Source organism: Hemiscyllium ocellatum, chromosome 20 (genome assembly GCF_020745735.1).
Source record: "Hemiscyllium ocellatum isolate sHemOce1 chromosome 20, sHemOce1.pat.X.cur, whole genome shotgun sequence".
NCBI lineage: Eukaryota > Metazoa > Chordata > Chondrichthyes > Orectolobiformes > Hemiscylliidae > Hemiscyllium > Hemiscyllium ocellatum.
The window spans coordinates 4,860,167-5,004,345 of record NC_083420.1 but is presented as its reverse complement, the minus strand read 5'-3'; the positions used below and the strand labels follow the sequence as shown (position 1 = coordinate 5,004,345).

General features: G+C 41.6%; 2 protein-coding genes across 3 annotated transcripts; both read left to right on the top strand.

Moving 5' to 3' along the window:
• Nucleotides 1–33,682: 33,682 nt before the first annotated feature.
• Nucleotides 33,683–85,011, top strand: gspt1 (G1 to S phase transition 1). Its single transcript, XM_060840442.1, has 14 exons — nucleotides 33,683–34,219; nucleotides 55,216–55,260; nucleotides 55,707–55,940; nucleotides 56,141–56,174; nucleotides 56,609–56,686; nucleotides 58,114–58,294; nucleotides 59,036–59,190; nucleotides 65,329–65,469; nucleotides 68,118–68,211; nucleotides 72,001–72,081; nucleotides 73,565–73,738; nucleotides 78,686–78,775; nucleotides 80,094–80,262; nucleotides 81,593–85,011. Exons 1-14 carry the CDS (start codon nucleotides 34,024–34,026, stop codon nucleotides 81,643–81,645), a joined length of 1,725 nt encoding a protein of 574 aa, XP_060696425.1. The 5' UTR covers nucleotides 33,683–34,023; the 3' UTR covers nucleotides 81,646–85,011.
• Nucleotides 85,012–103,300: 18,289 nt separating this feature from the next.
• Nucleotides 103,301–125,192, top strand: rsl1d1 (ribosomal L1 domain containing 1). Of its 2 annotated transcripts, XR_009645753.1 has the most exons (10): nucleotides 103,301–103,342; nucleotides 108,245–108,384; nucleotides 110,093–110,231; nucleotides 111,142–111,290; nucleotides 115,291–115,392; nucleotides 117,543–117,636; nucleotides 118,473–118,607; nucleotides 122,102–122,296; nucleotides 122,658–122,728; nucleotides 123,553–123,637. XR_009645753.1 is itself a non-coding variant. In XM_060840111.1 (9 exons), exons 1-9 carry the CDS (start codon nucleotides 103,319–103,321, stop codon nucleotides 123,703–123,705), a joined length of 1,131 nt encoding a protein of 376 aa, XP_060696094.1. In that variant the 5' UTR covers nucleotides 103,301–103,318; the 3' UTR covers nucleotides 123,706–125,192. The 2 variants fall into 2 exon arrangements, 1 of the variants encoding a protein (XP_060696094.1); XM_060840111.1 differs by lacking the exon at nucleotides 122,658–122,728 and having other exon boundaries at nucleotides 123,553–125,192.
• The last annotated feature ends 18,987 nt before the right edge of the window (nucleotides 125,193–144,179 follow it).

Genomic DNA, 144,179 nt, shown 5'->3' with positions numbered 1-144,179 from the left:
TTCCCATGCTAATCCTGTGCTTTTGTTCCCTTGTGCTAGTTCCCAAGAATACCATTGCTCTGCTTAACATCTGATCATGAACACACACATTTTGACTTGCTGTTTGTTTTCTGTCCCCATTGCTTCTTTTTACATCCATGTGGCTACCTTCCATATGATGTTCCTCAAATACTATATGAGGTTTCATATATTCCTCCTTACTAACATCCCTGAAAATCCTTTATAAATAAGAATAGATTCATCTAAATCCCTCTGTTTTAAACTATGAAAGTGGAATCTGGGTAATCCAAGATGGGGGATGGGAAAGAATTGTGTCTGTAAGAGCTGCTCCTTTTTTGAGGTATTTTCAGTGTTGGAGCTGATTTCTTCAAATTCTAGGATCTGTAGTTAATGTCTAAACTGTTATAGAGTCACAGAGATATACAGCACGGAAACAAACCCTTCGGTCCAAATCATCCATGCCAACCAGATAACTCAACCCAATCTAGTCCCACCTGCCAGCACACAGCCCATATCCTTATCACACCTTCCTATTCATGTACCTATTCAGATGCCTTTTAAATGTTGCAACTGTATTAGCCTCCACCACTTCCTCCTGCAGCTCATTCCATTCACGCATCACCCTGTGTGTGAAAAAGTTGCCCCTTAGGTCTCTTTTATATCTTTCCCTCTCACCCTAAACCTATGCCCTCTAGTTCTCGACTCCCCCACCCCAGGGAAGAGACTTTGTCTATTTATCTTATTCACGCCCCTCATGATTATATAAACCTCTACAAGATCACCCCTCAGTGTCCGAAGGTCCAGGGAAAGCAGACTCAGCCTATTCAACCTCTCCATATAGCTGAAAATCCTCCAACCCTGGCAACATTCTTGTAAATCTTTCCTAAACCCTCTCTCAAGTTTCACAACATCCTTCTTATAGGAAGGAGACCAGATTTGCACGTAATATTCCAAAAGTGGCCTAACCAATTACCTATACAGATACAACATGACCTCCCAACTCCTGTATTCAATACTCTGACTAATAAAAGAAAGCATACCAAACACCTTCATCACGACTCTACTTTCAAGGAGCTATGAACCTGCACTCCAAGGTCTCTTTGTTCAGCAACACTTCCCAGGACCTTACCATTAAGTGTATAAGTCCTGCTAAGATTTACTTTCCCAAAATGCAGCACCTCACATTTATTTAAATTAAACTCCATCTGCTGCTTCTCAGCCCATTGGCCCATCTGATCAAGATCCTGTTGTAATCTGAGGTAACCTTCTTCGCTGTCCACTACACCTCCAATTTTGGTATCATCTGCAAACATACTAACTATATCTCTTATGCTCACATCCAAATCATTTATATAAATGACAAAAAGTAGTGGACCCAGCACTGATCCTTGTGACACTCCACTGGTCACAGGCCTCCAGTGTGAAAAACAACCCTCCACCACCACCCTCTGTCTTCTACCTTTAAGCCTGTTCTGTATCTAAATGGCTAGTCCTCCCTGTATTCCATGAGATCTAACCTTTCTAACCAGTCTCCATGGGGAACCTCGTTGAATGCCTTATTGAAGTCCATCTAGCTCACTTCCACCGAGCTGCCCTCATCAATCCTCTTTGTTACTTCTTCAAAAAACTCAATAAAGTTTGTAAGAGATGATTTCCCATGCACAAAGCTATGTTGACTATCCCTAATCAGTCCTTGCCTTTCCAAATACATGTACATCCTGTCCCTCAGGATTCCCTCCAACAACTAGCTCACCACCGATGTCAGGCTCGCTGGACTATAGTTCCCTTGCTGGTCCTTACCACCCTTCTTAAACAGTGGCACCACATTAGCCAGCTTCCAGTCTTCCGGCACCTTACCTGTGACTATTGATGATACAAATATTTCAGCAAGGGGCCCAGCAATCACTTCCCTAGCTTCCCACAGAGTTCCAGGGTACACCTGATCAGGTCCTGGTGATTTATCCACTTCAAGACATCCAGCTCTTCCTCCTCTGTAATATGGACATTTTTCAAGATGTCACCATCTATTTCCCTACATTATACTGTATATCTTCCATGTCCTTTTCCAAAATAAACACTGTTGCAAAATGCTCATTTAACATCTCCCCCATTTCCTGTGATTCCACACAAAGGCTGACATGCTGATCTTTGAGGGGCCCTATTCTCTTCCTAGTTACCCTTTTGTCCTTAATATATTTATAAAAACTCTTTGGATTCTCCTTAATTATATTTGTCAAAGCTATCTCATTTCTTCTTTTTGCACTCCTGATTTCTCTCTTAAGTATACTCCTATTGCCTTTAAACTCCACTAAGGATTCATATGATTTATCCTGATATACCTGGCATATGCTTCCTTCTTTTTCTTAACCAAACCCTCAATTTCTTTAGGCAAAAGTGAGGACTGCAGATGCTGGAGATTAGAGGCAAGATTACAGTGGTGCTGGAAAAGCACAGCAGATCAAACAGCATCTGAGGAGCAGTGAAATCGACATTTCGGGCAGGAGCCCTTCATCAGGAATGAGGTTTGAAGCCTCGGGGGTGGAGAGTTAAATGGGAGGGGATGGGGCTGGGGAGAAGGTAGTTGGGAGTGCAATAGGAGGATGGAGGCAGGGGTAAAGGTGATAGGTCAGAGAGGAGGGTGGAGTGGATAGGTGGGAAGGAAGATTGACAGCTGGGACAGATCATGAGGATGGTGCTGAGCTGGAGGGTTGGAACTGGGCTAAGGTGAGGGGAGGGGAAATGAGGAAACTAGTGAGGAAACATTGATGCCCTGGGGTTGAAGGGTTCCAAGGCGGAAGATGAGGCGTCATGTGGTGAGGCAGTGGCAGTGGAGGAGGCCCAGGACCTGCATGTCCTCGGCTGAGTAGGAGGGGGAGTTGAAATGTTCAGCCACAGGGCTGTGGGCCTGATTGGTGCAGGTGTCCTGGAGATGTCATTCCTACACTAACCAGCCTTTCCTTTAGGAGATGCTGTTTCTAAAGTGTGAACCTTTAAACGTGTGTTGACTTTATCGCGATTGCATCACCAACACTTTAAAGTGATTTGTTGTATTGTTTTGGAACTTTAGGGAAAAAATCAAAACAACAGCTCTTTAGAAAGGAGGATGACAGAAAGGCAGTGACCACATGGGAAGTGATTCAAACGGAGAAAGAAACCCAGTAGTAACCTGCACAACAGTTGCCTTTGCTGGCTGGTTTCAAATACCTCTGGACATTGGAGTTTGTTCCAAGGACAGCAAAATTAAAGAGCTGCCAGAGGAAGTGGTGGAGGCTGGTACAATTATAATATTTAAGCGGCATCTAGATGGGTATATGAATTGGAAGGGTTTAGAAGAATATGGGCCAAATGCTGGCAAATGGGACTAGATTAATTTAGGAAATCTGGTCAGCATGGATGAGTTGGACTGAACGGTCTGTTTTCATGTTGTACATCTTTAAGACTCTAATTCTTTAAAATCACTGATTATCTATCCCAAGAAAAAAAACCCAAATTTACTACCATCTTAATTTTGATTCAAATTATTCTTCCAATAACCTTCCAATATCCCATGGCTCCAATAGGGTGCCCGGAACTGAATGCAAACATAACAATGGCCCACAAGTTTCTCATAGTGTTGAGATTGTTGGGCGGCACGGTGGCACAGTGGTTAGCATTGCTGCCTCACAGCGCCACCGACCTGGGTTCAATTCCCGACTCAGTCAACTGACTGTGTGGAGTTTGCACATTCTCCCCGTGTCTGCGTGGGTTTCCTCCGGGTGCTCCGGTTTCCTCCCACAGTCCAAAGATGTGCAGGTCAGGCGGGTTGGCCATGCTAAATTGTCCGTAGTGTTAGGTAAGGGGTAAATGTAGGGGAATGGGTGGGTTGCGCTTCGGCGGGTCGGTGTGGACTGGTTGGGCCGAAGGGCCTGTTTCCACACTGTAAGTAATCTAATCTAATCTAATTAAAACTTGCATCTTTAGAGCCAGTATCATTGTGTCCATTGTCTTACATACAGTTGAATGGAATCATTTAATTTAAATTAACTCTATGACTACCATAAAACAGGAAAATTCAGGTCAGGCAGAATCTGTGAAGAGGGTTATCATTTTACATCCAATACACTGTTCTTCTCTTCTGAGGCTGCCAGAATTGTTGGGGTTTCTCCAGCATTTGCTATTTTGCAGCTGTCTGCGATTACCATATATTGGAGTCTGGAGATGTTAAATGGTATGTGAAAATGAACACAAAAAGACATACCTTTCTGACATGACTCAGGCTGAAGTACAATGTTTCTTTTGTGCCTTTGGTAAGTGTAGCTATTTCTCTTAGTCTGCATGAAAAGAAACGTGACATTTCTTCTTCATCTGCAAGAACTGTTATAAAACTGTTCAATGATTTCTCCTTTGAATCCTCCCACTTCCTCCAGATGAAAGGAGTAGCCATGGGCACCCACATGAGCCCCAGCAATTCCTGTCTCTTTGTCGGTTATGTAGAACAGTCCATCTTCTGCAGTTACACCGGCACCATTCCCCACATTTTCCGCCGCTATACTGATGCCTGTATCAATGCCATCTTGCTCCTACAAGAAGATTGAACAGTTCATCAACTTCACCTACACATTCCACCCCAACCTTACGTTCACCTGGACCATTTCAGACACCTGCCTTCCCTTCCTGGACCTCTCCATCTCCATCAATGTGGACCGACAAAACGCAGTCATCTTCTACAAACCCACTGATTCCCATAGCTGTTTACACCACATCTCCTGCCAACCTGTCTCCTGTAAAAACACTATCCCTTACTCCCAAATCCTCCACCTCTGTCTTATTTGCTCCCAGGAGGACCAATTCTTCAACGACCACAATATCCCCTCCCACGTGGTCGTTGACGCCTTCCAGCACATCTCATTCACTTCCCGCACCCCTGCCCTCGAATTCCACCCCTTCAACTGCAACAAGGACAGAACCCTCAACGCAGTCCTCACCTTCCACCCTACCAACCTCCATATACATCACATATCCTCCGCCATTTCCGCCACATACAAATGGACCCCACCACCAGATATATATTTCCCTCCCCTCCCCATCCGCTTTCAGTAAAGACCATTCCCTAAGTAACTCTCTTGTCAGGTCCACAACCCCACCAACCCACTCGCCCCTCCCGGCACCTTCCCCTTCCACCACAGGAATTACAAAATCTACGCCCGCATCTCCCCCCTCACCTCCATCCAAGGCCCCAAAGGAATCTTACACATCCATCAGAGTTTCATCTGCACTTCCACACGTCATTTACTGTATCCATTGCTCCTGATGTGGTCTCCTCTATGCTGGGTAGACAGGACACCTACCTGCAGCGTCCTTCAGCGAACATCTCTGGGACACCCGCACCAACCAACCCCAACACCCCATGGCCAAATACTATAACTCCCCCGCCCACTCCGCCAAGGACATGCAGGTCCTGGGCCTCCTCCATCACCACACTCTAACCACTGATGCCTGGAGGAAGAATGCCTCATCTTTCTCCTTGGGATCCTCCAACCATATGGAATTCACTTTGTCATTTCCCCTCCCCCCACCTTATCCCAGTTCTAACCTTCCAACTCGGCACTGCCCTCATGACCTGACCTGCCTGTCCATCTTCCTTCCCACCTATCTGCTCCATCCTCCTCTCTGACATATCACCATTACCCCCACCTCTGTCTACCTATCGCACTCTCCGCTACCTTCTCCCCCAGCCCCAAACCCCCTCCCCCATTTATCTCTTCACCCCCTCAGCTCACAAGCCTCATTCCTGATGAAGGGATCTTGCCCAAAACGTCGATTCCCCTGCTCCTCGGATGTTGCCTGTCCTGTTATGCTTTTCCAGCACCCCACTCTCAAACTGTTCAATGTCAAGTGTATCCTTACGAAATGTTTTGTTAAGGAAAGAATGTGAAAAGCTAATTGCCAAATTAGGACTGTGCTAGCCCTTTGCATAAAGATCTAGGAGTTTCACTTTGGGCTGAATCTTATAAAGGAAAGAGTCACTGCCCACCGCATAACATAATAAAAGTTTGATGTGTTCCTGTTGGCCCTGAATGAACACAGTTAAAACTGTTGGGCCTTTACTTGGCTTGAGGCCAGACTTCCACCCTATCAGAGAGCTAGTGGCTAACCAAGTAACTGGAGAGTCTCTTGCATCAACAGAGCCCCTTGGAATAATGGCCACTATTGGGACTGCATGTGGTCTTGAAGAGAAGGCTTTGGTGGAAGCAATTCTGGGAGCCAATGGGAGCTGTCTGGCAGACCTTGGTGAAAGAATTGTTTTGATGGGGTGGTGTGGGGGCAAATAAGGAAATATAAGAGTAGGAAGAAGACAATACCTCCAATGTGTCCAGGATACCTCATTAGGAAGCATCGCCCTCGCCTATCTGTGGATTCTTGGCATGGGCTAGTGGTGGTATAGAATTCCTTAGATGGTCATTGGCCATTAAATTGTCAGAAGTATTTAGAAAGGAACATGTAAAAGCAAATTGTTAGAAAAAGGAATAATAGGAGTAAGCAAGAGAAAAGGTGCATCTCTCTCTCTCTCTCCTGGCTGTTTCTTCCAAATCCAATACCTCAATATTTGGACTATTTGTATCAACCTTAAAACAAAACTAAGATGTGACCTCAATTCAAAGACCTGGATCTAACTGAATTTATATCCAAATGGAAGTTTGGTATGAAGGGGTTTCCATTGGTCTATGGCTTTCAAAGATTCAGCTTGGTCCAAAAGAGATATAGTTTCTGAGAGGATTCACCAAACTTTATCCTTTGTTTCACAGACCATTCAGAAAGAAGGATATTTATCTCCTTTTTTTTAATACCATCTCCACAGAGTTTGTTGTTTGTGTCTGTCATGTGAATGTGTTTGTCTGGGATTAGGGGGATACAGTTCTAATTTTAGTCTAAGATTTGGTCGAGAGAATCTAACCATTGCCTGTTGATATTCAATGGCATTACTATCACTAAATCCATGACTATTAGCATTCCGGAGAATTACCATTGACCAGAAACTGAACTGGACCAGCCATATAAGTACCATGGCTACAAGAGAAGGTTAGAGACTAGGGATCCTTCAGTGAGTAACTCATCCCCTGACTCCTCAAAGCATGCCTATTATCTACAACGTAAATGTCTGGAGTGTGGTGGAATACTTCTCATGTGCCTGGATGACTGTAGTTTCAATAACACTCAAAAGCTTGACAACATCCATAACAAAGGACAAAGCAACTCACTTGATTGGCATCATATTTATAAACATTCACATGCTTTACAACAGCGCACATTAAAAGTAGTGTGTACCATCTATAGACTGCATTGCAGTAACTCCCCAAGGGTCTTTTAGCAGGGCCTTCCAAATGCACTACTAATACTATCCAGAAGGCCATGGGCAGCAGATACATGGGATCATCACCACCTGCATGTTCCACTCCAAGCCATGAACCATGCTGACTTGGAAATTTATCACTATTCATTCAGTGTTGCTGGGTCAAAATCCTCCCTTCCAAACAGCAACTGGACTGCAGTGGTTTAAGGAGGCACCATCTTTTCAAGAGCAACTACAGATATGCAATAAATGCTGACAGGCCAGTGATGCCCAAGTCCCCTGAATTAATAAAAAAGAGTATGATACATTGAGCCATTCTTGACAGTTTGGAAAACTGAATGTGGATCTCCTCAGAGACAGAATTGCCTTTCACATGAGAGATCATAGAATCCCTACATTTTGGCCTATTCAGTCTGCACTGACTCTACAAAGGGCATCCCACCAGACCCAGCAACCCCATTCTAACCCCATAAACCTGCATGTACCACAGCTAACCTTCCTGGCCTACACATCCCTGGATACTATGAAGCAATTTACCATGGCCAATCTTCCTAACTTGTACATGTTTGCAAAACACTCAGCCACCATGCCACCCACAGATCCTGCTGTGAAAGGACATCTGCTAAGAAAGGAGAATGCTCTCAAAAAAGGTATCAACATGTGCAGAAGTTCTGAGGTTGTCAATCATCACTTAGATAATATTAATGACAGAACAGGTGAGGATATACAAATATTACAGGCTGAACAAGGACAAGCGGCATGGTAGCTCAGTGGTTAGCACTGCTGCCTCACAGCACCAGGGTCCCAGGTTCGATTCCGGCCTCGGGCAACTGTCTGTGTGGAGCTTGCGCACTCTCCCCGTGTCTGTATGGGCACCCTCTGGGTGCTCCGGATTCCTCCCACAGTCTAAAGATGTGCAGGTTAGGGTGGATTGGCCATGATAAATTGCCCATAGGTTAGGTGTGTTAGCCAGTTAGTCTGGGTGGGTTACTCTTCGGAGGGTCGGTGTGGGCTTGTTGGGCCAAAGGGCCTGTTTCCACACTATAGGGAATCTAATAATATATTAGAAAAGGAAGAAATGTCTAAAAAGCACCAGGAGAAAGTCAAAGCCAGAAAGCTGGACACAAAAATCACATAGGGCTACACCCTTAAGGAAAAGAAGCATGTCCACCATAGGAAGAGTACTGCTCTAACTGCAAACGTTGAATCACTTTGCACACAAGAGTTCAGCTTGAAAGAAGGAAAGCAAATCTATAAAGAAGGCTGCTTGACAGAAGTCAGGCAATGAATCACTGAACCACATACAGTACAAAGTTGACATTGTTAGACCTAAAGGTGATAAATGGTGTGTGGCTATTAGAATGATTAATGCAGAAAGAGAGCATCAAGCAAATGTGAAGTGGCAGTTAGATACTGGTGATTCATGCAACGTTGTCAGTTCTGAAGAACTGTGTGAAGTTGCTCAAGATGGTGATCCAAAACTGTAGCTTGAAAGTGAGGTTGTGGCCAGATGATGGAATGAAACTCATCTTAGGAGGACAAGTGAAGTTGAAAGCCCAATTCTCTCAACAGGAAGTATGAAGATCTGGACCTCTGGATTGCAGACATTAAGCAAAATCTACTCATCTAACCTTAAGTAAGTCTAAAGTTTGGATTGATAACCTTAAACATGCCAGAAGATATTTGAGCCATTAAGTCAATCCTTCTGATCAGATCCCAGAGGATTATAAAGATGTTTTTACAGGCCTTAAAAGTCTTTCTGGTTAATATCATGTTAAAGTAAATGAGAGTAGGAGATCAGGTCAGTATCTGCTGAGGAGAGTTCCAGCCGTCCTCAAGTCCAAGCTGAAAGACAAGAAAGAGGAAATTGAGGCCTCACAGATGCAGGAAAGGTTCTGAAATGGAAAGCAAGATAATAGTGCCAAGGAATCATTTCTAGAAGAGCTGGTGGCTGCTGATATGCAAGTGAAAACAGAATAGGCGGTCATCACTGAACAGTAGAAGCAAATGCATGATAAGAAAAAAATGGTGAAGATGATGATGTAGTAGAAGATGCCTGAAATCAACAGATCATGCTCTGACAGTGTTAGGACTTTGCACAGATCCTGACAAGGTGAGAGCTATAGCAGGGATGCAGTGGTCAAGAGATGTCAAATGATTGCAAGATGGTTTGAGAAAGCAACCAAAGTTCTCACCTAATTTGTCATCAGTGTTCGAACATTTATGCAAGCTCACTGATAACCAGTTATATTTTCACCCAGGACATTAACACAAACTGAAAGATGCTATGCTCAGATTGATAAAGAATTCCTGGCTGTTGCTTGTAAGCATTTTAATCAATACCTGGCTGGGAGATACAGAATTACAGTGGACTCCCACTACAAGCCACTTCAAACCATCTTTATCAAAATACTTTGATCTGCTCCCAAACATCTGTAAAGAATGTTGCTTTGTTTGCAAATATATCATCTGAACATGACATGCAAGCAAGGGAAACACATGCACATTGCTAACTTGCTGTCAAGAGTAGCACTGCCCAAGAGGAAAGTTAACGATGCTCAGACAGATTGTTGAATCTGGAAAATGCAACAAGAAACAGCTTGACATGTTCTGGAAGTCGTGAACCTAGAAGAGTTGTTGAACATGAAGAGGAAATGCCTTATTTAGAATCAGCACTCACCACAGAAATGACACTCTTCAAGGAAGCAACATCACATCACAAATGAGATAGTAGACAAACTGATAGCAACAACTTGCATTCATGTCGTTCAAAGACCTGAACGCTTCAGAGATAATGAATGAAATGCACTTGCAGAAACTGGTGGAAATTAGACAGACTAGAATTATCACAGGTATGTCAATGAATTATCCTTTTTTTGTTGATTAGGTACATTAGGCAAACTTGTAGCTGCAAATGGTATGCATGCTCATTTCTTTTTGCTTATTTGTTTTTATGAAAAAAGGGAGCGCCTGAAAGCCAGTGTATATACTATGATCTCTAACTCTGCAAGAATCTGATTTCATTTTAACTTGTGGCAGCCATTAGACATATTATTTGAAACAATCACCGTGCTTCAAAAATGTCATGAGGCAACTATTCTTTTTATAATTTTCTCCTGCAGTCTACTGCCACTGAGCAAACAAATGAAATAGACACAACAGCACAATTATTGCCACAATTGTAGCAGTATCACTGCAAATCATCTCATGCAGTTTTTCACAGCTGAAAATCTGTTTTTCTAATTTACTATTCCTTCACATTACAAAATTAAATGCCAATGAGGCATTATTGGGAAATAATTACCTTACATTTTGTCAGCATTCCTGACATTAGATAAAAATGCTGTCACATTCAAATACAATGTGGATTTCCCAAATACTGTTCTGCCAAAGACCTTTGAAAATTGACCTAGTTAGAGTGACTCCCAATGCTGAAAGCTAATGAGGCAAAACTGAGGCGTATCTGGCTATATGTTCCACATCAGCTCAATACACACACTCTTTTTTACTGAAATTTGAAAATTAGTGTTTTAACTGAGATCCAATGGTAAATTTTGAGCAACATAGAGTTGAATCAGTTGCACAATTTTAAAACAAACGGCTCAGTTTTTAATCAGGCAGGAAGCTCCAGGGTAAGGCTTCATAAATTCTGGTGGTGTTAAGCCTCACTGGGGTAGTATACTAGAAATCAAGCCCCACTATTCCTGGAGTTGTCACAAAATTTAAAGATTTTGTAAAAGTACACAAAATTCCCAAGTTTACTTGTCTTTTAGACCAAGGTAGGTAGAAAGTGTGGCCAGGCCTCTGTATTCAAAATTAATTACTATATATAACAAACACTCATGAACTTTAGATATATCATTATACTAATTTCACACACACACACACACACACACACACAAAGGCAGTTCAATGGTCTTTGTCCACTCTATTCATTGAGATGATCCCTTTGACTTGTCACACCCACTGCTCCTGGATCTTCCTTCTCCTGGTAAATTCAATGGTTTGCAGGAGGAAGACTCCAAATGAAAATGTGTTGCTGGTTAAAGCACAGCAGGTTAGGCAGCATCCAAGGAATAGGAAATTCGACGTTTCGGGCATAAGCCCTTCATCAGGAATGGCTTATGAAGGGCTTATGCCCGAAACGTCGAATTTCCTATTCCTTGGATGCTGCCTAACCTGCTGTGCTTTAACCAGCAACACATTTTCAGCTATGATCTCCAGCATCTGCAGACCTCATTTTTTACCCGAAAACTCCAAATGATAAGGGAAAATAAACTGGCTTTCTTCAAACCTCTATAACATCTTGCTGATCATATTCTCCCACTCACTGTAAACAGAAGTACTCATCACTACTGGGACACCTTGGGCTTCTTGCACTGGTGCCATATTTAAAAGGCAATCATGCACCTGGTCAAATACTGTAGGAATGGATCTGCCCTCCACAGTTATTTTTATTTCTTCCAGATATGGCAGACATGGGAAAATTGGGGCCTTAATTTGCATATAGGGACCTGGAGGTGCTGGGAGATGGGGTGATGCAGAGGGCATCAGAGACAGTAGAAACAACAGAGGAGATCACAATCTGAGACCCTGTCAGCCTGGTCTTACACTGCCACCTGGGTCAGTGCAATCTCCATGGTCTGGAGAATTGTGCAATAATACTGCAAGAAGGTTGATTATGTTCTTCACTCTGTCAGGTTAAGTGCCATCATCTTTTCTCTGCTACCTCAACTCACTCTATCTCTGTTACCGCACCCATTTCCCAACAGGATTCTCTAGCACTTCGACCCTCACATGTAGCAACAAAGCTCACTCATTCCCCTCCACCCAAATCTCCCTGCCCGTTCCTCTGCACCTCCTACTCACTGACTTGGAACACCTCACCAGATTTCCTCCACCTGCATCATAAATAACATCCACTGTCATCTTACTCACTGGCTCTCTTTGTTTCATTGCAGAAGGAAACACCTCATAATGATGCAGAAACAGCCATAAAAGATGGCAAGGTGCACGACATTTAGCTCCTTACCCTTTACAAGGAGAGGATCCTGATCCTGACTGCCGTGTCCAAGCCCCTGGACTTATCCTGGAGGCTCTCTTTGATTTACTGTGCTGAGATCACCTGACTGAAGTGTGTCGCCCTTTACTTCACTAAGGATTTCTACACTTCTACTTTGAGATATGGCCATTTACTTGAAGCATGTACAGTGTGTTTGTCTTGTAAGCTGATGGAACATGATGTAGGGAGTGAGATTGCAATAGCATGGTGCCTTACAGCAACATGTCAAACCTCTTAACTGCTGAATGCTGATAAGCAGACAAGCTGCAAGGTTTTATATCTGCCCTCATGTATGGCAAGACATAAGTGTTGTGAGCCTGTTGGTTTGGCTGAAGTGGCAGAGTGCAAAGGGAAGGCAAGAATGCTGTCAGCACCCAGGTGGGCTCAAGCTGAGTGGATGCTAAGATGGCAAATGAAGAACCTCAAGAAGCAGACCAGTCCATTTGATGAACTGGATGCCTATTCCTGTGTGGAAAGCCTTCTTTCAGCAATATTGCATTAAAAGGTGCCAATGCGCCCCAAAGTGTAGCATTTAAGTGCATAAGTGTAATGACAATGGATTGGCAATGTGCCTGAGGGTGCAGATGATGTGTTGGATGTTATTGTCTATGTATGTGGAAAACATGCATCCGTTGCCCATGGCCTGAGCCATTGGTGCTGGACATCCTCAATGGTGGTCTGCAGGATGGTTTCATATTTCATTTTGTCTTTCAGGTCTTGTTTATATCTGACGGGTAGTAGAATAGGAGGGTGCATAATAATGAGGTGAGATAATGTAATAATGAAGGTGATAATGAATTATTATTCCCATCAGTGGCATGGTGGCTCAGTAATTAGCACTACTTTCTCACAGCTCCAGGGACCTTGGGTTCGATTCCACCCTCAGGTGATTGGCTGTGAGGAGTTTACACATTCTTCCTTCAGTGGCGTGGGCTTCTTCCGGGTGCTCTGGTTTCCTTTCACAGTCCAAAGATCTGTAGGCTGGGTGGATTGGCCATACTAAATTGTCCATAGTATCCAAGGATGTGCAGGCTACATCAATTAGCCATGGGAACGCAGGATTACAATTGAATATGAGTTCCTTGATTGGGACTATTAACCTGGTCTAATCAGGGAGTCCTGGCTGACAGATATAAACAGAAGTCTCAGAGGTTCTGCTCACTTTAGGAGCCAGCTCTAGGCTAGCTGGGTCAATGTCATGCATAATGCATGTGTAAATAAAGGTGATTTTGCGACAGAGTACTGACCTTCATGGAATTATTTCAACAGAGGTGGAGTAGGGTGGTGGCTTTGGGTGGGATGCTTTTTAGAGAGTCAGTGTGGATTCATGGGCCAAATGGCCTCCTCCACACTGTAACGATTCTATGATTTAATAGGCTTCTCACTGCTCACTAGTAAAAATCTTGTCTTGATGTCTGGAACTTAGTTGGAAAATGCAAATTGTTGGTTTTGATGTTGAGAAATGCCTCACTCAACTTCTCACGTGATTCTCTTAAATTTCTCACCATAGCCCAAGTCATTGAAGTTTTGAAGAAAGATTCCAACCATTATCTTTTAAAATTTTCTCTGCATTTATTTAAAGTTAATTCAAAAATCCTACCAGTTATGGAAAGAAAAGCAGCCAAACTAAGAAATAAAACACATAATAAAATAGAGTTTGCAAGAACAATGGCTATGATTTGACAATACACTTAATGTAGAAATTTGAAGTATGGTGTTAGATCAAGTTGTTTCGCTTGAATTTTATCATTTGGTCATTTTATATCTATACTCTATATCAGTTTTGGACGTTGTGATTATAGAGAATCCAAGAAATTGTACCATAAACAGAGAATTGAAATCACTGGTGCATTATGTAGAATTTAGCTTACTTGTTGCAAAGATGGTAAATTAGATAAAATATAAATGTGTCAGCTGGTTGATCAATGTCAAGTACAATGAATTCAGCTTGAGCTAAATATTATGTTAGAAAACCAACTTATCCACATCAATCCATCTTCAGTAACTAACAGAAAATAGGTTTAACACTGCCACCTAATTTTAAAATTGCATCTTTAAAATTGGCTGTACTGCTGAAGTCTCTCTTTGTAAATGGAATGTTAACACACTTCAAGTTATTTGATTATTGGAAGCATTGCTGTAAATAATTCCACATACTCTGTACTGCAAGACCTAGATATGTAAAACATGCTCTACATATATATTGTTCTTTTGAAGCAACTAGGTCACATAATGGATTAATATATTTTCTATTCACCTTTCAGATTGTGTTTTAATCCAGTCCATTAGGCAGAGAAGTGTCATGAAGGAAATCCAGATATTAAAGCCTAAGCAGCTGAAGGCACAGCTGCCAAAGCTGGAAGAACTAAAATTGGGGTTGCACAACAGACATGTTTCAAGTTGTGCAATATCTTCCCTGACTTTATACTGTTTTGCTTTTTACCATTGATATTAACTGTATATAACTGTATGAAATCAGCTCTTCGGGATGTCAATGTTTGTCATGCTATTATGTACTTATCCTAAGTTTCAACTATTACTGAAAAGCTATTCTGTTCACTTAAAAAATGGAACCTCTGAAGCTGATTGGATACTACAAAATAAATGACAACTGCAGTTTCACACTTTTATACCAATTGTTGGGGATAATCTGCTATCGGGGTACCTACATTGGGGCTAGGGAGGGGAGCACCATTATTAAAGCAGACACTGTCAGGTACCAGCTAAAACACAGCCATGTAAAGTAAACCCAGCCACTGCAGGCCACATTCCTTGGGGATTAGAACATGTCCGTCAGTTTCAGATCATCCTGTTACAATCTCATTGTTAATAAAGGAAACCGGTAACTATTGGATAGTGTAAATCGCACCGATACTACACTTGATTGATAAAGTACTTGCTAATGCCTCCGCTGACGTCAAACTCATTCAGGTCCTGTGTTAAATGATAATACCTGTATATTCAACTATGGAGAACTATTGTGAACGCCCAGACAGCCAGGCGCATAGCAATGAGGAAACCCTTCCAAACAATAAACTTTTAAATTACAAGATCGGAAACTGCTGAACCCAGGATGTCTACCCATTGTTCAGCACAGCAGGAGCTGGACAGGTATCTCGGGGCAGCCAATAGAGACACTAATCCCTTCACAGACAGGTGAACCGACCAATGAGAGAACCGAACGAGGGGAACCTGACCGGGAACTCGAGGAAGCGCGAAGTATAACTGCTCCAGGTCCGTAGAGGAAGAGAGAAAGCCTTCTCCAACGAATTGCATGCTTTTGAATTCGTTGTATAGTTTGCCAGTCTTGATTCTGTAATAAACGGTGTTTTTGCTCCAAACTCTAGCCAGTGTGATCTCTCCTTCCAAAGAACACGTGGAGACGAGGCCCTACAGGTCCATCCCAACAGCTGGTGAGCCTGAACGTGGGAAGGGAAAGAGATGACCGCAAGTTGGCCACGTTGGCGGACCAGAGGGCAGACAAACTTTCGGCCGAACTTTTAAAAGGTGAGGAAGCGCCTGTTAAAGCAAAGACTTCCAGTAGGTAAATTTTTTAGTTTGTCAGTCTTTGTCTGCTCCCTGATCCTCACCAACACAAACAGTACTTTTAAATCAGTTTGGCAGCAACGTTGCAGAGTCCATACTGGTAAGCTATTTTCTCACTTCTTCACTAATACCTGCCTGTTTTCGCGGTACTGAAGTGACTAATTGATCCGTGGCTAGCCTTAAGTTAATGCGTGAATTTCGGATCCTGGACGCGGTTTTTGAGTTAAGTTAATGCGTGGATTTCGGATCCTGGACGCAGTTTTTTGAGTTGAGTTTTACGCGTGAATTTCGGATCCTGCACACAGTTTTTTGAGTTGAGTTAATGCGTAGATTTCGGATCCTGGACGAGGTTTTTGAGTTGAGTTAATGCGTGGATTTCAGATCCTGGACGCAGTTTTTTGAGTTGAGTTTTACGCATGAATTTCGGATCCTGGACGCAGTTTTTTGAGTTGAGTTAATGCGTAGATTTCGGATCCTGGACGAGGTTTTTGAGTTGAGTTAATGCGTGAATTTCGGATCCTGGACGCAGTTTTTTGAGTTGAGTTAATGCGTAGATTTCGGATCCTGGACGAGGTTTTTGAGTTGAGTTAATGCGTGAATTTCGGATCCTGGACGCGGTTTTTGAGTTGAGTTAATGCGTGGATTTCGGATCCTGGACGAGGTTTTTGAGTTGAGTTAACGCGTGGATTTCGGATCCTGGACGCAGTTTTTTGAGTGGAGTTAATGCGTAGATTTCGGATCCTGGACGAGGTTTTTGAGTTGAGTTAATGTGTGGATTTCGGATCCTGGACGCAGTTTTTTGAGTTAACACGTGGATTTCGGATCCTGGACGGGGTTTTTGAGTTTTTTAAAGTGTGTTTTTCCCGGAGGTAACAAGTGATTCCGGCAGCCCAATTTTCAGAGGTGACAAGGTGCTCTGACAGGCAATTTTCAGAGGTGACAAGGTGCTCTGACGGACAATTTTCGGAGGTAACAAGGTGCCCTGATGGACTGTCTTCAGAGGTAACGAAGGCTCTGACACGCGAGACGTCCAGTACTGCAGTAATTTTCTTCTGAATGGGGGATTTTGTCGGGCCCGACGCGCTAGTGGGGAAAAAACTCTGGGTCTGAGTTAAGGTACAGCGTGGCTTATGGAGCCTGGACGCTCAAGTAAGCCTTTCGCGTCCCTTCAGCTTACATAGAATGCAAGTAGGTGCGAATTCTTGTGGTTTATAATGGTTTTTCGTCATTGGTCGAGCTGGTGTGTGTTTCTGAGTTAAGGTACAGCGTGGCTTACGGAGCCTGGACGCTTTTTGAAATTAATTAATACAGCGCTGACCGCACTTGACTGATTGGATCCTTTCTCTTTTTAATAAGCACTTTAACTCTGACAACTATCGATAGACACACTCGCTGCTAGCATCCTAAGGGGACAGAGGGCGGATCTCATCTCCTGGATAGGGTTTACCTGCACAGGCGTCTGCCTTAGACCGGTTGTTAAGAGCAGAGATCTGCCACGCTAAGGTCAGGCTTTTGAAAGACGCTGTTTTTAAAGCGGTACCCATCAGGGGGATCCAACATGGGGGACTTGATTTCGGACCGCCGAGGATGTAATGCCTCGAAACATGTCACTAAAACTGGGGACAAGGGACTGCGACAGACTGAGACGAGAGTACGGACACACCGACAGTATGCGTGGCTTGGCATGTATGTGGATGAAAACCAGTCTGGGGCCGGCCCAGTGCGAGAGGGAGTGAGTGAGTGAGTGCAGTGATTTTTAACGGACGTGGCGAACGGAGGTGTCGTAGCAAATGTTTCATCCCAGGTCTCGGTGTACAGTGGACCGGCGCCGACAGCCTGAGTGACGGAGAGGGACCGTGGGAAGCCGCCCAGCAGCCGAAAGCAGTTTTACTGGTGTCAGAGTACGTGAGTGTTGTTCTCTACACTTAGCGGTTTGGGATTGATCACTTAACGGTCTGTGATTTTTCTCCATAGTCTCGTCTTGATTTTTAGGATTAAATACCGCTTGTCCCCCCACTATCACTTTTAATTACTCTTATACTTAGAAAGGAATACCTGGATGTAGGGAGGGGGCACAGGAAGGGATGGTGGAGCCTTTTTATTTTAATAACACTACGGTTGTGGAATCCTAAGACGGTAAATCCCGGTGTGTCCCGTGCTCACCCTAGTTTTGGCGGGTCACCCTTCTCTGGGCGGGTCACCTCAGTTCTTGGCGGGCTTTCTTGCTTTTGGCGCGAAGGCTCAGGTTGGGCGGGGCCAGCTGACTTTTGGCGCGAATGTCCAGTTGGGGCGGTGCCCGTTCGCTTTTGGCGCGAATGCTCACTCTTGGCAGGATTGCACAGTCTAGAAGGGGCTGCTCGCCTGCAGACGTTCCACGACCCTATTAGCTCAACTACCGCGCCACCACTACACCGATGGGTCTCTCAAGCGTCATTGCCCTACTCCATGGGATTACTCGATGAACAGGTCCTCTTCAGTTACTGGGATGTCGATATGAATCATGCCTCTAACCACATCTTGTCTGACAGGTTGTACCTTTTACTTTTAACTATAACGTCCCAACCAACAACATGCGCATTGCCGTATCGCCATACTGTGCGTTTTCATTTACAATGTTTTGTATGTCCAGTGTTTGGCCGTCCCACTGCCCAAATATCCCCCAACCCACTTATTTTTGTCTCTCTCTCTTTTTCCCCCGCTGGTCACAGGCTTCAGGCCTTCAACTAGGACCTGCTACTCAGCACACAGCAGGGTGCTTGGCCCATCTCTCTTCCTCGCGGCCGCTCACTCATCTTTTTGTCCGCCGACATGGGTGTTTAGGCCATCCCTTTTCCCCTCGTGTTCACAAAGTGCCAAGAACGAGGGGGGGGCCCACCTACTCCTTCTTCCGTCTATGCCCTCCAAATTTTTCTGCCCCTTCTCACGAACCCATTTTTATCTTTTCTCCCGAGTCCACAGACTTTTTCTTTCGCTAAAGCATGATGGACGCTCATTTTAAGCAATTTCCTCCTGCTACTTGCCCCCCTCCTCAAGTTTGCGGCTAGGGAGGGTTGAGCTACTGCTGCCACAGACACTGCCATTTCCAGTCCCTAAAGCGGGTATTGGCAACCATGCGGGGTGAAGATGCCAGCCAGTCTACCTGTCTGAGGCTACACTCTCCAATGCTTTGAACATGCAAACTGTAACTGCTAGTCAGTACCAAACCTTCCCATTGAAATCTCGTACAGACTCCTCTTGCCGATTGTACTGCCCTATCCTACACCCCCGCTCCCCATTCCCCACACCATGGTCACGCCCCTTCATCGTTTTCTCCCAAACCTACACACTTTATGTTCACCGTCGGATCTGAGGTCGTCTTAGTTCTGTCTTTCACTCAGCCTGCATGGGTCTCACTGAATAGAAAGTTTTCAGCTCCCTGAGGTTTGCTACCAGGACTTTCCACACTCTCATACTCCATCTTCTCTCCAAAGTCTCACGCTCCCTGAGGTTTGCTACCAGGTCTTTCCCAAGTCTTATTCTCCCTGAGGTTTGCTACCAGGTTTCGTCACGTCATCTCCAAATAATAAATGGGTCCACCGCCACTGCAAACTTAAAGGTTTCCGACCCCTCTGTTGCACTGTGGGCGCTCACGCCGGCCTATCATTTTTCTCTGTCACATTCCTTGCCAACGCTCTCTTTTGTCCTCCACCGCACCTACAGTCTCGGCAGCACTTTGCCGTCGCCTTTTGCTTCAAGGCATACAAACGCCTCCCATGGGGATCAATACTCAGCTCCTACCCAAATCCTTCAGTCTCCTCAACTGCGAGTACTCCTCACCAATTCATCTGTTCATATCTTTTGTGACGCACAGGTTCGCACTGAGAACGGCAGGGTGACCAGGTTCCTCTATGAATCCTCTCCTAGGGGGTATCTTTTAAAGGCTGCTACTTCCCCCAAATTCATCAAATCTTCATGTATTTCACGTAGGAAACTGCTACACAGCCAATGTCTGCCCTGATCTGTCTGACCAGCTTTTTGAGATTCTCTCTCTCTCTGTCTCCTTTCCAACATGCCCGCAGCACCTGCGCACACTCCTTTGGCTAGAGCACATGGCCCCTCTCACAAGCAGGTTCTTCATTAGGCCAGGATCGTCCTTGCACCTCTCGTTCTGCGCCTCATTCAGGGCAACAAGCCCCCTCAGGGAATTGGTCCAACTTCGTACCACCGCAAATCTCCCAATTGCCCAGAGCTTTGCTTTCCTCATGAGGCTCCCAGTGAGAACGGCCCCGCTCCATAATCATCATCATCATCATATCTTGTACCGAGCTGGCTGGAAACACATACGCCACTACACGCACCACTTCGCTCATTGCTCCAGATCAGCAGAACCTAATATGTCTCTAAAATCACTCGATGAGACACGACCTGATGGGGAGGTGCAGTCTGAGCTGGAAACATGCAGCCCCACCTTCACACGGCCCGACATGGGTCCATTTCACTAATATCCTTACTCTTCGTGTACTTTATTCCGCTCTCTAAACTCTTCATTCAGCCTTATCCTAAGAGATCCACCTTGTTTATCATGGACTCCGCTTCGAACGGGCAAATAGGATAAGGTTGTGCCCTTTAGCTGGTGGCTCAACCCCCTTTTTTTTTTATCTACATTGGTCTTTCTCCATTGTATAGGCGCCTTTCCTGATGTTACCAATACTTTCTGCCTCACAGTCGCGCATCGCTCCAATATCCTACCCAAGTGTCTGAGGGCAACAATCCCGCCCTGCTTGCTAAAGGGGGTTCCCGGCTACCTTGCCGCTTATTCTGCGCGCCCTGTGAGGCTAGGGGCATCTCCTGCGCTTTGTCTTCCCTAACCACACACTGGAATTTCACCTGCTCTATTGTCCTATTACCACAGAGTTGATGGGGATCCTCATCATTTCCACCTTTATACTAAACGGTCTCCTTGGGTGCCTCATCGAACGATTGTCCTACGACAACACCATTGGTTGTGCGCCCCGAGCACCGGCAGTTCCCCGGTGTGCTAATCGAAACTACTTGTGTCCCTTACTGTGCATTATCAAAGCGTACCGTTTGCCTTCCCCTATGCAGTCTATTGTGGTTCCCTTCTCACTATTACCAATCCCACTTCCCTCTCGAGGGACTTACTCTATTTTTTCGACACAACTCCTGGACAAATGTTTTTACTCTTCAAACATTGCGTTTTAAAACATACAGGCGCCTGCGCTCCTGCAGCTGCTAGCACACATTCCCACCGAGTCATAACTGCCACTTGTACTATCTTGCATTTGTATCAGTGTCCCGACTTTCATCTACCCCGTGTAGTGCTGCTGCTCAAATGGACACGGATTATCCTAATTGTCTTCCACAGTCTGCGCACACTTGATTTTAACTTTGTCAGAATATTGCGACTTGACACCTTTTGCGTGACTGCTCCCCGCAATTACCTCACCGACACTGGACCAGTGTCATGATTACGTTTTTTACATTTTTCCTCTGCCTCTTCGTAATTCGACGAACATTAAAACACCTATAGTATAATCTGGCTACCCCTGCCTCGACTGCCTTTTTGTGGCAGCCCATGCTGGGGAGCCTTTTTCTCTGATTTGAGATCACGAATCCCTCTGACTTCCTTTGTGTAAAGTTGTACCCTTTCCCTTACATGAAACCACTCCTTCTACCTTACACAGAGTTCTCTCTATTTTTATGTGACTCCTCCTGGTAGATATTTTTCATTGCAATATTGCCACGTACAGGTCCACAACTCATAAGAAAGGTTATGGATTTCAGACTGCCTTCATTTTTTTTCACCATTGTCGTCTCATATCTGCTCCCTCCATTCCTCTTGCACAAATGGTTGAGTACACTCTTCCTGGTTGCATTTGACAGTCCACATGAGCACAGACCTTATGTTCAGAAGTACTAACTGGAGAATTTGGGGACTGCCTCCCGTCCATTCCGGTCTCCCAGACATGCCACCCCAAAGACCCCATACAACACAACACTTTATTTCCCATAGTAGTCACATAGTTCCTGACTGACCCCGCCATATATCACCCTGGTGATGCGGGGACTCCTTTTTACTGCATTCCCACAGCCCCATCTCACTGATTTAAAGGTGATGAGGTAATTTTACTTTTCAACCGGACCCCCATACGTTGAGCTCCACCAGGAGACGCCGCTGCCACCAACTCCGACAACACGACAGCCTGTGTGTGACCTCCTACAAACGGACAGGGACATATCCAATACATGCTGTAATGCGACTTCCGCTCGTGAGCCATGATACCGGGTTTTTTGCTTGCGGCCGGTTGCATTAAGGGCGGGCGATGGGGGACCCGCCAGTTAGTCTCTCCACTGGTCTACTACCGCCTTTGCATGAGCTCGCGGTTCGGGCGTAGTAGATGCTATCTCTCCGGTGCGTGTCAGCTCTCTCAATGGTTTTCTTCCGAATTCATCTGATCCTGTTGTACCCATGACTAACTTTTCATCTTCATCCACACTGAATGAAGCCTGGTTGTCCAAAGAGCCCCTACTTATTTATTTTGCCCGTTTAAATTGGGGATATGTGAATTGATCCTTCCATAACAGCGGGTGGGGGAGATGTACTGTGCGCCCTGGCAATCGAAACACTGCTGTTCTCGCAAGCGGTCCTTGCGGACTGTCCAATATTCCTGACTGGCCTCAGCCACTCTCGGAGGCCACTGACCATGCTACTGAGCTGCCCACGTCTGTCCTTGTGGCGGTGAAATGGATGTCGCCATCTATTACTCAATGCAGCACGACTGGTTAGCCAATGACGGGTAAGATCCCTCGGGCGAGGGACAACCTAAGACAGGCACAGTCGCACATTGACATCGGAACGGGTGGCCTCCGTTCATCTCCATTTGATGAGATTTCTGCCTGCTTGCATCCGTGTCAGACGGTTGGACAGCACTGCTGCTCTCTGGAGCATACTGATCTACGGGACCACCGGGGCACAGTACAGTTTCACACTGGGTTTCAGATCTCTAGCGGGTACCTAACTGCTGGTACCAGGCTGTTCCTACTCCCTTTCCAAACTTACAACGCCTATTTACATTTGCCGGCTCTTTGGACTACAGACTTGCGTTTACTAAATGGCTTACTCATTCTAACGCACTCGCGTACATTTCGCCAGCTCTGAATGACTTATTGCAATGCTTGTCTAATCCTGTGCTTTTCCTTATTTCTGCAGACACTGCCTCAATTACTTCAACTATTAGTTTAGCTTAGCATGCAGCTGTGACTATCTATTGCTTAATTGTGTAGCGGCGCGTTTTTCAGGGCACCCTTCATCCCCACATGACTGTCTCCTTAGAACCGGTGAGTCTGGTCGATACAACACCGGACACCGGTCGCCTCGTGGGGTTCCGTTCCTTACGGGATAAGGGGGGGTGTGGCCTCTTTCGAGGCCAAGGGAGGGAATGTTGGGGATAATCTGCTATCGGGGTACCTACATTGGGGCTAGGGAGGGGAGCACCATTATTAAAGCAGACACTGTCAGGTACCAGCTAAAACACAGCCATGTAAAGTAAACCCAGCCACTGCAGGCCACATTCCTTGGGGATTAGAACATGTCCGTCAGTTTCAGATCATCCTGTTACAATCTCATTGTTAATAAAGGAAACCGGTAACTATCGGATAGTGTAAATCGCACCGATACTACACTTGATTGATAAAGTACTTGCTAATGCCTCCGCTGACGTCAAACTCATTCAGGTCCTGTGTTAAATGATAATACCTATATATTCAACTATGGAGAACTATTGTGAACGCCCAGACAGCCAGGCGCATAGCAATGAGGAAACCCTTCCAAACAATAAACTTTTAAATTACAAGATCGGAAACTGCTGAACCCAGGATGTCTACCCATTGTTCAGCACAGCAGGAGCTGGACAGGTATCTCGGGGCAGCCAATAGAGACACTAATCCCTTCACAGACAGGTGAACCGACCAATGAGAGAACCGAACGAGGGGAACCTGACCGGGAACTCGAGGAAGCGCGAAGTATAACTGCTCCAGGTCCGTAGAGGAAGAGAGAACGCCTTCTCCAACGAATTGCATGCTTTTGAATTCGTTGTATAGTTTGCCAGTCTTGATTCTGTAATAAACTGTGTTTTTGCTCCAAACTCTAGCCGGTGTGATCTCTCCTTCCAAAGAACACGTGGAGACGAGGCCCTACGGGTCCGTCCCAACACAATACTTAGTTGCTTCGTGCATTTTTGTTGTCAAATCATGTTTATTGGAGAAAGTGAGGTCTGCAGATGCTGGAGATCAGAGTTGAAAATGTGTTGCTGGAAAAGCGCAGCAGGTCAGGCAGCATCCAAGGAACAGGAAATTCGACGTTTCGGGCAGAAGTCCTTCATCAGTATGAAGGGCTTATGCCCGAAACGTTGAAAATCACGTTTGTTGTCAAATCAAATAAAGTAACACATATATACTATTATATCACAGTCTCACCAAATTATGAGTTCAAAAATGTTATCAAAACAAAATTCATAAGTAGGAAATACTGTTTGTTAGAGAAAAAAATAACATTTCTCTGATGATCAGATATACGAGATGCCTAAGAATGCTGGCTGCAAAGATCTGGAGTAATTTTCTCTCCAGAATAAAGCATAATAGGCACCATACTGCTGCACAACCAGTTTTCCAGTTAGTTCTGGATTGTATTTTGCAGAGCACAGGAGTGAAGTGTAAAGAGCAACTCTTAGATATATGTAGTTCTGCTTTGTAATTAATGCCCCTGAATTACTTCTAGGGGAAGAAGACAAAATATGGCTGATCTCTAAGACACTGCAAAACTAATTTATCTTAATTTGTCTTTACAAAAATACATTGTTTAATCAAAATAATATATTTATCATTGCAGAAAAAATTAGGGGGATGAAAATCTGTTCTAAACTTTATTTCGTTGGACTTTGTGGTGAAATATGTGTAATATGTATAACAATTAGTTTTGGAACGTTCACTTGTTTTTAAAAAAAGGCAGATGGATTCTTTGTCACTTCTATGACGATTTTATTTCTTTTAACAAATCAGAAAATCAGTTAGACATTTAGTTCCAAGAAGACACGAGTGCTATAATGTAAACTGTGTATTTGATATATTTAATATCATTTATTGTAAGTTTAGCTTTCTGGCTTTTGAGAGAGTAACTGATGGATTGCTCTGTGTCTGAAATTAATAATCAACTTAAAAGCATTTCTGTAGCCATGTTGATTTTTAAGACTTTTTTAAAGGCTTCAATTCAGAATGAAGGGTTTTTTGTGCATCACTAATGGAGTTTATTTTGTTTCTCTTACATTGTTTTGTGACTTAGCAAGGTTTGTGAGAGACTTGTGGAACTTGTTTTTCTCTTAAAGCTTAAGGGAAATATCCAATGCTTAGAGGTACTTTGGTGTCAGTTTTTCTTGAGAGTTGAGCAATCCTATGAAGTCCTTGGAATAGGATGGCTATGTCGACCTGTCCCCCCAGAAATAGTGAAGGAGGCTACCTGAGAGTAAATATTTAAAATTAGTCAGCAGACCAAAAGTGTTGAGATCAAACCTTGAAACGGGTACTTAAAACTGAGGTGTATGATAGCTCTTGGAAGAAGTTATTGGCAGTTCCAATCTAAACGTTGAAGTCACAAGTGTCTGAAACCTTCCCAAGATTTTTCACACAGAGCCTCCAATGTGGATACCAAGAGTGTTTAGGTACTATTCAAAAGCTGTTTTGCTTATTTACAATGTACAAAAGTACATTTTGTTTTATATTTTAACGGAGTTAAAATTCTTTGAATATGTGTTATAAGTAGATGATTTAGTTTATTCAATTTTATCTTTATGTCTTTTGTTAATAAACTGGTTTTACTGTCAAAGCAGAATGTGTGGAGTTTGCACATTCTCCCCGTGTCTGCGTGGGTTTCCTCCGGGTGCTCCGGTTTCCTCCCACAGTCCAAAGAGGTGCAGGTTAGGTGAATTGGCCATACTAAATTGCCCGTAGTGTTAGGTGAAGGGGTAAATGTAGGGGAATGCGTCTGGATGGGTTGCTCTTTGGAGGGTCGGTGTGGACATGTTGGGCCGAAGGGCCTGTTTCCACACTGTAGGGAATCTAATGGTAACCTAATAAAATGTACAATATTGCTTCCTGACATTTCATTGAGAGACCATTTGATTAACACAAAAACAAATCAAACTGTGATATATCAAGCCAGGCTCGATCTGGGATCTGCATTGTCCTGTACAAACATTAACTGGATTGTAAAACAGCAGTTAAGTGTCTGGGAGTTGTCCGATGGTGTAAACAGATAAAATGTTTATACTCGTGAGCTTAAGACAGCAAACAGAACAACAATTTTGATTTCAGTGCAGAAGCATCACTTTTTTTCTTCCGTTCAGTTCATAAAAATCCAGAATTCAGTTCAGATGGTTGAATAGTTTCTGCAGGCAGGGGAACCAAGTTTTTTCAGTTGAGATCAGTTGAAAGCAAGGGAACTACTCAGCTCAGCACAAGTACTTTTAGTTGAATTCAAACTGTGAGAGCTTGTGCAGAAATCTTCAATTTGTGACAACCAAGAAAATTTATGTCCTCAATTGCAAATGATTAATACCCTGGTCAAGTCTAAAAGGTCACAAAAGCTATTCTGGGTCTGTGGCAGGTGGTGAGGAACCAAACAAGAGAGAAAAAGATACTTGACCTCTCCTTACTAGTCTGCTGGCTGCAGATGCACCTGCACATGACAATAACATTAAAAGTAACCACTGCTAAGTCCTTGTGGAGATGAAGTCTGAACTTCACACTGAGAATACACTTCACTGCATTGTGTGGCACTATCACTATGCTGAATGGGACAGATCTGGAAAATATCCATGCTTGGGCTCACAAGTGGCAAGTAGTATTCATACCACACAAATGCCAGGCAATGACCATCACCAATAAGAAACAATCTAACCACCACTCCTTGACATTCAATAGTTTCACTATCACTGAATACCACACTATTAACATCCTGGAGGTTACCATTGACCTGAAACTCAACTGAACTCACCATATAAATGCAGTGGCTACAAGAGCAGATCAGATGCTAGGAATACTACTGTCAGTAACACTTCCTGACTTCCCAAAGCCTGTCCACCAGTGAGGAGTGTGATGGAATACTTTCCAATTGTCTGGATGGGTGCATACTCTCAAGAAACATGACACCATCCAATACAAAGCAACCTGTTTGATTGGCATCACATTATAAGTATCCACTCCTTCCATCATCAACACCCAGTAGCAGCAGTGTCTACTATCTACAAGATGCACTGCAGAAGTTCGTCAAAGATCTTTAGACTGCACTTTCCAAACCTACAACCTCTCCCATTTGGAAAGATAAGGGCAACACCTACATGAAAATACCGCAATGGGCAAGTTTCCCTCCAAGCCACTCCTGACTTGAAAATATATCACCAATCCTTCACTGTTGCTGGGTCAAAATCCTGGAATTGCCTCCTCACTGGCATTATGGGTCTACTGACAGCACATTTACTGCTGCGGTTCAAGAAGGCAAGTCACCCACCACCACTTCTCAAGGCCAATGAGGGACGAGCAATAAATGCTGGCTGACTAGCAATATCCACATCTGATGAGTGGATAAAACGACCCAGAAATGTGGGGAGGAATTGTAAAATTGTCTCTGCAGTTCATGGAACAGAAGTAAGCAGAGACTTAAAGAGCAGAGATAGGAGCATATTTTCTACAACTTGAGTCTCTGTGATGGCTAATACTCAGAAGCAGTTTTTAACTTTGCTATGCTATTTGTGTTAAGATCTTTCTAAACAGTCCCATATATCAATATCATGTGTTTCCATTTTCTCTTTTAAGTGATAAACTTGTGTTCTGTTGTTTAAAGAATATTAGCAGTCTCATGTGAATATGTTCAGTGACTTACCATCATGTAAACTAACTAAAGAAAATTAAACACATGACCTATCAAGCCAGATTTCATTCTAGGATCTGACATGTCCAGTCATATCATCAGATGAGATTATAACAAACTGTACACATGATCAATAAGTAACTTTCATACAATCTTGTAGGTGTCTAACTCTATCTGTTGATATGATACCAACAAAGATTTTTAAGCACACACTAAAAGTATAATCACATTAATCTCAAATTGGAAAGAGAAACACTGGCTTTTATGCAATACTCAAAGTGCATTTCTAATACAGTGCCCAATGGACATCTTATATAGTACCCAAAAACATGCACAGATAGTACTCATACCAGAGTCCCTGACTATAACACCTCCTCAAGCTTTTATCCCAACATTTTTGGTCTGAGACTAACACTAACTCTTTAATCTAAGGTAATCTAATTTTGGTATATCCCTCCCTTCTCTGGAGCACTGGTATAAGCATCTTCAATAAAGGACTTCAGAGGGCGGCTCTCTCTGAGCTATGGGTGTTAATGTTAAAAAATCTTTCAAAATGCAGCTTGTTTATCTTGTTTTGTCATAAAACCCTACCAACATACATGAAACCCATTAATTCTATCGCTTGGCTTCAAAAATTGATTTAAAGTAAATATCCATGGCTACAGAAATATTGAGTAAAAAATGAGGTCTGCAGATGCTGGAGATCACAGCTGCAAATGTGTTGCTGGTCAAAGCACAGCAGGTTAGGCAGCATCTCAGGAATAGAGAATTCGACGTTTCGAGCATAAGCCCTTCATCAGGAATAAAATATTGAGAATTATTAACTTCAGACACAGAGGAAAAAAACACCACAATTATCGCAAAACCAAAAATATAAATTTACAATAAATTATATTTTAAATACTTCATAAAAATCACACAGTTTCCACATTGCACAAACACTTACTGCACTACAAAACTTATTAAACATCTATAGCATATTTTGAACCCCACAGAAGCAATGGCACAGTGGTATAAAGTCAGGAGGGAGTTGCCCTGGGAGTCCTCAACATTGACTCTGAACCCCATGCCTTCAGGTTAAAAATGGGCAGGGAAACCACTGTCCTCCCTCGGCTGATGAATTGGCACTCCTCCTTGTTTAACAACACTTGGAGAATGCATTGACGATGGCAAGGACCCAAAATGTATTCTGGGTGGGGAATTTCAATTTCCACCAGCAAGAGTGGCTTAGCAGCAGTATTAATGATTGAGCTCGTTGGGTCCTAAAGGACATAAAGAAATGGATAGGTTGGGATATTTTTGATTGGAGTGTAGGAGGTTGTGAGGTAACCATATAGAAGTTTATAAAATCATGAGGGGTATAGATAGGTTTAATAGTAGGTGCCTATTCCCTACAATGGTGGATTTCAAAATGAGGGAGCATATTTTTAAGTGAGAGGTTTAAAAGAGACATGAGGGGCAAATGTTTTACCTGAGGGTGGTTCACGTGTGGTATAAACTTCCTGAGGAAGTGGTGGACGCAGGCATAGTAACAACATTTAAAAGATATTAGATAAGTACATGAATAGGAAAGGTTTAGAGGGATATGGGTCAGGAACAGAAAAGACTAACTAGTTTGGTTTGGGGTTATGTTCAGCTTGAACTGGTTCAACCAAAGGGTGTGCTTCCGTGCTGTATGACTCTAAGTTCAACAATAAAAACCCTTAGGATCTTTTTAACTTTTATTCCGTTAGCAACAATTTCCTCTGCACGCTTCTTCTTCAGTCTTTTCCCAAAGGTAGACTGACCCAAAGCATAGCGCCAGAGCAAGAAAAGCAGACACGGCCTGAACACACTCCAACCAGAATAGAAATCAAATTCTGTGCTACTGGCACCAATGTAATCCACATTGGCCATTAGGCCAAATAATGTAGCCCCCTTTCTGCAGCCCCCCCAACCCCAGCCAGGTCTGAATTGCTATGGCAACATACACTGTTGCATGTATATTTTTGCCCAAAGCTATAAGTAGTGATAGTAAAAGTTGCAATTTTTTTCAGTGCCATGGCTGAACAAGAAACTCTCCTGCTTTTATCGCCTACTATTACTGTATGTTGGAATGATTTACAAGTTCACACTCAACTTGCTTGGTCATACTTACCTTCCTTGGCCCTCCAGTCCTGGAGTGAGACTGGAATCTGGAATGTCTTTGGTTAAGAGGCAGGGATGCCATGCACTGTGCCATAATACTTCCTCCTCCTCTTCCATTATATGTGATAACACTTCAAATGAACTTTGAAGATTTCTTATGTTTGAAATCATCGATACATTGTACAATTATTGAACATGGACATCTCAATAGATGCCTGCATGATGTTGTTCCAGATAGCAACTAGAGGAATATTCAACTTGCAAGTCTAATCTTAAAATTATTTGAGGGGTGTTCAGTAAGAAGACCAATTGTATGCAACTTATGCTAGTGTTATCTTCATGAGATTGTAAGAAGAGGAGTAGACCATTCAGCCTGTCGAACCTGCTCCATCATTTAATATACACACAGCTGATTGAACATTTCAATACCTTTGATCCACACTATCCCATAACACTATTGATAAACAAAAAATTATCAACCTCTACTTTAAATAGATTCAGAACTCCAGCCATTGCTCAAGTTCTGAAACACAGAGTTAAAGCTTGTTTATCCAATGACACTTCCTTCAGATGTGTCTGTCTGAGACTCATGCAGCAATCTTTTCAATTTTCAGTTCCAGTTGCATGGGCAACTCCTCTGAGGTCTGTGCACAGGAGTGAACTCAGGACCAGATGTCAGTGCTACAATCAATCACCATGCATGGAACTTTGGATCACAACTTAAAGGGAACATTGAACACACAGTATGTCCAACACTTAACACATGTAATAGGATTTACACATAGGAACAGGAATAGGCCAATCAGCTTGTCAAACACGCACCATCATTCAATATGATCATGGTAGTTTGAACACTTCAGTAGTTTTATCTACCATATCCCCCTAACCCTGTACACTGCTTGTAATCAGATATCTATCAATCTTTACCTTAAACGTAATCAAAGACTGAGCTTCCATGGCCTCTGCTGTGGGGAATTTAACAAAAGCCTTCTGAAAATCGAAGTATTCTACAACCCATTGATTCTCCTGAGACAGGCAAGAAGGGGTAAGATTATAAATGACTTGGATGAGGAGGTTGATAGGTGAGTTAGTAAGTTTGCAGATGACACAAGGTTGGAGGTGCCGTTGATATATCGAGGGCTACTGCAGGCTGCAGCGCGACATTGACAGGATGCAGAGCTGGGTTAAGAAATGGCAGATGGAATTCAACCTGGATGAATGCAAAGTGATGCATTTTGGAAGGTCGAAATTGAATGCTGAATATAAGATTAAAGACAGAATTCTTGGCAGTGTGGGGGAACAGCGAGATCTTGGGTATTCAAGTACATAGATACCTCAAAGTTGCCACCCAAGTGGATAGGGTTGTTAAGAAAGCAAACGGTGTTTTGGCTTTCATTAACAAGGGGATTGAGTTTAAGTGCCACGAAGTTTTGCTGCAACTCTACCAAATGCTGGTGAGACCACACTTGGAATATTGTGTCCAGTTCTGATTGCCCTATTATTGGAAAGATGTGGAGAGGTTGCAAAGAAGGTTTACCAGGATCCTACCTGGACTGGAGGGCTTGTCTTACAAAGAGAGGTTGACTAAGCTTGGACTTTTCTCCCTGGAGAGAAGGAGAAAGAGAGGTGACCTGATCAAGGTGTACAAAGTAATGAGAGGCATCAATAGAGTTGATAGCCAGAGATTTTTCCCCAGCACAGGATTGATTGCCACAAGGGGTCATAGTTTTAAGGTGTTAGGAGGAAGATATAGAAGAAACATTAGAGGTAGCTTCTTTACCCAGAGAGTTGTGAACACATGGAATGCATTTCCAGCGGTGGTGGTGGAAGCAGAGTCAATAGAGACATTCAAGCAACTGCTGAACATGCATATGGACAGCAGTGAATTGAGGGGTGCATGGGTTAGGTTATGTTATGTTGGATTAGGATTAATCCTCGGCACAGCATTGTGGGCCGAATGGCCTGTTCTGTGCTGTACTTTTCTATGTTCTATGTTTATTCATTTTGTGACTAACATCTTCAAAAACTCCAACAATTTTGGCAAACTCTCATTTACAAATTTCTGTTGACTATGCCCAAGTGAATTATTATCATCCAGGTGTGGCTTATCTATTATAATAAATTCCTACATTTCCCCAATAAATATTGTATGACTGACAGCTCTGTAGTTCTGTGCTCTCTCTTTTTTGCTCCATTTCTAAATCATAGACTCAGAGATGTACAGCATCTAGTCCCATTTAGCAGCATTTGGCCCATATCGCTCAAAACCCTTCCTATTCATATTTCCAGCCAGATTCATAGATCCGATCCATAAATGCACCACCGTCTGTGTGAAAACTTTGCTCGTCAGGTCCCTTTTAAATCTTTTCCTTATGAGTGACATTTGCTGGCTTCCAATCCATAGGAATCATACCAGAATCTATAGAAGTTTGCAAGATAATCATCAATGTATCTAGTATCTTTGTAACCACCTCCTTCAACACATTGGGAAGTAGACTTTTCAACATTCAACCCATTAATTTCTCCAGTACTATATTCTGACTAATGCTAATTTTCTGTCAACAACTTATTCTCCATAGCCACTTGCCACCATTTCTCGATTTCCCATTACAAATTCTCCCACAATGGACCCATGTTCCGTTTACCCTAACTCTGTGATATTCAGCCATCGCTTGGTTTGGAAACATTTCTTATGAGGTTATTCCTGAAGAGGTGGTGAAGGTAACTGTCTTTGTTGGGTGCTCGTTTATCCTGCAGAGACCTTGGTTTTTTTTGTCAAATATTGAGATCCTTTGATGATAGTGACTTCACCATTTCAATTGCTGCAACGTGGTTTCCCACCCCAAACAATATGTTCTAACTGCAAGATTTTAGACTCGATTTTAGAAAGTGTGAAACCAAAAATTCCTATCGATGTTCATATAACTGATTCCACTGGATGTTTAAACCAGTCCATGTATTTGTTCTGGAGGAGAGTCACTGGACTCGAAACGTTAACTGTTTTTCCTTTTCACAGAGACTGCCAAACCCAACGAGCTCCTCCAGCATTTTCTGTTTTTATTTTATTCGCCTGGAGTGTGATTTTCAGGTCCCTTTAAAGAGAACGTGTGAGGCATTTCAGTTACATAAGGCTGTGTCGCAGAATATTCGTAGTTATAAGACACCGCTGCAATTTTGACGAATAGTTGCAGAGTGGGTTTTAAAAGAAGCGACATCATTAATTAATTGTCGAGCTCAGCGAAGTTCAAGGCTTGAATCAGCGGATCACCAGGCCGAGCATTTCCAGTCGTGCGAGCTTTGTCTTCCACTGTACGGCCACTCGGTGTTTTAGTTGAAGGTCTGAACGCGCATGGGAAAAGCAGAGGGGCGAGGGTGGTATTTAAAGGCTTAGGCTGCATTATTTCGGATCTATTCCCTCCTCTCTCTCCCTCCCCGCCCCGCCCAGCGACACGAAAGCGCTGATTCTTCAAACTCCGGCTAACGGGCAGCCGCTCGAGCGCCAGGCGGGGAGGAGAGGGGGGTCACCCATCCGGGCATTTGATAGGGTGGATTGGGGGGGCGGGGAAACCGGGACGGATGGGATTGTGGGATATGTAGTCTACTGCGTCCTACTGTTGGGAGCGATGGAAGCGGTAGGAAGCAGGACTACAACTCCCAGCGGGTAATTGGGAAGTGGGGTGGTGGGTGAGTGCGGGCGCCTGCGCAGAGGCCTCCGTGGACCGAGCAGTGGATCGCGTCAGTGCTGTCGGGAGAGACACACGCGAGGAGTCGGAGCTCGCGGGAGGCTGTCGGTTTCTTCTAGCACCAGCACCGGCGGTGGAGTCTCGGTGCTCTCCTCCCTTCCCACACCACCCTCTTCGGCCTCCATTCGGACACCCACCGACCGGACGGGGAGAAACATCACCACAAAAGGAACGGTTGTTGTGGTGGTGGTGGGGGGGGAAGAGAGAGGGGGGGAAAAAAAAGGAAAGAGCCTTTTCGGAAAAAAAAGGGGGTGCGACGTTATTTTTTGAATCCGGTGACATTCTGAGCGCGGCCATGGATTCGAAAGACGTGGCGGATTACGCCCCGGATTCCTGGGAGCTGGCGGCCGACACGGATGTTGAGGCCCAGATGAATTCCTCCTTCTCCCGGCTCAATGTGAACGCCAAACCGTTCGTCCCCAATGTGCACGCAGCGGAGTTCGTGCCCTCCTTCCTGAGGAGCTCAGACGAGGCCGGGGAGACACTAGAAGGTAATCGGTCACTGTCACAGTCGCGTGCAGTTTTTTGTACCGTTTAACGTTTTAAAACGCACAAATCGCCGCGGCTGCGGAGTCGGTGTGAGCCCGGCTGGCGGCAGGCCTCCGAGTTGAGGCCTTTGTTCCGTTGAAGCATGGGAGGTGGGACTGGGGGAGCTTGGGAGGGGTTGGATTGACCGCCTTCCCCAGGACGGGAGGCTCATGGTGTCTACACTCCTCTTTCCCCCCCCCCCCACCACGATTCACTATGGTGTTTTTTTTTTCTTGCCCAAACTGCAGCCAGAATGGGGCGAGCTGTTCGCCTGTTTTGTGCCTGGATGACAGGCGTGGTTGGGGGGGGGGAGGTTTCTACCTAAACTTGGAAATAAAAGCTCTCTGCCTTGCCCCCCTACGTCGACTTGAAGTTTTTCGGAGGCGAATAAGATTTCTCTCAACTTTCTTTAGAGCTATATTCCATTCGTCTGTCTGTATGGCCCTCTACTTTTACTCCTCCTTGCGAAATATTCCATATGTTAGACTGGGGGAGGACTATGCTGCACTTCTCGTGGCCTGAGGCCTGGACATGAAAACCGATCTCCATCCCAATCTTGTGTTCATACAATTCCTGTTCCGCTTCGACATATCGAGAGGAAAAAACACAGTGAAGGATCCTTTTAAACGGGCATTAATGTCTGCGCCGTGTATTCCGTCTTTTCGGACGATGCTGGGAGTGTTGATTTACAAGAAAACTTTGAGCCGCGTAGTTATTTTCGCCTATGACTTCATTTATTTATAGTAAATGAAGGTCCTACTTAGGTTTACAGGCAAAAAAAAATCGGTCACCGGTATTTATGAATCGATGATTTAACTTTGGAGATGCAATTGTAGCTAATTTGCAGAAACCTTCGAAACTGTTCAACTTAAATTGGCATGGGGGAAATTGTTAGGAGCTTGAACCTACTGTATATAACGCAATCAAGTCGCTAAATTGCATGCTGGCATGCCAGCATTTACAAGTACTGTACGGTAATTGTCGTGTTGGCTACTTTCAGCACTTTGTTTGAAGACATCCATCCTACAAACAACAATTAATGCTCATGGATTTATGAGACGGTATGTATTTGTGTTGTAGTTGTGACATTTCTAGTGGTCAATCTGATTTATAGAAGGTAAACTACAGTGCAATAGCCAGAGAAATATTAAGGCCTCAGTTTTATGCACATAAAATCCAATGTTTAGAGAAAAGTGTGTTTTTCGTCTAGTTGAATAGGGTGGAGTTACAAGTTTGATTCAGGTCTTGATTGCAAGATAGTTATGCAACTGTGTCCTGAGAATGACAGGGATAACTGCCTGTTTGTACAGCTGAAAGCTCCTTGCATTCATTTTAGGTAGACCCTGTGAACTGTGACAGTTGGGAGGCATTTGTTTTCTGGTCTATGGTTTGTTCTTGTCCAATTTCTCCTCCACACTTTGCAATTCCAGATCTGATTATATTCAGTTTGTTTCCATGTCTCTTGGACACTGGAAGAATAACTTATGGGAGAAGTTACTTATGGAATACTACCTTCAACTTTAAGAGAAAACTAAGTAAATGGATTTTGATAACTACGTTATGTATATTTTGTATTGACGTAACAGTTCCAGTTTTCCATGTACTGCAATTTCTATTCTGATTTTTTTACATTTTTACCTTTACAAACTATTCCTCCCCATTTACCTACTATAGGGAGTCTTAAACTTATATTGGTTACAACATAAATAAGCAAGGTGTTAATATTTTGGTATGGTGGTGTATCAATGATGAAAGGTGTGCTCCATAGGTCACTATATAAAATTAAACTTCTGGCAATACTCCTTGACCTGAGTTTAAGTTGCAACTCCTGGGTAGCCAGCTATAAAGTTCAGACATTTTTCTGGACCTTTGTGTTAATGTAAAGAAAGAAAGGAAATGATCTTTTTGAAGTGCAAAAACTGAGGTGGCTGACATTAGTTACCCTTCCCTAATAGTGCTTGAGCTGAGTGGCCTACCTGACAATGTTGGAGGTGAGTTTAGAATCTGACATTCAGTGGATCTCAACCCTAAGTTAGGATGGCAGATTTCTCTTCCTCGAGGATATTAGTGAACCAAATAGGCTTTACAAAGATGAATATGGTTTTGTGCTTGCCATCATGAGACTGACTTTCACTTCCAAGTATTTTAGAATTCAAATTCTGCCAGCTTCTGTCGTGGAATTTAAACCTGTGCCTGGATCCCTGAATTGCAACTTGAGTGAAATAATCACTTCATCCCAAACCAGCCCATTCCTGCTCTAATATTAAAGGGAATATACCTCTAAGAAAGAGAATTCATGCATATATAATCATCACTGGTGTTGATACTCCTTAAAGTAACACAGATGTCCCTGGAGTGTGCAGATTCCAGGGCAATGTAATCCATTATTTGGGTATGATTACCTTTATTCTTCAAACCGTTGGTAAATAATTATTGATCATTTTACGACTTAAATTTTTTTTAAGCGCTTCAACATGAAGTATCCCTTTTCTTAAGAAGACAGATTCCGCCTAACAGAAGTTGAGGATGGGAATGAATGACCCATTTAGTGAGGAAAGTCCTACAGCAAGCTGTTAACAGTTTCAATGCAATTTAGGTTTGACTGCAAGTGCTACATATGAAGTAGGGAGAAAACAGTGAGGAGTCTGGGGTTTTGGCTAAAATGAATTTGAATTCAGGATAGTTTGGAATGTAGGGGCATAACACTGACGAGCAATTTGTAGGTGAGGGTTTATTCCTGAGTAACAGCTTTATTGTTATATCCAAATATTTGCAACAGGAATCTGTCTGAACCATATTTATGCATCATCCCCAGCTGCAGGTGCAACTCTTTCTGTGGTATTTTGTATATTAATTTCTGTGTATTTGCACACCAGCTTGATTATACTTTTTGAAAGTTCCTGAAGGACAGCTGGTGAAGACTGTTGAAAGCAAAGTTTGTAGCCAAGGTCAATTTTGTTTCTGCGATAGTGTTGCAGATAATGCTGTGTGCAGCATGGAGCCTTATTGATGGTGAACTATTTTATTATGGAAAATACAAATCTAGAAGTCTAAAACATGGGAACATTTTTAAGTCTATGAAGGATGTAGAAATGGTGACCATGAAAAATTATATTTCAGAGAAAATGATCCTCGTTGTGGACTGGATCTGGGATCTGCACTTTTAACTTCATGTCTTAACAGCTGGAATAGGAATGGAATTGGACTGTTCATTTCTGGCAATCAATACCAGGAATGACTTTCTAATGTTATAAAGATTTACCTCCATGATATCAGCTACAGATGGCAGCATAACTACTGTTCAGGTCCAGCTTCTAAATTGAAGTTGACCTTTGACAAAGATTTTATGCTTGTGTGTTGTTTTTAAAAAATAATCCTTGTGTGGCAAACATGCATTTACATTCCAAATTTCAGTTGTTGCATATAAAATAAGAAATTTGAGTAGATACTTTCTAGAAAAATATGTCAGAACAGGGTGACTTTATATACCCAAAGTTGAGAGTGTGGTGCTGGAAAAGCACAGCAGGTCAGGCAGCATCCAAGGAGCAGGAGAATTGACATTTCAGGCATAACCCCCCCCCCCACCAAAAAAAAGGGTCCAGAATCTTTGTGTAAATGTTATTAGTAGTGAATAGTGTGTGCAATAACCTATATTTTTTTTCCTCTCAGGCATGTCTGATTCATGACATGAATATACAAATTAAGATTCAGTCAGATCATAACTAATCTTATTACCCCCACATTCCTACCTCCCTCTAATAACCTTTCACTTCCTAAGCAACAATGTGTCTGCTTCTGCCCTTTAAAAAAAAAGTTTTGTTTTCACCACTGTGAGCAAGAAAGCTCCAAAGAGACTGAACCCTTTGCGAGAACACTTCTCCGTACTTCTGTCTTAAATGGATGGTCTCTTTTATTTTTAAAACAGTAACTCCCCCTAGTTCTAGGTTTTCCCACCATTGGAAGCATTCTTTCTACATCTGTTAAGTCCCCTCAAAATCTTACTGGCTCAACCAAGTTACCTCTTGCCATTCTGACCTCCAATAGATACAGGCCTAGCCTGTTCAACCTTTCCTCATAAACTAACCCCCTCATTCTAGGTAATAGTCTAGTAAATCTTATGTGAGCTGTCTCCTATGTATATGAGATTTGTGTTGAGATGTTGTGTTGCACCTCTAGGACAGGTGTGTCTTGAACCAGGATCTTCTGGCCCAATGATCAGGCAACTTGTACCTATCATTGAAGCCTACCAATATCCTTCCTTAAATAAGTAGACCAAAACACAGTGCACTGTATTCCAGATGTGGTCCCATCATTGCCTTGCACAATTTCACTATAAGTGTGCTTTTATATTTTGTTCCCTTTTTAATATATAATGTTCTGTTAGCTTTCTTAGCTAATTGCTGAACCTTCATGTACACGTCTGCAGTTTGTGCTTGAGGATACCCGGATCCATCTAGATCTCTGCAATTCGATATCACTTGGATGATATGCTGCTCTTTGATTCTTTCTGCTTCAACATTGTGCTTGATTTGCCAGACCTTTGCCCATTCACTTAGTCGGTTTGTATCTTTAAGACGATAGGAGTAAGCCATTCAGCCCATTGAGTCTCCTCTGCTTTTTGATATCTAATATGTTTCTCAACTCCATTCTCTTGCCTTCCTTGTGTCTTCACAGCTTGCTTTCCTATCTCAGGAACCGTCCTCAACAAATTGAGCAACTCTACTGTCAATCTTTTTTCAAATTATTTCTATGAAGTTTCAAGAAAAATTGAGAATCCAGCACTAACCCTGAGGCACACTGCACGTAACATCTTCCCAACCAAAAGTGCCAATTTATGCCTACTGTTTCCTGTTGAGTAGCCAATCTTTTAAATATATCAATACGATGCCCCCTACATAAATAGCTTTTCTGCAATAAGCTTTGTTGAAGCTTGTCAAATGTATTCTGGAAATTAGAGAACAGTCATCCATTGCTTCCTGTTTATCCATAGAATGTTCACTCCTGTGTCTTATGGTCTTATGGTTATTTTGTCAAACCACACCAATTTATTACCAGTAAGTTTTAATAAAATTTCTTTTTTATAAAGCTGCATTGATTATTGATGCTGCCTTGCTCTTTTCTAAGTGTTCTGCTATAATGTTAGTATCTCACCTATGGTAGGTGTTAAGCACCTATTCGAGACGGCTCAGGGAATCCCTGGTGGACTCTACTTGCAAGCCTCTCTTGGTCCCTCCCGGAGTTTGTACTCTGTGGTAGTCTGGAATATAAAATTCTTACAGACTGTTTAGTTTAAATTATTACCTTTATTTAGCAGTGGCATCAATGATACACTGTGTAACATAGTTCAAGCCTGGCTTGTAGGTATCTAAGGTTTTAAACCATTAGAGCGTAGCGATGCCAGCTCTTACCCGTTAGACTGCTCTCAGGCTACTCTTATTGCTGCAAAACCAGCTGTCTTTATACTGAAATTGGTATTAAAATTACAAAAACGCCACATGCCCTTAATCAATAAACAGCAATAAAATGGCAATAGTTTGCGGAGAAAGAGAAACTCATTGACAGGTCTGAGTACACTTGACTAAGCTACATGCGCGTCAAAGTGGGAACCTTTATGAAGCCAGGCCAAATGGCCAATTTCTTTGGCTAGATAACCTTCCTTTTTAACAGTACATCTTGAGAGCTGAGTCTAAACTTGCTCAGCTAACATGCCCAATATCATTGTCCTACAAAATGCCTTTTTTTAAATCATCTTAGATACCCACAATGTAACTATGTTCATAACATTCCCGGGTCTCAGGCTTCAGGGAAAAACGCAGAAACAGTCGATCCATGACAAGCAAATGTGCACTCTAATCAGACCACAGAGTTAATCTTTCCACCAGCTCTGTCCTCACTCGCGGTCTGTGCCCCTTGACCTCTTGGGTCAGTGAATGTAATTTACAGAAGAATGTTTGTTTGTTTTTTCTCTCTCACTCTCACATGAACATCTTCCAACATCCTTGCAATGTCACTTTCAGCCTTTGTGTGCTCCTAGCTTGTAAGGGTAATGAGATACTCACTTTCTAGAAGAGTCAAGGTTAGAGAGCTGAGTTTCATAAATTCACACCTGCTCAAGTATGGTATACATGACAATGTATCAGGAATGTTCTTTTACGTGCATATTCCGTGCAGCTTAATTACAAGTTCTTTTCCTATTGAATTTGAGTCTTGTTAAGAGTCTTTGATGTAGTCCATCAATTTAGTTATCCAACATCCCACTGTGCAATATGCGCACCTCCAGTCCTGGAGTGAGAAGGAAGTACTACCACACTGTCCAGAAGTAGAGGGCATAGGTTTAGGGTGAGAGGAAAGATATAAAAGAGACCTGAAGGGCAGCATTTTCACAGAGGGTGGTGCGTCTATGGAATGAGCTGCTAGGGAATGTGGTGGAGGCTGGTAAATTGCAGCATTTAAAAGGCATCTGAATGGGTACATGAATAGGAAGGGTTTGGAGGGATATGGGCCAAATGCTGGCAGGTTGGACTAATTTAGGCTATCTGGTTGGCATGAATAATTTGGACCATCTGGTCTGTTTCCATCCTGTATAGCTCTGACTCTGACTTCCAATCAAAAGACGGGACTTCTGATCATATTTCCGAAGACTCCATATTTTCCCAGTGCTTTTGGAAAGAAGTGCGCCTGTTTTCAAAAGGTTGCCATGCAACCATACGAATTGATGACAGTGCTTCTATATCCTGCTGGCACCTGTAGTAGATCTCCATAAGCTCGAACATTGTTTCTTCAATCTATTACAAAAGTCTTTTGTATTTACATTTCTCACAGATGTCCCCTTATCCTACTTACTCGGTTTGTGTAGCACCAGTCTGCATTAACAGTATTCCCCAAAACTAAAACTCTGGCTCATGTCCCTTGAATCCATCATCTGTCAGATGATTATCCTAAACATTGTAATTGGCTAAGATATCCAGAAACGCATCCACAACATTTAAGTAATTTTGATATCATGTCCCAATTATTCCAGACCTCATGCGTGATAATCTCCAAAAACAATTGGAACTCAACCCAACTACCAGGAATTTTTTTAAACAGTTCATTCGTGGGTGTGGGTGCTGCTGATTTGGTCTGTATTCAATTCTAATCTCTAATCTGCAATGAGTTGTTTCATGGAGCACCTGTGTTTTCTTTGAATGCGCAGCCAAGATCACTAGTTAGCCCCATTGTTACTAAAGCTGCAAAACCAAGAAATATTTATTGAAATTTTCAGCATTCACTATTAAACTAGTTTTAATAGTCTGACATGAATATGGACTAAACAAGAAAACATTTGAATAGAAATATCTGCTTTTAAATGATGACTAATGTTGATATTATGGAGGCGAAAGTGAGGACTGCACATGCTGGAGTTCAGAGTCTAGAATGTAGTGCTGGAAAAGCACAGCAGGTCAGGCAGCATCCGAGGAGCAGGGGAATTGACATTTCAGACATATGATGAAGGGTTTATGCCTAAAACATCGATTCTCCCTGCTCCTCTGATGCAGCCTGACCTAGTGTGCTTTTCCAGCACTATACTCCCGACTCTAACGTTGATATTATAAATCTAATATGTTTAGTGATGCATAATTCCAGTATTTAAATGACAGGACCATTATCAGGACTAACATAGATGGTCAGTAAGTGTACCAGCCATATGTATGGATATGGTGGTTATTTTCAACAACTGCAGGTTTAGATGATGTTTGAAGCAAACCCGTTTTAGATCCCAGAGAGAATGCCATGTTTGGCATATTAATCACCACTAAAGCGACTGTCTTTTTTTCCTTTTCTGTGTATGCCTTTTTAGAATTTGAACAGCATGTTGGGGTGACTCGTGGATAGACAGAGAGGAGGTAAAAGTTCTGTTCCCATTGCACCTTCATGCCAACTTATGTTTCCCATCCAAGGCCACCGCTTAAGCAGTATAATGTGTAAGCTTTTACTTGGTGGCTATGAATGCAAATTACGTGATGGTTTGCACATTGTTTAAATAGGCAACTTCAGCTGTAAAATACTGAGTACTTGGGGTTGACTTCCATTTGTAAACTGATGACCCCAACCTCCAACATGCTATCTGATTCGATCTCAATCGCTGCTCCTCTGTTCCCAGACTGTCACACGTAATCTTGTGTAAGCTGCAATTTCCTCACATTGATCATTGAAAGGAGTCATGGAGACGAACAGCATGGAAGCAGGCCCTTCCTTTCAACCTGTCCATGCCGACCAGATGTCCTAGCATCCGGCCCATATCCCTCCAAACCTTTCATATTCATACACCCATCCAAATGCCTTTTAAATGTTGCAATTGTACCAGCATCTACCACTTCCTCTGGCAGCTCATTCTATACACGTGCCACCCTCTGTGAGATAAAGTTGCCTCTTAGGTCTCTTTTATATCTTTCCCCTCTCACCCTAAACCTATGCCCTCTAGTTTTGGACTCCCCAACCGCAGGGAAAAGTCTATTTATCCTATCCATGCCCCTCATAATTTTGTAAACCTCCTATAAGGTCACCCCTCAACCTTTGACGCTCCATGGAACACAGTCCCAGCCTGTTTAGACTCTCCCTAAAACTCAAATCCTCCAACCCTGGCAACATCCTTGGTCAAAGCATAATTTTCTTTTCTCACCCATGAGTTCAACACACTTGTCAATTCCATGCTATTTCACTTTGTTTGCAGCCTCATCCAGTACTTATCTGGCTGGCCTCCTCCCTCATTTTACTTCATCTGCTCTTGCAAAGCTGTATAGCCTGTTATATTTTAGACCAAATAATTTTCCCTGATCACCATGTCCTTCCTGAATTAGTGGTTTTCAATCTTTTTGTGGCTAGTTGATGTTCGTGTATCTTGTTGGTTAGCTTTCTCCCTTTTTGCCTAATGTATTGTTTGTTACTGTAGCCACAGTCCCCTACATCAAAGGTAACTGAGGACTGCCAGACTGTTCAGACCTCTTGACAATGGTAGCCCACAAACTCACCAACGCAGTAAAACAGCAGCTAATGAACTTGAAAGACCCCATACAGACAACAAGCAAAACTAATGTCATTTACAAAATACCTTGCAAGAACAGTAACAAACAGGCCGAAAACTAGCCACCAGGATACAGGACCATCAACTAGCCACAAAGTGACATGACCCACTCTCACGAGCATCCTTACATACAAATGAGGAAGGACACCAATTCGACTGGGACAACACATCCATCTTAGGGCAAGCCAAGCACAAGAATTGAGACATGCGCAAGAATTCTAGAAGCATGGCATTCCAACCAGAATTGTCTTAATAAACCACACCCCTGAGAGAAGAAGAACAGGAAATGGCATCACCACTGGAAAGGACATCACTAACCCAAGGAAACCTAAATACATAAATGGAAAGCAGGTCACTAACACGAACCATCTGAAAATGAACTTTCCAGCTCACTGAGCAAACTTAGTGTACGAATCTGGAGCTGTCACGTTTTTCTCCCAAATCTGCTGAGTGTATGGAACAAAAGTCCGCTAGGGCTAGATGTGCATAAGGATCATAGAACCCCTACAATGTAGAAGCAGGCTGTTTGTCCATAGAGTCCTTCCCGACCCTCTGAAGAGCATCCCACCCAGACCTATCCCCATCACCCTGCATTTCTGCTGGCTAACCAGCTAGTGAAGTGTCCCTGGATACAATGGGCAATTTAGCTTGGCCAGTCCACCTAACCTGCATATCTTTGGAGCTATACCTGCATGAATTCATTTTATACTTGCACTGTGCAGTGTTTGTATCTTTTTAATCTATAAATATTTTTAGGGGATCACAACATGTTATCAGGTGCTTGAGACACTTCTGATTGAAGTCTTGACATTTGAAAGAATATGTCATGGCGATGCACTCAAATTGTTGTGATTTATATCAGTCAATTGAGTCTTCATTCAAAAATTAGTTTCAATGTGAACTGAAGAAAAAATGTCTAGACATTTCATCTTGAAGGCAAACTGCAAGTAGTGTTGCTGTTCCAGTTGTGTGGAACAAGGTAGAATAAGTTGAGTAAATGAAAAGACTAGTAAGAATTCAAAGTAAGGAAGATAATTGTGCTGAGCCAGACTCAGCAGGACAAATAGAAGCCATGTGTTGTGATCCTTCTGATTGTGATGCCTGTTGACCAGGAGACTTGGATCTCTGCTCTTTTTATGAAATGCGTTCAGTTTGTAACAGAAGTGAGCAGTATATGATTTGTTTTTACAGGCATGTGCCTTCTCCGATTGTGTATGTAAACTCTCTAAGTGTTCTTCTTTTCCTCCATCCTCATTGCTGTCCAACTTTACTCATAGCTGTGCTGTTCCAATAATTACTCAATTTGGGTGTGAGGGCTATATTCAGTCCATTTGATAAAGAAATTTCTTCTGAATTCTTTGGATGTCACCTGTATGGCCCATAGTTTCTGTTTCAGTTATCACAGAGGTACAGAATTGGTGTTGGTTTTCTTGATCTCTTTAGCAAGGGAGTAATACAATGCTATCTCAAGTGTACTTGAGCAGACATCAGTGCTCAATGTACAATATCACAAAATAGATACCTCTAATGGACAATAGTGTCTATTGAACTACATTATCTGCTAAAATCCAAGTGGAGCTTGAGGCTTGCGGCAAAGTGCTACCAGCTAGCCAAGAGGACATATATAAAGGAGCATGTTACTGAAATGCTGTCTTTATCCCCAGCTGCTGCTGTTGAAGTTGTCAGAAGAGATTACATTTGATGTATTTTGACTCCAAATAACTGATTTTTGCCTCTAATTTGTCATATTCTGCATATGACACATTGTGCCTGGTGCCTTCTGTTGCTATCAGCATGATGAATGTGGTGCTTTTCACTTAATCCCGGGGGTGGCAAATAGCAATTTGATGTGAATCTTGTCATGTAATTGAAAGCTGGAAAATCTAAATCCAGCCAGAATTAACTTCACATACAATAATGTTATCCCTTTTGGCAAATAATTTGGTTTGTGTGCCCTAATTAATTCATTTTGGTACAAAAATCTTTTAAAAGTAGTTTGAGACAAAAACAAGCAAGATAAATAGCCTGTTTGTTAGGATTTTTTTTCCCCAAGAGGAATACAATATGTCCAATCTCCTGGCCAACAGACATGTTAAGAACCATGCTCATAGAGTCAAAATAACTGTCATTTTGTTTGCAGAATTATATGTGCTTAGAGTAAAACATACATTTGATCATTGAGGGCTGTATTAAAAAGGAAAGGAAGCTAATCTCTGACTTTGAGAGGTTTATGATTGTTAGCAGCAGAGTGAATTCATTCCAAAACTCTGCAAGAAACAGCTTCCAATTTAGATGGGGGAGTATGGAAACTCCATTCAACATTCTGTTGTGTAACACTTGGTAGATATTGTTGGAATGTGTTTGGCTCAGTATAGATTAAAGACTGAATTTTAAAAAATTGAACTTTTAAACCTCTTAAGGAGTATTTCTACTTGCCCTTACACCTAACCCTGACTTATGTAGATTGGGTACTTGTGTTCTTGATCTTTAAGCCAAAGAAGAATGTTCCCCATGAATATTTCTTCTGGATTTCCTTCTGGCCAGAATGATACTTAAGATGAGGATTTGTTTTTGGTGATTTGTGTGATTGTCGGCAGGTAAGAGTGTTTATAGATAATTTTTTTAAATTTTACTGGAGGAGCAGACTTATTAACTAAAACAGGCCTTGAGAGAGAATCCATGCTTGCCGGTGCTGGGCCATGACGCCCCACACACCACGTCGCATCTGAGTAATGCGCATCGAGTGGGTGTTGGCTTGGATTAACTGGTTCAATGCTAAACAACCGTGCTAATGAGAAAAAAAAGTTCGGATTTCAGAGCTGCTTGTATTTTCATGGTATCATTTTTGAATTAACGCTCTTACATTTCCAGATAAGGGGCGCAGGGGCGGCACGGTGGCACAGTGGTTAGCACTGCTGCCTCACAGCGCCAGGGACCTGGGTTCAATTCCTGCCTCAGGCGGCTGACTGTGTGGAGTTTGCACGTTCTCCCCGTGTCTGCGTGGGTTTCCTCCGGGTGCTCCGGTTTCCTCCCACAGTCCAAATATGTGCGGGTCAGGTGAATTGGCCATGCTAAATTGCCCATAGTGTTAGGTAAGGGGTATATGTAGGGGTATGGGTGGGTTGCGCTTCGGCGGGTCGGTGTGGACTTGTTGGGCCGAAGGGTCTGTTTCCACACTGTAAGTAATCTAATCTAAAAAAATAAGAACGAAAAAAAGTCAGAAAAACTCAAGTCAGGCACCATCTGTGGATAGTGTGTTAATGTTTTGGGTTGGTTATTTTGCATAAGAACCTGGTTTCTATAGTTGTATTTCACAGAATCAAGTGATTCAGTATTATCCACTGTATCTTGATTTTCTACTGCATTTCATAATGACTTGATCAGGTTACTATAAAGTCTATACGTACTTGGCATGTATGAATAACAGTAAGATAGACACAGAGCTGGGAGACTGGGCTAGTGGATGAGGCAGCTGATTTGACTGCACTGGCCAGACCGAGAGTTTGGGTACAGCACTCGCACTGTTAATGAAAACACTTTGAAACTTGAAGACACTTAATTCAATATCCTACTGGTTTTGTTTGCTTCTTTGATGACATGTTTAGTGTTGTCTACTAATATCGGCCTCTTCCAAGGGTATGGACCAAAGTGGGATCAGACTCCTGAGTTGGGTAATCAACCAAGATAACTTTGTGTGAAGAGGTTTAAAAGAAAACTGACTAGCTCTTGAGTGTTAATAAAGGAATGTTTGTCTATACTGTGGGATTCTGACAGGGGGTTAGCTTGTTTTTGATTTTGAATAATTAAGGATAAATTTAGCTAAGAAATAAGCAGAGCTTAAAAGATTTGAGTTGAAGGAGCCCTGTCTAGGGCCAAAAGCGAATAGTGTACCTCTCTTAGGTAGATGGGACGAATAAAAGATAGCTCAGTTACCTAGATGTAAAAGTACAGTTTGTGAAAACTGTAGACCAAGCGTGTTTGTTTGGTTTTTTAAAAAAAATCAGATTAATGAAATACTGAAAAAGTATAAGTTTTATGTCATGAGGGTTCGAAGCAGTTGTAGTTCACAGACCAGAGTCTGGGAGAAGCAGTTATGTCAATAATAAAGATTTGGTATGAAAGAATAATGCCCCTGGATTTGACTTGGTCTAAATTGGTAGTGTTGGGGAATACATGAGAGGTATTTTGATGGCTTGAAAGATGTTAAAACACATGTTCTATCTTTAAATAGCTTGGTTTGCTTTTTCTTTTGTTTGGTTCTGTTAAAAATTTTAAAATCTGCAGCCATCTGTATCTATGTTTAGTGCATGGCAACTGTTATATCAGGAGAATTGATGTTACAAGTACAAGCCTCTCATCAGGTGTGCCTCATTCCTAATGAAGGGTTTGTTCCCAAAACATCGATTCTCCTGCACCTCGGATGCTACTTGACCTGCTGTGTTTTCAGCACCATACTCTCTACTCTGATCTCCAGCATCTGCAGTCCTCACTTTCTACTAACTGTTGTATCAGGCCAGATTTAATTCTGGCATCTGATTTGTCCATTAGTAGCATCAGCTGTGATTATAACAGTGTACTCTCGAACACTCCGTCACTTAACTCGTCACGGCAGGGAAGACCCATCAACAGTATTAGCAATCCATTTTATGTAGTAGATGCAAAAAGTTTTATAGTTCAGAAAAATCAGTTGTCACATTCCTCTTTTAAAAGTGTATGTTCCCAGACCATTGTTTTGCATACTGTAAGTTGGAGGGCACGAATTTTGTACAAAGGCAGGTGCATTACACTCTGGCACACTATGTACTATGGTGCCACGAGGAGATTGCTATGTGTAAGTTCATCTGATTTTTGTAGAAATTATTTTCAGTGTTGTTTCCAACTTGAGCTTTTCATTTGAGTGCTCACTTGATTTTTGTGCTAGCCTTTGATACAACTTATTAAAATCTTTTTCCATGGGATGTGTTGCTTGCTGGGCTGGCATTGATTGCCCCTTCCCAGTTGCCCTTGAGAAAGTGGTGATGAGTTACCAAACTGAGTCGTTTGGCCAAGAATTGTTAACCGAAACATGCTAAAGGGAGTGTGAGGCAACAGTCAGGGACAGGATAAAAGCCAAAGAGAAAGCATATAAGATCGTGGAAGGCATTGGGCGGCCTACAAAGACCAACAGAGGACAAGGAAAGAAATGAGAAGCTAGCCATTAAATTAGTAGACAAGGTTGTAAGAGTTTTCCATATATAAAGGGCAAGCGTGGACTGGAGAAGCAGTAATGGGGAATGAAGAAAGGGCTGAGGAACTGAATAACTGTAATGAACTGCCTGGGGAAGTGGCAGGCGCTGGTAAAATTACAGCATTTAAAAGGCATCTGGATGGGTATATGAATAGGAAGAATTTAGAGGGATAAGGGCCAAATGCTGGCAAATGGGACTAGGTTAGCCTAGGATATCTGGTCGGCATGGACGAGTTGGACTGAAGGGTCGATTTCTGTGCTGCACGTCCCTATGACTCTTAGGTACTTTGTGTCAGTCTTCACAGTGGAAGACACGAATAATATCTCAAAACTTCGAGAGTCAGGGGACAGAGATGAGTATAGTGGTGATCACCAAGGAGAAGATGCTACAAAAACTGAAAGGTCTGAAATTTGATAAATCATCTGGACCAGATGGGGTATACCTCAGAGTTCAGAAGGAGATGGCTGAAGAGGTAGTGGGGACTTTAGTAGTGAGCTTTTAGAAATCACTGGAGTCCGGGAAGGTCCCAGCGGACTGGAAAATGTTTAAGGTGGGAGCAAGGCAAAAGATGGGAAATTTTAGGCCGATTAGCCTGACCTCAGTCATTAGTAAGATTTTGGAGTCCATTGTATAGGATGAAATTTCTGAATACTTAGAAATCCATGGTAAAATAGGACAAAGTCAGCATGGTTTCAGTAAGGGGAGGTCATCCTGGCAAATCTGTTAGAATTCTTTTGAGGAAGTAATGAACAGGTTAGACCAAGAGAGCTGATGGATATTATCTATCTGGGATTCCAGAAGGCCTTTGATAAGGTGCCGGACAGGAGGCTGCTGAGTAAGATAAGGACCCATGGTGTTAGAGGCAAGGTGCTAGCATGGATAGTAGATTAGCTATCTGGCAGAAAGCAGAGAATGGGGATAAAAGGGTCCTTCTCAGGATGGAGGCTGGTGACGAGTTCCACAAGGGTCCGTGTTGGGACCACAACTTTTTGTTTTATACGTTAATGATCTGGTTGAAAGAAGGGAAGACATTCTGGTTAAGCTTGCAGATGACGCAAAGATAGGTGAAGGGACAGGTAGTATTGAGGTGGGGAGGCTGCAGAAGGATTTGGACAGGTGAGGAGAGTAGGCAATCAAGTGTCAGATGAAATACATGGGGAGGTGTGAGGTCATGCACTTTGGTAGGAGGAATAGAGGGAATAAGTATTTTTTAAATGGGGAGAAAATTCAGAAGTTTGAATTACAAAGGGACTTGGGAGTCCTAATCCAGGATTCTCTTAAGGTAAACTTGCAGGTTGATTCAATAGTTAGAGTGGCAAATGCCATGTTGTCATTTAAGTCAAAAGGACTAAAATAAAAGCAAGGGATGTACTTCTGAGGTTTTAGGGCTCTGGTCAGACCACATTTAGAGTATTGTGAGCAGTTTTGGGCCCCATAAGTCAGGAAGGATGTATTGGCCCTGGATTTGATCCAGAGGAGATTCATGAGAATGATCCCAAGAATGAAAGGCTTAATACATATGAAGAATGTTTGAGGACTCTGGGACTACTGAGTTTCGAAGAATGAGGGGAAGGGTTGAGCCAGAGTGTGGTGAATCTATGGAATTCATTGCCACAGAAGGCTGTAGAGGCCAGATCATTGAGTATATTTAAGACACACAGATAAGTTCTTGATTGCTAAGGAGATCAAGGATTACGGGGAGAATACAAGAAAATGGCGTTGAGAAACCCATTATCCATGAATGAATGGTAGAGCAGACTCAATGGGCCAAATGGCCTAATTTCTGCTCCAATGTCTTATGGTTTGAATTGCCTATCCTCCTTCGTCAACTGTTGCTATTGGTTGTTTAATTGTATCAGTTGCTCAAAGAAGACGTCACATTATCCACCAAGGGTGGCAAAATTATTGGGTAAATTGGCTGATAAGGAGCTATGTATCATGCTACTGATTTCTTTGTAAACTTTACTGATCAAGAAAAGACATTCAAACCTTTAAATGTTCTGCTTGATTTTCATATTTTAGCAGCCTCGTGTAAGTTCTTCATTTCTGAAAATGCTCTTACGAGCATTTTTCAACCAATGCAAAATTTATCTTTATTCTGGACTGCCAGTTTTAATGTATAGCTGCCAGTTGGTTCCAGTCAATAGAATTCATCTCCCCCTAGCAAACCTGTCCACACCAGTAGAATGTAATGGCCCACTGACCTTATTAACTTAAAGGAAATATGGCTGATCTGATGTGCTTTATAATACATATTTCTTGTTGCTTCTGTAATTTTCTTGTAAATGTTTGATTTTGGTTCAAGCATCTGCATCTTCACTATTTAAATGAGCATTGATTTTCCTGCCACATCAATCTGCTCAACAAGCCATGCAATTTTCCTAAATAAAGCCATTCCTGAGGTATTTGAAGTGTCCGAGCACTAGTTGTTGCTTTACTGTTCGGTTTCAAACTTGAACCTGAACGTTGATTTTAGTACCTTTCAGCAAATAATTTTAAATGTATTGTGAGCTGTCTGTAGATCTGGACTGATTTTCAAAGTCTTTCCTCTCGACAAAAATAACAGACACAGGATCATTAGGAAGTCAAATCTAAAAATCAAAGGGGAAGAAATCAGAAAATGAAATGTCTGAAAACAGACTTTCCAGCTCAGGAACCTCAACCTGAGCTCCAAATCTTCTCAACTTGCTAATGCAATCCAAAATTAAGCGTTTGAATTCTTTGGCTGATGATTAATATGATTTTAACTTGAAAGTGAAGCTTAGCATTATTTTTTAATTTAGTTAGCAAATGTCAGCTTCAAATAATTTAGACAATGAAGTGTCAAGGTGAATGAATTTCGTATAACTCATGGAATTCACTCCAATGTGTTGGTCTAACATATGCTTTGAAATAAGAGTTCAAACTTGTTGTGCTAAACTTCCAGTTCCAAAAACTTTTATGGAAAAGAAGAATGTGTTTTTAATTCTGACATTTGCTAGTTTCCCTCAAATACCTCTAAATCTTGTGCTTCACTTCTTTGACCATGCAGATACCCAGTGCTTTGCACTACCACCAATCAAAGGTAATAAGCAAAAGAAGAAATAATCGCTGCTTGTGAAAATTATCTTGCCAGTCTTTGCATGCAGTGATAGTCAAACCAAAATAGTCTTCAATTAAAGTATGATCAGACTACATTGACTGTAGGGTGCAAACATAATAAATTCCTGTTTTGAAATCCTGTGTGGTCATTTTTTTTTCTTATGATTCAGATTAGATCCCCAACAGTGTGGAAACAGGCCATTTGGCCCAATAAGTCTACACTGGCCCTCCAAAGAGTAACCCACCCAGACCCATTTCCCTCTGACTAAAGCACCTAATTCTCCGGGCAATTTAGCATGGCCAGTTCACCTGACCTGCACATTTTTGGGCTATGGAAGGAAACTGGAGCACCCGGAGGAAACCCATGCAGACACTGGGAGAATGTACAAACTCCACACAGACAGCCATCTGAGGCTGGAATCGAATCCTGTCGCTGTGAGACAGCAGTACTAACCACTGAGCCACCATGCTGCCTTACAATGTAATTACGCTCATCTACTTGTAGCGCTTCATTGCCTGCACAGAAGCAGAATGAATCTGGTATCAGTATACTTATTAATTCTTATGCCGACATCATAAAGGAATCTGTGTTGTTTGGGGTGCATGTAACCCGTAAGTGTTTGATCACAGCATAGAAATTGTATTTGTCAGAAAAGCGACATTTTAAGTGACTGTGTTTATTAGTATTGTTATAAGCTGGGTGAAAGGTTGCAGACATCCTTCAGCTTCAGAAATATTCATGCTAATGTAAACTTGAGAATTTTACTTATAAATATTCTTTATTGTCTGAATTAAATAGTGGTACCAAGGGACTAAGTACCTTCCATTGTCTCTCCTGAAAGCTCTCAGAATTCCACTGTTAGTTGCCCATAAATTAAATCCTTGTCCGGTTCACCATTAATCTCTCAACTAAGGCAATGTGTGTTCTTGATTTCTTTCAACATCTCCCTGAGAGCAATCCTATTGTCACCAGGTGTGTATTGAAGAACTTTTGAACAGTGGACCAGATGTAGAAACTATGGCTTTGTTTATACCTCTTCTTTTATTTCCAATTGTTGTGCTCATTTGGCAATCTTCAATCTCAACTTGAGTAACAATACTGTAGAGCACAAATTAATTCAATGCTATTTGCTTGATTTAGGGTCATAGTCATAGAGTTGTACAGCATGGGAACAGACACTTAGATCCAACTCGTGCCGGCCAGCTATCCTAACCCAATCTAATTCCAATCGCCAGCACTTGGCGCATATCCCTCTAAACCCTTCCTGTTGATATAGCCATCCAGATGCTTTTTAAATATTGTAATTGTACCAGCCTCCACCATTTCCTCTGGCAGCTTGTTGCATACACATATCACCCTCTGCATGAAAAAAATTGTCCCCTAAGTCCCTTTTAAATCTTTTCATCTCACCTTAAACCTATTCCCTCTATTTCTGGACTCCCCCACCCCAGGGAAAAAAACCTTGTCTATTTACCCTATTCATGCCTCACATGATTTTATAAACCTCCACAAAGTCATACTTGCCTCCGATGCTCTAGGGAAAATAGCCCCAGCCTAGTACACCTCTCCCAGTAGCTCAAATCCTTCAATTCTAGTGACATCCTTGTAAATCTTTTCTGAACCCTTTCAAGTTTCACAACATTCTTTTTGTAGCAGAAAGACCATATTCCAAACAATGCAATATTGTACACAATATTCCAAAAGTGACCTCACCAATGTCCTGTACAGCCACAACATGACCCCTCAACTCTTATGCTCAATGCACTGACCAATAAAGGAAAGTATACCAAACACCACCTTTACTATCCTGTCTACCTGTGACTGTACTTCCAAGGAACTATGAGCCTGTACTCCAAGGTCTCTCTATTCAGCAAAACTCCCTAGGACCTTACCATTAAGTGTATAAGTCCTGCTCTGATTTGCCTTTTCAAAATTCAGCACCTCACATTTATTTAAATTAAACTCCATCTGCCACTCCTCAGCCCATTGGCCCATCTGAGGTAACTTTGTTCACTGTCCACTACACCATCAGTTTTGGTGTCATCTGCAAACTTACTAACCATTATGATCCATCATCAAAATGATTGTGTTTTAGTTCAAGGGAAGTTACAATATTCCTTTCCAAAAGGATGGTCATTCATTCATTCATTTCTTGTTTTCACAAGAATATAAAGACAGATTGTTGGTTTTTGGGGGTTTGTAGGCAGGACGGAACTACATATAATGCTGCTTTCTGTTAATAAAGTTCCAGTCAAGGCAAGGATTCATGTCCAGTTTTGTATTTGACCAGCTGCCTTGGGATCAGTTAACAAAGGGAGTTCTCATATCCTGATATGGTCATCAATTTGTGGGCGGCACGGTGGCACAGTGGTTAGCACTGCTGCCTCACAGCGCCTGTAGACCCGGGTTCAATTCCCGACTCAGGCGACTGACTGTGTGGAGTTTGCACGTTCTCCCCGTGTCTGCGTGGGTTTCCTCCGGGTGCTCCGGTTTCCTCCCACAGTCCAAAGATGTGCGGGTCAGGTGAATTGGCCAAGCTAAATTGCCCGTAGTGTTAGGTAAGGGGTAAATGTAGGGGTATGGGTGGGTTGCGCTTCGGCGGGTCGGTGTGGACTTGTTGGGCCGAAGGGCCTGTTTCCACACTGTAAGTCTAATCTAATCTAATCTAATTTCAACTTCAAATATTAAGCAACTTGTTCTCTTAAAAGATGTAATTGCTTCAATTTCATCATTCTGGCTGATATTGTAGGTGGGATTAGCTATCTTTTTCAGCAAATTTCTCCAAATCCAGTTCTGCTCACTTCATTATCTATAATCTCTCAAATCATGAACTCTTTATTATTAAATTGCAAATAATTTTCTTTTTGTAACTTCATGCCATTTCCCAGTGTTATTTCATACAGTCACACCATCCTTTTTGTGATCCATAACCTTTTGGAAACTTGAGACTTCTTTTATTAGAAATACTTTTTGTCTTCATTGAAGTTTTTCGGTTATTTGCACTGAATCCATGCTGTATGTTTTCCACGTCAGTAGAAAAGCATAGTTGGTCAAGCAGCATCCAAGGAGTAGAAGAGTCGACATTTCGAGCACAGGCTCTTCATTAGGATATTCCTGATTAAGAAATTATGATCAAAAGTTTTGCTCTCCTCCTTGGATGTTGTCTGGCCGGCTGTGCTTTTCCAGCTCCACACTTTTTGACACTGATTTGTAACATCTGCATCCTCACTTTCTCCTGTATGTTTTCCATGGTTTTTATTTTGGCCCTGCAAGGGGTTGTCTGTAGCTGCAGACAGTTCTTCAAATGTAGTTCCGAGGCTTTGTATGAGTTTTTCCTTACCCCTTTGCCTTGGTTTCTTTGCTTCTAGGTACAAGACTGATGATTCAGGCTTTTATGCTGCATACTAATGACCATTGTGTCTTAAAGTGCCCTTTCTGCTCATCCATGTAAAATGTAGCCGGTCAGATGTATTTACTTTCCCGCGTAAAGTAACTTCTGCATTTTGGGAAAGGGAATGAAAATCCTTCAAATAAACATGGTTCTAGGTACTGTTACAGACAAATAATTCTGTTTTTCTCCTTTAGGGTCAGAAGCAACAGATGCCAGCATGGAAGTCTCTGAGTCAGCTAGTAAGGACCTTTTTGAATGACATTTTGGTCTTGAATATAATGGTGATGCATGTTGGCACACTATATTGATTACTGACAATTTGCCTTTGTTTTGAAGATACATTTTCAGCACTTAGCTGCTTTAATGATTAAGTAAGCTGGGATATTTTCCCACTTACACTGTTTTCAAATTTGTCTACATGGCATGCATTGACATACAGTTTCAGTTTAAAGTATGATATGATTCTTCTTGACAAAGTGGATTCAACACACTTTCAGTATGGATTCATGCAGAGCATGATCTTGATTCCATGCTAGATTATAAATTTGAATAGGTTTCATTTAGTCCAATGACTTTTGAACTTGGCTTATTTTCAACTGATAGTTTAATGTCTGAGCAACAACTAAATTTTAAATGGTTTGTTAAATGGCCAACTGCTAAGAATCCAACCATACATATCTTACAGCGCCGGTAGAAAATGGCGATACAGAAGCAGGGTCTGAAGAGTCATGGGAACAAAAAGCAGAGCCAAGTGAAGCAGAACCAGGAGGTGGTCCTGCTGGCGATGGTGGGCCACCTTTGGTGACTCCAGTAGGAATGGAAGAGGAGGAAGATGTGTCTATGCCCACGGTTGCGGTGGTGGTAGAACCAGGTGCTCCAAGGAAGGAACATGTAAATGTTGTATTCATTGGTCATGTAGGTAGGTTACTAGATAAAATTATATGGCTGTATGCCTCATTTAAAACTCCAATTTCGTGAACTGTCGATCCCACTTAAAATGTCACATTTATTTCCTGTAGTAGAACTTTGATTAAATTCGAGAGATTTCATTTAATAATTTACAAAAGCTAATACTTGTTTACGTTGTCTTCGTGCTGTAACACTTTTTCTTCCCCTTAGATGCTGGAAAATCCACTATTGGTGGCCAGATAATGTAAGTTATTCTTCTATTCTTAAACATAGAGCTAAAGTGGGAGGAAAATATTCTTGTAATCCAAGTTCCCAATTTGTTTGATGGTAACTAAATAGTATGCAATATTGAGCCACTCTTTGTCATTTGTGTGTGGTCTTCATTTAAGCCCAGACCCTGTCACACGTATCAACAATGTTGAGACCCACACCAGGGTGTAAGTTGGAGTTTGTGTTAAGGCTCTGATTATTTATACTGTTTTAAAGGAAATGTGATAAAATTCATACTGCTGTTGTAATGCTCCATATTGTACATGCTGTATACTTTTTCAAATACTCTCTAATTGCTTGAGGGAAGAGTTTAGCTCAGCCTTTATGTTCTACACAAGTTGAAATTAGAATATTCTGATCAATACATGCGTGCTAATTTGTTCATCATTTGCTGGTAATTTCTTCAAGGTACCTCACAGGTATGGTTGACAAACGAACACTGGAGAAGTATGAGAGGGAGGCCAAGGAAAAAAACAGAGAAACATGGTAAGCTTACATTTGTGTTTTGAAATTGACATCAGAATTTCTAAAACAAGCTGTTAGTTTTGGAATCCTTTTCTTAATTTTAAATAATTATAAAAAGGTTGGAAATTGTCTGGATCCCCAATAGTTGTTTGTCCATTGGCTATCTTAAAAACCAGGAGCTCCTTGCTCCAGGAGCAGTGGAATGTGTTAAGTTAGCGGGTTTCAACTTGATGCTTCAGCCAGGATAATTTCCTCAAGCACCTCCAACCAGCAAGGAAATTGGTTAAAGTTATGCACCCAAGATCCTTGTTTGAAGTGTGCTGGACATGTGATTGAGTAGGCCCTCCTGTCTCTCTTTCTTTATCAAGTTGGCTGTTTTATTTCATTGAGACCTGCATGGTTATGACAACGTGGCTGAATTTGCAGAGGTAGCTGGCATTGAGGAATCAACATCCCCTGTAGCGAAGGGACAGAAGACTAAGGTTAGAGAACATAGAACAATACAGTACAGGTATGGGCCCTTCAGCCAATGATGTTGTGTTGAACATACCAGATTAAACTAATCCATTCTGCTACTCCTTGGCCCATATCCCTCCATTTCTTGCACATTCATGTGCTTATCTAAAAGTCCCTTAAATGCCTCTATTGTTTCTGCCTCTGCCACCCTCGGCAGCCCCCAGATTCTGACCAATGTGTTTTTTAAAAGAAAAATGCCCCTCTCAATACTATTGAACTTGCTCCCTCTCACTTCAAATGCATGCTGTCTAGTAGTAGACATTCCAACTCTGGGAAAAAAATATTCTGACCAACAACACTACCAACATTCATAATTTTATAGACTTCTTTCAAGACTCCCCTCAGCCTGTGCCAGGCGAGAGAAACAACCCAAGTTTTTCTAGACTTTCCTCATAGCTCATACTCTAATCCAGGTAGCATCCTGGTAAATCTCTTCTGCACTCTCTGCAAAGCCTCAACATCCTTTCTGTAATGTTGTGGACTGGAAATGAAGCAATACACCCATGTGCAGCCTAACCAAAGTTTGCTAAAACTGAGATGACATCCTGACTCTTGTATTCAGTTCCCCAACCAATAAAGGCAAACATGCCTTCTTTACCACCCTAACTATTTGTGTGGCACTTTCACGGTAAGGAAAGATAAGGAAAAGAAATTGGGGAGAGTAAATAGTTGTTTTTGGATTTAGTTGAGTTATTGACCTGATGGAGATGCACATTGTAGTTTGCATAATTCCCCATCCCCTGTTTAATTGCTAGCTTTTGATTAGCTGTTGAGAACTTGCTGATTAGAGTTGGTGAACTATTTTGAAATGGCCTTCTTTAACATATATAGGATTTTTAAAATGTTTATGCTCCTATTCATCCAACAAGTTAATATGAATGACTTGATTTTCTTCTGTTTGCAGCATGTTACAAGAGTCTTTATAATTTTAGGTATCTTTCCTGGGCTTTGGACACTAACCAGGAGGAGAGGGACAAGGGTAAAACAGTAGAAGTGGGCCGTGCATATTTTGAAACACAGAAGAAGCACTTCACCATTTTAGATGCTCCAGGTCACAAAAGCTTTGTACCAAATATGATTGGTGGGGCATCTCAAGCTGACCTCGCTGTCTTGGTAAGAAATCAACCTTCCTGGTTTTCAGGGGAGTAAGGTTAATCTTCAGATTCAGGAACTAATTTGTTAGTGGAATTATCAGAAAAGAGACTTCAGTGTAATAAATCCAGAAAACGTTGGTCATATTCAGCAGGCCTGTCAATTTCTAAAAGGAGAAACCGTTCAAATGTTTCAGACTGACTATCCTGTCTTCGGAGTTGTCAGCATTAAAATGCTGCCAGGCCACCCAAGTATCTTCAACATTTTCCGTTCTTATTTCAGCATCCATGATATTTGCCTTTGAGAAAGAAGAATGGTCATTTTCTATGTAATGTAACACATGGGCAATTAATTCATGTTTATTACAATGTAGAGTTTTGCACTGGGAAAATAATGTAGGAGTTTAAACAGTGGCAAAAGTTTTGTTTAGGTAATCAAATACATGTCTAAAGTCTGTTTTCTCCATCAGTTTAGTGTAAATTACGTATCTTATGAAGTAAATTTTGAATTGCAGGTCAGGTTATATTAGCAATTTTTCAATGTAAATTCAAGACCTGAGTTGGTATTTTTGTTCTATCTTATAATTCATGTGTTTTCTTGGCGATTGTGGTGTGGGAAAGATGAGACCAATCTTTGGAGATTTCTTTCTGTTATTCAAATGTACCCCTGCTGTTTATGGTCTCTATGCAGTAATTGTGCAGCCATTTTTATCTGCAGAAAAGTCCTCATGATCTCCCACTTTCTGACCTGTTTCTTGTTTAGGTTATATCAGCCAGGAAAGGTGAATTTGAAACAGGCTTTGAGAAAGGAGGTCAGACACGAGAACATGCTATGTTAGCAAAAACAGCAGGAGTGAAACATCTGATAGTTCTTATCAACAAAATGGATGATCCAACAGTAGCCTGGAGCCAAGATCGGTAAGATTTCTGTTAGATTGTACATGGTTTGAAAGCTTATTATCAAAATTTGACATTATGGTAATTAGTGTTATTTTGGTGAAACCAAAATACGATTAACGCTGAATAATGAAAACTCTATAATTGTTTCTGGTGTACTCCTACTACAGGAACAATTTGAGATCTGTTCTATTCTGTTTTGTTACCTACTTAATCTTTCATTGATGGACTGAAAGAGTTATTTCATTCCTTGATAAAATGGTCCTTGATAAAATGAGTTTATGCAACGTTTTCATTTCCTCCTGCCTCAGTTGCCATAGTAAAAAAAACAGTTGTAAATTTATTTCACTCAATCTACATGACGGCAAATGAACAAAAAAAAAGTTTTGTACATCAAAATGAGCGTGTATTTTAGCTTGAAACTAAGGCATGGCTTTGCTTGAGGACAGTGGAAACCTTCATGGAATTCTTTATCACTGTGCTGTTTCTAGCCTTGAAGTGATTGTTGGCTCTGTGTGCCAGATATGAGTAACATTGTTTTCTTCAACAGTCTTCACCTTTTAACATCAGAACATTTCTATTCAAGTGACAGCATGTTAACTTAACAGCACAATGTAGAGTGCTTTTTTTTTTCATAAGTGCATGTTCCAGTTCTGGACTGTTCTTGTTCTGAGTAATGACATGACTGACTCTATGGGGAAAAATAATTGAACAAATTGACTAGAGTATTTCTCAGTAATTAAATGAATGAGACATTTGGAAGCATGATTTTTGTTGCCAGAAAGTAATAGATGACTAATCTAAGTGAAGGAATGCAAACATTTACATTTCCTTCTAACTTTTTGAATTTAACCGCAGATGTAATTTGCTGTCCCTCACTTTAATTGAGCAATGAACGCTTGAAATTAGTTTCACTGCCTAAAACAGAGCACTTGATTCTGGTCTTGCTATCCCTTCTGATGTCCTTTTAAAATAATGAGTCACCCAAGTGTTGATGATGAAGTCATGAGTTGCTTCCTCCTTGTCTTGAAATAGCTTCTGTTCCATGTCCTATGACTTCATGCTATAATTGAGATCCACAGAATCTATAAGGACTGAACTGTTGGTCACCAGCATGTTTTCCTGGGCCAGATGTTAGCTGATATTCACTATCCTCTGGCCTCTGTGTCCTTTGTCAGTCACGATGTTTCCTGATGAAGGGCTCTGGCCCGAAACGTCGAATTTCCTGTTCCTTGGATGCTGCCTAACCTGCTGTGCTTTAACCAGCAACACATTTTCAGCTCTGATCTCCAGCATCTGCAGACCTCACTTTTTACTCCTTTGTCAGTCAGTCCACCAAAGCTGCCCTTACTGCATGTGTTGCCATCGCCCTACCCCCCAAGAAACCTTTCACCACCATGTTTAAAAATTATTGGAAAAAATATAATTACCATGATGGGTATGAAATATTAGGTTTTTTTTGACCTGCAAGCCTTTGAGGTTGACAATTCAACCCTCCATCAGTTTGAATCTGACTGATTCAAACTGCTCTCATCTTTTTATCCAGAGTAGACAAAGGATGGTCTTTGACATTTTGTTTCATGTCATTTGGGAATTTCGCAACTGTCTGTGTGAAATGAGGCTATTTGCATTTTTGGGTGTTATATTTGATCCTGAGATGAACTTCTGACCATATAACTCTCATCACCTAAACTCATCTATTCTTATCTTTCGGAAAATCAGTTGACCTTAACCCAATCTCAGCCCTTTTTCCTGCTGAAACTCATCGAAGCTTCGTTCAGAAATTGACAGATTCCTATTTTCTGATGTCTGTGAAGTTGAAGTCATCCAGACCTATGCGAAAGTGAGGACTGCAGGTGCTGGAGATTAGAATCAAGAGTATGGTGCTGGAAAAGCGCAGCAGGTCAAACAGCATCCGAGGAGCAGGAGAATTGACGTTTCGGGCAAAGGCCCTTCATCAAGAAACCAGACCTATGTCCATCATCCTTGCTTGCATCAACACTCATTCATCCATAACTAGCTGACATTTGCTTCTGGTTAAGAATATCTCAATTTTAAAGTCCTCATTCTTGTTTTCAAATCTCTCCATAACTTCTGTTCTCTAATCACTCAATTTGTACTCAGTGAATTTTGACTCATTGAGCAGGCTGGTTTTACCCCAAGCACCTTCGTCCAGCTTTTGCTTTTTGACACTTCAGAATTTTGCTGCTGACCAAGGTTTTAGTCATCCACCCAAATATATTTGTGGTTGTGCCAAATTCAGATTGGTAATATTGATGTGCAGTGCTTAGGCATGTTGCATCTTGTTAAAGCTGCTGTATAAGGTACTAGTCATGTGATGACGCTATATTGTATAGTTGAAAATATTTTGTGCTACATTATAACTTTGCAGTGAAGAGGATATGGATTTTTATTTGTAAATCTGGTGAATGAATTCTTAATTTTGCTGATCGCATTCCTATGTAAAATTAAATTGCTTGGAAAGGTATGTACTGCCACTGAAGGTCTTTTCTAAAAGACTCTTAATCTTGTTAATTGAAGTCATAGAAAGTCGTGGAGATGTACAGCACGGAAAACAGTTCATATTCGGTTCAACTCGTTCATGTCGACCAGCTATCTTAAATTAATCTAGTCCCATTAACCAGGATTTGGCCCATATCCCCCTCAACCTTTTTTCTCCCCTTGTACTCGTCCAGATGCCTTTTTAAATGCTGTATTTGTACCAAGCTCCGCTACTTCCTCTGACAGCTCATTCCATATATCTTTCCCTTCTCACCCCTAAATCTGTGCCCTCTAGTTCTGGGCTCCCCCATGCCAGGGAAAGGAACTTGTCTATTTATCCTATCCATGTCCCTTATGATTTAATAAACCTCTATAAGGTCACCCCTCAGACTCCGACACTACAGGGAAAACAGCCCCAGCCTATTCAGCCTCTCCCTCTGGCACAAATCCTCTAAACGTGACAATATTCTTGTAAATCTTTCTGAGCCCTTTCAAGTTTCACAACATCCTTCAGGTAGGAGACCAGAATTGCACGCAGTATTCCAACAGTGGCCTAACCAATGTCCTGTACAGCCGCAATATGACCTCCCAACTCCTGTACTCAATACTCTGACCAATAAAGGAAAGCATACCAAACGCCGCCTTCACTATCCTATCTACCTGTGACTCCACTTTCAGGGAGCTATGAACCTGCACTCCAAGGTCTCTGTTCAGCAGCACTCCCCAGGACCTTACCATTAAGTGTATAAGTCCTACTCTGATTTGCTTTTCCAAACTGCAGTATCTCGCAGAAAGGTCAAGGAAAGGAAGACAAGTGTCGGAGATGGACCTGGTGAAGGTGATGGAGGGATGGAAACTGGAAGCGAAGTTCATTAATTTTTCCAGGTCAGGACGAGACTTCGCTTCCAGTTTCTATCCCTCCATCACCTTCACCTGGTCCATCTCCGACACTTGCCATGCTTTCCTTGACCTTCTTGTCTCCATTTCCGGCAATAGTCTATCCAGTAATATACATTACAAGCCCATTGACTCCCACAGCTATCTGGACTACAGCTTTTCTCACCCTACGTCCTGTAAGGACTCTATCCCTTTCTCTCAGCTCCTTCGCCTCCACCGCATTTGTTCCGATGAGACCACTTTCCAAAGTGGTGCTCTATTTTGGGCGGCACGGTGGCACAGTGGTTAGCACTGCTGCCTCACAGCGCCTGTAGACCCGGGTTCAATTCCCGACTCAGGCGACTGACTGTGTGGAGTTTGCACGTTCTCCCCGTGTCTGCGTGGGTTTCCTCCGGGTGCTCCGGTTTCACAGTCCAAAGATGTGCGGGTCAGGTGAATTGGCCAAGCTAAATTGCCCGTAGTGTTAGGTAAGGGGTAAATGTAGGGGTATGGGTGGGTTGCGCTTCGGCGGGTCGGTGTGGACTTGTTGGGCCGAAGGGCCTGTTTCCACACTGTAAGTCTAATCTAATCTAATATGTGCTCCTTCTCCAACCGTGGCTTCCCATCTACAGTTGACAGGGCTCTCGACAGCGTGCGGTCCATCTCCCGCGCCACGACCCTCACCCCCTCCCTCCCGTCCCAAACAAGGATAGGGCCCTTCTTGTTCTCACCTTTCACCCCTCCAGCCTTCACATGCAAAGAATAATCCTCCACCATTTTCGCCAACTCCTACACAACGCCAGCACTAAACACATCTTCCCTTCCCTCTGCATTCCGCAGAGATCATTCCCTCCGGGACAACTTAGTCCACTCCTCCATCACACCTAACACCTCTCCCATCTCACACTGCACCTTCCCATGCAATCGCAGAAGGTGCAACACCTGCCCCTTTACCTCTTCCATGCTCACCAGCCAAGGCTCCACACACTCATTTCAGATTAAGCAGCATTTCACTTGTACCTCTTTCAATTTGGTCTATTGTATTCATTGCTCCCAATGTGGTCGTCTCTATATCGGAGAGACAAAACGTCGACTGGGTGATCGCTTTGCTGAGCACCTTTGGTCTGTACGCAAACAGGTCCTGGACCCTCCTGTGGCTTGCCACTTCGACATACAATCCTGCTCCCATGCCCACATGTCTGTCCTTGGCCTGTTGCAATGTTCCAGTGAAGCTCAACGCAAACTGGAGGAACAGCATCTCCTCTTCCGACCTAGGCACGTCACAGCCTGCCGGTCTCAACATTGAATTCAACAACTTCAGATGATTATCCCATCTCAACCCCTCTGTTTTCATTCTGCTCCAGAATTTTATTTCATTTATTTTATTTATTTTTTTTACTGTTCTGTACCTCTTATTTCCTGATTGTCTCTCTTTCTCTTGCTCTCCACTCTCTCATCACCTTTTCTTCTCCTCTTTCTGCTTTGCGACCCTTCTCCCCTGTTTTCAATTTTGCCTCTGTTTCACCCATCCCCCCCACCCCATCCCCCAAATATTTTGTGACATAGCACTGGCTTCAGCCTTGATCATTCACAGTTCCTAATCTCCCTATAATCTCTCCATGCACTGCCATTATTGTCTCTTGATTGCTATCTTTGCTTCTGGAGCCATGACTCACCTTCGCTCAGCCTGGTATAAATACCTCCCTATTCTCCCCTTTTTTTAGCTTTGACAAAGGGTCAGTTCGACTCAAAATGTCAGCTCTTTTCTCTCCTTACAGATACTGCCAGACCTGCTGAGGTTTTCCAGCATTTTCTCTTTTGGTTTCAGATTCCAACATTTGCAGTAATTTGCTTTTATCCATATAGATCACGTCTACTGCTCTGCTCTCATCAATCCTCTTTGTTACTTCAAAAAAAAATCAATGAAATTCGTGAATCATGATTTCCCACGCACAAAGCCATGCTGACTATCCCTGATCAGTCCTTACCTTTCCAAGTACATGTAAAACCTGTCTCTCAGGATTCCCTCCAACAGCTTGCCCACAATTGATTGGTCTATAGTTCCCTGGCTTTTCCTGACCACCCTTCTAAAATGGTGTGGATACTTAAGTACTTTTTAGGAGGGCGATTAGACATGGACAGTACTGCCACATGCCATGAAAGAATTTTAAAAAGATGAAAGTCGCAGTTCTATTGAATACTCCTATAAATTCCTTATGTACTAGTTAAAGAAGCATGGATAAACCTCAAAGTACATGTGATACTCCTGAATTAGTGAAAGTAAACAATCATTTGTATGGTTGTTAGTTCATGGATTTTTGTCACTGTGTATAAAAATGTTCACAATATAATCTCTCCATCAGTACATACCCTAGAATCCCTCAATAAAAATTGAATTTAACTTGATAAATTTGTCTGGAGAGTAAGAAAACGTCAAAAAGCTTTAGTTTTAAAAATATCTTTTCTGATTAGCACTGCAATGTAGTCATTGTTGTTTTAAGCAGTTTGAGTTAAAATTACTTGTATTACCATCAAATGTTTGTTGTAAGCTTTTTTCAAAAATGGCAGATTGTGTTGCCATAACCTTGGATATGTTACCATATAACCGAGGCAGCCATTTTGAGCGCTTTTGGCCCAGACAGTATGTAATCACAATAGAAGTGAAAATGAACACTTGCCTGAAAACATGTGCTTCAATTTGGGCAAATCATTTTGCTTCATTGCATGGTGGCATTGTCCTGCAGTAGGTCTAATAGCATTGATTGTTTATATTTTTGTCAGATATGAAGAATGCAAGGAAAAACTTGTGCCATTTTTGAAGAAAGTTGGTTTCAATCCTAAAAAGGATATTCACTTTATGCCTTGTTCTGGACTAACTGGTGCAAACTTAAAAGAACGAGCTGAGAACTGCTCTTGGTACACGTAAGTATTATCAAAAACAGTTAACAATCAAGTGGGCTAATATAGAGTCAATTTGATAAATGTCATAACATGATGCTGGTACTGCCAAAATGTGTGGTGCAATTTGATTATTTAAGAATTCTTTTATAAAACCTTGAATGCAGTTAACATTGTCATATTGATTCTCAAACATTTTAGTCCTAATTACAACTATAGGGCTGCCTGTGAGCTGGCATTCCAAGTAAGATTAAACAGTATTGTGCTACAAAAATGTCTGTATAAACTGGCTAGCCTGCTATTATAGTTAAAGGCAAAAGATAATGCAGATGCTGGAATCCAAAGTAGACAAAGAGGAGGCTGGAAGAACACAAAGCCAGGCAGCATCAGGAGGTAGAGAAGTCAACATTTTGGCTATAACCCTTGTTCAGGATTGGATGTGGGGATGCAGTGAGCGACAGGTAAAGGGGGATAGTGGGGGAGGAGAGTGGCAGAATGGTGAGGTAGTGATAGTTGAGCATAGGTAGTGAGTACGACCTGGTTGGTCAATGGGAGGAATGAATCTGGTTGGTCACTGGAAGGGAGAAGGTGGGATTGGAAAGGAAGATGGATCAGAAGGTTATTTGAAATTTGAGAATTGAATGTCATGTCCTCCGGGCTGTAAGCTGCCCAGGTGGAAGATGAGGTATTTCTAAAATCATCATAGAATCCCTATAGTCTGGAAACAGGTCATTTGGCCTAACAAGTCCACCCCAACCCACTGAAAAGTAACACACCCAGACTAATTCCCCATCCTTATTACTGTACATTTACTCCTGACTAATTCATCTAATGTACACCCCCCTGAACGCTGTGGGCAATTTAGCACAGCCGATCCACCTGACCTGCAATCTTTGGATTGTGGGAGGAAACCCACACAGACACAGGGAGAATGTGCAAACTCCACACAATTGCCTGAGGCTGGAATCAAACCCAGGTCCCGGACGCTATGAGGCAGCAATGCTAACCACTGAGACACCATGCTACCCAATTTATCGTCTCTGATTCACTGCGGCAATGGATAGCTCTGTCTAGGCTAGTATTCCCTAATTGCCCAGAGGGCAGTTGAGTCAATGACACAGCTGTGCGCCTGGAGTCACCTGCAGGTGAGACCAGGTAAGAATGGCAGATTTCCTTCGATACAGGACATTAGTGAACCAAATAGGTTTTATCATCAATGGATTTTGATGAAGGGCTTTTGCCCGAAACGTCTATTTCGCTGCTCGTTGGATGCTGCCTGAACTGCTGTGTTCTTCCAGCACCATTGATCCAGAATCTGGTTTCCAGCATCTGCAGTCATTGTTTTTACCACCTTTATCGACAATGGCCTCGTGATCGTCATTAGACCTCTAATTAGCTGAGTTTCTGGATTAATAGTCTAGTGATTAATGCCACTAAGCCATTGCACACTCTCCACCCCACCCCTTACATTAACTACATAAGTTATTCAGCTCTAAAAACAACACAAAGCTTGACATTGTCCTAGGCAATACAACCAGCTGAATTGACACCACATCCATAAACATTCACTTCCTTCCCCTACTGATTCAACAGCAGTAGTAGTGTTTACAATGTATAAGATGCACTGCAGAAGTTCACCAAGGCCCTTACCACCATCCAACCCACAACCACAAGCAGCAGATATCAGGGAACACCAACTGCAAGTTCCCATTCTGACTTGAAAATGTAGATTAGATTAGATTACTTAGTGTGGAAACAGGCCCTTTGGCCCAACAAGTCCACACCGACCCGCCGAAGCGCAACCCACCCATACCCCTACATTTACCCCTTACCCAACACTACGGGCAATTTAGCATGGCCAATTCGCCTGACCCGCACATCTTTGGACTGTGGGAGGAAACCGGAACACCCGGAGGAAACCCACGCAGACACGGGGAGAATGTGCAAACTCCACACAGTCAGTCGCCTGAGTCGGGAATTGAACCCGGGTCTCAGGCGCTGTGAGGCAGCAGTGCTAACCACTGTGCCACCGTGCCGCCCACAAAATGTATCACCATTCCTTCACTGTCGCCTAAACAGAATCCTGGAAACTTCTACTTAACATTTTACTGACAGCATGTGGTCTACCAGGATACAAGAGCTGCTGCCGCCACTACCACCCCAAGGGCAATTATGATGAACAGTAGAAGTTGACCCATCCAGAGAAGTCTCCTTGAATATAAAATCTTTTCTAAATTTGCTTAAATACCTAAAAGGTAATTTTAAATAGTCAATCAAATCTTTACAATTTTTTGAATTTTTTTTTTAATTTCAGAGGTGCAGTTACTGAACTAGGCTCTAATTCGTTACCTTTAGTGTACATCTGTAGAAGTGTGCAATAAAATCTTTGGAAGTCACCTTTTATATAGAAGTAAATAAAATTCTTGGAAACATACTTTCAAGACTGAAGTTGAATTTGCTTTGATTTCTTTATATTCACAGATAAATTGTTGTCAAGTAATCAGTGTATTTGTTCTGAAGAATTTGTTGACGTGCTTATTTTGTCACTGCTTGCCCATTCATTTCATGCTTGATCGGTAACTGATTCCTTTGAAATCTAGAAATAAAACTTGATCTTATAGCAAAGAATTCCATCTTAAAATTTCGCTGCTCTGTTGTGATTTTTCTTCCAGTGGATTACCATTTATTCCCTATCTGGACAATTTACCACACTTCTATAGAGCATCTACTGGACCCGTGCGAGTACCCATTGTAGATAAATATAAGGTAAGCTTGTATATTTGTCATTGATTTATATTTGTAAGGAGCATCCAGGAGCGTTTTCTAGAGCAGTGTCTAAATAGTCCAGTTCAGGAGGGGGCCATACTGGACCTAGTGTTGGGAAATGAGCCTGGCCAGGTGGTTGAAGTTTCAGTAGGGGATTACTTTGGGAATAGTGATCACAATTCCATAAGTTTTAGAATATTCATGGACAAAGACAAGAGTGGTTCTAAACAGAGTGCTAAATTGGGGGAAGGCCAACTGTACCAAAATTAGGTAGGAGCTGTGGAATGTAAATTGGGAGCAGCTGTTTGAAGGTAAAGCGACATTTGATATGTGAGAGGCTTTTAAAGAGAGATTGATTAGAGTTTAGGAGAGATATGCTCCTGTGAAGGATGAAGGATCGAAATGGCAAGATTAGGGAATCCTGGGTGACGGGTGAAATTAAGAGACTAGCTAAGAGTAAAAAGGATGCACAACATAAGGTCACGGCGACGGAAGACAGACAACGCTTTGGAAGAATATTGGGAATGTAAGAACAATCTGAAACGGGGAATTGAGGGTGAAAATTGGCCATGAGATACCCTTAGCAAGCGGGGTTAAGGAAAATCCCAAAGCCTTATATACAAATAAAGGAGCAAGAGGGTAACTAGAGAAAGGGTTGGCCCATTCAAGGACGAAGGAGGAAAGTTGTGTGTGGAGTCAGAAAATGGGTGAGATTCTTAAAGAGTACTTTGTATCGGTATTCACCGAAGAGAGGGACATGGTGATTGTTGAGTTTAGGGATATATCATTGAATACTCTGTCAAATTGGCATAAGGAGGGAGGAAGTGTTGGGTATTCTGTAAAGCTTTATAAAAGGCATTAAGGTGGACATGTCCCCAGGTCCAGATGGGATCTATCCCAGGTTACTGAGGGAAGTGAGAGAGGAAATGGATATCTTTGCAGCATCCTTGAACATGGATGAGATCCAGAGGGCTGGAGAATTGCTAATGTCGTCCTCTTGTTTAAGAAGGGTAGCAGGGCTAATCCAGGTAATTAGACTGGTGAGCCTGATTCAGTGGTAGGGAAGCTGCTGGAGAAGCTACTGAGGAGTAAGAGAGATTCCCATTTGGAAGAAAATGGTCTTATCAGTGATTGGCAACATGGTTTTGTGCATGGAAGGTCATGTCTTCCAAACCTAGTAGAATTCTTTGAGGAGGTGACAAAGTTGATTAAGGGAAGGGATGTAAATGTGATATACGTGGATTTTAGTAAGGTGTTTGATAAGGTTCCCCATGGTAGGCTGATGGAGAGGGTAAAGTTGCATGGGGTCCAGGGTGTTCTTAATGGATGGTTAGAGAACTGGCAGGGCAACAGGAGACAGTTGTAGCAGGGGTTTCTCAAAATGGACACCCCTGACCAGTGGTCCACAGGGATTTTTGCTGAGACCACTGTTGTTTGTGATATATGTAAATGATTTGGAGGAGGGTGTGGGTTGCCTGATTAGCAAGTTTGCAGATGACACTAAGATTGGCAGAGTAGCAGACAGTGAAGGGGGCTGTCAGACAAAGCAGCAGAATATAGATTGGTGAGTTGGGTAAAGAAGTGGCAGATGGATTTCAATCCAGGCAAATGTGAGGTGATGCATTTTGGAAGATCCAATTCAAGAGCAAACTATACAGTAAATGCAAAGCCCTGGGGGAAGTTGATGTACAGAGAGATCTGGGTGCTCAGGTCCATTGTACCTTGAAGGTGGCAACGCAGGTCAGTAAAATGGTCAAGAGGGCATACAGCATGATTTTCTTCATCAGGTGCGGTATTGAGTACAAGAATGGACAGGTCATGTTACAGTTGTATAAGACTTTGGTTGTGCTGCATTTGCAACACTGCGTACAGGATGTGGATGCTTTGGGGAGGGTGCAGAGAATGTTCACCAGGATGTTGCCTGGTATTGAGGTTGCTAGCTATAAAGAGCGGTTGAGTAGATTAGACGGCATGGTGGCACAGTTGGGCGGCACGGTGGCACAGTGGTTAGCACTGCTGCCTCACAGCGCCAGAGACCTGGGTTCAATTCCCGCCTCAGGCGACTGACTGTGTGGAGTTTGCACATTCTCCCCGTGTCTGCATGGGTTTCCTCCGGGTGTTCTGGTTTCCTCCCACAGTCCAAAGATGTGCCGGTCAGGTAAATTGGCCATGATAAATTGCCCGTAGTGTTAGGTAAGAGGTAAATATAGGGGTATGGGTGGGTTGCGCTTCGGCGGGTCGGTGTGGACTTGTTGGGCCGAAGGGCCTGTTTCCACACTGTAAGTAATCTAATCTAATCTAATCTAATCTAATTATTTTCATTAGGAAGATGGAGGTTGGGGGGGACCTGATTACGGTTTACAAAATCATTAGAGGTGTAGACAAGGTGGATAGCAAGAAACATTTTACCCAGAGTGGGGGGCTCAATTACGAGGGGTCACTAATTCAAAGTGAGGGGTGGGGAGAATGTTTTTAGGGTAGATATATATGCAAAATTCTTTGCGCAGAGAGTGGTGGGTGTCTGGAACATGTTGCCAGCAGAGGTGGTAGGGGCAGGAACAATAACATCATTTAAGATGTATCTAAATGTACATGAATGGGCATGGAACAGAGGGGTACAAATCCTTAGAAAATAGGTGGTAGGTTTAGGTGGCAGATCTGGATTGGTGCAGGCTTGGAGGGCCAAAGGGCCTGTTCCTGTGCTGTAATTTTCTTTGTTCTTGACTTTATTATATTTATGTACTTTGCACACCTTTTCAGTGTGTGTTTTTATTGTTTGCTAAGATAAACAACTAATCAGTTGTGTTTGAAGCTGCATCATGTTAAATTCTGAGCAGTTTGTTCCCTTCAAAAAGCTTTTATTTCACTAAGTTAGTTCCAGAAAATCTCACCCTTTTTGAAACCTGGCTGAAGTTAGCATTCTTTGAGATGTCATAATTTCCATGATTTGTATAATCTGCAAATATTTGGGCATGAAACTGCACACATTGCCTCCTTCCACTGAAGTGATGATCTATTTCTGTCCTTGAAGGCTTTCAGTTGACCACTTCAGTGTAATAATTACAATGACTTTAATAACCTGCTTGATCATCAGAGTTGCAATTCATAGAACAGTTCAAACCATATTAAAATCTGTTAATTAAGATGAATAATTTTTTAAATGGTGAGCACATCTGTCACTCACTTTGCCCTGGAAGCAATCTAATGCTACCAGCCCAACTACTTCAAACCTCTGGCCAGGCTATTGACAATCTGAGCAGGTATCTCCTGAGTAGCTCAGTGTTACATTTCTTTTAAAGTATTTTTTTTAAATGCCTTGCAACATCACACTATTTATAAAAAGTATGAGCAGTTATTGTTGGGATTTAGTGTGGACTTGGAGTTATAACACTGCAATTACATATTCAGCAGTGAAACCTGATGACCTTGCTGTATGTATCCTGGCAGTATCTGATTTTTTTTGGCCAGTATTGAGATTTACAAGAAATTGATGCTAACTCAGGCTATCTTAATTCAGAGGTTTGTACTTGCAGTAGAAAGTACATTAAAATATAGACAACATTTACTATTTAGCTCAATTTTCATTTCTGAAATATTCCAACTGTTTCAATTGTAAATGGGAGAAAGTCAACTTTCCGAAAGAAAATTGATCACAAAGTAATTCCTTAAAAAATGGATTGTTGAATGAAAGGTAGTTTAAGTTGTGGATGGCATGGGCAACAGGAATATGGTAAACTGGTTTCAAATGGTTCAGACTGGCTGAACAATTCATTTTATTTTTTTATATAGGATATGGGTACTGTGGTTCTCGGTAAACTAGAATCTGGATTAATTGGAAAAGGACACCAACTTGTCATGATGCCAAATAAAGTAAGTTTATTTGCAGTTATTACGTATGCATTTATTATGATGAATTGTTTAATAATTTAGCTTGCAGTTGGATATTTCATTCAATATTAGCTGTAAGTGTCTGTTGGGCTCCCATATACCATAATACATATTGCAGGGAAATTATTTTTCAGAGAATCAAAATTTTTTTTTAAGCCAGAGAATCTTTCTTCAAGCTGGGTGTTTCTCTCAAACCTGAACTTTAGCCCTAGAAGATAGTGATCTGCTTAGGATTGCTGTAGTCCTTGTACATTTGTTGTTTAGTTATGGACGGTAATTTGAGATTTTAAAATCTTAATCCAAGTTCTAGTTTGTAGCTAGTTTTTCTTCATTATTGAAAAGAAAGGTAAATTGTGATTCTGTGCACCTCGGTGACGATTAATCAAACACCAAGCTGAAGGATTAAGTGAGAAAACTTGTTGGTCTACTCAATGTTGCATCTTAGTATATTTATATCTTTAATAACAGAAAAGATTGTCAATCCTCCCAGATGTTGAGTTTGCAGAAAGGTGGAAGCATAACGGTAATGTCATTGGACTGTGCTAACCTTCGGGGGCACAGGTTTGAATCTCATTTCACCTCTGCAACTGGTGGGATTCAAATTTTAATGAATAAAACAATAAGATATTGAAAGTCAGTCTCGGTAATAGTGACCGTGATACACAGTCAACTGATGTGAAAAGATATTTGGCTTCGCCGATGTCCTCCTGGGGAGGAAATCTCCCATCCTTATCTGGTCTGGCCTACAAGTGACTCCTGAGCCCCTGCAACTTAGTTGACTTTCAACTGCCCTCTGAAATTGGCCAGCAAGTTATTCACTTACAATATAATTATGAATAGATATAAATGCTAGTTTTGCCAGCAATGGCCTAATGGTATTATAACTAGTCTATTAAACCAGAAACTGAACTCCTATTCTGGGGATCAGGTTCAAATTCTGCCATGGCGGATGATAGAAATTGAGTTCAATAAAGAATCTGGAATTAACGGTCTAATGATCACAAATCCATTTGTTAATTGTTGATTCATCTAGTCCAGTAATATCTTTTTGGGAAGGAAATCTGTCATTACCACCTGGTCTGGTCTACATGTGACTCCAGACCCATCGCATTGTGGTTGACTCTTGGTCCTCTGAGCAATTAGGGTGGGCAATAAATGCTGGCTTTGCTAGTGATGTCCACATCCCTTGAGTGACTTTTTTTGTTTCAAAAGTCACCAGTGAAACCCACATGAAATATAATTTCTTTTACAATTAGTTGCCAAGTTCTTGTGATTATTATAGTTTAACTTTTATATATTTGGCTGGTCACTGTGATTTCCTTTCAGTTGATTTTTGTGGAAAAGTTGCTAAATTGACTCAACTAATACAGTATGCATTGTTACTTTTGGATTAAATCTGAACAGTTACTCAGGAGAAAACATGAATGTTAAATAGAAAAAGATAATGTTGATACTCTATTTTCAGCACAACGTTGAAGTTCTGGGTCTCCTGTCTGATGATGTAGAAACTGAAACTGCAGACCCAGGTGAAAATCTAAAGATACGACTGAAAGGTATTGAAGAGGAGGAGATTTTGCCAGGATTCATCCTGTGTGATCATGGCAGCCTTTGCCACTCAGGACGTACTTTTGATGCTCAGGTAAATTTCTGCTTTTTTGATTAAAAGACAACAAAAAATATTTGTAGTATCACTCACCTTCAGAGTGGATAATTTGTCAAGTTAATTCTGAAAATGACCTGAATGTTGGAAGAAATGGGGCTATTCAGTTCAGCTGATAAGTTAAAATCCAATTTCATGATCTAGTGGCAATTTCCTGAAAATATTAATTACGTAATATATCTATCTCCCACAACGAAATATTTTGGATAAATTCCAAGCCCCGCAAAATGTACAATTTGGTTAACTGCTTCACCAAAATCAGTACTATTTATTCTTTCATTACTGAAGTACATAGAGGTTACTCTGCCAAGTGTATGGCTTCCTCAGTTTGAATGTGTTCTCGCTAATATCTGTTTTACACATGTTATCTTGAGCAGTAACTTCATTGGATTTTATTGAGTAAGACTATCAGGCTTGAATGCAAATCTTTGACTTCATTTGAGTTAATAGATGTTGCAGCACAGGAGATGACCATTTAATCCTTGCCAATTCTTTGGAGCTATCCAGTCAGACATGTTACTTAATGGAGGAAAAAGTGAGGTCTGCAGATGCTGGAGTATCAGAGCTGAAAATGTGTTGCTGGAAAAGCGCAGCAGGTCAGGCAGCATACAAGGAGCAGGAAATTTGAAGTTTCTGGCATAAGCCCTTCATCAGATTCCTGATGAAGGGCTTATGCCCGAAATGTCGAATTTCCTGCTCCTTGGATAATGCCTGACCTGCTGCGCTTTTCCAGCAACACATGTTACTTAATGGCCTTACCAATTCATTTCCCTAAAGTGCCCCCCTTTCCTGTCTTTTCTGAACAACCCGTGTTTTCTGTCGTACACTGCTAGCATTTTAGTTTCCAGCATCTGCAGTCCTTGTTTTTATCTCTTGGTTACTAGTCTAGTGGCACTACCAGTACAGTACCACCATCCCTTCAAGGTCAGAATCAGTTTGACCAGAGTTGAGGGATACAAAAAGTGCAACTTCATCCATAGACCACTGATTCTCAGGAAAGAGAAACTAATCTATATGGAAACAAGAGTTGTCAACCTCATTGAATGATCATTTGTGTATAGACTGGTTAATGAGCACGGGTGCAGAAAAGATGTACAAGAATGTTGCAGGGAAATCGAGTGTTTAAGCTACAGGGAAAGGCTGAATAGGCTGGGGCTAATTTTTCCTGGAACATTGGAGGTCGAGGGGTGACCTGAGAGGTTTATAAAATCATGAGGGGCATAGATAGGGTGAATAGCCAAGGTCTTTTTGCATGGGTAGAGGAGTCCAAACTAGAGGGCATAGGTTTAAGGTGAGAGGGGAAAGATTTCATGCAGAGGGTGGTACGTGTATGGAATGAGCTGCCAGAGGAATTGGAGGCTGGTACAATTACAACATTGAAAAGGCATCTGGATGGTTATTTGAATAGGAACGGTTTAGAGGTCTATGTGGCAAATAGGGTTCGATCAATTTGGTTGGTATGGCCAAGTTGGACCAAAGGGTCTGTTTTCATGCTGTACAACTTTATGGCTCTGACTTTTAAGGGGGCAGGAAGGGTGATCTTGGTGTATTCAGGAAAATTTCCTGCAGCAGTTTGTATTTAGGCCAACAAAGAAATTTTTAGCCCTGGTTCGTGGGACAAGTTGGACCAAATTGATCTGTGAGGGCAGTGATCACTGTACTGTAATGATTAAGGTGACGGTGGAAAATTACATTGGTCAATGGATGTAGGTTTGCTCGCTGAGCTGTAAGGTTCATTTCCAGACGTTTCGTGACCCTACTGGGTAACACCTTTAGTGGGCCTCAGGTGAAGTAATGCTGAAAATTCCTGCTTTCTATTTATATGTTTGGGTTTTTTGGCTTGGTGATGTTATTTCCTGTGGTGAAGTCACTTCCTGTTCCTTTGCTCATGTATCCTGGTGGCTAGTTTTCTGCCTGTTTGTCCAATGTAGTTTTTATTACAGTCCTTGCATGGTATTTTGTAAATAACATTTAGTTTTGCTCATTGTCTGTATAGGGTCTTTCAAGTTCATTAGCTGCTGTTTTAGTATGTTGGTGGGTTTGTCGGCTACCATGATGCCAAGGGGTCTGAGTAGTCTGGCAGTCATTTCTGAGATGTCTTTGATGTAGGGGAGAGTGGCTAGAGTTTCTGGACATGTTTTGTCTGCTTGTTTGGGTTTGTTGCTGAGAAATTGGTGGACTAGCCACTAGGCTACATGAACACCAACTAGCCACAAAAAGACATGACCCTCTCTCATTAGTATCCTCACATATGGAGGAGGGTGGACACCACTTCGATTGGGAAAACACATCCATCCTAGGACAAGCCAAACAAATACACGCACAAGAATTCCTAGAAGCATGACATTCCAATTGGAACTCGATCAACAAACACACGAGTTAGACCCCATCTACCATCCCCTGAGAAAAGGAACAGGAAGTGACTTCACCACAGGAAATAACATCACCACAGGAAATGACATCACCAACCCAAAGAAATCCAAACATATAAATAGAAAGCAGGAATTTTCAGCATTGCTTCGCCTGAGGCCCACTGAAGATGTTACCTAGTAGGGTAACGAAATGTCTGGAAACGAATCGTGCAGCTCAGCGAGCAAACCTACATCGAAAACCTCAACCTGAGCTTATAGATCTTCTCAAAACTTGCTACATTGGTCGATGTAAGAAAATCCATTGACAGTCTGAGACTTGAGTGCAGTTAGAACAAAGCTGGGGGCTGGATCGAAAATTTGGTGAAAGAAACAGGAGCTGAGCAATGAAAGTGGGTGACATGGGCAAAGTCAAAACATATTTCTTCAAAAAAGTAAGATAGAATAAACTGATCCAGATCTTCCTCATTGACAAAGGCAATTGAAATTAACCTGAAGAAAAATGCATGTAAACAAGTATCAGATAATCAAAATTGAAAACCAAGCATACATGAGAAGCCGAGTGATTAAGCAAGTTTGTAACAAACATAAAAATCCCTAAGTATTCTCTTAGTTCGTCAGTAGTAAAAAGGTGATGAAAGAAATAGTAGGCCTGATTAGAACAAAAGAGGATTTGCATATGGCTTGGTATTTATTGAATGCTTTGTATTTCTCTCTAGCTGTGAGGCATATACTGATGCAGCCATGGTGATAGACGAGGAAACTTGGTCATCAAAAGGGATTAAAAATGCTTGCCAAGGTGTTATTGGATAAACTGTCAGTACTTTGTTAATTAAGTATTGGTGGATGAGATACATCCTTGGATATTAAAAAAATTGAGTATGGAAATTCTGGAGGCACCAGCAATAACTTTTCAGTCTTCGCTTGATTTAAGGGGTGGTTGTGGAAAATTGCAAGCATTATATCCTTGTTCAAAAAGTTTAAGATAAGCCTAGCAATTACAGACCAGTCAATTTAACTTTGTTTCCACAGATTTCTGCAATGACTCAAAATAAATTGAATAGTCACATGGCAAAATGTGGTTGATTGGAAATATTCCAACTGGATTTGTTGAGGAGAAGCCATTTCTAAATAACTTGCAGGAATTTTTGAAGAGGTGATGAGAGAGAGGCTGCTGATTTGTACTTGACTGCCAAAGGGTGCTGTATGCAGTACCACACAACAAACTTGTGGAAAGTTGTCAATCAGGGAATAAAAGCACGGTAGTAACATGGATGCAAAATTGGCTGCTGGATAGGAAACAATGACTAATTTTCAGGCCACAATAAAGTTCTGAGTAGAGTTTCCTTCTCCTGAGAACTGCAATCTTTGCTTTTCCTGATCCTGACTACTGATCCAAACCTTGATGTGCAAGGAACAATTTCAAAGCTTATGAATGATATAAAGTTTGTGAGAATTGTCAACTTTGAGTAGGGCAGGTTAGAACTTCAAAAGGATATTGACATGTTGGGAGGAGTGATCAGGGAGGTAGCAGATGAAGTTCCATGCAGAGGAGTGATGTACTTTAGTACAAAGAACAGGGAAAGACTGTATAAAGAAAAGGTACAAATCTATGTGCAAAACCACTTAATTAAATATGGCAAGACTGGTAAAGAGCTATTAATAAAGCAGAGATTATGCCATACTTCATTAATAGGCCACATAGTACAAGAGCAAGAGATTATACTAAATTCACATTAGACACTAGTTGGATCTTGAAGTATTTTGTGCAGTCTTTGCTGCCACACCATTGGAAAAATGTTGGAGAAATTTACAAGAATGGTTCTGGGGTGAAACACTTCAGCTAGGAGGAAAGACTGAAGAAGTTGGGACTGTTTTCCTTAGAGAGGAGAACACTAAGAGGAAATTTACTAGTTTTCAAAATTGGAGGGGGTTCTGAACAGTACAAATGAGCAGAAACCACTCCTATCCATTAAGTGATGGAGAATCTGGGGACACAGGTTTATAGTGTTTTTCAAGGTTTGAAAAACTTCCTGAGTGAGTATTAGAATGCACTACTTGGAAGTATGATGGATGCAGGTTCAATTGAGGCATTCATGAGGGCATTGGATTGTTTCTATTTGAACAATTTTACATGGTAAAGACACACACTCTCCAAGTCAGAAATGTGATTAAAAATTTTTGTTTGGATGGTTAGCATCCAGGTCAAACAATTTTGCTTGGTCCCTGATCAAGAATCATTTATTCATTCTCCAACTGGTATACTGTGGTTACAATCCACTGAAACTTGTTCCTTCTCCACCCTGACTGCTGCAGAAAAGGCTTGTTGCAGGTCAACCTAGGGAATGGCTGCAAATGTCATCTTTTCAAATGTCACTCACAGTCTGTGAATGAATTTGAAAAATAGTCTTGCTACGTCTAGCTCACTGGGTAGGCTTTGATTACCTTTAAGTTACTGAAAATTGACTTAGGAGGTACATTTTCAGCTGCTGGCATACATTTTTCTTGAAAAACTATCAGAATTAATGTTGAATTAATTTTCCACTTTTTATTGCAGATAGTTATAATTGAACATAAATCCATCATCTGCCCAGGTTACAATGCAGTGCTGCACATTCATACTTGCATTGAAGAGGTGCAGATTGCGGTAAGTCTAGAGAAGTTAAAGCAATTATCTGTTTTGTCAGATTTTATTTCAAAAAATACCTGTATAGTTGACTTTTGTAAAGGTTTATGTTAGAAATGATTTGGTGATTTGATAAATTGAATATTGGTCATCAACATAAATGGGACAGTGCCTGAAATTTCTGGGTATCTCTTCCACAGAAATTAATTCTCGGATTATTTGGTTTAAACGTGAACTAACCTTTAAGAATTCTGATTATTTAATTGTATAAAATATTAACTACATGGGTTAAGATATGTCCATCTAATAGCCAGATTGTAGAACCATTCAAACGAACAAATTTCACTTAATAATGTTTTAATATTCTTGTTACTTGCATTGTCTATGAAAATAGATGAGGTTTACTATGAGAATGTCTGAAAAGACCAAGGGATGTCAAATCCTTCTGTTCTTTCCAGTTTGGTAACTGATTTTCTTTGTCTCCTATTTTCTGTCTGTACCTTTTGATGCTATGCCCATTAATGATCAGGTCAGACTAAGAACTTCGGTACAGCTGAATATTTCCATTCACAAAAATGATAAACTTGTGAAATTGAGGATCTGACATTCTCATTACCACTTTATTGTGGAAAATTAAGTAAGTGGAGTGTTTCTTTTGTAGATGGATACTGAAAGATAGTGCTGAGTCCTAATCTGGGCGTATGCCTTTAAAACACTCAGTAAGCTATTTAACGTCTCCCTTAAGTATGCATGTAACTCAGACGTCAGCCAGTCATGTGCTGTTTCAACTTGCTGATTTGAGATAGGGGTGCATTCAAACAAAAGCTTGGGGCATGACCCTGTCTTGCTGCTCCTTATCAATAGTATTTTGGCCAAAATGTCTGTCAGTTTGTTAACATGAAGGAAACCAATATGGAAAGATTTCTACAAATGCTGAGGTGCTCAATGTTATTAGTGCCCCTTTTAAAATAAATGGTTATAACTGCCCTGCCATCTGGATTCTGTTAGTTTTCCACTTTGTGGTTTAAATGATTTTGTGAGAGAGGGGAGGAGGAGAGTTGTTTCTTGTATAAATTGCAGAAAGGTGGTGTCATAATATGCTTGGTTCAAGTATTGAGAGATTTCTTGTGCTTGCCCTTGAATTCTGACTTGCATTATCCTCTCTGTACAATGTTTAAGTCAACATGCTTGGAATAATGTGCCTAAAAAATTAATAAGGCATTTTACCTTCTCCAGTCTGAAAGTATGTCATAATCTGATTTTGACTTTTGGCGGTTCTCATGCAATTTTCAATGTAAACTTGTAGTTAACGGATTCTGGGTAACAATTTTGTTTTTAGGCCTTAATCTGCCTGGTAGATAAGAAGTCTGGAGAAAAGAGCAAGACACGGCCTCGTTTTGTTAAACAGGATCAGGTTTGCATTGCTCGTCTAAGGACAGCTGGAACTATCTGCCTTGAGACCTTCAAAGATTTCCCTCAAATGGGGCGCTTTACCTTGAGAGACGAAGGTGAGAAACAGATTTTTGCACAAGTCCACACTTTAATGCCCATAAAGGATCTGTTCCATGGATGTTTTGAGTTGAATTTTTAAATTGTCTTTGCAACTTTTTTATGCTTAATAAATTCTGATCAGTTCCAATATTTGCTATTACTGTAACTTGACCACAAAGGTGATAGAAAAGCTTGATTCATGTTTAGAAATGGAACATGAGTGGATGGGGACAGTGTAAGTCACCCTTGAAATATACTGTACACAATCTTGCATGATTTGTGCACTGCATGTTTTGTAGAAAAAGGTTTTGAATCACCTAAATTGATTTGCCAGGTTTGGATTAGCATAAGTGGGATTTTCCTCTCTCTTCCTGAAGTCTTACATTTTAAAATTACTTCTGCTAAAGGAAGCTTAAAGGAAACATTGATATCTGTCTGTATTTGATTGTTATGAATTGAGTTGATTTTCCATTTGTGCAGAGGTATGAATCAATCTGATTGTTTACCTGAAGTAGTTAGGTGTGTGCACAGTTCCCTTGGCATTTTTGAAATTCCTGTCAAGAATTGAGGAATTGGTTTATTGAATTGAGGATCTCGACATTATATCCAACACAATTCATTGAGTTGACAGGTGTTTTTAATGAATGGAGCTTCCTTTACCATGTTATTAAAAATCCACACTCCCTGTGTAGCACACCACAGTTTTTGTTAATGAAATTTAGCTGTTTACATTATTTTTGTTTTGCTTCATTTGAAACTTTGTTCCTGGTACTAAGCAGCAACTCTACTAAGACATTGAGCTATCATGTCCAATGTTTGTTGTGATTCAGTTATGTGTAAGTCATTGTCACTAAGGTTGGCAGACTTGTATTTAATTTGGAGGTTATTGGTGTTGATGGCTGCACCAACCACTAATTTCTCCTCTTGTCCATTACTAATGAGTCGAGAAGTGGTGTAGCTACTGAGTCTTTACAGTGCCATTGCAGGCAAAATGAACTTAATGACAATCTTCTGAACTGTAATACTTTTGTGATTCTGTGACCATGGATTATTGAGAGAGAATCACAGGTTTCAAGCAGCGATTACTCATTTCTCATTCTCTGCAAAGTTGGAGATGCCAAATGGTGCTGGTAATTGGTGATTGAGGCTGGAAGCTAAGATGGTATGACTGGAATGCTGTAACTTGGTCAGATTGATAATAAATAGACTGTGTGAAACCTTACTCTGAACACCAGTTGAGAAGCTGAGATAAAATGACATTTTGGCAAGTTTATTGCAAGTTGTTTTGTCTAATGAAAGTTAATTTGACCAAAGCAATAAATTTATCTTGTTTTCTCTCCTCAAAAGGTAAAACTATTGCAATTGGGAAGGTCCTTAAGCTGATCCCAGAAAAGGATTGAACATCCACTATCTAATGCTGCACAATACTGTGATGAAAAAGGACTCAGCAACAGCCTACTTCACACCTTCCTTTCTTGGTTTCATTGTTCTCTGCCCATCGATACCTTTATCTCCCCATAAACTGCAAAATGCTGTAAACATGTCCACATTTTACGTCAGCTTTCTCATATTGAGAGCTCTGCTATGCCATTGTTTAAGCTACCATTTTAAATCCTTTTCTTCTGAAATCTGCTTCTTTAGAAATACAGCAGTAGCTACCTAACTGATGTGGACAGAATTGCCTGCAAAAATAAAATTAAACCAAAAAAGTTTATTTTATTCTGGCATCATTCTCTTTTATGTGCATTCTCGCTCATCTGCTTTTTCCAGTTAGATCAGGTTATTCAACAGATCAGTATGTGTTCCTGTGTTTAAAAGGCATCTGTAGAGATAATAAAATTGATTTGAAATGTTTCTGACATTTGGGTTACTTTGGGAAGGATTTATTTGAAGTGAGCCTTGCATGAGCTTGGTAACTGGTGTCCCAGCAAGTTGTTATTTAGATTTTTAATTTTCACTTCTAGTCCTAAGTGTGTTTTATAAATATCCACCATGTACCCATATGATGTGGTTTTTGTGGGTTTTTTTCAACTTGCACAAAAACATTTTAATGTAACTATGTGTGCTGGAAAACAACAATCATTATTTCAGTACTGAAAAAGATACAATGCAGATTTGTTAATTTTGAAGCTATGGCTTCCCTTCCATTAGGGCTACCTCCAAAAAAATCAAATCTCTTTTTTTTTAAAAAGAGACACGCAACCACAACTAAATAAAAAATGTGAATTGTTTGGGACAGATCTCGGGAGAAAAGAAACCAGTGAATGCTGTGAGCTTCGGTGTTGTATTCCACAGTGAACAAGCAGTACATTTCCATGGGTAACAAAACCAAAAGGACTGCAGGTGCTGGAAGTCAGAAACAAAAACTGAAACTGCTGGAAGATCTCAATAGGTCTGGTACTGTATGTGGAGAGAAGTCAGTTAACATTTCAAGTCCTGTGACCTTTCTTCGATTTCTCTCCACAGATGGTGCCAGACCTGAGATTTTTCAGCGATTTGTTTTTGTTATTAACATGGGTATCTCGGTTTGATTCTTTTGATTGTGAAATGCTAATTAATGTAATAGATGGGAATATCTATGGCAAAATTTTTATTTTCTTGCGTATGGACACATTACTTAGACCAGTTAATATGTGGGTACACATGTCATAATTTTGTCACTTTGGATGGGGGATTTTAACACTTGCTACGAGTTTCATATCAAACTATTAATTTTTCAGTAAATTTATTTTATAGGGGAATGGATATTTCTTAGATGAGTAATGAAGATTTTAAAAATCAGCTGAAATAGAACCGGTGTGGTTGGTATACAAAATGAGAAAATATAGTTCTTGTACATATTTGAAATTCTTGTATTTGAGACAGCAGTTATTTAATATGGTGGTAAATTTGTTACTGCTAAAGAGTCATGATGAGGACTTTTAAAAATAAAAATCTCCCTCGCTAAGTTACTATTCCAGTTATTAAAAGGACTCTATTAAAGAATGATGGGACTTGCCCTAAAGATGAGAGAATAGACAATGGGGTGAATGGGTCAATTCTGAAAAATTGCAATTACGCCTTATTTTGTTGTCAAGCAATTACATTCAGACTTTCGATGAAAGATATGCCTGAACACAAAATTGGAGCAAATCCCATTGATACATTGGGCTGCTACTAGTGCACCTGTGTACTGCCTGTGAAATTGATTGATCCAATGCCGCAAAATCTAGTCACATATTTTAGTGAGTCAACTGGGCAGCCAACTGTTTTCCCCTTAGTTTTGTTTTGCTTCTGTTAAGTTTAGTTCCAATAGTGCAAGGAAATGAGAGTACCATTATTTTATCTTCAAAACAAAATCCAGGAATTGGCTGCTTTTGAGGAAAAGTTGGTGCTTCAGTATATTAATGGCAATATTTCCCATGGTTTCTGCTCTTGCAGTGCTTTTTTAAATTGGTTAAGTCAGCGTCTAAAGAAAATGCTAATTGCTGCTGTATGAATGCCCTTTTTAAATGGGCAGATGTTGGCTTTGTCTTGGTAATCCCACTTGAAGTTGTCTGTTTTATATGAAGTATCATTAGCACTGCACAAGCCTGGTGTAAGACAGCACAACTGTTAAATATGACCACAGTATTGTATAGTATACAAGTTTCTTGTATGCGTTCTTAATCTCGCAAAATAAAATTTGATTTCCTTTTCATTGGCATATTGTTTCTAACTGGAGATCCAGAGTACACATTTGGTATTGTCTTTTCATCATGTAAATGCATTCATGTAATTACGTTATTGACTATGATGAGCAGAGAGGATGGTGTGAGATTTCCACTGAAGAGGCTTGCTGTATTATTAACCTTGCCTAAAAAAATAAATTGGTATGCTGAAAAGGTTTCATACTGGATACTTTCTCCAAGTTATGAAAGGTCATCCATTTGTAAAGCATACATTGCAAAAGATTTATAGAGTATTAGTGGCAAATACCTTTTGGTAATCTGATTTGGTGTGTTTGCAATAATTCTGCTTTAAAGTACAATTTTATATCCTAATTGGGTATTGAAGTGTATATTGATCAATGCATTGTTTAAGGTATGTGCAGTAATGAGTTTGTTTTAGCTAAGTATATGGAGGGTTAGCACCATCGCATCCAAATACCTAAAATTAATGATTACCTTTATATACATGTACTTACAACACGCTCCTTTCTTAAAAGGTGCTTATGATCTTACGGTGACCAGGCTATACAAATAACCAGGTGATTTAAAACATTACCTTTTCAAGTGCAGTGCAGGATATTGTTTGCTAAAATGCATGGGATTCAATATCTGTTGAAAGCTGAGAACAGAAAGTTGTATCAACTTGCTGAATTTTTCTGTTTAACTGAACTTCAGCTGTAAGTTGCTGTAAATGATTTTCTTTGTCCACACTGTACTTTGCTTAAAGTGCAAATTGCACTTATCCATTGTATGTTATGACTCATTTCATTAACCAAACTACAGAAGGGTAAAAGTGATCATAAGATGGTTGTATTATGGACAATTTCATTACAAATAAATTGTGTGCAATGGAACATTATTATCTCTGTGAATTCCTAGGGAATAGTCTTGTGGCAAATGGGTTATTTAACCAGAATTGACTGTATAGAAAAGTCATTCTTTTTTTTTAAAAAGTGCTGGCTCTTCACGTATGTAAGCGCCTTTATCAAACCTAAATTGGCTGAGCTAATCTTGATTGCCAAGATGAAGTTGTGTGTTGTGAAATTGTATGTGGGATAGTGTTTAAATTACAATAAAGTTTTATTGAAGGTATTTACATGAAATAATTTACTGTATTTGTATTCAGTAAGACCAAAGAGACAAATAAAATAAAATACATTGTTCTCTGCTTCAAATGTACCTAGGAAATGACTAGCCATGTTATGTAGACCAGGAAAATCATGGCTTATTCAGCTCTCTACTGAGCTTGTTGATCTCAGCCTTGATGGAAATGGAAACATTGCTTGCAATTTCCTGGCTTAAGGGAAAGTCAAACAGTATTTACTTCGCTCTGTGGTTTAACTAGCAGACTACACCAAAGCTTGCGTGAAGCTGCCAGCACTCGTCTATTTGTATGATCTAAGAATTTAACCCACAGGACTGAAAAGAAATTGAGGATAGGAAGGATTAACAGGGATGCTTGGTTTAATCCAAAAAGCCTTGCACATCTGTTGTATTGTGTTGTACTAGATCAGCTTTGGGTAAATCCATATGTGATCTAACTACTGGAGACGTGCATTTTCTCCTCCAATACAATATCAAGATGAAGAACTTGCTGACTTGATATTAATGTTTCTAATTTATACTAATGATCAGTAAACTAGTAACTTTGTCATTGTTATTGGAATTATTAGTACCTGGTTGGGTTTATTAAAAAAAATGCTGCATGGCATTAGTTTAATGGACCAAAGTGGTAATTTTGGTTGGGAATATTTTAAATAGAAATTAAAGTCACCTTGATAGAAATTGAGGGAAATGAATGCTCTTTTTACAAGAGTCTGAAGAGCCTAAATAGGTTTGTGTATGATTGATCATTTTTGAAGATTTGCTGTGTAAAAGTGGAAGCAATTAATGTTTTGCTGAAGAGGTTTGAAAAAAAAAGTCTATTTTGAAGGTTATTTTGAGTACTCTGTACTCCACCCAAGCAAAAGACAGACCCATTACAATATTGGCAAAAAAATGTTTGTGTAACTGAGCACAAACAGTGCTCAAATGTGTGATCACTCCATGCTATTCTTTCTTTTTCCAAGTTGCTGTTTTGCCCAAAACCACTAAGTTGTTGCTTGTAGAAATACCCTATTTTTAATTTTATGCTATAGGTACTAATGTGCTCCACAGAAGTGTTATAAAGCAAATTTTGACGATGGATCATATGACAATATTAAGCAAAACTCAGTTCCAGAGGCAGGTGCGTGGTGTTAGGGAGGATTGGTTCAAACTTCAGTGCTTAAAACCAATGCAGTTGAAAGCATGGTCACCAGATGGAACTACTCAAATGCACAAGAGGCAATAACTAGGTAAGTACAGGAGGCTATGATAGGCTAAGAAAGCCAAAGTCGGGACATGCAGGATTTCAAAAAGGATGTCTGAAAAATTAAGAGGCTGCTTAACCAGAGTCTGTATACAAAGTCAACAAGCACTGAGGTGATGGCTAAACAGAATACAGTGTAAGGAAGGGTATGGGAAGCAGCTTGACCTTTAAATTTTTAGAGGGAAGAATGTAGGAGACCAGCCAGAAGTGTATTGGAATAATGAAAGGGCAACAAATTTAAGTGAAGGTTTTAGCTGATGAAGTGAGGCAGCAAAGTCAGGCAATATGACTGAGATGAAAGGCAATCCTGCTCTTAAAAAGAAATTCCAGAACTTCGAAAAGAACATTTCTGTTGCAATAGCAGAGACCCTAAGTGGTTCTTTACTAACAGCTGGTGCAGAACAGTGTTTATCATGAGCCTCATTTAATCAAAGCCATGAAAAACCACAGATTGTGATCAACTCATGCATTTCACATTTAGGATATTTTTTACAGTCACTGAATACATACTATCATTGGTGTTCAGGTTCTTCCATGGTGGTGTCTGGTTTTAAAAATTGAAGCCAAATTATTTAGCTGAATTGGTAAATAGTTTATGCCAGGCAATCAGCATGGCTAATTAGTCATTAAAACAAAGACATTCAGTAAGAGAATTGTAACTCCTTTACATTCAGAGTCCCTTGTTATCAATTTTGAGGGTTCCCAGTGACCAGAAATTGAAGTGGACCAGCCTGTAAGCACTCTGCGTACAATAGCAGAGTCAGGAGCTAGGAGTGATTAACTTCAGTGACAAAAGGAGGAAAAAGAGAATAGTACAAAGAAGGTAGAAATGGGATACAATCGAATAGGTGCCTTGTACAATTCTTTTCACGAGAATCACAATACATAACCATCTCCATTCAAGGTCTTCACAGAAATGCCCGAAACCAAGCAAAACGTAGTAAAGCCTTTCCTGAACTATTGGATTTTTTAAAAAAAACTTTAGAAATGTGTAAGATTTTTAAAGCATAATGGCTTACCTTGCTAAGTCAAACATCCAAGGTAAATAAAACCTTTTAGTCCTACCAACGTAGCACTCTGTTTCAACACAAATCGCCATGGCTACAGAAACATTTGCATGTTCATAATTAACCTGAATCATACAGAAAACCTATGTCATTAAGCCAAACCTACATTGTGGGAGAGGAATTAAGCATTATTGCCAACACTAGAAGTAATGTTAGACAAATGAATGGAGCTAAAGGTAGAGAGGTCCCTTGACCCTGATAGCTTGCAGCTGAAAATGTGTTGCTGGTTAAAGCACAGCAGGTCAGGCAGCATCCAAGGAACAGGAAATTCGACGTTTCGGGCCAGAGCCTTTCATCAGGAATGAGGAGAGGGTGCCAGGCAGGCTAAGATAAAAGGTAGGGAGGAGGGACTTGGGGGAGAGACAATGGAGATGTGATAGGTGGAAGGAGGTCAAGGTGAGGGTGATAGACTGGAGTGGGGTGGGGGCGGAGAGGTCAGGAAGAGGATTGCAGGTTAGGAGGGCGGTGCTGAGTTGAGGGAACCGACTGAGACATGGTGGGGGGAGGGGAAATGAGAAATTTCGTCCCCACGTGTAACCGTGCCCCCACTCTTAACCCCGCCCCCACACCAAGCTTCGTCACCACGTCTAACCCCGCCCCCACTCCTAGCTCCAGTCCGACACCAGGTCCTAGCTCCCAACCTTGCCGGATCTTCACCATCCCTCCAGACCCCCCCCCCCCCCCCTCTCAGGATGAAAGATCAGTCCTCAGCAGAGGCCTCACCTTCATTCCCCTACGCCCTCGGATTAATGAGTTCAACACGCGGCGAGATATTGAACAATTCTTCTGCCGCCTTCGCCTCCGTGCCTACTTTTACAACCAAGACTCCCGCCCACCCTCTGACGACCCCTTCTCCCGCCTCCAACACACCCCATCCACCTGGACACCCCGTGCTGGCCTCTTACCCGCCCTCGATCTATTTATAGCCAACTGCCGCCGCGACATTAACCGACTCGACCTGTCCACCCCTCTTAGCCACTCCAACCTCTCACCCTCAGAACGTGCAGCTCTCCACTCCCTCCGCTCCAACCCCAACCTCCCCATCAAACCGGCAGACAAGGGAGGCGCGGTAGTAGTTTGGCGCACCGACCTTTATACCGCTGAGGCCAAATGCCAGCTCGCGGATGCCTCCTCCTATTGCCCCCTTGACCATGACCCCACCTCCCACCACCAAACCATCAAGTCCCAGACCATCCATAACCTCATCACCTCGGGATCTCCCATCCACCGCCTCCAACCTCATAGTCCCACAACCCCGCACTGCCCGTTTCTACCTCCTGCCCAAAATCCACAAACCTGACTGCCCCGGCTGACCCATTGTCTCAGCCTGCTCCTGCCCCACCGAACTCATCTCCGCGTACCTCGACACGGTCCTGTCCCCTTTAGTCCAAGAACTCCCCACCTACGTTCAGGACACCACCCACGCCCTCCACCTCCTCCATGATTTTCGCTTCCCCGGTCCCCAACGCCTTATCTTCATGATGGACATCCAGTCCCTGTACACCTCCATCCCCCATCACGAAGGACTCAAAGTCCTCCGCTGCTTCCTTTCCCACCGCACCAACCAGTACCCTTCGACTGACTGAACTGTTCCTCACCCTGAATAACTTCTCTTTCCAATCCTCCCACTTCCTCCAAACTAAAGGAGTTGCCACGGGCACCCGCATGGGCCCCAGCTATGCCTGTCTCTTCGTAGGATATGTGGAACAGTCCATCTTCCGCAACTACACTGGCACCACCCCCCACCTTTTTCTCCGCTAAATCGATGACTGTATCGGCGCTGCCTCGTGCTCCCACGAGGAGGTTGAACAGTTCATCAACTTTACCAACACCTTCCATCCCGACCTCAAATACACCTGGACTGTCTCAGACTCCTCCCTCCCCTTCCTAGACCTTTCCATTTCTATCTCGAGCTACCGACTCAACACACACATCTACTATAAACCAACTGACTCCCACAGCTACCTGGACTACACCTCCTCCCACCCTGCCCCCTTTAAAAACTCCATCCCATATTCCCAATTCCTTCGTCTCCGCCGCATCTGCTCCCAGGAGGACCAGTTCCAATACCGTACAGCCCAGATGGCCTCCTTCTTTGAGGACCGCAGATTCCCCCCAGACGTGATCGACGATGCCCTCCACCGCATCTCCTCCACTTCCTGCTCCTCCACCCTTGAGCCCCACCCCTCCAACCGCCACCAAGACAGAACCCCACTGGTTCTCACCTACCACTCCACCAACCTCCGTATACAGCGTATTATCTGCCGTCATTTCCGCCAACTCCAAACGGAACCCACCACCAGGGATATATTTCCCTCCCCTCCCCTATCAGCGTTCCGCAAAGACCACTCCCTCCATGACTCCCTCGTCAGGTCCACACCCCCCACCAACCCAACCTCCACTCCCGGCACCTTCCCCTGCAACCGCAGGAAATGCAAAACTTGCGCCCACACCTCCTCCCTTACTTCTCTCCAAGGCCCCAAGGGATCCTTCCATATCCGCCACAAATTCACCTGCACCTCCACACACATCATCTATTGCATCCGCTGCACCCGATGTGGCCTCCTCTATATTGGGGAGACGGGCCGCCTACTTGCAGAACACTTCAGGGAACACCTCTGGGACGCCCGGACCAACCAACCCAACCACCCCGTGGCTCAACACTTTAACTCTCCCTCCCACTCCACCGAAGACATGCAGGTCCTTGGACTCCTCCATCGCCAGAACATAACAACACGACAGTTGGAGGAAGAGCGCTTCATCTTCCGCCTGGGAACCCTCCAACCACAAGGGATGAACTCAGATTTCTCCAGTTTCCTCATTTCCCCCACCCCCCACCATGTCTCAGTCGATTCCCTTGAACTCAGCACCGCCCTCCTAACCTGCAATCCTCTTCCTGACCTCTCCGCCCCCACCCCACTCCGGCCTATCACCCTCACCTTGACCTCCTTCCACCTATCACATCTCCATTCCCCCCTCCCCCAAGTCCCTCCTCCCTACCTTTTATCTTAGCCTGCTTGGCACCCTCTCCTCATTCCTGATGAAGGGCTCTGGCCCGAAACGTCGAATTTCCTGTTCCTTGAATGCTGCCTGACCTGCTGTGCTTTAACCAGCAACAAATTTTCAGCTGTGATCTCCAGCGTCTGCAGACCTCCCTTTTTACTACCTGATAGCTTGCATCCTAGAATCCTAAAAGAGGTAGCTACAGAGTTGGTCAATGCGTAGTTTTAATTTTCCAAAAATTCTTGGATTCTGAAGAAGTTCCAAAGGATTGCAAAACTGCCAAAGTGACCCTATGGGGAAAAAAAGGGAGGAGGGAGGCAAAAAGTGAGTAACTGTAGGCTGATTAGCCTAAAATCTGTTAGAAAAGTATCGGAATTAATTATTAAGAAAGTAATAGCATAACAGTTGGAAATCATAAGCAAAGTTGGTGTGGCTTCATGAAAGGAAAATCATGTCTAATTAAGTTATTAGAGTTCTTTTGAAGAAAACTAGAAGAGAACTAGTAGATGTAGTGTATTTGGACTTCTTAAAGGTGTTTGACAAGGTACCTCACAAAAGGTTCGGTGAGAGCCCATGATATTGGAGGTAGTATGCCAACATGTGTAGGAAACATCAAGTGGAGTTGAGGTTCGTTTATAAGTTAGCAACCGGTGTCCAGTAGGATTCCACAGGATCAGTCTGGGACTATAATTGTTTACAATCTGTATTAATGACTTGGAAAGAAGCAAATCTATTTTAGCCAAATTTGTAGACCGCATAAAAGTAAATGGAAAGGTGGTTTGCAAGAGAGATATGAACAGTTTACAAAAGATATTGATAGGTTAAGTAAGTGGGCAAAAAATTGGCAGATAAGGTGTAATGCGGGGAAATGAAATTCATTTTGGAAAGAGCAATATTACTTAAATGGAGAAGCTGCAACAAAAGGGGACTTTGAGGTACTTCTACATATAGCTAACACATAGGTGCAGCAGATAATCAGGAAGTCTAATGGGATATTGAGTCTTATTTCAAGGGGGTTGGAGTATAAGAATCAGGAAGTTTAACTGCATAAGGTACAAGGTGCTGTGAGACCACAGGAGTACTGTGAGCAAAGGGTAAATAGGGTGAGACTCTGCAGAATGGAGTTTAGAAGAATGAAAGATGATCTCATTGAAACATATTGGATTCTTAAGGAGCTTGACAGGGTAAATGCTGAGAGGATGTTTCCCCTCATGGGAAGAGTCTAGGATAAAGGCATAGTCACAATAAAGGGGCATTAATTTAAAACAATATGAAGGAATTTCTTGTCTCCAAAGGGTAGGGTGTCTTTGGAACTTATTGCCCCAGAGAGCTGTGGGACAGACTCCATGTGTCTATTTAAGGCTGAGGTAGATTTTTGATCCGTTGGTGAATAGAGTGCTATGGGGCAAATTCATGAACGTCAGATTATCCATGATCCTATTAATGGCAGAGTGAGCTCAAGGGGCCAAATAGCTGATTTATTTTGGTCTTAAATATATATACAAGTTTCAGTTTTTCACAATTTCCTATAAAGAGAAATCCCTTTGCTCTTACAACCCTTATACTCTAATTAATCTGTATTATTCCTACCAAAATGAATCACTTCACACTTCTCTGCATTAACTTTCATCTGCCAATTGTTCACTCACTTTACTAGCTTATTTATGTACTTGGGAAATTCTACACAACCCCCACCCCCACCCCCATGGCTCACAACACTTCTATGTGTTGTATGTATGTATCGTCCTCACATTCTGAAGTTACTTCCTGTAGGTATGTATCAGAAACAGCTGGGGTACCAACACCAAACTCTGGGTAACTCCATTATAAACCTTCCATCAGTCCAAGAAATCTTCCTCCTGCTCTTTCTTTACTGTCCTCAACCAATTTCATATCTATGTTGCTACAGTACACTTTAATGAGCTCTAACTTTGCTCATAAGTTTGTATGGTACTTTATCAAATGTCATTTGGACATTTCTCATCATCCTCTTTGACCGCAACAAAGTAAATGTTGCAGTTTTTTGAACATGGTTTTCCTTCATTCACCTGCATTTATCCAAGTGACTATTATTTTATCCTGAATTCCTGTTTCTAAAATGTTCCCTTTACTGAGATTAAACTAACTGGCATATAATTACTGGGTTGAGTGCACGGCACTGGAAAAGGACTGCGGGTCAGGCAACATCGTCAGATGCTGCCTGACCTGCTGTGCTTTTCCAGCACTACACTCGACGCTGACTTCCAGTATCTGTAGTCCTCACTTTCTCCTATATAACTTCTGGGCTCATCTTTACACCCTTTTGATCTGAGGGTGTCGCATTTGCAATTAGGCAGTGTTATGACATGGCGGTAGGCAAGATGGCGGCGACCCAGCAAGACTGAGTCCACAGTGCCTACCCAAAACTTGGGAAAAGTGGGCTATCCACCCCCACCACACTCACTAAACCATTTATAATAGTTGTTAACCTTAAATAGTTACCTATTAGTACATTTAAATAGTCTAATACTAGCTGGAAAATGAGTAAAGGGAAGGGAACAGGCGGCTCTAAGAAAGCAGGGACCCCTCCCCCACCCTCTCCCTCTTCATCTGCAACAAAGATGTCTTCAGCTACTTCAGGAGATTTACCAATGAAGATGAGCTTTGAGGAGATGTTTGCCAGGTGGGAGGCGAAGATTGACGCTTTTATCGAAGTGCTTCTCTGCTCTGCCGAGACTCAATCAGCCGAGCTGCAGAAGCAGGGCAGAGACATTCAGGAATTGGGGTGCCGAGTCAGAGAGGTGGAGTCGAAGGCCGCAGCCTCAGAGACTGGGATAAAATCAACAGCCGACCACATCCGTTTTCTCGAGAATCGAGTCCAGAACCTAGAAAACCACATTGATGACCTCGAAAATCGATGTCGTAGAAAAAATATTCGGTTGTTGGGCCTGCCCGAGCAGGAAGAGGGAGGTCAGCTGACAGCATTCTTAGAGCATTGGCTGCCACAACTTTTAAATCTGCATAATGGATCAGGCCAGGTAAGGGTAGAATGGGCCTACCGGGTCACAGTACGTGGGCCCGGCTCAACCCAGCGCCCACGCCCGGTCCTGTTCCAGCTGCAGAGCTATAGGGAGAGGCAGATGCTCCTGGAAGCCTCAAGAAATCTGGGAAAAGATCCCCAAGCTATGACCCACAAAGGATCCAGGATCATGCTGTTCCAGGACTTCTCCCCAGCTTTGGTCCGAAAGAGGAAGGCATTCGATGAGGCGAAGAAGCGTTTAAGGGACTTAAATATTCAGTACTCCTTACGATATCCAGCGACGCTACGCCTTAGCCACGAAGGATCCATATATAACTTCGGATCACCGGAGAAGGCTAAGGAATTCTTGGACTCTCTTAAATAAACTGTAAGAGATTGTGGACGCTGGTCTGCCTTTCCCATTATTTTGGTTTACATCCCTTCATCTTTTCTTATCTTTCCCCCTATGTGTGTATGTATATATATATATATATATATATGTTGGGGCGTTTGGTTAATGTTGATGGGGAGAGGTGGTTACCTTATTCTATTTTACTTCTGTTTTTAGGAGCGGGGTTGTTTTTCTTTCCCCTGTTATTTTGTGGTATTATATTTAAGTATTACATGTTGAGATTGTAATCTTATAGTTATATATGGTATTAATATTCCCAAATATATTTAGATGTGGGTGTGGGTGGGGGTGGGGTGTTTACTGTTAACTCTAGCTTTATATTATATTTGAATTCTCCTCATTTTATTGAGGAACACCTGGGTCAAGGGTGGGGCACTGGTTGGAAGAGGGTAAGATGGACTGTGGGAGAGGAAGTGACACTCCCTGGGAACAAGGGAGAAAATCTCCAATTCGGAATGTTTTATATTTTTTATACTTAGAAAGAGTTTTTTGTTATATTGTTTTGAGTGTATCAGAGAATCTTTACTTTTGTAAATCTTGTATGCTCCATGCTCGGGATGTTCTAGATAGGGTTTCCCCTCCCGAGGGGTCTCGGATCTGTCCAGATGATTATGGCTGAACAGTCGGTTAAGTGGTGCACCTGGAATGTCAGGGGGAGTAATTCGCCAGTTAAAAGGAAGAAAATATTATCAAATCTTAAGAAGGAGAGAGTTGATATAGCTCTCCTACAGGAGACACACCTGTCGGATAAAGAACACTTAAAATTACAACAGGGCGGATTTGATCAGGCCTTTTTTTCCTCTTTTAATTCAAAAAGCAGGGGAGTCGTTATCCTTGTCCGGAAGAACTTCCCTTTGAAAATTCTAAATCAGATAAAAGACGAATCTGGACGATATATTTTGATTAAAGCCCTCATAAATGGAGAGGAATATGGGATCTTAAATGTATACTGCCCCCCGGCACACCCCTTTAAATTCATAACGGAAGCTTTTTCAAAACTGATGGCCTTTGGTGCCCGTCATACAATTATAGGGGGAGACTTTAATTGTATTATGGATCCGGAAATAGACAGGATTCCCAAGAGTGCCGCTGGAGTATCTCCCAGATCTAGACAACTGGCGGACCTGAATAAAGAATTAGGATTGGTAGATGTATGGAGATGTCTCCATCCACAGGGTAGAGATTTTTCTTTCTACTCTAATCCACATAAATGTCACACAAGAATTGATATGTTTTTTTGCCCCATCGATTTTTCTAAACTCTATAGCAACCTGTAAAATAGGTACTATAGCAATCTCTGACCATGCCGCTGTATACATGGAAACTAAGGTAAAGAACAATGGGACATCTGCTCGGCATTGGCGTATGGACCCCTTCCTGATAAAAGATAGCAAATTTTTAAAGTACTTCTCCCAAGAACTTAAAACGTTTTTAGAAATTAATACTGGTACGGCTAGCAATCCGTCAATGATGTGGGAGACCATCAAAGCTTATGCACGAGGTTTGATCATCTCCTATTCAGCGACCCAGAGGAAAATGAAGGGAGAGCAACAGCGTCTGCTCGAAGCTCGCCTAAAAGCAGCCGAAACAGCATACACTGATAGACCTTCTATCACACAATTGCAGAGGATTACAGCTCTTAGGACAGCTTTAAACACCGCGCTTACTCAAACGGCTAAAAGGGAAATATTATTTGCGAAACAAAGATTATATGAATATGGCGACAAACCGGGTAGATACTTAGCATTTCTTGCAAAGAAAAAGAAAGCCCCTCAAACTATTCCGACCATCAAGGAAAGTACAGGTACCCTGACTCATGATCATAAAAAGATCAATGCGACCTTTAAAGAATTTTATTCTGAACTATATAGATCGCAGGATTGTGAAGATAAGATTAGGAGGATGCAGTCATTTTTTAAAAATTTGACCTTCCCGGGCCTGACTCCGGAACAGGTGTCGGCCCTAAATACCCCTTTAACAGTCCAAGAAATACTTGAGGCAATTAGGCAACTTCAGAGCGGAAAAGCACCGGGCCCGGATGGTTTTCAAGCTGAATTCTATAAAGAATTTACAGGAATATTGGTTGACCCACTTATGGATATGTATAATTTTGCACATAGTCAGGTCTGTCTCCCGCCCACGCTGAAAGAAGCAAATATTTCTCTTATCCTCAAAAAAGGAAAAGACCCAGAAGATTGTGCATCTTACAGACCAATATCCTTACTTAATGTAGACTTTAAAATTCTCTCAAAAATGTTAGCACTAAGACTAGAAAGGGTACTGCCATATATTATAAAGGAGGACCAGACGGGATTTATTAAGGGCTGCAGATCATCCAATAATATCAGAAGGGTCTTGAATATGATCCAAGCCTGTCATCAGGGAAAGATACCAGGAGTAGTAATTTCATTGGATGCGGAAAAGGCATTTGATAGGATTGAATGGTCATATTTATTTTACACATTGGAAAGGTTTGGCGTTGGACAGGTGTTTACCAAATGGGTTTCAACATTGTATAATGACCCCAAAGCAGCTGTTATTACTAATGGGTTAAGATCGGATGGCTTCAGTGTGGGTAGGGGCTGCCGTCAAGGATGTCCTCTCTCACCATTGTTGTTTACACTGATAATCGAACCATTAGCAGAAGCCATCCGGACTGATCCTAATATAACAGCCCCGAGGATTGGTACAGGTAAACACAAAATTACCCTCTATGCAGATGACGTTCTCTTATTCCTCAGTAATCCTTTAATGACAGTGCCTCATCTAATTCAAGTTATTAATACATTTAGTGCATTCTCAGGCTATAAAATTAATTTTTCAAAATCGGAAGCCATGCCAATGGGTGGTCTGGCTATGATACCCCACTTAATGGACGGATCCCCTTTTCCCTTCCGTTGGTCCCTGGAGGGCTTCTTATATTTAGGTATTTTTATCACGCCAGTATTTGATCAGCTGTATAGGGCTAATTTTGTACAATTAATGGAAAGGATACGGCAGGACCTCCAGCGATGGAGAGACCTTCCGATTTCCTGGCTAGGGAGAATAGCATTAATTAAAATGAATGTTCTGCCCCGTCTCTTATATCCTATGAGAATGCTCCCGCTGATGCTGCCAAGGCTAGCCCTACGTAAATTATATGGCTGGTTGGGCTCCTTTATTTGGAACCATAGACGGCCCCTTATTAAGCTGAAGAAGCTACAGCTTCCACAGGCAAGGGGAGGACTGGACTTCCCAGACTTTAGGAAATATCAGTTAAGCTCCCTACTAAGTTACATAGCTGATTGGGTTTCATCTGATCCACAATCAATTTGGCTGGATATCGAAGCCTCCCAAGTAAAATACCCACTTATTAACCTTTTATTTTCAGATAAGAGGAAAATCATTACAGACCACTGTAAAAATCCCATAATATTAAACACAATTAAGGCCTGGAATATAATGCGGCAAAATGAGGGTAACTCACATAAAACATCCCCCCATGCACCAATAGTAGGCGCATGGGGATTCCAACCGGGGATTACAGATGCCACCTTTAAACTCTGGAGATCCAGGGGCATCTCATGCTTAGGGGACCTATTTAAAGATGGGATCCTGATGTCCTTTGAGCAGCTGCGTCTGAAATTCGGAATACCTAATGGGGATCTCTTTCGATACTTCCAAGTTCGAGATTATATACAGAGGAAGACTACATTAATAGATAGTCTTTATAAATCAGACAGAGAACGTAATGTCTTACGACCAGCGGGGGCATCCTCCGTTAGTACTATATACCATTTGCTACATGATGGAGTCTCAGGAGACATGGATGACCTGCTTAAAACATGGGAGCAGGACTTGGGGCTAGAAATCTCTGAGGATATGTGGAATGACATTTGGGAAAATGCTAGAAGAATTGCTATCTGTAACAGAACTCAGGCTATCCAACTAAAGATACTTCATAGGGCCCATATAGCTCCGGCTCGACTGGCAAAATTTAAGGCAGGAGCATCTCCAATGTGTCCTAAATGCAAAATAGAGGTGGGTACTCTTGTACATTGTCTGTGGACTTGTCAGAAAATCCGCAGATACTGGACTAAAGTGGCAAATACCCTGACAGAAATTTTAGGAACGGAAATTAGGGTGGACCCTGTATCTCTCCTTTTGGGCTTTTCGAACCTCTCATCTCTGGATATGCATGGGAAGAAACTATTTTCTATTCTCTCTTTCTGTGCAAGGAAAAATATTTTGGTGAACTGGGTGGCTGAGGGCCCCCCTGGACTTTCAAATTGGCACAGATTAATTATGGAATATATCCCCCTTGACTTCCTCACAAATATGGTGCACCGAAAGACTGAATTATTTTATAAAATATGGCAGCCCTTTTTGAATTATATAAATGCAGATATTTCGGCTATCCTAACAAGGGCTTTTATTTAGTGAAGATTTCAGACCGGGCTGCTCCGGGGCCCCTTGGGAGAGGAATCCTGCGCGAATACGGGTTTTATTATATTTGATGTTTATACATTCCGAGCATGTAAGAGACTTAGGTATTCACTCTGGTTAGTTATAGGTTAGATTAGGAGAAAGTTGAGTTTTTATTTTCTTTCTTTTTTTGTTTCTTTTTTTTTCTTTTTTTGTTTTCTTTCTTTCTCTTTTCTTGGTTAAATTATGACTATTGTATATATGATTTAATTGTACATCAATGTTTGTATTTGAGAGTTTTGTTTATTTTTGTAAATTTGCAAAAATGTTAAATTTCAATAAAAATATCTACAAAAAAAAATGACATGGCGGTAAAACCCCTCTGTTAATTAAACTAAACACCCAGAAAAGCTCACCCCATCCTGTAATCTAGTGTGTTCTGGCCTTATTTTACCTCCCTTTCCCTTGACTGTATTTAGACTAACTCTTCTAAATTGTTCAATTAATTTCATTTGATTAGATTAGATTACTTAGTGTGGAAACAGGCCATTCGGCCCAACAAGTCCACACCGACCTGCCGAAGCGCAACCCACGCAGACCCATTCCCCTACATTTACCCCTTCACCTAACACTACAGGCAATTCAGCATGGCCAATTCACCTAACCTGCACATTTTTGGACTGTGGGAGGAAACCCACGCAGACATGGGGAGAATGTGCGAACTCCACACAGACATTCGCCTGAGACAGGAATTTGCTCATTTATGTTGACCAAATCAATTTTTATCCCAAATGCTAAAGCAGTGAAACTGTTAAAACTGCGTGGAACCACAGTAATTTCAAGCAATATCCCTGCATTCACGAATCAACAAACTCCTAAGTTATTTAAGCTCTGAAAGATCTGTGTCCCTTCAGGGGAAAAGTGTTCAAGCTATCAGGATGGATCCAATTAGTTTATGTGGATGGCTCAGCAGCTGGGCTGAGAGTCATCTGATGTATTTTGTGTTCTGCAAAACACATACTTCCTCCAGTGGATTATGATGCATGGTATTTTGCTGTTAGATGACAAATAGAAATTCACAGAGGCTTACAGGGCAGACCTTAGAGACACCCAGCAGTTTTATTGTGCAAAACCATGCTATGGGAACATGGGTTGTCCATGTAAAATATAGAAAGTATATTTTGTTATGGACCAGACTACCTCCCCGCCCCTCCACACACACACACACACACACACACACACACACCCCTCAGATACATCAAGGAGATAGCCTAGATTCTTGTCTTTAAATACATGTTAGTGTAAGGTGCGTTCCAGATGTAATTTGATTGGTCATACTTCTTGGTTTTAAGCAAAATACATTTTGTTCTTACCCCCAGTTAAAATGCAAACAAAAGAAAGAACAATTAGTACAACTTTAACTCTATTGGAAAACTTAACAACAATAATTACCTAACTACTAAACAGCAACTGTTCCAATATAGTAACACACCATAAATACACCCTTAGCAAAGGCAAATTCAGTAAAACAGGTTGTTTCACATGTGATTTTGTCAGAAGAAAGCGAATCCAAGCTTTAGCTGTAACAATGTCCAAACCCCTAACAACTATTGAAAGCTAAACGAAAACCCTGGTTCTGTGGGAGCCTGACTCCACCCATTTGTGCTGCTTCTATTGTTCCAACTTCACATTTAAAAAAAAATACCCAGGCCCCCTCAAGCTGATTACTTTGGCTTGAGACAGATCAACATTTATGGTGTCAAACCTCCCTTCAAAAAAACCCAAACAAAATATACTCTAAAAGCCATAGTATTGACATAATTTAAACATGCTGATTGTTACAATCATTTTAACAAGAGTGCCCTTAAAGCTCCAAAATGGTATCTACAGCTGACATTCACTCAAGTTGGGTGCCACATTTGAGTGCATTAAGGCACATGATAAATATATTGCCAGGTACATCTTGTCAAGTTGATTTAATGAATTGGTGTTATTTTTGATGCTCATCACTCCAGCAGTACCCCTCCATTTCTCTCGGTTCAGCATCATTCAGTATTTGGAAGGTCTACCCCCATTTGCACTATTTGAAGGAATAAACTTGACAGAATACCAACAGGTTTAATACTGATTGATCTTATTCCCCCACATTTGTTATGATTATAAAAGTCTTGTCTTTTGTTTGAGCAATAATCATGTGAAGCTTTTTGTCTTGTGTGGCATCTGTGGAGACAGAGGAACATTCTATGATTTGGTCCAAAATGTTATCTCTGCAGAACTAAAGATGCTTCAAGTTTCAACAGTACTTTGTTTTTCTTTCAAGTTTCTAGTAGTGTTGATACTGAAGATCTGAAATAGCATTTTTGTCCCAGGTATATTGCAGTGTCGTAGCAAAACCCAATGCAAACTGGGGGAACAGCAACATCATTTTCCAATTGTTCATGTTGTTGCCTTCAGAAATCAACATTAAGTTCAACAACTTCAAAACATGAAATCTGTTCTTAACATTGATTGTTCCTCCCCCTCTTCCCAGTGTTTTGTTCTGTTGGAGTTGACTATTTTTCTGCTTTTAACACATCATTCCTTTGTATCTCTTCTCTATGACCATTTTCACTCACTTTGCCTTTTGCTTTTAGGTTACCTCTTATTTATTCCTCCTCCTCCACCTCTTTCTGCAGAATGGAACCCATCACTTTATGAACCCCTTTCAGTAACAAAGTTACATTGACTTTGTTTCTCCATCCATGGATGCTGCAAGGCCTGCTGAGTTTGTTTATATTGCTATTTCCTTCGATCTGTCTATGCTGCTAAAATTCCTCATCTTGGAAACCATACTGGTGAAATAAAAGCAAGATAAGAGGATGTTCCAAAGAAGAGCCATTTTGGACTCAATGTTAACTCTGTTCTCTCTATACAAATGTTGCTGATTTTCTCCAGCACTCATTCACAAGCTTGTTTTTAATCACTGAGGATGTGCTTACTTTCAACCAATTAAAACATTCCTTTCATGGATATGATGTCTTGAGGAACATCGTTTCCTGTGCTGAATGTCCACCTGAACCAACTGTTCCATGGGAACCTGCCCAGCTTGGTTGGGGGTATCTGTCTCTGCTTTGGGAGCTATAGTATTTGGCTCAAAAAATGGTATACCCAACCCAGTTTGTGAAGGGTTAGTTGTGAAGGGTAAATGGGGCATGGCAATAAGCAATTGAAGGAAAATATATGAAAAACCAGCTGTGTAGAAAGCAGCCTGTTTTGGTTGGTAATGACCTTGTCTTAGGCTTGGGAACAGATTTGTTTTGTAGCAACACCTGGATTTGTTTGTGACCACTAAGCATGTACTCTGAATGGAAACTCAGCATGTAATCTCAGATTCAGCATAGTCTGAATACTGGGGGCCTTTCTCACCAGAGGGTTGGGGTTCATGAGGCTTGGGCTGGGGACTTTCACATTTCGCCTGAGGTAGGAGGACCAATGCAGTGGAAACTGAGGCAGAGCTCCAAGTGCTAGTAGTCATCACCCAGAAGTTCCTGATGAGGCAACAGGCAGTGAGACTTGCTAAAGTACTTCAAGCTAATAGACTCATTAGTATGCATATATCCAAATTAGATTAAGCTAATAAATTTGCTTTACATTAAAGTGCATGTATTGTCTTGTATTTATTTTGATCAGACTTTAAAGAATCTATTTGGAACTTTCAGCCTAACAACACAGGGAGTCTCAATCCAGCTGTGAGGAATCTCTCCAGCTGTAGAGCTATCTGCCTCTGGTTATGAGGGTGTTTCTCCAGCTGTGGAGAAGTCAATTTTCACTGCTGAGGACCTACCTAGCTCCAGCTGCAGAGCCGCCTCTCTCGAGCAGTGGGGTTTCTTCAGCTGTGTGAGAGTGTCTCCCCATGCACTTCTCTATGTTTGACCACTATCTGCTACCTACCAGCCCACTCCACCAACTTGTCAATGTCCTGTTAGAGTTCCACATTCCCACCTCACAGTTTAAAATTATTTCATGTTTTGTATCATTTGCAGACCTTGAAATTGTCCCCACATCAGTGAAGTGGGTCCACAGCGGACTCTTGGGAGCACTGGATTCGGATTTGGCTGGTCTGGGACCCAGGCAAAAGTGAGGACTGTAGATGCTGGAAATCAGAGACTAGATTAGAGTGGTGCTGGAAAGGCACAGCAGGTCAGGCAGCATCCAAGGAGCAGGAAAATCGATGTTTTGGGCAAAAGCCCTTCATCAGGAATGAATCACTTCATTCCTGGTGAATAACATTTGCCTGAAATGTCGATTTTTTTTTTTCTCCCTGCTCCTCGGAAGCTGCCTGACCTGCTGTGCTTTTCCAGCACCGCTCTAACCCGGTCTGGGACCCGGCGCCATCAGTGGTGGCTGCATTGGTAAGGTCCACTGAGGACTGATGGCAGCGGCAGCAGCGGTGGAGGTGAAATAGCGCCTGAGAATAGAGACTCCTGTTCCAACAGCAGGGCAAGGGGAAACGTGGTGGGCCACTCCAGGCCCATTCTGAGCAGTTCCCTCATTTTGGCACACTTTCCTCATTCCTGAAGAAGGGCTCATGCCAGAAACGTCGATTCTCCTGCTCCTTGGATGCTGCCTGACCTGCTGCGCTTTTCCAGCAACACATTTTCAGCCCCATTCTCAGCAGTTAACCAAGAGGGACCGAAAAGTTGAACCTTTTTATTTCTTTATTTTTCTGTCCTTAAATTCTAAATTTTGGTTTATTTTCCTGTGTTTTAAGATGGCACCCAGAGCCAGAGAATGACGACACTATACCACACTTTTCACTGTATTTTGTAACAAAATAGATGTGGCAATAAATAAATCAAATCAAAGCTGTATAGCATCAATTCCTGATGAAGGGCTCTGGCCCGAAACGTTGAATTTCCTGTTCCTTGGATGCTGCCTGACCTGCTGTGCTTTAACCAGCAACACATTTGCAGCTCTGATCTCCAGCATCTGCAGCTTTTTACTCAAAGCTGTACAGGCCTATCTCCAGCTGTGAGGGGGTCGACCTCCAGCTGCAGAACCGCCTGTCTCCAGTTGGTGTCGCCCGCGAGCTCAGTCCTGTCCCCTCCAAGCGGCTGCTGATAAAGTTTGTTGTTGAAGCCTGTGCGGCTGCGCAGTCGGGAGCGGGCAAGATGGCGGCGTTGGACGGCGAGCAGGTAACGGCAGCTGTTGGGGTCGGGAAGCCGCCGTGAGCGTCCCCCAGCGCCCTCGGTGTGAGAGCTGCCGTCTCCTCCGTGGCCGGTGGTTCCCTCAGTCCTGGTCTGGGGGAGATCGAGTGTGTACCCGCGGGCTCGGGGCCTGTGCTGTGTGGGCCCGGGCCCTCGCGTGGTCCCTCGGGCCCGGGCCCTCGCGTGGTCCCTCGGGCCCGGGCCCTCGCGTGGTCCCTCGGGCCCGGGCCCTCGCGTGGTCCCTCGGGCCCGGGCCCTCGCGTGGTCCCTCGGGCCCGGGCCCTCGCGTGGTCCCTCGGGCCCGGGCCCTCGCGTGGTCCCTCGGGCCCGGGCCCGCCTGGAGTCGGCCGCGGTGACGGGCTGTGAGGTGGTGGCGGTGGGGCAGATTGAGGGCACCGCTCTCTGGGGAAGGCGAAGGCTCCAGAGAGAGAGAGAGAGAGAGAGAGCAAGGGTTCGGCGGGAAGACAAGCGAATGTACGCAGGAGAAAGTTTAAAAATCTCCCAACACCAGGTTATAATCCAACGGGTTTATTTGGAAGCACCACCTTTCGAAACGCTGCTCCTTCATCCGGTGGTTGTGAAGCAGAACCATAACAGAATTTATAGCAAAGGATTACAGTGTCATCTAGGTTTGATCAATATATCATTTCAGCTGAATGAGACTGATTTTTTTTTGCTGTAAATTCTTTATCTTATGGTCCTGCTTCACAACCACCTGATGAAGGAGCGGCGCTCCGAAAGCTAGTGCTTCCAAATAAACCTTTTGGACTATAGCCTGGTGTTGGCTGATTTTTAATTTTGTCCAACACCGGCTCCTCCAAATCGTACACTGGAGAGTTAGTGCAGACCTGATGGGCCAAATGGTCTCCATAACACCTCTGACATTTCGTTGGAATAATGTGATGCGCCGGTGTTGGACTGGGGTGCACAAATTCAGAAGTCACGTCACCTTCACCTGACAAGGGAGCAGTGCTCCAAAAGCTTGTGATTTCAAATAAACAGTGTCGTACTGTGACCTGGCACCATGCACCTTTTGATTCTGTGGGAAAACATCACAAAAGTGCGAGTTGATGGTGAAGAAGTACCTCACTGGGCTATTAGTTCAGAGACCGAGACTGTGTTCTGGGAACCTGGGTCTAACTCACAATACTCCAGATTATTGAGTTTAAATTGCAAAAATAACCTGGAATTCAAAGTCTAATGATGATCGTAAAAACACATTTGGTTCCTTTAGGGAAGGAAATCTGCCATCCTTACCTGGTCTATCCTACATTTGACTCCAGACCTCCTGCAATGTGGTTGATTCATACCTGCCCTCTGAAGTGGCTGAGCAATGCCCTTTTCCTTCCTTCAAACAATGAATCAGTTATCTCCCATGTTGAACACCTCAACGAGGGAGCACTGAGGGTGACAAGGGTAGAGACAACCTCTGGGTGATGGCAGAGAGTGAAAGAACCAACAATAGGGAAAACATTACCAGAATCCACAGGTCTTTGTTTTATTTTAATGTGAGACAAAAACAGAAATTGCTGGAGAAACTCAGCAGTCTGGCAGCATCTGTGGAGAGAAAGTAGAGTTAACTTTTCAAGTCCAATGATTCTTTTTCAGAACAGTTCTGAAGAACAAATCAAGAGCAGTGAACTCGAAATGTTAACTCTTTTCCGTAGAATCCCTATCATGTGGAAGCAGGTAATTTGGCCCTTCAAGTCCACACCGGCCCTTCGAAGGACATTCCACCCTATCCCTCTAACCCTGAATTTCCCCTAGGTAACCTACCTAACTGCACATCCCTGGACACTATAGGCAATTTCCCATTGGCAATCCACCTAACCTGCACATCTTTGGACTGTTGGATGGAACCAGAGCACATGGAGGAAATCCACACAAACACGGGGAGAATATGCAAACTCCAGACAGTGTTGCCCGTGGCTGGAATTGAACCTGGGTTCCTGGCACTGCGAGGCAGCAGTGATTAGATTAGATTAGATTACTTACAGTGTGGAAACAGGCCCTTTGGCCCAACAAGTCCACACCGACCCGCCGAAGCACTACCCACCCATACCCCTACATTTACCCCTTACCTAACACTACGGGCAAATTAGCATGGCCAATTGACCTGACCCGCACATCTTTGGACTGTGGGAGGAAACCGGAGCACCCGGAGGAAACCCACGCTAACCACTGAATCACCATGCCTTTCCTTAGGTGCTGCCAGACCTTCTGAGTTTCTTCACATTCTGCTTTTGTTTGAGAGAGAAAAATGTACTTGATCTCATCTTCAATCACATGCCTACTGCAGATGCATCAGTCTTTGAATGTGTCAGTAAGAATGACCAGCACTCTGACCTTGTGGAGATAAAGTCCCATCTTCCTATTGAGGCTTCTCATCATGTTGTGTGGCACTACCATAAATGGAAGACACTTCAAACTTGAGGCTCATCGTCATGAGGTCCTGTGGGCTACCATCAGCAGCAGAGTTGTATTCTAACACACTGTACAGACTCATGGCCTGACATATACCCCTCCCTACTATTACCATAGAATTTAGCCAAAGACCAACCTTGGTTCAATAAAGAGTGTAGGAGGGCATGACAAGAGCACTACCAAAACATAAGGAGCGACCTGAGTTAAACAACAGGATAAACTAATTGAGTAAACTATGCTATAAACCCAAAAGTATTTGTTTTTAGCTCCATTCATACAAAATATAAATAATTGGTTAACAAATAAATAAAGTAAAATCACGAACTGGCCAGATTACTGAATTGGTTTTCACAATGTGTTGTCCCAAAAACTTAGCTGATGGTTTCTCAGTTGACTTTGTGAAGGTGTTGATTAGGGTCACGTTTACAGTTCACTCAGATAAAGGCAGTAATACTTATTATTTAGTTTTCTATTCTCTGAGCTTCCAAGGGCTGCTTATTGGAACTTTCAAATCTTCAGGCTGTTGCATCAACAGCCACATGACTTCTCACAGAAAGCACTGTCCCAATTCAAGCTCTGACAATTCCCTGACAAACTCACCACCTTCTTCACAAGATCCCAGGTACTTTTCAACATCTGACATTTGCTTGAGCATTAGGTTTGTTTCCAGATTTGTTGGAACCAAATTTCCAGGTATTAACCTCCTTAACAGCCAACTACTGCTATGTGTTTTCACCTAATGCTGTTCCCCAGTAATGAAACATCTGCAGGACCTTTTGATCAGGAACAAACCTGCATTTAACTTTCAGGCCTGACCTCATGAACAAACAAAAGCTTGTTTGGTTCATTTTCTTTCCATTACCCACAGTCTAAAAGTCATCTTTAATTCACAGTTCCCAGTTTAAGCTCCTAAGAAAAACTGATAAAAGAATAAAAACTAATTAAAATTTAAGCAAGTGCTCCTGCTATGTTTAGTCATAGATGGTATTGCGACAGTGAAACAACTTGCTGGAGTAGACATCTCCACAAATATCTCCGTCCTCAATAATTGAGGAGGCCAACACATAAGTGCAAAAGGCTGGGATATTTATAATAATCTTCAGCCAATAGTGCTGAGTAGTTACAGTAATCTGTCTTTCCCTCATCCAGGTGTCCCCAACATCTCTCATGCCTGTCTTCAGCTAATTCAGTTCAATCCATATGACATCGAGAAAAACCTGAAGGCTGAGAAGTTGAGAACATCAGTTTAGTGACACAGAAGGGAGAAAAATTCCTTTATGCAGTCAGTGGTTAGGACCTAGATTTGGAATGTGCTGCCTAAGGGTTTGGTGATGACTGATTCAATAGAGGCTGTTTTGGGGAAAAAAATTATCTTCTACTGAAAACAGAGACAAAGCATTGGTTCAGTGTTTCTGCCATTTCTGAGTTTCCCATTATTACTTTGCCTTTTTCATCATCTAAACGGCTAGCATTTACTTTCACTATTCTCTTCATTTTAATATACTTGCAGAAAGTTTGGTATCTGTGCTTAAACAACACTGTTGTTTACATGTCAGCATTACTGTTTAAAAAAAAGTTTCCACTCTGCAGACCTCTGAAGCCCATATGCTGCTGCGGCTTTCAGAAAAAAGATCAATGCATGTGCATGCCAACTGGCGTGCCTGACCTGAGAGTGGCTGCCCAGCTTAGTGGGGAATGTTGATTGCAGCTTTCCTTCTCTGAAAGACATTGGTGAACCAGATGGATTTTCACAACAGTAGTGATTTCACAGTCACCATCAACTAGCTTTTAATTTCAGCTTTATTAATTGGCGGAAGTTGAGCTCATGTCCCCAGTGCAGTCACCCAGATCTCAGATTACTAGTGACATTATCATTATACCATTAACTCTGTCACCTGACTTTCTTTTACAATGTGAATAAAAAGTGGTACATGATGAAAACCGAAAATTAAAGGAAATGCACAGGTCAGCCAACATCTGTAAAGAGATGGCAAGTTATTGCTATAAATGTGTACCCTCCAAAAAGGGCTCAATGAAAGCTGTACACCTGAAATATTAAACTTGGTATAATAATCAAATGGTGCATCTCAGTTCAGGACAGAATGTGAGTTGCTGATTATGCTACTGGTGATCAACCAGCTTGCAACAGTCTCACTATCTGTACTTGCACAAAACCTCGTCTGGTGACCTATTTGTATCTGGGAAATGTTAGTGTCCTCAGAGGAGTAGATGAAAGGAGTATAGTGAATTTGCTAAGAATGGAAGTGATCACAGTACGTTATCAGAAAGTAAAAGCTCCAGGGCTTTGTTTATCTGTCTTTTGAATTTGAAACACCAAAGAATATGTTTGCAGTTTTGAGCCCACTGCATTAAATTCAGCAGTTCTCGAATGTTTCTTTAATGGAAAATTTGCTGGTGTATTTTATCCCAAAATATTTGTATTAATTTCCCTTCTCATTTCATCAGGTGGCTAAGGCTGTGAAGGCGCTGCAGGCATATGTGAAGCAAAGCAGAAATGATGCAGAGCTATTCATGAATGAAAATGAGAACATAATGCTGAATGTTACAGTATGGAAGATTCCAAATCAGGACCAAACAGTCAAAATGTAAGCCAGTAGAAATAAAACGGGACATAGAAAATGCGGCACGTTACTTGTTGTTTCTGTGACCACCTGCAAGATTTTGTAAAAATGTTGGAACAGTTTATGCTTTATTTCAAGCTGGTGAAACTTTGCACTTTTGCCCCTTTCCTCCTTTACCTTTAATGAAAAGTATATATGAGGAGAGAAAATCCCAAGCTGGTTGCTCATCCAAAACTTGTTTGCTTGTAGTATGGCATTTCTGTTTGGAGCAAACCCTTCCAGTGGCTGTCTTCGGAACCATACCCCACACTGCAGATAATGTCATCTTCATCTTCACCTTGAAGGACAAACAATATGTACGAAGAGCTCTTGGGGGTGGATGGGGGAAGCAAAGACAAACTGAGCAGCTCGGGCACCATCTATGGAGAGAAATCAGTTAATGCTTCAAGTCCAGTGAACCCCCGCCCCTTTCAGAGCCTTCAGAAGGCTCACTGGACTTGAAACATTAACTCTGTTGCTGTCTCCACAAAGGCTGCCAGATCTGTTGAGTTTCTTCAGCAATTTCTGTTTTTGTTTCAGATTTCCAGCATCTGCAATATTTTAATTAACTAAGCAAGGAACTTGTTTACTTTTTAAAATTTGATAACAAAATCCATAGTTGGTTTGATTTAGACCATCTAGTTAGATAATTGTATTTGTTTTTATACAACCTTAAGTGATTCTTGTATTCGCGCCAACTGCTCTGTAATGATAATAGTTGTGGTCAAAGGGGATTTTCTTTGTTCGAACTAAGAACAGTTTCATTTGTCTTGAGAGGAGGAGAGTTTCACAGGAATGTGAAGTCAGAATTTAGTGGAATTGGCTGTAGATCATTTACTGAAATCTGTTGGATTTCACCCTGTTGAAGAAAAGTAGAGAGGAGATACTAGAGACTCTTGTCACAATTTTTTTTTCAATTCACTCCAGGCATGCAAGCTATCTCTTAAATTGAGTAGGAGCCTATTTGAAACCTCTGATCACAAATTACACATGTTGAGAATGTATTAGGAGGTCTCAAGATAAATGGCCTTTTTCTGCTCTTAACTTCAATGTCCATACTTTGAGATAAAATTGTGCATTGAAGAATGCTTAAGTTCATCAGGAACATCCAAAGCAGACTTTTTAAAGTAAGTTGGGTTTGACAAATTTAATAAATGTAGTAAAGCAAGAAAGTATGCTGTATATGGATGTTTAGTAATATCTCAGGAAGCTTGTTTCAAAATTGCAGTGTATTGTGCAAGAAGAAATGTAGCAGCATGGATGGAACATAAGTAGGAGCAGTAGGCCATCTGGCTGATCGAGCCTGCTCTGCCATTCAACAAGATCATAGCTGATCTTGTCATACACTCAGCTCCACTTACCTACTTGCTCACCATAGCACTTAATTCCTTTGCTGTTCAAAAATATATCTGTCTTTGTCTTAAAAACACTCAACGAGTTGGCCTCAACTTATTTAGTGGGCAGGGAATTCCACGGATTTACAATCCTTTGGGTGAAGAAGTTCCTCCTCAACAATGGAGAATTATTTGAGCAGCAGGAGCCAGCAATTCATTTGCACTTTGATTAGTCACTCTACAGCTTGTTATTTAGAATTTTAGTAATAATAATAGAGGAAACCAATGTTATTGGTTAATGTGGCTAATTTTTAACTTTGAACTCTGATGCTGAAGGGAGATTAATTTTATTTTTGCAGAAATCTGCCTCATGGAATTCGATCAGATTCGGCCGAAGTTTGTCTCTTCACCAAAGATGAACCAAACATGACTGCAGATCAAACAAAGAGATTCTATATAAAGCTTCTCAGCAAGCATGGCATTAAGAATATAACACAGGTAGGTTTCTAGTTTGGGCAAGTTATAAACTTGCTTTTAAAACTATATTTGTGCATTTTATTTTCGCACTGTCCATTGTTCATATTCTGTGCACTAGTATTAGCTGATTGGAATTTGTGACATAGCATTAGCTATATTCCTCCTTATCTTTGTGATTATCAGAGCATGGACAGGGAAAAATCTAAACAATTGTCTACTTAATTACCTGTTGTGCATACCTATCCCCATGAAGATTATGCATTTCCATATTACAGATTGTTGAGCTCCATGTCCAAAAATGGGAAAGATTTTAATTCTGTCTGTGCATCACTACCAATAAACAGACCCATTTGATCCCCATTTGAGTTTTGATTTTAACTCAAGATGGGGAAGACAGTCTGTTCTCTCTCCCCCAAACCACCCACGTAAAGACACAAATTCTTTCTTTCTTTCTTTCTTTCTTTCTTTCTTTCTTTCTTTCTTTCTTTTTCTCTCTCTCTCACTCACGCACTCACTCACTCACTCTCTCTCTCTCTCACACACACACACACACACACACACACACACACACACACACACACACACACTCTACACCTGTATGTTGTATTGTGATTTCAAAATTGAATTTGAATTACTTTGAATTTATTCAGTTCTTTTTTATTTGATTTTAGACCTGTGTGTAATTTTAAAAGCCGTTCAATTTCTTAAGTGATAAGCTTCTGTTTCAGTCTTTCATGTTAATGGTTCTTGAAGATGATTTGTTCAAATACAGCTGCACATGTTGTCAAATAAATACGTTGAAATAAAAGGGGCTCAACCAGCGAAGCTCACTTACTGAGGAATTGACGAATTTATGTATTAGCAAAGTCACATCTCCCATTGCTAGATTAGTAATCCAGTGAAAATATAATGATTTTGTTTCCTTTGTTAGGTCATTCCATATAAAACGCTGAAGGCTGAATATAAGCCATATGAAGCAAAACGTCGTTTGTTGAGCAGTTTCAATCTGTTCTTGGCTGATGACCGAATAAGGCGACTTTTACCCTCCCATTTAGGCAAACATTTTTACACTTCCAAAAAGTAAGTCATGTAAATATATTGGTATAATTTTTTTTCCTTATTGTGGTATTTCTGAAGAACTGTCCTGATGAGTGCAAGACCAAATACTTCAACAAAATACTTCCTCCAGCAGGACTGATGTTCTGTAAAACAAAACAACCATTTAATTGCAAAGTTAATTTATAATCTTACAGTACAGAAGAGGTGCTTCAGCCCAACAAATTTCCACTGCCCAAAATATACCATTTTACCACACTAGCCCCATAGCCTTGAATGTTATGATATTTCAAATACTCATCCAAATACTTTTTAACAGTTGTGTGGTTTCCTGCCTCAACTATCCTCTCTGATACTATCACCACCTCCCCACAACCAAGGAAAAATATTTTTCCTTGAATATCCTCTAAACCTCCTGCCTTTCACTTAAAATTATGCCTTTTTGTTAATGACCCTTCAATTAAAAGAAAGAGCCGCTTTCTATCCACGCCCCTCAAGAGGTCCCCTTAACCATCTCTACTCCAAAGTAAACAACATGACTTCTCTAGCCTATCTTCATTGCTAAACTACTCTATCCCAGGCAACATCATGGTGAATCTGCTCTGCACCTGCTCCAATGCAATCACATCCTTCATATAGTGTGACCAAAATTGCACAGACTACTCAGCTGCAGCCTAACCAAAGTGTGGACAATTCCGATATGGCCTCCCTGCTTTTAAAATCTATGCCATAACTGGAAGAGGCAGCATCCCTGTGCTTTCTTATATTCTACTTAACTACCCTGTCCAGCCACCTTCAGGGATCTGTGGAAAGGCACCCCAATGTTCCTCTGTTCTGCTTAGCTTCCTAGAGCCCTGCCATTCATTGAGTACTCTCTTGTCTTGTTCCTTCTTCCAAAGTGCATCACCTCACATTTGCCAGGAATCAATTCCATCTGCTACTGACCAATCCCTTCATATTGTCTTGTAACCTAACACCTTCCTCTTCACTGTCAACCACCCAGGCAATATTTGTATCAACCTCAAACTTACTTATCATATTCATCTACATCATTTATGAAAAGCGCAAACAGGGGACCCAGCACCCATTTCTGTAGTATACCAATGCACACCAGGCTCAAGTCACACAAATAGCCTTCTGCCATCACTCTCTGTCTTCTGTCACCAAGCCAGTTTTTGATGTAATTTCCATGTCCTTTTATTTTCTTTATAGTTTCCCATGTGGTACCTTGACAATGCTGTACCCTCATTCACAAACCCATGCTGACTATCCCTGATCAAACTGTACCTCTTTAAATGAAGATTATTTTTCTCCTTCATAGAATCCCTACAGTGTGGAAACAGGCCATTTGGCCCAACAGGTCCAAAGCAACCCTCCGAAGAGTAACCCACTCAGACCCATCCCCCTACCCTATTTCTCAACATTTCCTCTGACTAATGCATCTAACCTACACATCCCTGAACACTATGTGCAATTTAGCATGGCCAGTTCACCTAATCTGCACATCTTTGGACTGTGGGAAGAAATCCGAGCATGCAGAGGAAACCCATGTGTAAGCTCCACACAGACTGAGGCTGGAATCGAACCTGGGAGCCTGGTGCTGTGAGGCAGCACTGCTAACCATTGAGCTACAGTGTACCTAGTACTTTCCCTACCACTGATTTAGACTCATTGCCTATCTGTGCAACCCTTATAAAGTGGAATCACATTACCTGCTGTCTGGTACCTCCCCACTGGCCAAGGACAATTTAAAAATTTGGATTAGGACCTCAGTAATTTCCTCTCACTTCTTACTGAGGTTTTTTTAAGTAAATTATACCAAAAATGCTGTTCACTGATGTTCAGTTATCCCAAAGCATAAGATCTAATTCCGCTAATAAAAAAATGGTGATTGTGGTTGGAGGCCAGTCATCCTAGCCCCAACACATCACTCCAGAATTTTCTCAGGACAGTGATCGAGGCACAATCTTCAACTGCTTCATCAATGACCTCCTTTCATGAGGCTGAAAGTAGGATTGAATGCTAATAATTACTCCGTGTTTAGTGCTATTTGCAACTCATCAGATATTGAACCAGTGCATGGCTGAATACAACACCTAGTAAAAAATGAGGTCTGCAGATGCTGGAGATCACAGCTGCAAATGTGTTGCTGGTCAAAGCACAGCAGGCCAGGCAGCATCTCAGGAATAGAGAATTCGACGTTTCGAGCATAAGCCCTTCATCAGGATGAAGGGCTTATGCTCGAAACGTCGAATTCTCTATTCCTGAGATGCTGCCTGGCCTGCTGTGCTTTGACCAGCAACACATTTGCAGCTGAATACAACACCTAGACAATAAATGGCAAGTAACATTTGACACCCCATAAGTGCCAGGCAAAATCCATCTCACAATAGGAGAGAACTTATCCAATTCCCTGTGACATTCAGCAGTACTACTGTTGTTGAATCCCTCACTATCAATATCCTAGGGAGTCACTATGAACTAGAAACTAAACTGAATTGACCATACAAATAGAATATAGAACATTACAACGCAGTACATGCACTTCGGCCTTCAATGTTGTACTGACCTGTGAAACCTATCTGAAGGCGATCTAACCTATACTATTCCATTTTCATCCATATATCTGTCCAATGACCATTTAAATGCCCTTAAAGTTGGTGAGTCTACTACTGTTGCAGCCGGCTGTTCCATGCCCCTACTACTCTCTGAGTAAAGACACTACCTCTGATTTCTGTCCTATATCTATCACCCCTCAATTTAAAGCTATGTCCCATCATGCTAGCATCACCATCCGAGGAAAGAGGCTCCCACTGTCTAACCTATCTAACCCTCTGATTATCTTAACTGTCTCCATTAAGTCACCTCTCAACCTTCTTCTCTCTAACGAAAATGGCCTCGTGTCCCTCAGCCTTTCCTTGTAAGACCTTCCGTCCATACCAGACAACATCCCAGTAAATCTCCCCTGAACGCTTTCCAAAGCTTCCACATCCTTCCTATAATTTGGTGACCAGAGCTGTATGCAATACTCCAAGTGTGGCTGCAGCAGGCCTTTTTACAGCTGCAGCGTGATCTCATGGCTCCGAAACTCAATTCCTCTACCAATAAATGCGAACACACCATATGCCTTCTTAACAACCCTATCAACCTGGGTGGCAACTTTCAGGGATCAATGTACATGGACACCAAAATCTCTCTGTTAATCTACACCACCAAGAATCTTACCATTTACCCAGAACTCTGCATTCCTGTTACTCCTTCCAAAGTGAAGCACCTCTCACTTCTCTGCATTAAACTCCATTTGCCACCTCTCAGCCCAGCTCTGTAACTTATCTATGTCCCTCTGTAACCTGCAATATCTTTCAGCACTATCCACAATACTACTGACCTTAGTGTCATCTGCAAAGTTACTAACCCATCCTTCTATGCCCTCATCCAGGTCATTTATAAAAATGACAAATAGCAGTGGCCCCAAAACAGACCCTTACAGTATATCACTAGTAACTGAGCTCCAGGATGAGCATTTTCCATCAACCAGCACTCTTTTTTTCAGCTAGCCAATTTCTGATCCAAACTGCTAAATTACCCTCAATCTCATGCCTCTGTATTTTGCACAACAGCCTACCATGGGGAACCTCATCAAATGCCTTATTGAATTCCGTATACACCACATCAACTGCTGTGCCTTCATGTTTGTTACCATGTTGACTATGTAGGCAGCCGCATAAGTAAATGTGTGGTGAAATTCTTGTGACTCTCCCATTCTAAATTCAGATAGTTAGTGTGCAAGGGTGATTGGTACTTGCATTGCAGAAGGTGTTCTTTCTGAAGTTAATATGAAGTTTGAAAATCACAGAAACATATTAATAGAGGTTGCATGAGCTCATTTGGAAAACCTGTAGCTGTCTTGTCTGTTAATCCTGTCAAACTCTTAATGCAGTCTTTGTGAGCAGTGTAGCAATGCAATGTTTTGAGCATTTTCTTGTGTATTGTCAGCTCATTTTATTTTGCTTTTTGTTTTCAGAGCACCTCTGTCGGTAAAGCTAACTTCAAGGAATCTTGCAAAAGATCTAAACAAATTAATCCAGGGTACAATCCTTTCCGTGAACAAGAAAGGCAGCTGTTAGTGAGTATTGAGGCACATCACTGCATCATGTGTTCCTCAAGTTTCAGAAGATCTAGCTGTATTTTGCCTACTGAAAATATTTCCTTTTCGTTTGCAAAACATATCCAAATGGATTTAACAAGTAAAAGAATGAAAGTTCCCACAGAAGTCTAAATTATGTGGACTTGCAAATTCCAGGTTTTGCTCTCAACAAATCTAATGTTGCTAATTTTGAAAAAGGCCTTTTTTTTTGATAATTTTACTTAAAGACTCTATCCTTCCAAATTTCTGAGGACAGCAGTTGCTGGGTATTTCTATTGCTCATATCTGAGTGCTCATGCTGCCATGACCATGCACGTATGTGTACTTACGGCACAGCACAGCTTATTTAATCACAAACGTGCTTTGATATGAGTGCTTTGTTTAATTCTACACCCTTCTGTGAACAAAGTGATCAGCTACTCTTTTAACTGACACGTGGTCTCCTCTATTTGTCAACAATTTAAAATTAGACTCTTGATTTGAAATGTCAGCAAACAGAGCAGTATTCTTATCATTTTCAAGATCAGTTTCAGGAATAACTATTAAGTGTTTTTTTTAAAAAAAAAGCAGGACTCAAAAACAATGGCCTGATGTAGCACTTGTGAATAGGAACTGAGTTCTCTGGCAAAAGTGATGTAGTTAAACAGAATAAGCAGATAGTCATGTTGAAGTATTCTGATAGAGTGAAAACTAGGCACTTAAAAGCAATTAATTCTTCAAAGCATAAAATAAAGTTTGAGGTATGTATATAGGATTACAGTAGAAACTGAAATTATGATTTCTCCATTAATATTTTTAATTTTTAAGTTTAATGATCTCTAATTATGAACTCATTGGACCATTGAGTCCATGATCATGCTGCAAGGTGTAATGTTTTCACTTCCTTCGAATCGTGCAGTATGTAAGAGGCCTTTAGGCCCATTGCATCCACATCAACAAAACACAAACTCTACACTAGTCCATCTTCCCAGCACTTGGCCCATAGCCTTGAACGTTATAACATTTCAGTGCTCATTCAACTACTTTTTAGAGGCTGTGAGGTTTCTGGCTTCAGCTACCCTCCCAAACAGTGTATTCCAAATTTCCACTATCCTCTGAGTGAAAAAAACTTGTCCTCAAACCTTCTGCCTTTCAACTTAAAGTTGTGTTCCATTGATCCTTCAATTAAGGATAACTTTTGCAGTAGGACTAAAAGTTTAAAGGGGTTTGTTCACATTAGATCCCTGATTCCTGATTGTCTGGAAACTGAGCGACTTCAAGACATCCAGTAATTAAGCATAGAATGTCTAAGGATGACTTTTGGATTTCTCTGTTTAACTATGCATGTGCAGATTCCAGTGTTTAATGTTTTACTGAATTAAAGGCACTGTGTAAATGCAAATTGGTGATACTGACAGGACTAAACATTCAGTTTCAGAGAAGTAATAACAATTAGTGATAGTCTTGACATTGTCACGACAAAATCTGATCCAGTTGTGTATTTTTATTTCACCTGAATTGATTCTGATTGTTGGTTTGATAGTTGCCTGGTAATTTTATTTTTCAATTCAGTGAAGTGCTGCTGACTACAATAGCAAAAACTAATGACTAGTGGGGTCATAATATGGTTCAGCAATCTCAGTAACCTGTATGTTTTTTAAAACATGTCTGTTCCCAGTCAATTCCTGAACATCCAATTTAACTGTGGAGCCGCATAAATGCTGTATTATGCTTTCAATCAGTCAGTGCTAACTAAATAACTTATTCCAAGCTTCTAGCCAGCCTGTCTATTTCTCTACAGCCTGGCTGAAGCCTTCACTGTTCTATGCTGACATGATGGCCTTGAACCTGGGACAACTTTTAGATTATTTTTCACTTCTGATCAACATCAGACACTGTGCCCTGGAAATTTAAACAGATTGTAGATGTTGTTTGAATTACCAGAAGATAATTTCAGAAATATTAATTGCTCATTATTGGTTCAATGTGAATTTGCAAAACTGAAAAAAATCTAAATGGTCTTGACTGCAGAGTTGGTTACATTAAGTAACTTTAGGGAAAATTAAGTGTAAGAGATTTCATGGTTTGTTGTTATTTGTGTGAAAGATGCATGTGTAATTTCCTGGTGTGTTTTCTGCTTTTTTTTCCAGTGCCACCGTTGTAGCTCATACTGGAATGAAGCCACAGGAAGCCGTGGAAAATGTTACTGCAGCTGTTCGTGTTATTGCACAAAAGTTGCCCATGGTATATAGGAATTGTACCCTTGTTGGGAGTATAAATGATCACGTGTACGCATGTAACTATCCTTTGAACTGCATGTACACCACACCTAGGATGATTTTGACTTATTACTTCAATTGTCATCTTTTCTTTGCTTTGCCCTTCCTCCAACTCCCCTCTCTTGCTGTAATTAGAAATTTTTGTTTTGTTCTTTTAGTATAGACTATGTAGGTTGTTGCAAGTGACGGAAAGTCGAGGTTTAAAACAAAAGTTTCCAGTCCAGGAGTGGAATCTGTAAAGTGCTAAAGTAAATGAGATGCATAAAGCTGAGAAAAAAGAAATCCCAAAACGCCTCAGAGAAAAGGAATTGAGCATCAGGAATTTATATTTTAAAACTGTTACTATAACAATCAAATCCAAAGACAATGTAAAATTAAGCATATCTTAAGAGACAAAACAACTAATGGTGATTAACTTTTACCCATTATTAACTCTAATCCTTTATTTTGAACTTTACTTCAGATCCAGGTGCCATGACTTTTTGAGAGAGTTTTCACCATGTATCACTTGTTTTGAGAGAACTCATAAAATTTAGCAGTAGTTCTCCTGTTTTTGATGTAATTTCCTATCCTATTATTTTTGTTTAATACAGTCACAAATATGGTTACAAATTGTTGCTTTGTGAATTTGCTAAACTGATCATGAAAATATGGGGAATATATTTTTACGGTGTTTGTTAAGGAGAGATAATTGATTTTTATTTGTCTTCTCATTAGTAGGATCTGCTGAAATGTTGTAAAGTTGAGCCTAATTTATTTCTGATAAAGTTGTTCCAATAATGTTTTCTTTTCTGGTGGCAGCAATGGAAAAATGTGAAAGTTCTTCACTTGAAAACACCAGCTTCTATTGCTCTTCCCATTTATGCATCTGGGATGCAGAACCTTCAGGATCTACAGGAAAGTCTTCCAGAGTCTCTCAAAAAACAGCACAAAGCAGTAAGTAAACAACATTCATATTTTTTATAAGAACAGTTACCATATATGTTCACTTGAAATGTAGTAAAGACAACTTTGCTTTTACAAACATTTACATTGATACAGCATCTTCAACATCAATAATATAAAAAGCATGGAGAGGGCTGAGGCTTGAGAATCTGGATGCCAAACCAGACATTGAAAAGACTTGCTTTACATAAGTTTAACTGCCTATGAAGTAGATCTGAAGTAATGGTTGTGTGAAAATTTTTTAGCAAATTTGCACAAAGCGCAGTTCCACAAGCAAACATGAAAGAAATGACCAGAGAATTTGTCATCATGCCGAGTTGAAGAATAAATACCAGCCAAGGCATCAAAACATCCTGTTTTCCTTTTTGAATGGCAGGTAATGCTTATCAGACAGGGCAGCTGGGGTCTTGGTCTAATATGTTGTCCATAAGGTGGCATTTCTGACATTGCAGCATTTCCTTTGTGTTTTCATGCAAGTGTCAGTCAAGATGATGTGTGATTGGGCTTTAATGGTAGGAGGGTTGTGATAGTGGTAAGTATTAGAGTGGATATGAAGTTGAATAGGATGTCAAAATGAAAATTGTCTTGGCCAGCCTGAGACATCGCCCAGCCTAGTCGAGAGAATTCAAGGCAAAGGTATGGACCTTGTAATACTTTTCCTAATATTTAACAAGACGGAATAGTGATGCTGGATTAAAAAGGTTACAGTGGTGCTGGTGTGCAGCTGGGCATTGATGATACCCAGCTCCACCTCACGATCTGATTGCTTGTCTGAAATAATGCAGTAGTAGATGAGTAATGACTGGGAAATGTTTACTATCAACTGTTCAATATCATGCCAATTTGTTCATCAAGCTGTATTACTCATTGAGTCATAGTTCTTAATAATAAGGCAGGGTGCCACCTGAGGAGAAAAGAAACTGGGATCTCTTGCTACCATGATATGCTCCCCCATGTGTGCAAAGATTTGTGCATTGACAATCCGCTTGCTGAGTCATACAAAGACCCACGGCAAAATTCACTTCCCTGAGTAGACCTTATCTTTCCAGTGAGGAATAGCCGGTTACCTTTGTACTTTGAAATTACTTCACTAATTCCATCTTAAGTGTCCATTGGGTAGTGTCCCTGCCTCTGATCCAGAAGCTCTAGATCCAGTGCCACTCTAGAACTGGGTGGCCAAGGAAGCATCATTCATGATGTGCTAAGTACATTGAGTATCAACTTGTGTAAATCCTTACGTGTATCAGCAGCAAGAGGTAAAAATGAGAAAGATTCCTGGTCTGTCAAACATTGGAATGAAAGTTGGACTTTCCACCATCACTACAACATGCTTGAAAGAATGTACATTGCCACAGCAATTCTGACTCCTCAGGAAATCCAGTTGACTAGACAGCGTGTGTGGATTATGGATTTAGAATATGCGTGAAAAGACAAGAGCCTGGCAAATTGGACTTGGTGTGTTCCTTGTTCCACCATAACAGTTAATCTCTTGAAATAAACAAAATAGCTGCAAACAAGGTTTTGCCTCTGCTGTAAAATGTCTGGATTATTGTTTTCAACTCTATATTTTTAATGGCTTGCGCTGCATGCATAAGCCACATGCAACCATGATCTGAAGATATTGTGATTTGTTAGTAATTACCATTGGATGGTTTAATAATAAATTTAGCCAAAAGTAAATTTGTGACAACAAGAGTAACTTGTTTGGGACATATTGTTGATCAAGGCGAGAAGTGTTGTCAAGGTCAGTGAATGTAAAGATTCCAATAGAATTCCCTAATAATAAAACTGAGTGAGAAATCAAGGTTTTAAGAACATGTGGATTTTATTGGAAATTTGTACATAATTTCAGCACAATAACTGTACCTTAACAATCGAATGTTGTATGGTCAGCAGATGCTAAGCGACATTTGAGAAGCTGACAGCAGTCTTAATAAATGAACCAGTGTTCGTCGCCTCTGATTTTTCCAGGCCTTTCCAAATGGCAATTGATGCTGGTGATTGGCACATTGTTATGGGATACTAAATTGGGAATAGAGACGCCAGTGAGGTACTTTTCTAAGAAACGAAGCATACATCAGAAGATGTACTTAACCATGGAAAAAGAGACTCTGAGGTTATTGTTGGCTCTTCAGTGCTTCGAGATCTGTATCAGACGTGGGAATAAGAGAGTGCTAATTTACACTGATCAAAATCCATTGGCCCTCATTGAAAAGTTTAATATTTAGAATGGCAGCCTATTCAGATGGAGTCTTATTACAATCATTTAACATAAAGATTATTCATCTCACTGGAAAAGATAATGTAATTGCAGGTGCATTGTCCCAAGTATCGAAATCAGTTAAAAGTTTAAGAAATACTAAGACTGTATTGGGGTGAGGGGGCATGGTAAGTCTTTTGTTTTATTGTTAGTCTATAGCTTACTTTGTAATGAAGCACTTTTTTTGAAATGATGTTTCATTTCCTTAAGGCATTACAGAATATGTCTTTTTATTTTGGGGCTTTCCAAAATTGTGAACTGAAATGAGAAAGGAATATCTTAAACATAAGGAATATGTTTTGAAAGGATGGCTGAATGACTCTTGTTGCAAGTATCATAAAAACTATTTGAACAAATGTTAATTGAAGTGGTTGGAGCCAAATTAGAGACGTGATTCTGTATACGGATGTAGCTGGGTGGCAGTGAGTAGTTGATTGGTCTATAGAACAATGATCCTGCTGAATTTTATTTCTCCTGCGTGTGTTGCTGAAGTTCATGTGCAAATGTGACTTCCAGAAGTTGATGCTGGAAATAGTGTTGGTGTGTCAGTCACCATGTGTGGATGTGGAGCAGTCAGACAACTTCAAGGGGGTGCTATTATACACAAGTGACTCGTTACCAATGGCAAAGGCAATCCAATTGATATGTGACCTGTTGTCAGGTAACGGAACAACATGGATTCAGAAACAATTTACAGAGAAGGGATTTGATTTCCACAAGCTTAGAAGTGGTGTCTCTCTTCTCTGCAGTGAAAACTCATTTTAAACTAGAAGAAAATCAGTTAATCTTTCCTTTAGCAGTCACAATAAGCCACAACGTTTAATTGGTAAATCAGAGACATCTTACAAATGATCCAGCCAGCCTCTGGTGTTTGCAAGCCAGTGGAAGCATTTGGAAAAGAAAAGCCAGGAGGAAACATTTGGATCAGCAAGAACCAACTCAACAGAATTTGTAGACAAAGATTACTGAGCTATCTTTGCAGGTCTTCCCCACTGTCTTTGCATTCTCCGTGTTTGTGTGATGTAAGAGGGTTTATAAGGGAATTAGAGTAGTAATTTATAATGTATATGACAGTTTATGACTATTTACCCGTAGCTAGACTCTTAATTACTTGTCATACGTAGTAATTCTTGTTCATTTCTGAAATTTAATCTTTGCTTTCTATCAGCTTCAGCCTGAAAATCGAGTAATATCTCAAAATATTTTCACTATGAACATTTTTCAGAAGAAGCAGAGGAAGACAAAAGTTGTGAAATCAAAAATTCCATCTACTGCTGTTAGACGTGTTCTTGTTAAGACAGTGGAGAAGAAGTCAAAAAAATCAAAGCCTTCTATTGTCAAGAAACTCTCCACAGAGGAAGAAATACCGCAGCTAGTTCCCATTGAAGAGCAACCGGTCACAAAGAAGGCAAAATTGCAAGTAAGCCATCCCCTACCTCCTGTCTGTCCTATAATGAAGTGAGCCAGGGCTCCTTTTGATATCTGCTACAGTGACATGGATGCATCAAATCTGGAACTTCACCAAATGAAGGATTCCCTCGCTCATACCTCTCTCCTCTCCTTCCAAGGTTGTTTGGTTTCCTGATGTCATAATTATTTTTATTAAGTATTTTGAATTGCCACCTCAATAAATACAGTAAAATTCGTGTCATCCAGTACCATAGCAACCACAATGCTCTACGAGCCATAATCACTGGTATCCCCTCTGATCGCGAAATGTTTTCTCTTTGAGATTGATTTGTTTATGCTGATTGCAGTTGTGCTTATTTCTCCATCTTTAGCAAACACAGAATGCAATATAAATCTCTCTCTAGCCAGCCAGAAAGTAATGCAAGAGGAACAGGGCAGCATGGTGAGCGCTGTGCAGTATTTGTTTTCATGTCAGCAATTCCTTTCTCTGTTTTAAGTGATTGTTTTCTCTGCTTTGTTTTATACACGGTGTCTTTGTTGTCTTTAACTATCAGCTCATTCTTCCTGAGACACTGAAACGCATCACAGCATAAGTCAATGCATATCATTTCAACGCCACCTCATTACTGTTACTGTTGTAGTAACTCTCCACATAAATACATATTTGTTTTATTTTTGGCATCATCTGTTCCTAATGTGTGCTGGATGACACAGATTTTACTCTGGTTTGTCGCCATTTTTGGACCTTTTTTTTCCCTGCTAAACGCACATTTCTGTGTCTGTAGGTATGTTCACATATGGATGCAATCGTAGCCATTATTGTGTTGTCTTAGGTTCTACCTAATTGATTTTAAACATGATGTACTGTTGAAGATGCTGGATAATTCTCAGAGCTGAACTTTGTAAAGGTTGCGGAAGATTTATGATTTTCTTGTTGCTTTTTAAATCACAGTTGTATGAAAAATGCACTCAGTCTCACTTGGCTTCTGCCAACCTTATAAACAGTCAAGAGAATTCTTAGCTAAGATGATACAATGAAGAGTAGAAAATTATAAGAATTTTAATTGTTCTCCCTTATATGAGCATGTGATTTTGTGTGCAACAGAGACACTTAACTGTGTAGTTAATTTAAAGTGAACTATTTGCCATTTATGGTAATGAAAATTGAGTTCTCTTATAAAACTGGTCAGAGACGACATGTTGGTCTATTTAAGATTGTATGTATTAGATGTCCTTACTAATTTTTTTTTCTCTTTTGCTGAGCAGAAATTAAATGGAGAAAACCATACCACCCCGAAGCGAGTTAATGGAAGTGAGAAGCCAGTTGGTAAGAAACAACAGAAATTAAAAAACAAAAAAAGGCAGAAAACAGCTAAACAGAACACAGGAAACCAAGGACTACAAACTCCAAGTTCATGACGGAAATGCCTTCAGACATAAAACCATGAAATGAAAATCAATAATCCCTTATATGAGAGTACTGCACTGAAGGAAACTCTTTTTAAAAAAAAAACTCCACTGAAGTCAGTAGGAGAGAAATTTGTGAAGTCAACAACAAAAGCTCCTAAACAAAAACAAAAGATTCTCTGGTCTGCTTGAGCCTTGGTGGCAGAAGCCAAGTGAGATTGAGTGCATTTTTCATACAGTGTATGATTTAAAAACAATTAGAAAGACATAAACCTTCTGCAGCCTTTACAAAGTTCACCTTTGAGTATGGTGTAGATCCTTTCTTCAAAAACTGGTAGTAAATTCTTTGCTATTCCAAGTGGTCTGTCAAATACACGTCGTGTTGATTCGTTTTGTTTAAATATACATGACATTGTTTAATAATCTAAATGAGACCTGTTTGTTGATCACTGTGGTAACAATCTGAAGAAAGTCTCATCTGCAGCAGAATGGAAATTGTCACCAGTGCATCAATCATGAGAACTGAGGAATAAGATGCCAAGTTTAACAGCTTTATGAGCATAAATAGGAACAGGAATAACTAACTGTAACTAAACGTAAAGTAAAAATAAAAAGGTTGCTGAGACCTTAATTTCTTTGTAAACTATGTCACCAGTGATCTCTAACGTCATAGTTAGGTATTTGCCTTATTGTTTCGTATTCTCCCTCCGTTATCCACCAGTTTCCAGCTAAATTGCTGGGAATTGACTTGTGATCATACAGCTGATGATAACTGTTCGCAAAAGAAAAATATTGCAGATACTGGAAATGTGAAATTAAAAAACGAAATGCTCAAAATAATCAGATCAGGCAGCATCCGTAAATTGCAGTTAATGAGAGTCATCATGACCTGAATCATTAATTGTTCCTCTTTCCAGATTGTATTTTACCTGATTTCTGTATTGGCTTGATTTGTCCTCTATTTTATTTCTTTTCCCTTATTCCCCTGTTAAAGTGTTGCACATCAGCTTTGGGAGGCTTACTAATGGCTAAACAATGGCGGGTGCTCAGGAGTGTGAACCTATGCCCATTACAGGGAATGCATTCAAAATGGATGTAAAGACAATTATACACTGGTGGGAAACTAACTATAGGGTAAGATTGTCAAGGGTTCTCCCCTTGTAATTTTTGCATCTGTTGTTCCCCATTAACTTTCAATTACAACACCCAAGCAGAAACATTTATTTTTATGCATGTGTCGGAAGCAAATAAGACAAGGCAGACTGCTAAATTTTAATAATCTGTTAGTGTCTCGAGGGAAATCCATTGCAGGGTTTATATAAAGTTTCCAGTGCATCTGAATTTGTTCCAGTGCTATTAATTGTGTGTCCATATATGTGCTGAACTTGGCTAATCCTCATTTTTGCTTTACCCTGTATAAACATTTCTCATGAGAACTGTCATTTGAAATGTAAGCTGTAGTCAACTCTTTGTTTATTAATAGTATATCAGGCATCCAGAAACCAAATAAAACATTTTTATCCAATTGTAGCTTTATATTTGCAGATATATGTTTTGTCATTTTTTATTTTTGGAAGTAACTAGGGTATAGATACAGGATGCATTGTCCCAACGTTGCTGATTATAGTTTAATTTAAAACCTCAACTTATTATTTAAGCTTTCTAATGTATGTTTAAAAAAAGTTTACGTTGAGGAATTTAAATTCAATTAATTTAATTAAATTAAATAACATATCGTTAATGCAGACTACAAAGCGATTGGATTGTCATAGATAAAAACTGAAAGAACTGCAGATGCTGAAAATCAGAAACAAAAACAGAAATTGCTGGAAAAACTCAGGAGGTCTAGCAGAACCTGTGGAGGGATATCAGTTAACAGTGATCAACCCTTCCTCAGAACTGGATTATCGTAGAAGCTGTTTTCTTTATTACTGTTCATCAGGAAAAGAAATGCTAATCCTCACCAGGTCTGGAGGTGCAACATGTTTAACTCCAGTTTAAACTGGCCTAGCCAGGTGCTCAGTTATATCAAACTATAATCAAAAATGTTGGAAAAGCAAATCACCCAATGCTGACCTAGTCACTAGATTTATCTTTGTAGTACTTTGGCAGTGTCCCTATCTCGAGGCCAGAAGGTCCAGGTTGAAGACCTACCTCGGACTATGATGGTTGTGGTGGTGTCATAACTTGACCAAGGAGGTTGACTAACCACTGAAGAAGAAAGGCTGATCAAGCCTGGTCAGCCTTCTCAATAATAGCTGAAGACAGATACTAAAACTGGGACAGCTATTCCACAGTCTCAGGAAGGAACAGCTTAACATAGTCATGCTCTCAGAATCAACTTTTCCAATAATTCCCCAGATACTCTTCTGTGTCCAGCAGAGATGGTGGTGCTGTGATATACATTAGAGAAGGAAATTCTCAACATGAATTCCTCACCTCATGAAGCCTTATGGCATTAGCTGAAACACCGGCAAGGAGATCTTGAGCTGAATACTATAAGTCGCCCTCCGTCATGAATCACTGTGCTTGAATGTTTAACACCAGGACACAATGTACTGTGGGTGGAATATTTCATTGTCACAACACCTAGTGCTTTGACAGCACCATTGTTGACTGAGTCTCAAGGGCGTATCTGTGGGGACAATCTGCAGCAGGTGCATAAGGAAAATCTCTTTATCCTGGCCATTGTACCTGTAGAAAAAAATCTGTCCGTCAATTCTAAAGTGTTCACCACACAATCCTTTTCGAGGCAAAGTCCCATCTTCACTCTGAGAACTTCATCCATCTTGAGTGGCAGCATCACAGTACTGAATGGGATAAATTTGGAACTAACTTAGCAGCTCAAAACTAGACATCATTAAGATACAACGTACCATCTGGCTGCAGCAGAATTCTATAATCTACAACTTAGTGATGCAACTTCAATTAGACTCAAGCCAGGCAAACTAATTCTAGTTCAATGAGTGTCGTTGGGGAGTGTGCACCCTTAAACAAAGATGCTAAACTGGTGGCACTACATCATTCATCTTCAACAGTGGAACCAGAATGTTATTGACAACGAAGGAATATTACATTTGATAAATCAGATTACATTTCTACAAGTCCTGGTACCTCAATTTGTGAATAGCAGTGGACGATTAAATGCTGACAGTAGCAGAAGGCTCCATGAATATCTCTATTCTCAAAGCTAACGGACCCAAGAAAACTTCCAGCCATGCATACACCGTTTGTATTCAGCTATGATGGCAAAGAGCTGAATTTCAGATGTGATGTGATGTGGAGCCAGCATTTGATAGGATCTGGCATCAATAAGCTTTAGTAATACTGCAGTCAATTGGTAGGAGGAGGAAGCTTGCTTGGCTGGAGTTGAATCAAGCCCAAAGGAAGGTAGTTGTGCTTCTTGGAAGTCAGTCATCTTAGACCCAGGGCATCATTACAGGATTTCATAGATCCATCTGCTGTCACATCAATGCTGTTTCTCAATCATAAGGTTAAGAAGTGAGAATCTTCTTTGGTAATTGTACAACATTGAGTTGCACCTGTCACTCTTCAACTGAAGGTTTGTGTCTGCATGTCGCAGACCTGGAAAATATTCTGTGTTGGACTACTGAGTGAAAGGTATCATAAGTGTTACAAATGTGCCAGTAAATAACCTTTTCCAACAAGATACAGTGAAAGTGTTTCCCCTTGGAACTGTCATTGTGGGGTTTCCCTACCATCAACATCCTGAGGGTCGCCTTTGATCAGGAATGTAACTGGACCAGCCACGAACACATTGTACCTTCACAAGCAAATCAGAGACTGAGTATTCTGTGGTTAAAATTCCACTGGCTCCCCAAAGTCATCTAATTAACAAGTTAGGAGCATGATGGAATACTCTGCAGACCTGGATGAGTCCTCCTCTAATACCTAATCCAGGTGGAAGCAGTTCACTTGAATGGTACCCAGTTCACCACCTTAAAAATATCCAGTCACTCCCACTAAATCTCTGTCTACAGTATATATCATGTGGGAAGTGCACTGTAGCAGCTCACCAATATTCTTTCAAATTAGTAAATTCTCACACCAAGAATAGCAAAAGCAACAGGTGCATGGAAACCTTACCACCTACAAGTTCCATTCCAAATCAAACACCACTTTAACTTGGAAATATGTCTGTTTCTCAATCATTGTTGGATCAAAACCTGGAACTACCTAATAGTTAGCAGCTGGGTTACTTCATTCTTTCACAACATGTGGGTGTCACTGGCATGTGGAAATGGAAACTTTATAATATTTAGTACAAATATCTGGATTTATTTCCTAGTACTGACAACCTCAATAAATAATTGAGATTCTGGTTTTTAGAAATTCAGATTTCCTTCACAGGGTTGCTCTGTAGAACTAAAGCAAAATGCCAAGTGGGATCTGAGTTTGTAGTGCGTTTGATTTGATTTGATTTGGTTTCCATTCCAGTTCCTGCTGTCCAGCACCCACACTGGAAGAAATTACCCTTTGTGACATTTCCTTTATTAATGTCAGATGTTCAGAACAGGGCTAGAATGTTATTTAGCCCCGCATTTCTCTGCATTCCAAGTAAGGTTAGATAAGTCTGCTAATTCTACATAGAGATATAACTAATGATCTCTTACATAGCTTAAACAATTATTAAAACATGCAGAGCTGTCACCAATTAATAATTTCCTGTGTGCAACAGTGAGCTTTGAACCTGCATCTGAGAGACGAAGAAATCAAACTTTAGTCAAAACCCAATGAAGGGATTTATGCAGCAATTGAAAAGCTGCCATAGTAATGACGAACATTTCTCTCTTGAATTTTAACATTAACCCGTTCACAATTATATATACTTACAACATATGAACAAGTACAGCACACCTACCTGCAGAGGATCAAACCTGTCATCTAAATATAACCAACAAAATGACTCCATTAACAAACAAAAGTGGTTTCAGATTGTAAATGGACTTAATGTTGGATTATGTTTGTTTTTATTATGCTATCTGATATGGACATTTCTGAAGCTTAGTGTAAATGAGTTAAATTCACAATTGATACCAAACTGTACAGTGTAGTTGAATCTGAAAAGGCAACAATGGATGTGGAAATAAATGTGAATTGTTAAGTAAATGGAAATTTGACACATGAATGATGTTGGAGTAGCTATGACTGAAGATGAAAGGTTTCTTGAGCTATTAGTATCCATATGTGTGGTGAAGCGATTCTTTATCATAAATGGAATGCTGAATTTTAACAAACCAAGTATAAAATACAATTTATATACAAAACAGTCATGCTCTTATCCTATAGTTTTGACACCAAGACACAAGGTTTTCATGATAAAAATCAAAAGAACTATGAATGCTGTAAATCAGAAACAAAAACAGAGGTTGCTGGAAAAGCTCAGCGGAAGGATCATCAGACCTGAAACATTAATTGATTTCTCTTCACAGGTGCTGCCAGATCTGCTGAGCATTTCCAGCAACCTGTCTTTGTGACAACGTATTCATGTCCTGCAGAGGAACAACGGATTGCAGCTGTTCTGTCCATTTTTAAACCAACGTTGTAAAGAGATCAGGAATTGACTGGCTCTGGAAGAACCCAAACTGAGCATTCTTGAGTTGGTCATTACAAAGCAAGTGCTTTTTGATTGCACTATTAATGACACCTTCCACCACTTTACTGATGTTTGAGAGTAGACTGACAGGTAGTAATTGATCATTTCTGTTTGTCTTGCTTTTGTGTGACAGGACATAACTAAGACTATAACTGAAAACAAACAATGCTGGAGATCACAGCAGGTCAGGCGGCATCCACGGAGTAAGCGCAAGCTAATGTTTCAAGTCTAGATGACTCTTCGTTAAAGCTGAAGTGAAGTGTAGAGGGTAGCGTTTATGCAATAGTCGGGGGTGGGGGGAGGGTGCTGATAGTTTAGATTAAGTGATCGGAATGTGAACTGATTTAAACTCTGTGTGGCTCAACCTTCAACACAGTTATTGACCCTGCTTCTATAGCCCACATAGTTTAAAAAAATCATATTCACTACCTTCAGTGAGAATAAATTCCTCTTCATCTCTGTCTTCATGGGTGACCCCTTATTTGAATATGCCCTCAGGCCCTGGACTCCAATGGTAAACAACTTTTTCATATCTACCCTGTGAAGTTCTCTGAGAATCTTGTATGTTTCAACAAAGTCTCCTCTCATTCTTCTAAACTCCAATGAGTACAAGCCCAACCTACTCAACACTCCCCACAAAACCTCTGTACCCAGGATCAGTCAAATGAATATTTTCTGGACTGTCTCCAATGTCTGTCCATCTTTCCTTGGATAAAGGGGTCCAAAACACTTCACAGTATTCCAGCTCTGGTCTGACGAGTGCCTTGTTGAAATAGAACATAGAAAAATACAGCGCAGTACAGGCCTTTTGGCCCTCGATGTTGTGCCGACCCAAGCCCCCCTAACCTACACTAGCCCACTATCCTCCATATGCCTATCTAATGCCCGTTTAAATGCCTATAAAGAGGGAGAGTCCACCACTGCTACTGACAGGGCATTCCATGAACTCACAACTCGCTGAGTAAAGAATCTACCCCTAACATCTGTCCTATACCTACCACCCCTTAATTTAAAGCTATGCCCCCTCGTAATAGCTGACTCCATACATGGAAAAAGGTTCTCATGGTCAACCCTATCTAAACAATTTCACTGCTCGTTGGATGCTGCCTGAACTGCTGTGCTTTTCTAGCACCACTGATCCAGAATCTGGTTTCCAGCATCTGCAGTCATTGTTTTTACCTTATCTAAACCCCTAATCATCTTGTACACCTCTATCAAGTCACCCCTAAACCTTCTTTTCTCCAATGAAAACAGCCCCAAGTGCCTCAGCCTTTCCTCATACGATCTTCCTACCATACCAGGAACATCCTGGTAAACTTCCTCTGCACCGGTTCCAGTGCCTCCACATCCTTCCTATAGTATGGCAACCAAAACTGCACACAATACTCCAGATGCGGCCACACCAGAGTTTTACACAACTGCAACATGACCTCAGGACTCCGGAACGCAATTCCTCTACCAATAAAAGCCAGTACGCCATATGCCTTCTTCACAGCACTATTTACCTGGGTGGCAACTTTCAGAGATCTGTGTACATGGACACCAAGATCCCTCTGCTCATCCACACTACCAAGTATCCGACCATTAGTCCAGTACCCCATCTCCTTGTTACTCTTACCAAAGTGAATCACTTCACACTTACCTACATTGAACTCCATTTGCCACCTTTCTGCCCAGCTCTGCAGCTTATCTATATCCTGCTGTAACCTGCCACATCCTTCCTCACTGTCAACAACTCCACCAACTTTCATAACATCCACAAACTTGCTCACCCAACCTTCTAACCGCTCCTCCAGGTCATTTATAAAAATGACAAACAGCAATGGTCCCAAAACAGATCCTTGCAGAACACCGCTGGTAACTGCACTCCAAGATGAACCTTTACCATCAACTACTACCCTCTCTCTTCTTCCAGCCAGCCAATTCCTAATCCAAACCTCCAACGCACCCTCAATGCCATACCTCCATATTTTTTGCAGTAGCCTACCATGGGGAACCTTATCAAACGCCTTGCTAAAATCCATATACACCACATCTACCGCTTTACTCTCGTCCACCTCCTTAATCACCTTCTCAAAGAATTCAATAAGGTTTGTGAGGCACAACCTGCCCTTCACAAAACCATGCTGACTATTCTTGATAACATTATTCCTATCCAGATGTCCATAAATCCTATCCTTTACAATTCTCTCTAAGACTTTGCCCACAACAGAAGTGAGACTCACCAGCCTATAGTTACTAGGGTTATCCCTACTCCCCTTCTTGAACAAGGGAACCACATTCGCTATCCTCTAGTCTTCTGGTACTATTCCTGTAGACAACAAGGACATAAAAATCAAGGCAAATGGCTCTGCAATCTCCTCCCTTGCTTCCCAGAGAATCCTAGGATAAATGCCATCAGGCCATGGGGACTTATCTATTTTCACCCTTTCCAGAATTTCCAACACCTCTTCCCTACATGCCTCAAAGCCATCCATTCTAACGTATTGTGACTCAATATTCACATCGGCAACAATGTCCTGTTCCTGAGTGAATACTGATGAAAAGTATTCATTTAGTGTCTCCCCAATCTCTTCATCCTCCACGCACAACTTCCCACTACTATCCTTGACTGGATCTATTCCTATATTCCTGATGAAGGGCTTTTGCCCGAAACGTCGATTTTGCTGCTCGTTGGATGCTGCCTGAACTGCTGTGCTCTTCCAGCACCACTGATCCAGATCCTGGATCTATTCCTAGGTTGAACCCACCACCCCACCCAAGCGGACCACCCACTCCGCAGGACCCATCAGGGCGTGGCCACAATGGCCAGAAGGAACAGACCACACCTCAATTGCTGCTGCACCAGCCTCCCAAAACATCCTCCCTCCACTAAAACCATTAAAAGAAGATGAATTTTAAACATAAATAAATGATTTTTAATATAAAAAGAAGAACGTGACAGGCTTGTGATCAGACACAGATGAGCTCAGGAACCATAACTCTCCTACCTGCCTGATGAAGGGCTTATGCCTGAAATGTCGATTCTCCTGCTCCTCCAATGTTGCCTGACCGGCTGTGCTTTTCTGATCTCCAGCATCTGCAGTCCTCACTTTCTCCTTCCAACCACCGCAGCCTGGTGACCCGACGCAGGATTCAGCAGCTTCCATGTTGGCTTTTGGCATTGTGAGGGAAAGCGGTTCCTGTCTCTTCCTCAACCTTGGGAACCCATGAGCCATGAATTGAACAAAGATTAACTTTGTCTTAATTTTTTTTATATATATGATTTCTGCTATTAATATGGAGTGTGGTGTACAGAGCAGTTTGTACAGCGCCAACGGCATGTGTTCAATTCCCAACCCTGGTTTGAGGTTACCATGAAGGACTCTCCTTCTCAACCTCTTCCCTCACCTGTGCTCTGGTGGACCTCAGGTTAAATCAGCACTAGTTGCTTCTCTTCCTAATGAGAGAGCAGTCCCTATGGTCTGGTGAGACTATAGGGACACAACAACAACATGGAGTGTGGCGATTTAAACACTTTTCGTTGTATTTTTTGTAAAGAATATAAATGACTAATAAATTGCTATCTATTCTATTGTCTAGTTTTAGCAAAACTTCCCTATTTTTATACTCCATTCCCTTTGAAATAAATGTCAACATTCCATTCCATTTGCCTTCCCTACTACTTGCTGAACTTCAATGCTAGCTTTTTATGATTTGTGCACAAGCAATCCAAAATTCCTCAGTGCAATTCATCTGCCAATATTTGGTCCATTGGCTTAAGATTTCTCTGCAGACTCTTTTGAGTCAATCTCAAAACTTGGCTTCCCACCTCGTCATCCACAAACCTGGCAATAGTAAATCCACTTTACTCGTCCAAGTCAGTATTGTATGTTGGAAGTAATTGAAGCTGCAGCACTAATCCTTGTTACACTCCACTAGTTACAGGTTGCCATCCTGAAATGCCCCCCATATCCTACTGTCTATCTTCCTTTTGTCACAGAGCTGTAGAGCACGGAAATTCATCCATGCTGATCAAATTAACGATAGAATCCCTACAGTGTGGAAACAGGCCATTTGACCCATCAAGTCCGTAATGACCCACTCAAGTGTATTCCACCCAGACACCCCACACTCCATCCCTGTAACCCTGCTTTACCCATGACTAATCCACCTAACCCACACATCTCTGGACACTATGGTCAATTTAACATGGCCAATCCAGCTAACATCACACCTTTGGACTGTGGGAGGAAACCAGAACACCCGGAAAAAACCCACATAGACACGGGGAGAATGTGCAAAGTCCACACAGACAATCACGCAAGGTTGGAATCGAACCTGGGTCCCTGGTGCTCTGAGGCAGCAGGGCTAACCACTGAGCCACCACGCCGCCCATTTCTCATCCTTATCCAGTCCCATTTGCCAGCATTTGGCCCATATCCCTCTAAATCTTTCCTGTTCAAGGACCATCCAGATGCCTTTTAAATGCCTAATGTGTGGCACTTTCTAAAAACCCAAATGTATTAGATCCTCTGCTATCCTTATCTATCCTGCTTGGCAGCTACTTTAGAAATTTGAAGGAATTTTGTCAGGTATTATTTCCCCTTTGTGAAGCCATCACTGCTCGGCTTGAAATCTTCTGATATTACATCAACATTTTTCGGTACCATACATTATGCTAAACTGGCCTATAGTTAATTGATTTTCTTTTGGCTTTTTCCTTTATTAAATTGAAGATGTTGCATTGTCAGTTTTCCAATCCTCTTAGACTTCCAGAATCTAAGGACTTTTGGTGTAAGATTACTATCCGTGCGTCCATTATCTCTGTAGCTACTTCCTTTAATATCCAAGGATGCATCCCATCAGTTCCATTAGTTTCCTTGACACTTTTTCTTTTGTGACAGTCATTGCATTTATTTCCTCTCCTCCTTTTGTTGATTAATTATTTAGTAAAGATGGAATGCTATTAGCGTCTTCTACTGTGAAAATTGATGCAAAGAAGTTATTCAACTCCGCCATTTACTGGTTTCTTATTCTTATTTCCCCAGCCTCATTCTCTAAGGATGGATAATTTGTTGTATCAATTCTCTTTAGCCATTCTATGCTATCACATGGAGTCAACTGAATTGGTTGAAGATTGGCATCTGTGATGCTGGGGATCTCAAGATGAGATAGACCATCACTCGGCAATTCTGGCTGAAAAGGATGCAAATGCTTCAGCCTTATCTTTTGCATTGATCTGCTGGTCATAGAGTCACAGAGTCATAGCACGGAAACAAACCCTTCAGTCCAACTCGTCCATGCCAACCAGATATCCTAATCTATTCTAGTCCCATTTGCCAGCACTCGGCACTTCTCCCTCTAAAGCCTCTCTGTTCATATACCCATCCAGATGCTTTTCCTACTTCTCTATTTTGGTATTGGAAATTTAAATGTCACATCAATGAATTTCCTGACTGTTAGTTCAGCAAATGTCATGTACATTTTGCCAAGCATTGTAAATGGAAATTCCCCAGGGTGTTTTGCAATCGGTGACAGATTATCCATTTCCCACATGGCTGATACTTATTGTGTTTACATGATGACGACATCATGTGCAAGGCCAGAAGTTGTTGCACATCCTGAATTGCCTTTGAAGTAAGAATCAACCACATTGCTGTAAGTCTGAAGTCACATGTAGACCAGACAAGAACAGTAGACATCCTTGCTTCCCTGATGGGGTTCAACGGTAATGGATTGTGGTTTCATTATCACTAAGTTGAAATTGCAGATTTAGTTAATTGAATTTAAACAATGTATTAAGATTTGAATCCCTGTCCCCACAGCATTGCCCTGGGTTACTTCAGGACCAACCCAGTGATACAATCACTGCATCACAGTCTCCACACTTAGATTGAGAGGGCTCCTTTATTTGTATCCCAGGTGATGAAACTTAGTTGATGTTGGCATTTCTGCAGGCTTTGGGGGAAAAGCAAAAATATTTAGTATTTCTGCTCCAACTATGCCTCAGCAGCAAGTGCATTGGTGTATGTGGCTATCAAGTAAATAGAGGAAAATAACTTTTTTGCAGTCTGATATCATACACTTAAATAATAGTTGCTCAGACAAGTTATTTAAGGGCTACCCCTCCCCCAGTTAAATACTTTCCCATACTGTCTGCTCCTATCCCTCTCCATGACTATAGTAAAGATCAGGGAATTGTGATCACTATCACCGAAGTGCTCTCCCACCGAGAGATCTGACACCTGACCTGGTTAGTTGTTAAGCACCAAATCGAATATGGCCTCCCTTCTATCAGCCTATCTAGATATTGTGTCAGGAACCCTTTTTGGATGCAACTGACAAAAACTGCTCCATCCAAACTATTTGAACTAAGGAGTTTCCAATCAATATTAGGGAAATTAAAGTCACCCATGACAACAACCATTTTACTTCTGCACCTTTCCAAAATCTGCCTCCCAGTCTGCTCCTCCGTGTCTCTGTTGCTGTTGGGGGTATGTAGAAAGTTCCCAATAAAGTGACTTCTCCTTTCCTGTTTCTGACTTCCACCCATATTGACTCTGTAGACAAACCCACTCAATGATCTCCCTTTCTTCAGCTGTGATACTATCCCTGATTAGGAATGCCACTCCTTCACTCTCTTATCTCCCTTCTTATTCCTTTTGAAACATCTAAACATTGGAACATCCAGCAACCATTCCTGCCCCTGTGATATCCAAGTTTCCATAATGGCACAACATCATTATTCCAAGTACTGATCCATGCTCTGAGTTTGTCACCCTTATTCCTGATACTTCATGCATTGAAATAGACACACTTCAGCCCATCACACTGACTGCACCTTTTCCCTATCAAGTACCCATCCCTCCTCACAGGCTGTCTGAAGGCTATATCTGGCTGTTAGTAAAAAATGAGGTCTGCAGATGCTGGAGATCACAGCTGCAAATGTGTTGCTGGTCAAAGCACAGCAGGTTAGGCAGCATCTCAGGAATAGAGAATTCGACGTTTCGAGCATAAGCCCTTCATCAGGAATAAGAGAGAGAGCCAAGCAGGCTGAGATAAAAGGTAGGGAGGAGGGACTAGGGGGAGGGGCGATAGAGGTGGGATAGGTAGAAGGAGGTCAAGGTGAGGGTGATAGGCCGGAGTGGGGTGGGGGCGGAGAGGTCAGGAAGAGGATTGCAGGTTAGGAGGGCGGTGCTGAGTTCGAGGGAACCGACTGAGACGGTTCAGCTGCACTCACTCTCTGTTCCTAGCCTCACTAGCACGTGGCACTGGTAGCAATCCTGAGATTACTACGCTCGTCCTGCCTTCTAGCTTCCAAACTAACTTTCTGTATTCTCTTTTCAGGTCCTCCTCACTTTTCATACCTATGTCATTGGTACTGATGTGTACCATGACTTCTGGCTGGTCACTCTCCCCCTTAAGAATCCGGTAGACATGATCTGAGACATCCCTCATCCTGACACCTGGGAAGCAACATACCATCCAAGAGTCTAGCTCGCAACCACAGAATCTCCTGTCTATTGCTCTCCCTCCTATCACAATCGCTCTCCTATTTTTTCCCCTTCCCTTCCGAGCCACAGAGGCAGGCTCAATACCAGAAACCTGGCCACTTTGGCTTCCTCCTGGTAGGTAGTCCCCTCCAACAGTATTTAAAATGGTATATTTATTATTGAGGGGAACAGCCTGCACTGTCTGCCTATTCCTTTTCCCTCTCCTGACTGTCACCCTTTATCCTATAACTTAGGTATGACAACCTCCATATAACACATCTCTGACTGCCCCTCAGCTTCCTGAATGATCCAGAGTTCATCCAGCTCCAGCTCTAGTTCCCTTACGCCATTAGTGGGCGGCACGGTGGCCCAGTGGTTAGCACTGCTGCCTCACAGCGCCTGTAGACCCGGGTTCAATTCCCGACTCAGGCGACTGACTGTGTGGAGTTTGCACGTTCTCCCCGTGTCTGCGTGGGTTTCCTCCGGGTGCTCCGGTTTCCTCCCACAGTCACAAAGATGTGCAGGTCAGGTGAATTGGCCAAGCTAAATTGCCCGTAGTGTTAGGTAAGGGGTAAATGTAGGGGTATGGGTGGGTTGCGCTTCGGCGGGTCGGTGTGGACTTGTTGGGCCGAAGGGCCTGTTTCCACACTGTAAGTCTAATCTAATCTGAGGAACTGGAGTTGGGTGCATTTCTCGCAGGCGAAGTCAGCAGGGACAATACTAGTGACCCTTACCTCCCACGTACTGCAAGAGGAGCATGCAGCTGCCTGAGCCTCCATCCCCTCTGCTCTTATTACTAAGAGTGATTGAATAAATGAAAAAAGCAAAAGTAAAAGCCTTACTTTACCAACCCTCCACACATGTTCTTTTTTGATTAGACTGCCAGACCTGCTAAATTTTTCCAGCTAATTCTGTTGATATTTATTGACTTTGAGATACGAATGATCCAATAATGCATTCCAATGCGAGGCAACACCAATGAAAACGGAGTTGACTCGATGCGCTGAATGACCTCATTCTGCTCCTATATTTGATGGTCTTATGGTCGCAAAGGCATCCTCTCTGAATGAAGGCGAGTGAGTAGCGGTTGTGATGGTATCGGATGCTGATTGTTAAAGATGTATGTCACTGTGGGGTCATCACAACATCCCTGGTGTTCCCTGCACTAGGAAAGTAAACATAGTCTTTGATGCTGTCTATCATCAATGATGCATTGCAATATGGCTGGAAGTGCAATATTTAAACAGTTACTCCTAGTAGATGCACGATTGCTGTGAACTGTGAAGTAATGAAGTAGGTCAGTATATACAGTAATGCTGTTCAGCAACAAGAATTATGTAACCATATAAAGTAACAATAGCTCAAAATAACACCAACACCTGATAAATTTGTTGTATCAGCCTGTTTAAAACTGCAATGTAACATCCTATGTGTAATGTAATTATAATGTACAGGAGCGCCACTTAGAAAGCAGAGAATCTTTCATCAGATTTTATTCTGACTCATAAAAAGACTGTTTGCAGAATCAAACTAATAATAAATCATTTGAATGGGGATAGGATATGTCAACACCATGGGTCTGGGTAAAGTTCTCTGTATCCAGATGGTGAGCTACCTGCCCATCTCCCACTTTGACAATAAATTATTTTTACAGTGACTGCTGTAATGAAACAATTGCAGCTCCATTAGTGTGTGAACTCAGTCCAACTGATTCTCACCACTGATTTCTCCAAGTATCAAAATCCCAACCTGCAGAAATACTTCTCTGACCATGCTATTGACTTATATTTTTAACAGGGGACCATACCTTCCCTCTTCATAGCCCTGGAGGTGATGATGGCAATCATAAGAATTAGGAACAGGAGTAGGCCATTTGGTCCCTTGAGCCTGCACCCTCATTCAACAGGACCATGGCTGATCCAACATTCCTCACATTCACTTTCCCGCCTTTCCCTGTAACCCTTGATTCCCCAACTGATCAAGAATCTATCTCAGCCTTAAGTATACACAAGGATTCTGCCCCCACAGCTCTCTATGGCAAAGTATTCCAAAGACTCACAACCCACTAAGAGAGGAAATTTCTCCTCATCTCAATTTTAAATAGGCATCCCTTTAACCTGAGACAGTGCCCTCCGACCCTACACTGTCCCATGAAGGGAAACATACTCTCAGCATTGACCCTGTCAAGCCCCTTTAGAATCTGATATGTTTCAATGAGATCACCTCCCATTTTTCTACACTCCACAAAGTAGAGTCCCAACCTGCGTAACCTTTGCTCATAAAGCAATCCGTTCATACCAGGGATTATGCTAGTGTCTTCTTCTTTAATAAGAGGAACACAAACTGCTCACAGTGCTCCAGATGTGGGCTCACCAACACCTTGTACAGTTGCAGTAAGACTTCCTGCTCTGATACTCCAACCCCATCAGATATGACGTGGGAGCAGAATTAGGCCATTCGGCCCATTGAGTCTGCTCCTCCAAATCCCCTTGAAATAAAGGTCAACATTTCATCAGCCTCCTTGATTATTTGCTAACATGACTGGACTAGCAGTCCAGAGCCCCAGGCTGGTTCTGGACAGAGGGTAAAAACAATGACTGCAGACGCCTGGAGGGAGAACGCCTCATCTTCCGCCTCGGAACACTTCAACCCCAGGGCATCAATGTGGACTTCAACAGTTTCCTCATTTCCCCTTCCCCCACCTCACTCTAGTTCCAAACTTCCAGCTCAGCACTGACCCCCATGATTTGTCCTACCTGCCTATCTTCTTTTCCACCTATCCACTCCACCCTCCTCCTGCCCCTGACCTATCACCTTCATCCCCTCCCCCACTCAGCTATTGTACTCTATGCTACTTTCTCCCCACCCCCACCCTCCTCTAGCTTATCTCTCCACGCTTCAGGCTCTCTGCCTGTAATCCTGATGAAGGGCTTTTGCCCGAAACATCGATTTTACTGCTCCTCAGATGCTGCCTGAACTGCTGTGCTCTTCCAGCACCACTAATCCAGAATCTGGTTCTGGACAGAGGGTGGTTTGCATGTAGAATGAATTTCCTAAGGAAATGATGGATGTGAGCACAGTTACATTGTTTAACAGACACTTAGACAAGTACACGAACAAGAAAGGTTCGGATGGATATGGACCAGGATCAGGCAGGTGGGACTAGTTTAGTTTGAGATTATGATTGGCATAGACAGGTTAGACTATGCTGTATGACTCTATGGTTTCAATTTCCATATTTCAGATAAAAATCTGGAATTAGATTAGATGCTAGTCTAATGGCATTCCTGTGGATTGATAAAGATATCTATTTGATTCACAGAATTCCTTTATGGTCTGGTCTATATGTGAGTAAAAAATGAGGTCTGCAGATGCTGGAGATCACAGCTGCAAATGTGTTGCTGGTCAAAGCACAGCAGGCCAGGCAGCATCTCAGGAATAGAGAATTCGACGTTTCGAGCATAAGCCCTTCATCAGGAATAAGAGAGAGAGAGCCAAGCAGGCTAAGATAAAAGGACATTTGCAGCTGGTCTATATGTGACTCCAGCCTCACAGCTCTCCTGGTAAGTAAATCTAGCCCCACATAAATTTAAAGAATTACAATTATCTTGAGTTTCTTATGCAGGGTTTGAGACTCAGTGTGGCAAAGCTAAACATTACTTTTGTTGTTGGAGGAGTCTCAATAAGAAAAGCTGAGGTGAATATTTAAATAGTTGTCTTTTTTTAATTAATCCAGAATGAAGATGCTGTTGGATGAACAGTGATGGAGACAGAAGGAGAGGAAGCATTTGCTGAAGCTCAGTGGAGAGTCCATTGTTATCATGCAGCATCCTCACTGATTTTAGCTTCTTTCTTGTTTACTCCTCTCTGAAACAATTTAGAAATCACTGTGAGCGTCTCCACTTGAAACACCATTCGAAAAATGTAAATTTTAATTTTGGGGGAATATGGGCTGGGCAGAATTTTTATGGACCATTTTACGCAACAGGAGATAAATGCATCTAATTTGGGGAGAAAAAGATATATTTTATTTTATTTATTTTGTGGGATGTGGGTGTCACTGGCTGGGCCCAGCATTTATTGCCCATCCCTAGTTGAGAAGGTGGGGATGAGCTGCCTTCTTGAACTGCTGCAGTCCATGTGCTGTAGGTAGACCCATAGTGTCCCTTAGGGAGGGTATTCCAGGATTTTGACCCAGCGACACTGAAAGAAAGATGACATAATTCCAAGTCAGGATGGTGAGGGGTCTGGAGGGGAACTTGCAGGGTGGTGGTGTTCCCATGTATCTGCTACCCTTGCCCTTCCAGATGGAATTGGTTATGGGTTTGGAAGGTTTTGAGGAGAAAGTGAGGACTGCAGATGCTGGAGATCAGAGCTGAAAATGTGTTGCTGGAAAAGCACAGCAGGTCAGGCAGCATTTAATGATCAGGAAATTCGACATTTCGGGCATAAGCCCTTCATAAGGATTCCTGATTTCCGCTTATGCCCGAAACGTCGAATTTCCTGTTCCTTAGATGCTGCCTGACCTGCTGCGCTTTTCCAGCAACACATTTTCAGCTTGGAAGGTTTTGATTCTATTGAATGCAAATCCCTAGAGCCAAGTATGAGCTTCCTTTTTGAAGGCGATGAATCTGTCACTGAGATCGGACTCTCCCGGGGAACATATAGCTCTGATTGGATCATGGGGCATGGGGCCCTCTTGTGGTGCAGTAGTGACCCTACCCCTGGACTGGGAGGCTCAGGTTCAAGTCCCACCAGCTCCAGAGGAATGGAATAACATCCCTGAACAGGTCTGTTGGGAAATATAGGTTAAAATAAATCTCCAGGGTGCACTAGGGATTAACACTGATGAAGTTTGATTGTCACACCCCAAACCTATCAAGAACAACCAATGAAGGAACAAAAACAGGAATCACTGGAGAAACTCAGCAGGTCTGGCAACATCTGTGGGGAGAGAAACAGTTAACATTTTGTGTACAGCGACCCTTCTTCTGAACTGGATCCTAAACCTTAACACTTTTCCTCTCTCTCTCCACAGATGATGTTACTAGACCTGCTGAGTTTCTCCAGCGATTCCTGCTTTTGTTTCTGATTTCCTGCATCCGCAGTTCTTTCGGGCTTTTTATTTGTTTGTTTGGTTTAGTGTAAGCCCAATAAAAGTTTGAGGTGGGAGAAATAACTTTTGAAAGTTTGAACACAGCTGGGCATAATTCGAGGGAAGTTGTGTCCATGTTGAGTTGTGTTGTTCAGAGATATCACCCCCCTCTCCCCCGGGGGCTGATCCTGAGGCTCTGTCTCTCCAGCCAATGATGTTGTGGACCACCCCCACCCCACCTCCCATCCATCATCATCATCAGTCAGGGGGGGTTAAATTTGTCTGAACTGCAGCAGATTCCCTCTCGGCTCAGCCTGGAAGCAGAGACCACACGTCGAGTTCTCGGGTTGCAATCTGCTCACTAAGTGATTGAATGTGGACTCGCCTCCTTTTTAAAACAAATGCAGCCGGCAGCAGCCCGGGTCACTTTTACTCTGGGACACTGTGCAGAATCGATGGCAATCGTACAACCAAAAACTTAAAGGGATATTCCAAAAAAAAAGACATTCCGTTTTTGGTGGTGTTGAACCTGCGTTACAAACACAAAATTCTCAAGATCCAGTCTTCAGACTGAGGTAGGTTCTACTCGAATGCAGACCAGTTTAAGAGTTTATAACCGAACTTCAGCGGAAGGTCCCCCGCTGATGCATTTAAACATCGCGGGTTCCTTCCTCCTGGGACTGATATACCTGGTCTTATTTAATTTGACAGCTCTATGTGTTAAAGCAGGATGCTGCTCCGTTGTTGTAAAAGTTACGTTTCCCTGAGACTTGCTTCAGCTGTAGAACATTTTCCCATCTTTCAGCTTCGTGTCAGTGAATAGGAAACCTGACTTCTACAAATGGAAGAAAACCCACGGGCTTAGGGAAGAAGATTTCCGCCTGAACCGTTCACTCACAATCTGATACATACTGACCAGATGCAACAGCTAAACTACAGGAAATATACATGATTTGGAGATGCCGATGTTGGACTGGGGTGTATAAAGTTAAAAATCACACAACACCAACATTTTAAACTAAATTTGTTTACAATTCCTCAGCTGCAAATGTAGGATTTTAACTCTTAAATGAACACCGTGTCGACTATTACGAAATAAAATAACATTAACAGCCTCTAATTGAACCATGTAGGATTCTGAGGGGATTTGAGAGGGGAGACGGAGAGAGATTGTTGCACTTTGTGGGAGAGCTTTGGACCATCCCCTCAAGAATAAGGTCACAGATTGAAGACAGAGATAAGAAGAGATTTCTTCTCTCAGGTATTTTTTTTTACCTCAGAGGGCTGTCGAGGCTGGGTCGTTAAGTATATGCAAGGCTGACATTGATTTTTAATCGGGAAGGGAATCAAAAGCAAGAAAGTTGAGGTTTGTCAGATCAGTCACCATCTTATTGAATGTCAGAGTAGACTTGACTGCTGCTTTATAGTCTTATTAATTTATTAATATTAAACTTTAGCGCAGTCTGAAATTGTGGAGAAGTTTAATTTCTATCAGAGTGAAAAACGGTGACTGAATATTCCTGCAGATTTGAAACAAAATTGTATCAGTTTGATAGGTCCTAGCTCCCTTCCCCTGCTGTAACTTAACTGCTGTTTGGTTTGCTCTATATACTCCAGTTCACCTGCAGCCACCTCTCTGTCCCTTCTGTCTGTCTCTGACATGTTTGATTAAGAAGTCCCAGAGTCATACAGCACAGAAACACACCCTTCAGTGCAACTTGTCTGCACCAATCAGACATCCCAATCTGATCTAGTCCCATTTTCCAGCACTTGGCCCACATCACTCCAAACTCTTCCTATTCATGTACCCACCCAGATACCTTTTAAATGTTGTAATTGTACCAACCTCCACCATTTCCTCTGGCAGCTGGTTCCATACACTCACCACCCACTGTGTGAAAAAGTTACTCCTCAGGTCCTTTTTAAATCTTTGCCTCCTTACCTTAAACCTATTGCCCACTTGTTTTGGACTCACCCAGCCTAGACAAAAAAAAATTGGCTTTTCATTTTATCCAAGCCCCTCATGATTTTATAAACCTCTATAAGGTCACCACTCAGCCTCCTGCACGCCAGGCAAGAAATGCCCTAGACTATTCAGCCTCTCCCTTCAGATCAATCCCTCTAGTCCCAGCAACATCCTTGTGAATCTTTCCTGCACCCTTTTAGGTTTCACAACATCCTTCCTATAGAACGGTGACCAGAATTATAGACAATAGGTGCAGGAGTAGGCCATTCAGCCCTTCGAGCCAGCACCACCATTCATTATGATCATGACATTGTATGTAGTATTCTAAAAGTA

Excerpts from the sequence above, each read along its gene's own strand:
- gspt1 (XM_060840442.1), top strand. The coding sequence starts at position 34,024 with ATGGATTCGAAAGACGTGGCGGATTACGCCCCGGATTCCTGGGAGCTG. Across the intron at positions 55,261-55,706 it reads GGAAGTCTCTGAGTCAGCTA|CGCCGGTAGAAAATGGCGAT; the intron begins GTAAGGACCTTT and ends CATATCTTACAG. Across the intron at positions 65,470-68,117 it reads GAGAACTGCTCTTGGTACAC|TGGATTACCATTTATTCCCT; the intron begins GTAAGTATTATC and ends TTTTTCTTCCAG.
- rsl1d1 (XM_060840111.1), top strand. The coding sequence starts at position 103,319 with ATGGCGGCGTTGGACGGCGAGCAG. Across the intron at positions 111,291-115,290 it reads CATTTTTACACTTCCAAAAA|AGCACCTCTGTCGGTAAAGC; the intron begins GTAAGTCATGTA and ends TTTTGTTTTCAG. Across the intron at positions 118,608-122,101 it reads TCAAAAAACAGCACAAAGCA|AAGAAGCAGAGGAAGACAAA; the intron begins GTAAGTAAACAA and ends AACATTTTTCAG.